Source organism: Phyllobates terribilis, unplaced genomic scaffold (genome assembly GCF_046119375.1).
Source record: "Phyllobates terribilis strain yellow unplaced genomic scaffold, ASM4611937v1 Scaffold_9__5_contigs__length_417890890, whole genome shotgun sequence".
Lineage (NCBI taxonomy): Eukaryota > Metazoa > Chordata > Amphibia > Anura > Dendrobatidae > Phyllobates > Phyllobates terribilis.
The window spans coordinates 395,810,826-395,955,004 of NW_027362769.1; the positions used below are offsets into that span (position 1 = coordinate 395,810,826).

The 144,179-nt window shown below is 48.4% G+C and overlaps 4 protein-coding genes across 5 annotated transcripts in view; 2 read left to right on the plus strand and 2 right to left on the minus strand.

The window, feature by feature from the left end:
* TNFRSF12A (TNF receptor superfamily member 12A) overlaps positions 1 to 28,912 on the plus strand; it is a 44,971-nt gene extending 16,059 nt beyond the window's left edge. The window contains exons 2-5 of the mRNA XM_073648804.1: positions 6,618 to 6,716; positions 16,495 to 16,632; positions 28,236 to 28,290; positions 28,491 to 28,912. Of these exons, the coding sequence (XP_073504905.1) occupies positions 6,618 to 6,716; positions 16,495 to 16,632; positions 28,236 to 28,288 (290 nt within the window). The 3' untranslated portion in view covers positions 28,289 to 28,290; positions 28,491 to 28,912. The remainder of the gene's footprint in view (positions 1 to 6,617; positions 6,717 to 16,494; positions 16,633 to 28,235; positions 28,291 to 28,490) is intronic.
* Positions 28,913 to 41,054: 12,142 nt separating this feature from the next.
* On the minus strand, positions 41,055 to 47,505 carry LOC141162573 (beta-2-microglobulin-like). Its single transcript, XM_073648806.1, has 4 exons — positions 47,348 to 47,505; positions 42,614 to 42,889; positions 42,362 to 42,384; positions 41,055 to 42,167 (listed from the first exon to the last, which is right to left on the minus strand). The coding sequence occupies exons 1-3, from the start codon at positions 47,415 to 47,417 to the stop codon at positions 42,374 to 42,376; spliced, it is 357 nt and encodes a 118-aa protein (XP_073504907.1). The 5' UTR covers positions 47,418 to 47,505; the 3' UTR covers positions 41,055 to 42,167; positions 42,362 to 42,373.
* Positions 47,506 to 48,880: 1,375 nt separating this feature from the next.
* On the minus strand, positions 48,881 to 92,267 carry TRIM72 (tripartite motif containing 72). 2 transcript variants are annotated; one of them, XM_073648808.1, is made up of 7 exons: positions 91,948 to 92,267; positions 79,051 to 79,447; positions 51,811 to 51,906; positions 51,395 to 51,625; positions 50,062 to 50,084; positions 49,841 to 49,959; positions 48,881 to 49,596 (listed from the first exon to the last, which is right to left on the minus strand). In XM_073648808.1, exons 2-7 carry the CDS (start codon positions 79,444 to 79,446, stop codon positions 49,031 to 49,033), a joined length of 1,431 nt encoding a protein of 476 aa, XP_073504909.1. In that variant the 5' UTR covers position 79,447; positions 91,948 to 92,267; the 3' UTR covers positions 48,881 to 49,030. The 2 variants fall into 2 exon arrangements, with proteins under 2 accessions (XP_073504909.1, XP_073504908.1); XM_073648807.1 differs by lacking the exon at positions 91,948 to 92,267 and adding an exon at positions 85,566 to 85,732.
* LOC141161428 (apoptosis-associated speck-like protein containing a CARD) lies at positions 92,047 to 104,515 on the plus strand. The gene is made up of 5 exons (XM_073646237.1): positions 92,047 to 92,593; positions 95,163 to 95,210; positions 98,722 to 98,760; positions 98,879 to 99,133; positions 104,075 to 104,515. Exons 1-5 carry the CDS (start codon positions 92,317 to 92,319, stop codon positions 104,344 to 104,346), a joined length of 891 nt encoding a protein of 296 aa, XP_073502338.1. The 5' UTR covers positions 92,047 to 92,316; the 3' UTR covers positions 104,347 to 104,515.
* The last annotated feature ends 39,664 nt before the right edge of the window (positions 104,516 to 144,179 follow it).

Below are 144,179 nucleotides of genomic sequence, written 5' to 3' on the forward strand. Positions count from 1 at the left end.
ATACCAGTAACATCAGTGACAATAATAGTAACAATACCAGTAACATCAGTGAGAATAATAGTAACAATACCAGTAACATCAGTGACAATAATAGTAACAATACCAGTAACATCAGTGACAATAATAGTAACAATACCAGTAACATCAGTGACAATAATAGTAACAAATACCAGTAACAACAGTGACAATAAAAGTAACAATATCAGTAACATCAGTGACAATAATAGTAACAATACCAGTAACGTCAGTGACAATAACAGTAACAATACCAGTAACATCAGTGACAATAATAGTAACAATATCAGTGACAATAACAGTAACAATACCAGCAACATCAGTGACAATATTAGTAACAATACCAGTAACGTCAGTGACAATAATAGTAACAATACCAGTAACATTAGTGACAATAATAGTAACAATACCAGTAACGTCAGTGACAATAATAGTAACAATACCAGTGACGTCAGTGACAATAATAGTAACAATACCAGTAACGTCAGTGACAATAACAGTAACAATACCAGTGACGTCAGTGACAATAACAGTAACAATACCAGTGACGTCAGTGACAATAATAGTAACAATACCAGTAACGTCAGTGACAATAACAGTAACAATACCAGTAACGTCAGTGACAATAATAGTAACAATACCAGTGACATCAGTGACAATAATAGTAACAATACCAGTAACATCAGTAATAATAATACCAGTAACATCAGTGACAATAATAGTAACAATACCAGTAACGTCAGTGACAATAATATTAACAATACCAGTGACATCAGTGACAATAATAGTAACAATACCAGTGACATCAGTGACAATAATAGTAACAATATAAGTAACATCAGTGACAATAATAGTAACAATACCAGTAACATTAGTGACAATAATAGTAACAATACCAGTGACATCAGTGACAATAATAGTAACAATACCAGTAATATCAGTAATAATAATACCAGTAACATACGTGACAATAATAGTAACAATACCAGAAACGTCAGTGACAATAATAGTAACAATACCAGTGACATCAGTGACAATAATAGTAACAATACCAGTAACATCAGTAATAATAATACCAGTAACATACGTGACAATAATAGTAACAATACCAGTAACATCAGTGACAATAATAGTAACAATACCAGTAACATCAGTAATAATAGTAACAATACCAGTGACAATAATAGTGACAATACCAGTAACATCAGTGACAATAATAGTAATAATACCAGTAACATCAGTGACAATAATAGTAACAATACCAGTAACATTAGTGACAATAATAGTAACAATACCAGTAACGTCAGTGACAATAATAGTAACAATACCAGTAACATTAGTGACAATAATAGTAACAATACCAGTGACATCAGTGACAATAATAGTAACAATACCAGTAACATCAGTGACAATAATAGTAACAATACCAGAAACGTCAGTGACAATAATAGTAACAATACCAGTGACATCAGTGACAATAATAGTAACAATACCAGTGACATCAGTGACAATAATAGTAACAATACCAGTAACATCAGTAATAATAATACCAGTAACATCAGTGACAATAATAGTAACAATATCAGTAACATCAGTGACAATAATAGTAACAATACCAGTAACATCAGTAATAATAATAGTAACAATACCAGTGACAATAATAGTGACAATACCAGTAACATCAGTGACAATAATAGTAATAATACCAGTAACATCAGTGACAATAATAGTAACAATACCAGTAACATCAGTGACAATAATAGTAAAAATACCAGTGACAATAATAGTAACAATACCAGTAACATCAGTGACAATAATAGTAACAATACCAGTGACATCAGTGACAATAATAGTAACAATACCAGTAACATAAGTAACAATAATAGTAACAGTAACATCAGTAACAATAATGGTAACAATACCAGTAACATCAGTGACAATAACAGTAACAATACCAGTAACATCAGTGACAGTAATAGTAACAATACCAGTAACATCAGTGACAATAATAGTAACAATACCAGTGACAATAATAGTAACAATACCAGTAACATCAGTGACAATAATAGTGACAATACCAGTAACATCAGTGACAATAATAGTAACAATACCAGTAACATCAGTGACAGTAATAGTAACAATACCAGTAACATCAGTGACAATAATAGTAACAATACCAGTGACAATAATAGTAACAATACCAGTAACATCAGTGACAATAATAGTAACAATACCAGTAACATCAGTGACAATAATAGTAACAATACCAGTAACATCAGTAACAATAATGGTAACAATACCAGTAACATCAGTGACAATAACAGTAACAATACCAGTAACATCAGTGACAGTAATAGTAACAATACCAGTAACATCAGTGACAATAATAGTAACAATACCAGTGACAATAATAGTAACAATACCAGTAACATCAGTGACAATAATAGTGACAATACCAGTAACATCAGTGACAATAATAGTAACAATACCAGTAACATCAGTGACAGTAATAGTAACAATACCAGTAACATCAGTGACAATACCAGTAACATCAGTGACAATAATAGTAACAATACCAGTAACATCAGTGACAATAATAATAACAATACCAGTAACATCAGTGACAGTAATAGTAACAATACCAGTAACATCAGTAGCAGTAATAGTAACAATACCAGTAACATCAGTGACAATAATAGTAACAATACCATTAACATCAGTGACAATAATAGTAACAATACCAGTGGCATCAGTAACAATAATAGTAACAATACCAGTAACATCGGTAACAATAATAGTAACAATACCAGTAACATCAGTGACAATAATAGTAACAATACCAGTAACATCAGTGACAATAATAGTAACAATACCAGTAACATCAGTGACAATAATAGTAACAATACCAGTGGCATCAGTAACAATAATAGTAACAATACCAGTAACATCAGTAACAATAATAGTAACAATACCAGTAACATAAGTAACAATAATAGTAACAATACCAGTAACATAAGTAACAATAATAGTAACAGTAACATCAGTAACAATAATGGTAACAATACCAGTAACATCAGTGACAGTAATAGTAACAATACCAGTAACATCAGTGACAATAATAGTAACAATACCAGTAACATCAGTGACAGTAATAGTAACAATACCAGTAACATCAGTGGCAATAATAGTAACAATACCAGTAACATCAGTGACAATAATAGTAACAATACCAGTAACATCAGTGACAGTAATAGTAACAATACCAGTAACATCAGTGGCAATAATAGTAACAATACCAGTAACATCAGTGACAATAATAGTAACTACCAGTAGCATCAGTGACAATAATAGTAACAATACCAGTAACATTAGTGACAATAATAGTAACAATACCAGTGACATCAGTGGTAATAATAGTAACAATACCAGTAACATCGGTAACAATAATAGTAACAATACCAGTAACATCAGTGACAATAATAGTAACAATACCAGTAGCATCAGTAACAATAATAGTAACAATACCAGTAACATAAGTAACAATAATAGTAACAATACCAGTAACATAAGTAAGAATAATAGTAACAGTAACATCAGTAACAATAATGGTAACAATACCAGTAACATCAGTGACAGTAATAGTAACAATACCACTAACATCAGTGACAATAATAGTAACAATACCAGTAACATCAGTGACAGTAATAGTAACAATACCAGTAACATCAGTGACAATAATAGTAACAATACCAGTAACATCAGTGACAGTAATAGTAACAATACCAGTGACATCAGTGACAGTAATAGTAACAATACAAGTAACATCAGTGACAATAGTAGTAACAATACCAGTAACATCAGTGACAGTAATAGTAACAATACCAGTAACATCAGTGACAGTAATAGTAACAATACTAGTAACATCAGTGACAATAGTAGTAACAATACCAGTAACAGCAGTGACAGTAATAGTAACAATACCAGTAACATCAATGACAATAATAGTAACATACCAGTAACATCAGTAACAATAATAGTAACATAAGTAACAATAATAGTAACAATACCAGTAACATCAGTGACAATAATAGTAACAATACCAGTGACAATAATAGTAACAATACCAGTAACATCAGTGACAATAATAGTAACAATACCAGTAACATAAGTAACAATAATAGTAACAGTAACATCAGTAACAATAATGGTAACAATACCAGTAACATCAGTGACAGTAATAGTAACAATACCAGTAACATCACTGACAATAATAGTAACAATACCAGTAACATCAGTGACAATAATAGTAACAATACCAGCAACATCAGTGACAGTAATAGTAACAATACCAGTAACATTAGTGACAATAATAGTAACAATACCAGTAACATCAGTGACAGTAATAGTAACAATACCAGTAACATCAGTGACAGTAATAGTAACAATACAAGTAACATCAGTGACAATAGTAGTAGCAATACCAGTAACATCAGTGACAGTAATAGTAACAATACTAGCAACATCAGTGACAATAGTAGTAACAATACCAGTAACATCAGTGACAGTAATAGTAACAATACCAGTAACATCAGTGACAATAATAGTAACAATACCAGTAACATCAGTGACAATAATAGTAACAATACCAGTAACATCAGTGACAATAGTAGTAACAATACCAGTAACATCAGTGACAGTAATAGTAACAATACCAGTAACATCAGTGACAGTAATAGTAACAATACCAGCCACATCAGTGACAATAGTAGTAACAATACCAGTAACATCAGTGACAGTAATAGTAACAATACCAGTAACATCAGTGACAATAATAGTAACAATACCAGTAACATCAGTGACAGTAATAGTAACAATACCAGTAACATCAGTGACAATAATAGTAACAATACCAGTAATATCAGTGACAGTAATAGTAACAATACCAGTAACATCAGTGACAATAATAGTAACAATACCAGTGGCATCAGTAACAATAATAGTAACAATACCAGTAACATAAGTAACAATAATAGTAACAATACCAGTAACATCAGTGACAGTAATAGTAACAATACCAGTAACATCAGTGACAGTAATAGTAACAATACCAGTAACATCAGTGACAGTAATAGTAGCAATACTAGCAACATCAGTGACACTATTAGTAACAATACCAGTAACATCAGTGACAGTAATAGTAACAATACCAGTAACATCAGTGACAATAATAGTAACAATACCAGTAACATCAGTGACAGTGCATGTAGTGACTCAGGGGATGGAGAGAACAATGTTCTGATCAAAAAAGTGTACATTCTATCTCACCTCGACCAGATGACCCAGTGACCCCAGCTGGACGTCCTGGGACTTGTAGTTCTCCTCGCCACCTGCCGGTGGACGTAACGCTGCCGGGGACAGAGCAGGACCCGCCTGTATATATATATCTCTGTACACACTGACACCGGGGTCACGTGACCATGAGATCAGCGCCGGAGACTGCGGAGCCCACACCGATATATATAACCGGGGGTCCGATTACAGCCGTAACGTCACCACATATATATATATATATATATAAACAGGGGGCTGCAGAGCATTGCATAGTGTCTCCATATACACAGAGGCTGCAGAGCATCGCACAGTGTCTCCATATACATATACACAGGAGGCTGCAGAGCATCACACAGTGTCTCCATATATATATATATATAAATATATACACAGAGGAGGCTGCAGAGCATTGCACAGTGTCTCCATATACACAGAGGCTGCAGAGTATCGTATAGTGTCTCCATATATATATATATATATATATATATATATATATATATATATATATATATACACACACAGAGGCTGCAGAGCATTGCACAGTGTCTCCATATACACAGAGGCTGCAGAGCATTGCACAGTGTCTCCATATATATATATGTACACAGAGGGGGATGCAGAGCATTACACAGTGTGTCCATATATGTACAGAGGGGGCTGCAGAGCATCGCACATTGTCTCCATATATATATACACAGAGGAGGCTGCAGAGCATTGCACAGTGTCTCCATATATATATAAGGGCCAACAAGTGCTAAGCATCTCTGGGAACTCCTTCAAGATTGCTGGAAGACCATTTCCGGTGACTACCTCTTGAAGCTCATCAAGAGAATGCCAAGAGTGTGCAAAGCAGTCATCAAAGCAAAAGGTGGCTACTTTGAATAACCTACAATATAAGACATATTTTCAGTTGTTTCACACTTTTTTGTTAAGTATATAATTCCACATGTGTTAATTCATAGTTTTGATGCCTTCAGTGTGAATGTACAATTTTCATAGTCATGAAAATACAGAAAAATCTTTAAATGAGAAGGTGTGTCCAAACTTTTGGTCTGTACTGTATATATACACAGAGGGGGCTGCAGAGCATCGCACAGTGTCTTCATATATATATACACACAGGAGGCTGCAGAGCATCGCACAGTGTCTCTATATACACAGAGGAGGCTGCATAACATCGCATGGTGTTAATGATACAGCCGCCCCTGAACTTTGGGCCCCATGTCCCCCGTGTTCGGTGCCGGACACTGATGATGTCCCCCTCTTTCCAGGGTCCTGTCCCCCCGGGATGCAGTGGAGCAACGACCTCGGCAAATGCAAAGACTGCAAGATCTGCGACACCTCCAGCAAGGACGACTTCTGCCAGCAATGTGAGAGACGGCTGAGATACTGCGAGAGCGCTGACCGTGATACTGAGAGGCGGCTGAGATACTGCGAGAGTGCTGACCATGATACTGAGAGACGGCTGAGATACTGCGAGAGCGCTGACCGTGATACTGAGAGACGGCTGAGATACTGCGAGAGTGCTGACCATGATACTGAGAGACGGCTGAGATACTGCGAGAGCGCTGACCGTGATACTGAGAGACGGCTGAGATACTGCGAGAGCGCTGACCGTGATACTGAGAGACGGCTGAGATACTGCGAGAGCGCTGACCGTGATACTGAGAGACGGCTGAGATACTGCGAGAGCGCTGACCGTGATACTGAGAGACGGCTGAGATACTGCGAGAGCGCTGACCGTGATACTGAGAGACGGCTGAGATACTGCGAGAGCGCTGACCGTGATACTGAGAGACGGCTGAGATACTGCGAGAGCGCTGACCGTGATACTGAGAGACGGCTGAGATACTGCGAGAGCGCTGACCATGATAGTGAGAGACGGCTGAGATACTGCGAGAGCGCTGACCGTGATACTGAGAGACGGCTGAGATACTGCGAGAGCGCTGACCGTGATACTGAGAGACGGCTGAGATACTGCGAGAGCGCTGACCATGATAGTGAGAGACGGCTGAGATACTGCGAGAGCGCTGACCGTGATACTGAGAGACGGCTGAGATACTGCGAGAGCGCTGACCGTGATACTGAGAGACGGCTGAGATACTGCGAGAGCGCTGACCGTGGTACTGAGAGACGGCTGAGATACTGCGAGAGCGCTGACCGTGATACTGAGAGACGGCTAAGATACTGCGAGAGCGCTGACCGTGATACTGAGAGACGGCTGAGATACTGCGAGAGCGCTGACCGTGATACTGAGAGACGGCTGAGATACTGCGAGAGCGCTGACCGTGATACTGAGAGACGGCTGAGATACTGCGAGAGCGCTGACCATGATAGTGAGAGACGGCTGAGATACTGCGAGAGCGCTGACCGTGATACTGAGAGACGGCTGAGATACTGCGAGAGCGCTGACCGTGATACTGAGAGACGGCTGAGATACTGCGAGAGCGCTGACCGTGGTACTGAGAGACGGCTGAGATACTGCGAGAGCGCTGACCGTGATACTGAGAGACGGCTAAGATACTGCGAGAGCGCTGACCGTGATACTGAGAGACGGCTGAGATACTGCGAGAGCGCTAACCGTGGTACTGAGAGACGGCTGAGATACTGCGAGAGCGCTGACCATGATAGTGAGAGACGGCTGAGATACTGCGACACCGCTGACCGTGATACTGAGAGACGGCTGAGATACTACGAGAGCGCTGACCGTGATACTGAGAGACGGCTGAGATACTGCGAGAGCGCTGACCATGATAGTGAGAGACGGCTGAGATACTGCGAGAGCGCTGACCATGATAGTGAGAGACGGCTGAGATACTGCGAGAGCGCTGACCGTGATACTGAGAGACGGCTGAGATACTGCGAGAGCGCTGACCGTGATACTGAGAGACGGCTGAGATACTGCGAGAGCGCTGACCGTGATACTGAGAGACGGCTGAGATACTGCGAGAGCGCTGACCGTGGTACTGAGAGACGGCTGAGATACTGCGAGAGCGCTGACCGTGATACTGAGAGACGGCTGAGATACTGCGAGAGCGCTGACCGTGGTACTGAGAGACGGCTGAGATACTACGAGAGCGCTGACCGTGATACTGAGAGACGGCTGAGATACTGCGAGAGCGCTGACCATGATAGTGAGAGACGGCTGAGATACTGCGAGAGCGCTGACCATGATAGTGAGAGACGGCTGAGATACTGCGAGAGCGCTGACCGTGGTACTGAGAGACGGCTGAGATACTGCGAGAGCGCTGACCGTGATACTGAGAGACGGCTGAGATACTGCGAGAGCGCTGACCGTGGTACTGAGAGACGGCTGAGATACTGCGAGAGCGCTGACCGTGATACTGAGAGACGGCTGAGATACTGCGAGAGCGCTGACCGTGATACTGAGAGACGGCTGAGATACTGCGAGAGCGCTGACCGTGATACTGAGAGACGGCTGAGATACTGCGAGAGCGCTGACCGTGATACTGAGAGACGGCTGAGATACTGCGAGAGCGCTGACCATGATAGTGAGAGACGGCTGAGATACTGCGAGAGCGCTGACCGTGATACTGAGAGACGGCTGAGATACTGCGAGAGCGCTGACCGTGATACTGAGAGACGGCTGAGATACTGCGAGAGCGCTGACCATGATAGTGAGAGACGGCTGAGATACTGCGAGAGCGCTGACCGTGATACTGAGAGACGGCTGAGATACTGCGAGAGCGCTGACCGTGATACTGAGAGACGGCTGAGATACTGCGAGAGCGCTGACCGTGGTACTGAGAGACGGCTGAGATACTGCGAGAGCGCTGACCGTGATACTGAGAGACGGCTAAGATACTGCGAGAGCGCTGACCGTGATACTGAGAGACGGCTGAGATACTGCGAGAGCGCTGACCGTGATACTGAGAGACGGCTGAGATACTGCGAGAGCGCTGACCGTGATACTGAGAGACGGCTGAGATACTGCGAGAGCGCTGACCATGATAGTGAGAGACGGCTGAGATACTGCGAGAGCGCTGACCGTGATACTGAGAGACGGCTGAGATACTGCGAGAGCGCTGACCGTGATACTGAGAGACGGCTGAGATACTGCGAGAGCGCTGACCGTGGTACTGAGAGACGGCTGAGATACTGCGAGAGCGCTGACCGTGATACTGAGAGACGGCTAAGATACTGCGAGAGCGCTGACCGTGATACTGAGAGACGGCTGAGATACTGCGAGAGCGCTAACCGTGGTACTGAGAGACGGCTGAGATACTGCGAGAGCGCTGACCATGATAGTGAGAGACGGCTGAGATACTGCGACACCGCTGACCGTGATACTGAGAGACGGCTGAGATACTACGAGAGCGCTGACCGTGATACTGAGAGACGGCTGAGATACTGCGAGAGCGCTGACCATGATAGTGAGAGACGGCTGAGATACTGCGAGAGCGCTGACCGTGATACTGAGAGACGGCTGAGATACTGCGAGAGCGCTGACCGTGATACTGAGAGACGGCTGAGATACTGCGAGAGCGCTGACCGTGATACTGAGAGACGGCTGAGATACTGCGAGAGCGCTGACCGTGATACTGAGAGACGGCTGAGATACTGCGAGAGCGCTGACCGTGATACTGAGAGACGGCTGAGATACTGCGAGAGCGCTGACCGTGATACTGAGAGACGGCTGAGATACTGCGAGAGCGCTAACCGTGGTACTGAGAGACGGCTGAGATACTGCGAGAGCGCTGAAAATGATAGTGAGAGACGGCTGAGATACTGCGACACCGCTGACCGTGATACTGAGAGACGGCTGAGATACTGCGAGAGCGCTGACCATGATACTGAGAGACGGCTGAGATACTGCGAGAGCGCTGACCGTGATACTGAGAGACGGCTGAGATACTGCGAGAGCGCTAACCGTGGTACTGAGAGACGGCTGAGATACTGCGAGAGCGCTGACCGTGATACTGAGAGACGGCTGAGATACTGCGAGAGCGCTGACCGTGATACTGAGAGACGGCTGAGATACTGCGAGAGCGCTGACCGTGATACTGAGAGACGGCTGAGATACTGCGAGAGCGCTGACCATGATAGTGAGAGACGGCTGAGATACTGCGAGAGCGCTGACCGTGGTACTGAGAGACGGCTGAGATACTGCGAGAGCGCTGACCGTGATACTGAGAGACGGCTGAGATACTGCGAGAGCGCTGACCGTGATACTGAGAGACGGCTGAGATACTGCGAGAGCGCTGACCATGATAGTGAGAGACGGCTGAGATACTGCGAGAGCGCTGACCGTGGTACTGAGAGACGGCTGAGATACTGCGAGAGCGCTGACCGTGATACTGAGAGACGGCTGAGATACTGCGAGAGCGCTGACCGTGGTACTGAGAGACGGCTGAGATACTGCGAGAGCGCTGACCGTGATACTGAGAGACGGCTGAGATACTGCGAGAGCGCTGACCGTGATACTGAGAGACGGCTGAGATACTGCGAGAGCGCTGACCGTGATACTGAGAGACGGCTGAGATACTGCGAGAGCGCTGACCGTGATACTGAGAGACGGCTGAGATACTGCGAGAGCGCTGACCATGATAGTGAGAGACGGCTGAGATACTGCGAGAGCGCTGACCGTGATACTGAGAGACGGCTGAGATACTGCGAGAGCGCTGACCGTGATACTGAGAGACGGCTGAGATACTGCGAGAGCGCTGACCATGATAGTGAGAGACGGCTGAGATACTGCGAGAGCGCTGACCGTGATACTGAGAGACGGCTGAGATACTGCGAGAGCGCTGACCGTGATACTGAGAGACGGCTGAGATACTGCGAGAGCGCTGACCGTGGTACTGAGAGACGGCTGAGATACTGCGAGAGCGCTGACCGTGATACTGAGAGACGGCTAAGATACTGCGAGAGCGCTGACCGTGATACTGAGAGACGGCTGAGATACTGCGAGAGCGCTGACCGTGATACTGAGAGACGGCTGAGATACTGCGAGAGCGCTGACCGTGATACTGAGAGACGGCTGAGATACTGCGAGAGCGCTGACCATGATAGTGAGAGACGGCTGAGATACTGCGAGAGCGCTGACCGTGATACTGAGAGACGGCTGAGATACTGCGAGAGCGCTGACCGTGATACTGAGAGACGGCTGAGATACTGCGAGAGCGCTGACCGTGGTACTGAGAGACGGCTGAGATACTGCGAGAGCGCTGACCGTGATACTGAGAGACGGCTAAGATACTGCGAGAGCGCTGACCGTGATACTGAGAGACGGCTGAGATACTGCGAGAGCGCTAACCGTGGTACTGAGAGACGGCTGAGATACTGCGAGAGCGCTGACCATGATAGTGAGAGACGGCTGAGATACTGCGACACCGCTGACCGTGATACTGAGAGACGGCTGAGATACTACGAGAGCGCTGACCGTGATACTGAGAGACGGCTGAGATACTGCGAGAGTTCTGACCATGATAGTGAGAGACGGCTGAGATACTGCGAGAGCGCTGACCGTGATACTGAGAGACGGCTGAGATACTGCGAGAGCGCTGACCGTGATACTGAGAGACGGCTGAGATACTGCGAGAGCGCTGACCGTGATACTGAGAGACGGCTGAGATACTGCGAGAGCGCTGACCGTGATACTGAGAGACGGCTGAGATACTGCGAGAGCGCTGACCGTGATACTGAGAGACGGCTGAGATACTGCGAGAGCGCTGACCGTGATACTGAGAGACGGCTGAGATACTGCGAGAGCGCTAACCGTGGTACTGAGAGACGGCTGAGATACTGCGAGAGCGCTGAAAATGATAGTGAGAGACGGCTGAGATACTGCGACACCGCTGACCGTGATACTGAGAGACGGCTGAGATACTGCGAGAGCGCTGACCATGATACTGAGAGACGGCTGAGATACTGCGAGAGCGCTGACCGTGATACTGAGAGACGGCTGAGATACTGCGAGAGCGCTAACCGTGGTACTGAGAGACGGCTGAGATACTGCGAGAGCGCTGACCGTGATACTGAGAGACGGCTGAGATACTGCGAGAGCGCTGAACGTGATACTGAGAGACGGCTGAGATACTGCGAGAGCGCTGACCGTGATACTGAGAGACGGCTGAGATACTGCGAGAGCGCTGACCATGATAGTGAGAGACGGCTGAGATACTGCGAGAGCGCTGACCGTGGTACTGAGAGACGGCTGAGATACTGCGAGAGCGCTGACCGTGATACTGAGAGACGGCTGAGATACTGCGAGAGCGCTGACCGTGATACTGAGAGACGGCTGAGATACTGCGAGAGCGCTGACCATGATAGTGAGAGACGGCTGAGATACTGCGAGAGCGCTGACCGTGGTACTGAGAGACGGCTGAGATACTGCGAGAGCGCTGACCGTGATACTGAGAGACGGCTGAGATACTGCGAGAGCGCTGACCGTGGTACTGAGAGACGGCTGAGATACTGCGAGAGCGTTGACCGTGATACTGAGAGACGGCTGAGATACTGCGAGAGCGCTGACCGTGATACTGAGAGACGGCTGAGATACTGCGAGAGCGCTAACCGTGGTACTGAGAGACGGCTGAGATACTGCGAGAGCGCTGACCATGATAGTGAGAGACGGCTGAGATACTGCGACACCGCTGACCGTGATACTGAGAGACGGCTGAGATACTGCGAGAGCGCTGACCGTGATACTGAGAGACGGCTGAGATACTGCGAGAGCGCTGACCATGATAGTGAGAGACGGCTGAGATACTGCGAGAGCGCTGACCGTGATACTGAGAGACGGCTGAGATACTGCGAGAGCGCTGACCATGATAGTGAGAGACGGCTGAGATACTGCGAGAGCGCTGACCGTGATACTGAGAGACGGCTGAGATACTGCGAGAGCGCTGACCGTGATACTGAGAGACGGCTGAGATACTGCGAGAGCGCTGACCGTGATACTGAGAGACGGCTGAGATACTGCGAGAGCGCTGACCGTGATACTGAGAGACGGCTGAGATACTGCGAGAGCGCTGACCGTGATACTGAGAGACGGCTGAGATACTGCGAGAGCGCTGACCGTGATACTGAGAGACGGCTGAGATACTGCGAGAGCGCTAACCGTGGTACTGAGAGACGGCTGAGATACTGCGAGAGCGCTAACCGTGGTACTGAGAGACGGCTGAGATACTGCGAGAGCGCTGACCGTGATACTGAGAGACGGCTGAGATACTGCGAGAGCGCTGACCGTGATACTGAGAGACGGCTGAGATACTGCGAGAGCGCTGACCGTGATACTGAGAGACGGCTGAGATACTGCGAGAGCGCTGACCATGATAGTGAGAGACGGCTGAGATACTGCGAGAGCGCTGACCGTGGTACTGAGAGACGGCTGAGATACTGCGAGAGCGCTGACCGTGATACTGAGAGACGGCTGAGATACTGCGAGAGCGCTGACCGTGGTACTGAGAGACGGCTGAGATACTGCGAGAGCGCTGACCGTGATACTGAGAGACGGCTGAGATACTGCGAGAGCGCTGACCGTGATACTGAGAGACGGCTGAGATACTGCGAGAGCGCTAACCGTGGTACTGAGAGACGGCTGAGATACTGCGAGAGCGCTGACCATGATAGTGAGAGACGGCTGAGATACTGCGACACCGCTGACCGTGATACTGAGAGACGGCTGAGATACTGCGAGAGCGCTGACCGTGATACTGAGAGACGGCTGAGATACTGCGAGAGCGCTGACCATGATAGTGAGAGACGGCTGAGATACTGCGAGAGCGCTGACCGTGATACTGAGAGACGGCTGAGATACTGCGAGAGCGCTGACCATGATAGTGAGAGACGGCTGAGATACTGCGAGAGCGCTGACCGTGATACTGAGAGACGGCTGAGATACTGCGAGAGCGCTGACCGTGATACTGAGAGACGGCTGAGATACTGCGAGAGCGCTGACCGTGATACTGAGAGATGGCTGAGATACTGCGAGAGCGCTGACCGTGATACTGAGAGACGGCTGAGATACTGCGAGAGCGCTGACCGTGATACTGAGAGACGGCTGAGATACTGCGAGAGCGCTGACCGTGATACTGAGAGACGGCTGAGATACTGCGAGAGTGCTAACCGTGGTACTGAGAGACGGCTGAGATACTGCGAGAGCGCTGAAAATGATAGTGAGAGACGGCTGAGATACTGCGACACCGCTGACCGTGATACTGAGAGACGGCTGAGATACTGCGAGAGCGCTGACCATGATACTGAGAGACGGCTGAGATACTGCGAGAGCGCTGACCGTGATACTGAGAGACGGCTGAGATACTGCGAGAGCGCTAACCGTGGTACTGAGAGACGGCTGAGATACTGCGAGAGCGCTGACCGTGCTACTGAGAGACGGCTGAGATACTGCGAGAGCGCTGACCGTGATACTGAGAGACGGCTGAGATACTGCGAGAGCGCTGACCATGATAGTGAGAGACGGCTGAGATACTGCGAGAGCGCTGACCGTGATACTGAGAGACGGCTGAGATACTGCGAGAGCGCTGACCGTGATACTGAGAGACGGCTGAGATACTGCGAGAGCGCTGACCGTGATACTGAGAGACGGCTGAGATACTGCGAGAGCGCTGACCGTGATACTGAGAGACGGCTGAGATACTGCGAGAGCGCTGACCATGATAGTGAGAGACGGCTGAGATACTGCGAGAGCGCTGACCGTGATACTGAGAGACGGCTGAGATACTGCGAGAGCGCTGACCATGATAGTGAGAGACGGCTGAGATACTGCGAGAGCGCTGACCGTGATACTGAGAGACGGCTGAGATACTGCGAGAGCGCTGACCGTGATACTGAGAGACGGCTGAGATACTGCGAGAGCGCTGACCGTGATACTGAGAGACGGCTGAGATACTGCGAGAGCGCTGACCGTGATACTGAGAGACGGCTGAGATACTGCGAGAGCGCTGACCGTGATACTGAGAGACGGCTGAGATACTGCGACACCGCTGACCGTGATACTGAGAGACGGCTGAGATACTGCGAGAGCGCTGACCGTGATACTGAGAGACGGCTGAGATACTGCGACACCGCTGACCGTGATACTGAGAGACGGCTGAGATACTGCGAGAGCGCTGACCGTGATACTGAGAGACGGCTGAGATACTGCGAGAGCGCTGACCGTGATACTGAGAGACGGCTGAGATACTGCGAGAGCGCTGACCATGATAGTGAGAGACGGCTGAGATACTGCGAGAGCGCTGACCGTGATACTGAGAGACGGCTGAGATACTGCGAGAGCGCTGACCGTGATACTGAGAGACGGCTGAGATACTGCGAGAGCGCTGACCATGATAGTAAGAGACGGCTGAGATACTGCGAGAGCGCTGACCGTGATACTGAGAGACGGCTGAGATACTGCGAGAGCGCTGACCATGATACTGAGAGACGGCTGAGATACTGCGAGAGCGCTGACCGTGATACTGAGAGACGGCTGAGATACTGCGAGAGCGCTGACCGTGATACTGAGAGGCGGCTGAGATATTGCGAGAGCGCTGACCATGATACTGAGAGACGGCTGAGGTACTGCGAGAGCGCTGACCATGATACTGAGAGACGGCTGAGATACTGCGAGAGCGCTCACCGTGATACTGAGATGGCTGAGATACTGCGAGAGCGCTGACCGTGATACTGAGACGGCTGAGATACTGCGAGAGCGCTGACCATGATACTGAGAGACGGCTGAGATACTGCGAGAGCGCTGACCGTGATACTGAGAGACGGCTGAGATACTGCGAGAGCGCTGACCGTGATACTGAGAGACGGCTGAGATACTGCGAGAGCGCTGACCGTGATACTGAGAGACGGCTGAGATACTGCGAGAGCGCTGACCGTGATACTGAGAGGCGGCTGAGATATTGCGAGAGCGCTGACCATGATACTGAGAGACGGCTGAGGTACTGCGAGAGCGCTGACCATGATACTGAGAGACGGCTGAGATACTGCGAGAGCGCTGACCGTGATACTGAGAGACGGCTGAGATACTGCGAGAGCGCTGACCGTGATACTGAGAGACGGCTGATATACTGCGAGAGCGCTGACCGTGATACTGAGAGACGGCTGAGATACTGCGAGAGCGCTGACCGTGATACTGAGAGACGGCTGATACCTTTATATCATTTCCATCAGGTGAAGACTCCGATAAGTCCGGCGACTTCCCGTGGCTGATGGTGATTAGCGTCACCGCCGTCTCTGTCTTTTTCGTGACCCTGCTCCTCGGTCTCGCTATTTACCTGGTGCGATGTCGGCCGAAAAAGAAATTCACCAGTGAGTATCAAAAGCTTAGATACATAAAATCTGTAGATAGTATCACACATAATAATCCTAGATACATGGATCAGACGTGTAATATCCCTGCGAAACATGTCACTATAAAAAGAGACACTCAACTATCTCACAATATATCGCACAGACCGCCAAACCTCCTGCAGTCACCACTAGGGGGAGCTCCCTGTGTACAGAGATACATGATAAGATTCTGTCTGCAGCCACCAATAGGGGGAGCTCCCTGTATACAGAGAGACATGATAAGATCCTGTCTGCATCCACCACTAGGGGGAGCTCCCTGTATACAGAGAGACATGATAAGATTCTGTCTGCAGCCACCACTAGGGGGAGCTCCCTGTATACAGAGATACATGATAAGATCCTGTCTGCAGCCACCACTAGGGGGAGCTCCCTGTGTACAGAGATACATGATAAGATCCTGTCTGCAGCCACCACTAGGGGGAGCTCCCTGTATACAGAGAAACATGATAAGATTCTGTCTGCAGCCACCACTAGGGGGAGCTCCCTGTATACAGAGATACATGATAAGATCCTGTCTGCAGCCACCACTAGGGGGAGCTCCCTGTATACAGATATACATGATAATGTGCTGTCTGCAGTAACCACTAGAGGGAGCTCCCTGTATACAGAGATACATGATAAGATTCTGTCTGCAGCCACAACTAGGGGAAGCTCCCTGTATACAGAGATACATGATAAGATTCTGTCTGCAGCCACAACTAGGGGGAGCTCCCTGTATACAGAGATACATGATAAGATCCTGTCTGCAGCCACCACTAGGGGGAGCTCCCTGTATACAGAGATGCATAATAAGATTCTGTCTGCAGCCACCACTAGGGGGAGCTCCCTGTATACAGAGATACATGATAAGATTCTGTCTGCAGCCACTACTAGGGGAAGCTCCCTGTATACAGAGATACATGGTAAGATTCTGTCTGCAGTCACCACTAGGGGGAGCTCACTGTATACAGAGATACATGATAAGATCCTGTCTGCAGTCACCACTAGGGGGAGCTCCCTGTATACAGAGATACATGATAAGATTCTGTCTGCAGTCACCACTAGGGGGAGCTCCCTGTATACAGAGATACATGATAAGATTCTGTCTGCAGCCACAACTAGGGGGAGCTCCCTGTATACAGAGATACATGATAAGATTCTGTCTGCAGCCACCACTAGGGGGAGCTCCCTGTATACAGAGATACATGATAAGATTCTGTCTGCAGCCACCACTAGGGGGATCTCCCTGTATACAGAGATACATGATGAGATCCTGTCTGCAGCCACCACTAGGGGGAGCTCCCTGTATACAGTGATACATAAGATTCTGTCCACAGCCACCACTAGGGGGAGCTCCCAGTATACAGAGATACATGATAAGATCCTGTCTGCAGTCACTACTAGGGGGAGCTCCCTGTATACAGAGATACATTATAAGATTCTGTCTGCAATCACCACTAGGGGGAGCTCCCTGTATACAGAGATACATGATAAGATTCTGTCTGCAGCCACCACTAGGAGGAGCTCCCTGTATACAGAGATACATGACAAGATTCTATCTTCAGTCACCACTAGGGGGAGCTCCCTGTATACAGAGATACATGATAAGATCCAGTCTGCAGCCACCACTAGGGGGAGCTCCCTGTATACAGAGATACATGATAAGATCCTGTCTACAGTCACCACTAGATGGAGCTACCTCTATACAGAGATACATGATAAGATCCTGTCTGCAGCCACCACTAAGGGGAGCTCCCTGTATACAGAGATACATGATAAGATTCTATCTGCAGTCACCACTAGGGGGAGCTCCCTGTATACAGAGATACATGATAAGATCCTGTGTGCAGCCACCACTAGAGGGAGCTCACTGTATACAGAGATACATGATGAGATCCTGTGTGCAGCCACCACTAGGGGGAGCTCCCTGTATACAGAGATACATGATAAGATTCTGTCTGCAGCCACCACTAGGGGGAGCTTCCTGTATACAGAGATACATGATAAGATCCTGACTGCAGCCACCACTAGGAGGAGCTCCCTGTATACAGAGATACATGATAAGATTCTGTCTGCAGCCACCACTAGGGGGAGCTCCCTGTATACAGAGATACATGATAAGATTCTGTCTGCAGCCTCCACTAGGGGGAGCTCCCTCTATACAGAGATGCATGATAAGATTCTGTCTGCAGCCACCACTAGGGGGAGCTCCCTGTATACAGAGAAACAGGATAAGATTCTGTCTGCAGCCTCCACTAGGGGGAGCTCCCTGTATACAGAGATACATGATAAGATCCTGTCTGCAGCCTCCACTAGGGGGAGCGCCCTCTATACAGAGATACATGATAACATTCTGTCTGCAGTCACCACTAGGGGCAGCTCCCTGTATACAGAGATACATGATAAGATTCTGTCTGCAGCCTCCACTAGGGGGAGCTCCCTGTATACAGAGATACATGATAAGATTCTGTCTGCAGCCTCCACTAGGGGGAGCTCTCTGTATACAGAGATACATGATAAGATTCTGTCTGCATTCTCCACTAGGGGGAGCTCCCTGTATACAGAGATACATGATAAGATTCTGTCTGCAGCCTCCACTAGGGGGAGCTCCCTGTATACAGAGATACATGATAAGATCCTGTCTGCAGCCACCACTAGGGGAGCTCCCTGTATACAGAGATACCTGATAACATTCTGTCTGCAGCCACCACTAGGGGGAGCTCCCTGTATATATAGAGATACATGATAAGATCCTGTCTGCAGCCACCACTAGGGGGAGCTCCCTGTATTTATAGAGATACATGATAAGATTCTGTCTGCAGCCACCACTAGGAGGAGCTCCCTGTATACAGAGATACATGATAAGATCCTGTCTGCAGCCTCCACTAGGGGGAGCTCCCTGTATACAGAGATACATAATAAGATCCTGTCTGCAGCCACCACTAGGGGGAGCTCCCTGTATGCAGAGATACATGATAAGATTCTGTCTGCAGCCACCACTAGGGGGAGCTCCCTGTATACAGAGATACATGATAAGATCCTGTCTGCAGCCACCACTAGGGGGAGCTCCCTGTATACAGAGATACATGATAAGATTCTGTCTGCAGCCACCACTAGGGGGAGATCCCTGTATACTGAGATACATAATAAGATCCTGTCTGCAGTCACCACTAGGGGGAGCTCCCTGTATACAGAGATACATGATAAGATCCTGTCTGCAGCCACCACTAGGGGGAACTCCCTGTGTACAGAGATACATGATAAGATCCTGTCTGCAGCCACCACTAGGGGGAGCTCCCTGTATACAGAGATACATGATATGATTCTGTCTGCAGCCACCACTAGGGGGAGCTCCCTGTATACAGAGATACATGATAAGATCCTGTCTGCAGCCACCACTAGGGGGAGCTCCCTGTATACAGATATACATGATAATGTGCTGTCTGCAGTAACCACTAGGGGGAGCTTCCTGTATACAGAGATACATGATAAGATTCTGTCTGCAGCCACCACTAGGGGGAGCTCCCTGTATACAGATATACATGATAAGATTCTGTCTGCAGTCACCACTAGGGGGAGCTCCCTGTATACAGAGATACATAATAAGATCCTGTCTGCAGCCACCACTAGGGGGAGCTCCCTGTATACAGATATACATGATAAGATCCTGTCTGCAGCCACCACTAGGGGGAGCTCCTTGTATGCAGAGATACATGATAAGATTCTGTCTGCAGCCACCACTAGGGGGAGCTCCCTATATGCAGAGATACATGATAAGATTCTGTCTGCAGCCACCACTAGGGGGAGCTCCCTATATGCAGAGATACATAATAAGATTCTGTCTGCAGCCACCACTAGGGGGAGCTCCCTGTATACAGAGATACATGATAAGATTCTGTCTGCAGCCACAACTAGGGGGAGCTCCCTGTATACAGAGATACATGATAAGATCCTGTCTGCAGCCACCACTAGGGTTAGCTCCCTGTATACAGAGATACATGATAAGATTCTGTCTACAGCCACCACTAGGGGGAGCTCCCTGTATACAGAGATACATAATAAGATTCTGTCTGCAGCCACCACTAGGGGGAGCTCCCTGTATACAGAGATACATGATAAGATTCTGTCTGCAGCCACAACTAGGGGGAGCTCCCTGTATACCGAGATACATGATAAGATTCTGTCTGCAGCCACCACTAGGGGGAGCTCCCTGTATACAGAGATACATAAGATTCTGTCCACAGCCACCACTAGGGGGAGCTCCCAGTATACAGAGATACATGATAAGATCCTGTCGGCAGTCACTACTAGGGTGAGTTCCCTGTATACAGAGATATATTATAAGATTCTGTCTGCAATCACCACTAGGGGGAGCTCCCTGTATACAGAGATACATGATAAAATTCTGTCTGCAGCCTCCACTAGGGGGAGCTCCCTGTATACAGAGATACAAGATGAGATCCTGTGTGCAGCCACCACTAGGGGGAGCTCCCTGTATACAGAGATACATGATAAGATTCTGTCTGCAGCCACCACTAGGGGGAGCTCCCTGTATACAGAGATACATGATAAGATCCTGTCTGCAGCCACCACTAGGAGGAGCTCCCTATATACAGAGATACATGATAAAATCCTGTCAGCAGTCACCACTAGGGGGAGCTCCCTGTATACAGAGATACATGAGAAGATCCTGTCTGCAGCCACCACTAGGGGGAGCTCCCTGTATACAGAGATACATGATAAGATCCTGTCTGCAGCCTCCACTAGGGGGAGCTCCCTGTATACAGAGATACATGATAAGATCCTGTCTGCAGCCACCACTAGGGGGAGCTCCCTGTATACAGAGATACATGATAAGATCCTGTCTGCAGCCACCACTAGGTGGAGCTCCCTGTATACAGAGATACATGATAAGATTCTGTCTGCAGCCTCCACTAGGGGGAGCTCCCTGTATACAGAGATACATGACAAGATTCTATCTTCAGTCACCACTAGGGGGAGCTCCCTGTATACAGAGATACATGATAAGATCCAGTCTGCAGCCACCACTAGGGGGAGCTCCCTGTATACAGAGATACATGATAAGATCCTGTCTACAGTCACCACTAGAGGGAGCTACCTGTATACAGAGATACATGATAAGATCCTGTCTGCAGCCACCACTAGGGGGAGCTCCCTGTGTACAGAGATACATGATAAGATTCTGTCTGCAGTCACCACTAGAGGGAGCTCCCTGTATACAGAGATACATGATAAGATCCTGTCTGCAGCCTCCACTAGGGGGAGCTCCCTGTATACAGAGATACATGATAAGATCCTGTCTGCAGCCTCCTCTAGGGGGAGCTCACTGTATACAGAGATACATGATGAGATCCTGTGTGCAGCCATCACTAGGGGGAGCTCCCTGTATACAGAGATACATGATAAGATTCTGTCTGCAGCCACCACTAGGGGAGCTCCCTGTATACAGAGATACATGATAAGATCCTGTCTGCAGCCACCACTAGGGGGAGCTTCCTGTATACAGAGATACATGATAAGATCATGTCTGCAGCCACCACTAGGAGGAGCTCCCTATATACAGAGATACATGATAAAATCCTGTCAGCAGTCACCACTAGGGGGAGCTCCCTGTATACAGAGATACATGAGAAGATCCTGTCTGCAGCCACCACTAGGGGGAGCTCCCTGTATACAGAGATACATCATAAGATCCTGTCTGCAGCCTCCACTAGGGGGAGCTCCCTGTATACAGAGATACATGATAAGATCCTGTCTGCAGTCACCACTAGGGGGAGCTCCCTGTATACAGAGATACATGATAAGATCCTGTCTGCAGCCACCACTAGGGGGAGCTCCCTGTATACAGAGATACATGATAAGATCCTGTCTGCAGCCACCACTAGGGGGAGCTCCCTGTATACAGAGATACATGATAAGATTCTGTCTGCAGCCATCACTAGGGGGAGCTCCCTGTATACAGAGATACATGATAAGATTCTGTCTGCAGCCACCACTAGGGGGAGCTCCCTGTATACAGAGATACATGATAAGATTCTGTCTGCAGCCACCACTAGGGGGAGCTACCTGTATACAGAGATACATGATAAGATTCTGTCTGCAGCCACAACTAGGGGGAGCTCCCTGTATACAGAGATACATGATAAGATCCTGTCTGCAGCCACCACTAGGGGGAGCTCCCTGTATACAGAGAAACATGATAAGATTCTGTCTGCAGCCACCACTAGGGGGAGCTCCCTGTACACAGAGATACATGATAAGATTCTGTCTGCAGCCACCACTAGGGGGAGCTCCCTGTATACAGAGATACATGAGAAGATCCTGTCTGCAACCACCACTAGGGGGAGCTCCCTGTATACAGAGATACATGATAAGATTCTGTCTGCAGCCACCACTAGGGGGAGCTCCCTGTACACAGAGATACATGATAAGATTTTGTCTGCAGCCACCACTAGGGGGAGCTCCCTGTATACAGAGATACATGATAAGATTCTGTCTGCAGCCACCACTAGGAGGAGCTCCCTGTATATAGAGATACATGATACGATTCTGTCTGCAGCCACCACTAGGGGGAGCTCCCTGTATACAGAGATACATGAGAAGATCCTGTCTGCAGCCACCACTAGGGGGAGCTCCCTGTATACAGAGATACATGATAAGATTCTGTCTGCAGCCACCACTAGGGGGAGCTCCCTGTATACAGAGATACATGATGAGATTCTGTCTGCAGCCACCACTAGGGGGAGCTCCCTGTATACAGAGATACATGATAAGATCCTGTCTGCAGCCACCACTAGGGGGTGCTCCCTGTATACAGAGATACATGATGAGATTCTGTCTGCAGCCACCACTAGGGGGAGCTCCCTGTATACAGAGATACATGATAAGATCCTGTCTGCAGCCACCACTAGGGGGAGCTCCCTGTATACAGAGATACATGATAAGATTCTGTCTGCAGCTACCACTAGGGGGAGCTCCCTGTATACAGAGATACATGATGAGATTCTGTCTGCAGCCACCACTAGGGGGATCTCCCTGTATACAGAGATACATGATAAGATCCTGTCTGCAGCCACCACTAGGGGGTGCTCCCTGTATACAGAGATACATGATAAGATTCTGTCTGCAGCCTCCACTAGGGGGAGCTCCCTGTATACAGAGATACATGATAAGATCCTGTCTGCAGCCACCACTAGCGGAGCTACCTGTATACAGAGATACATGATAACATTCTGTCTGCAGCCACCACTAGGGGGAGCTCCCTGTATATATAGAGATACATGATAAGATCCTGTCTGCAGGCACCACTAGGGGGAGCTCCCTGTATTTATAGAGATACATGATAAGATTCTGTCTGCAGCCACCACTAGGAGGAGCTCCCTGTATACAGAGATACATGATAAGATCCTGTCTGCAGCCTCCACTAGGGGGAGCTCCCTGTATACAGAGATACATAATAAGATCCTGTCTGCAGCCACCACTAGGGGGAGCTCCCTGTATGCAGAGATACATGATAAGATTCTGTCTGCAGCCACCACTAGGGGGAGCTCCCTGCATACAGAGATACATGATAAGATCCTGTCTGCAGCCACCACTAGGGGGAGCTCCCTGTATACAGAGATACATGATAAGATTCTGTCTGCAGCCACCACTAGGGGGAGATCCCTGTATACTGAGATACATAATAAGATTCTGTCTGCAGTCACCACTAGGGGGAGCTCCCTGTATACAGAGATACATGAGAAGATCCTGTCTGCAGCCACCACTAGGGGGAGCTCCCTGTATACAGAGATACATGATAAGATTCTGTCTGCAGCCACCACTAGGGGGAGCTCCCTGTATACAGAGATACATGATAAGATTCTGTCTGCAGCCATCACTAGGGGGAGCTCCCTGTATACAGAGATACATGATAAGATTCTGTCTGCAGCCACCACTAGGGGGAGCTCCCTGTATACAGAGAAACATGATAAGATTCTGTCTGCAGCCATCACTAGGGGGAGCTCCCTGTATACAGAGATACATGATAAGATTCTGTCTGCAGCCACCACTAGGGGGAGATCCCTGTATACTGAGATACATAATAAGATTCTGTCTGCAGCCACCACTAGGGGGAGCTCCCTGTATACAGAGAAACATGATAAGATCCTGTCTGCAGCCACCACTAGGGGGAGCTCCCTGTATACAGAGATACATGATAAGATTCTGTCTGCAGCCACCACTAGGGGGAGATCCCTGTATACTGAGATACATAATAAGATTCTGTCTGCAGCCACCACTAGGGGGAGCTCCCTGTATACAGAGATACATGATAAGATTCTGTCTGCAGCCACCACTAGGGGGAGCTCCCTGTATACAGAGATACATGATAAGATTCTGTCTGCAGTCACCACTAGGGGGAGCTCCCTGTATACAGAGATACATGATAAGATCCTGTCTGCAGCCACCACTAGGGGGAGCTCCCTGTATACAGAGATACATGATAAGATTCTGTCTGCAGCCATCACTAGGGGGAGCTCCCTGTATACAGAGATACATGATAAGATTCTGTCTGCAGCCATCACTAGGGGGAGCTCGCTGTATACAGAAATACATGATAAGATCCTGTCTGCAGCCACCACTAGGGGGAGCTCCCTGTATACAGAGATACATGATAAGATCCTGTCTGCAGCCACCACTAGGGGGAGCTCCCTGTATACAGAGAAACATGATAAGATTCTGTCTGCAGCCACCACTAGGGGGAGCTCCCTGTACACAGAGATACATGATAAGATCCTGTCTGCAGCCACCACTAGGGGGAGCTCCCTGTATACAGAGATACCTGATAAGATCCTCTCTGCAGCCACCACTAGGGGGAGCTCCCTGTATACAGAGAAACATGATAAGATTCTGTCTGCAGCCACCACTAGGGGGAGCTCCCTGTACACAGAGATACATGATAAGATTCTGTCTGCAGCCACCACTAGGGGGAGCTCTCTGTATACAGAGATACATGATAAGATCCTGTCTGCAGCCACCACTAGGGGGAGCTCCCTGTATACAGAGAAACATGATAAGATTCTGTCTGCAGCCACCACTAGGGGGAGCTCCCTGTATACAGAGATACATGAGAAGATCCTGTCTGCAACCACCACTAGGGCGAGCTCCCTGTATACAGAGATACATGATAAGATTCTGTCTGCAGCCACCACTAGGGGGAGCTCCCTGTACACAGAGATGCATGATAAGATTTTGTCTGCAGCCACCACTAGGGGGAGCTCCCTGTATATAGAGATACATGATAAGATTCTGTCTGCAGCCACCACTAGGGGGAGCTCCCTGCATACAGAGATACATGAGAAGATCCTGTCTGCAGCCACCACTAGGGGGTGCTCCCTGTATACAGAGATACATGATAAGATTCTGTCTGCAGCTACCACTAGGGGGAGCTCCCTGTATACAGAGATACATGATGAGATTCTGTCTGCAGCCACCACTAGGGGGAGCTCCCTGTATACAGAGATACATGATAAGATCCTGTCTGCAGCCACCACTAGGGGGTGCTCCCTGTATACAGAGATACATGATAAGATTCTGTCTGCAGCCTCCACTAGGGGGAGCTCCCTGTATACAGAGATACATGATAAGATCCTGTCTGCAGCCACCACTAGGGGAGCTCCCTGTATACAGAGATACATGATAACATTCTGTCTGCAGCCACCACTAGGGGGAGCTCCCTGTATATATAGAGATACATGATAAGATCCTGTCTGCAGCCAACACTAGGGGGAGCTCCCTGTATTTATAGAGATACATGATAAGATTCTGTCTGCAGCCACCACTAGGAGGAGCTCCCTGTATACAGAGATACATGATAAGATCCTGTCTGCAGCCTCCACTAGGGGGAGCTCCCTGTATACAGAGATACATAATAAGATCCTGTCTGCAGCCACCACTAGGGGGAGCTCCCTGTATGCAGAGATACATGATAAGATTCTGTCTGCAGCCACCACTAGGGGGAGCTCCCTGCATACAGAGATACATGATAAGATCCTGTCTGCAGCCACCACTAGGGGGAGCTCCCTGTATACAGAGATACATGATAAGATTCTGTCTGCAGCCACCACTAGGGGGAGATCCCTGTATACTGAGATACATAATAAGATTCTGTCTGCAGTCACCACTAGGGGGAGCTCCCTGTATACAGAGATACATGATAAGATTCTGTCTGCAGCCATCACTAGGGGGAGCTCCCTGTATACAGAGATACATGATAAGATTCTGTCTGCAGCCACCACTAGGGGGAGCTCCCTGTATACAGAGAAACATGATAAGATTCTGTCTGCAGCCACCACTAGGGGGAGCTCCTTGTACACAGAGATACATGATAAGATTCTGTCTGCAGCCTCCACTAGGGGGAGCTCCTTGTATACAGAGAAACATGATAAGATCCTGTCTGTAGCCACCACTAGGGGGAGCTCCCTGTACACAGAGATACATGATAAGATCCTGTCTGCAGCCACCACTAGGGGGAGCTCCCTGTATACAGAGAAACATGATAAGATTCTGTCTGCAGCCACCACTAGGGGGAGCTTCCTGTATACAGAGAAACATGATAAGATTCTGTCTGCAGCCACCACTAGGGGGAGCTCCCTGTATACAGAGATACATGATAAGATCCTGTCTGCAGTCATCACTAGGGGGAGCTCCCTGTATACAGAGATACATGATAAGATTCTGTCTGCAGCCATCACTAGGGGGAGCTCCCTGTATACAGAGATAGAGGATAATATCCTGTCTGCAGCCATCACTAGGGGGAGCTCCCTGTATACAGAGATACATGATAAGATCCTGTCTGCAGCCACCACTAGGGGGAGCTCCCTGTATACAGAGATACATGATAAGATTCTGTCTGCAGCCACCACTAGGGGGAGCTCCCTGTATACAGAGAAACATGATAAGATCCTGTCTGCAGCCATCACTAGGGGGAGCTCCCTGTATACAGAGATACATAAGATCCTGTCTGCAGCCACCACTAGGGGGAGCTCCCTGTATACAGAGATACATGATAAGATTCTGTCTGCAGCCACCACTAGGGGGAGCTCTCTGTATACAGAGATACATGATAAGATCCTGTCTGCAGCCACCACTAGGGGGAGCTCCCTGTATACAGAGAGACATGATAAGATACTGTCTGCAGTCACCACTAGGGGGAGCTCCCTGTATACAGAGATATATGATAAGATCCTGTCTGCAGCCACCACTAGGGGGAGCTCCCTGTATACAGAGATACATGATAAGATCCTGTCTGCAGCCACCACTAGGGGGAGCTCCCTGTATACAGAAATATATGATAAGATCCTGTCTGCAGCCACCACTAGGGGGAGCTCCCTGTATATAGAGATACATGATAAGATCCTGTCTGCAGCCACCACTAGGGGGAGCTCCCTGTATATAGAGATTGGAGATCTGATCATTTTTATATTAGAATCAGTGTTATAATTGTGGATCTGAGAGGATCCAGGATCATTTTCGATGATATCAGCTTTTGTGCTGTAATATTTCCCTCTTTTCTTTCTCAGCCCCCATAGAGGAGACGGGAGCGCACTCTGCCGAAGAACTTCTCATACACTGAAGGTGAGATGCTCTGCGCGGTCTGTTGTGTGACGGTCTGCGCACATGACGTATGGCGTGCGATGCTCTGCACAGACTCACTGTAGCACATTATGAAGTATTACGGAAACTGCCGGACGCTCTGCAGATGTTTGCCAATCACCAGCGAGATGCGCTGCAGACGCGGTGGGGTCACTAACTTCTACTTTCTCTTGATTTTGCAGATCACCGCAGCCGCCTGTTGTTCCTCCTCCTCCTCCTCGCAGATTGGATGCTGCTATTGAGCACTGTGTATATATACATATATGTATAGAGGGTGTATATACTGTATCTATATGTATATATATATATTTGCTGCGCTGGACGCAGAACGTGACATTATTTTTAACCCTCGCTCGCGGGAAGGGATTTGGAGGGCTATTTGCCGAGCAGTGTCTTTCGTTCCCCCACCCCTCCAGGGTGCGTCCCGCACCCCACTATCTGCAGAAACAAGCACCGGATCACGAGCCGCCACCACCCACGCCACATTCCCCCCGGAGCAGTGGTTATGAGCCCCGAGGATCAGGAGACGCCCTCCCTGGGAGACTCATGTGCCCCCGGTCAGGGCCGAAGGGAAACCAAATAAAACGTGGATTTTTGTTTTGCAGCCTCTGAGTGATCTGTGTCCTGTGTGATAGAGTCATGGATAATATCCCCCTCCCCATTACAACTCATCTAGGGAAAAAAATTTTGTCGTGTCACTAGATGGTAAAACAGCAGCACCTCAGTTTACTGCCATTGCCTGCTTGTCCACACTGCTGCGGAGCCTAGATAAGCAGGCACGCACAGAGCATGTGCATGCATGTAAGGCTAATGCCTCTGTAGGGTGCTCCTATAATACCTGTCTGTACGTCCGGTGATCCGGGAACAGCTCAGTCTGCAGCTGCTGTGACGATGGCACTATGTGTATATTGTTGGATGTTATCACTTTGTAAAACTGCTCGAGCCAAGATAAGCAGGCACATACAGGCAGCGGCGTAACGACGCACCCTCTGCAACCGTCACCAGGCCCGTGCTGGAGGGGGGTTCGCCAACGCCAGCACATATTTCAGCTGGATGTGCGTACAGACCCGCCGGGTTCCTGCACCGCAATGCACGCTGCCGACCAATCGGAGGACGGCAGCTGACATTGACATATACGTCACCGGCGTCATGCGCTGCCTGTCACTTGCACGTTGAAGTCAGCTTATGGTTACGGAAGAGGACGACATGAGGTGGGGGAGCGGGGGAAGGAGAGTAGGATCATTTATTTTCTTTTATGTGTTAAAGATCAGCAGAACAAGGGACATATATACCAGGATGGGGGACATATATACCAGGATGGGGGATATATATACCAGGATGGGGGACATATATACCAGGATGGGGGATATATATACCAGGATGGGGGACATATATACCAGGATGGGGGACATATATACCAGGATGGGGGACATATATACCAGGATGGGGGATATATATACCAGGATGGGGGACATATATACCAGGATGGGGGATATATATACCAGGATGGGGGACATATATACCAGGATGGGGGATATATATACCAGGATGGGGGACATATATACCAGGATGGGGGATATATATACCAGGATGGGGGACATATATACCAGGCTGGGAGACATATATACCAGGATAGGGGACATACATACCAGGATGGGGGCTATACATACCAGGATGGGGGATATATATACCAGGATGGGAGACATATATACCAGGATGGGAGACATATATACCAGGATGGGGGCTATACATACCAGGATGGGGGACATATATACCAGGATGGGGGATATATATACCAGGATGGGGGACATATATACCAGGATGGGGGATATATATACCAGGATGGGGGACATATATACCAGGCTGGGAGACATATATACCAGGATAGGGGACATACATACCAGGATGGGGGCTATACATACCAGGATGGGGGATATATATACCAGGCTGGGAGACATATATACCAGGATGGGGGACATACATACCAGGATGGGGGCTATACATACCAGGATGGGGGATATATATACCAGGATGGGAGACATATATACCAGGATGGGAGACATATATACCAGGATGGGGGACATATATACCAGGCTGGGGGACATATATACCAGGATGGGGGTATATATACCAGGATGGGGGACATATATACAAGGATGGGGGACATACATACCAGGATGGAGGACATACATACCAGGATGGGGGATATATATACCAGGATGGGGGATATATATACCAGGATGGGGGACATATATACCAGGATGGGGGATATATATACCAGGATGGGGGACATATATACCAGGATGGGAGACATATACACCAGGATGGGAGACATATACACCAGGATAGAGGACATATATACCAGGATGGGAGACCTATATACCAAGATGGGGGGACATATATACCAGGATGGGAGACCTATATACCAGGATGGGAGACCTATATACCAGGATGGGGGACATATATACCAGGATGGGAGACATATATACCAGGATGGGGGACATATACACCAGGATGGGAGACATATACAACAGGATAGAGGACATATATACCAGGATAGGAGACCTATATACCAAGATGGGGGAACATATATACCAGGATGGGAGACCTATATACCAGGATGGGAGACATATATACCAGGATGTGAGACATATATACCAGGATGGGGGACATATATACCAGGATGGGGGATATATATACCAGGATGGGAGACATATATACCAGGATGGGAGACATATATACCAGGATGGGGGCTATACATACCAGGATGGGGGACATATATACCAGGATGGGGGATATATATACCAGGATGGGGGACATATATACCAGGATGGGGGGATGTATATACCATATATCTTATATCGGTGCAGCGACCGTTGATGTCACATGACCCAGGATCTACATTATCGGATATAGGGACGCATAACCCAAATTGTTAGCGGACATCTCCAGCTATTACTACAACTCCTAGGATGTCCGGGGGTCCGCACGCTGGGAGGTGAGGAGTCCTGATGTCACAGCGCTCCTGAGCTCCTGTCTGCAGCCTGTGGCCCCAGGAGCAGTCGCATCGCACCTGATCGAAACTTCCAAGATCACAAGTTTAGAGGCTGATCAATGGCGACACCTAGTGGCCACTCTGAGAAGGGCGTCTCCTGTTAATGTGGAGACACATGGATCTGCATGGGAGCTGCAGACAGAAAACAGCAGGAATAGCCTTTAATAACAGCACGACTCTGCTCTCATGACACAATTCTTAAAGGGGTTTTTCACCTTCAGGACAGTGGACCCCAAATGCTTGCAGTCACATAGGATAAAGCCAGGTGCCGCCTCCCCTCCCAGGGTCCAGCACTGGCTCCCCGCCGCTGCGCCAGTCTGTGTGACATCATGTGTACAGCCCACATCACCACTGCAGCCAATCACTTAGCTCCCTGCCTTTGCTATAGTCGGCACAAGCTGTTGAACTCAATGATTGGCTGCAGCGGTGATGTGAGCTGTACACATGATGTCACATACTTGAGCAGTGGGGAGCCAGTGCTGGACCCGGGGAGGCACCACATGGCTTTGGGATCCACTTTCCTGGAGATGGAAAACCCCTTTAAGAACATGAAATAGAAACAGCAGCCAAGCAGCGCCCCCTGTCTGCATCTGGTGTGTCCAGTGATTTATCGCTTCCGACTGACTGTGATTTATATAAAGCAGATGAGATTATTGATTATTTCCCATTTTTGCCATTTCCTTGTGAATTTAAGAAAAAAAAAACTAAATGTCATACCACAGTTCTTCCACCAGATGGCGCTACAGTTATTTTGTATTCTGCACTTTTTTCTTTGACCACTAGATGTCAGCACAGGAACTCTAACCCCAGACTGGGAAGAATGATGGAGACACCACAAAAGTCATCAAAACTGAGAATCTGCAGAGATCGATGCCATTAATGCAAACCTGACGAGGTGTAAGAACAGCGGCTTCCCAGAATCCTCCGGCCTCGTCATCGGGGACCAACAAAACCTGAATCTAAGGGGGAACGTCTCCTTGTGGAGAATGGCAACAGGGTGTAAGGAGACTTATAGGCCTTGCAATGCCTGAAATTAAATATTCAAGAACTCTAGCGCCACCTATAGGAATTTGCTAAAATGATCAATATCGACCCTTTAGTCCTCATCAGAACAAAGCAAGAGGCCTGATTTGGCTGGACCAGGCACCTGAAGAGGCCTCTCATCCAGACAAATCAGACCTCCTGCTTTGCACTGATGAGGGGCAAACACCCCGAAACATGTGTCAGCTGATAGTGGGGTTTGGCTTCTTATTCTAAGTCATGTGGCAAGGCTCCTTAATGGAGCGATACTGTGTTAGGATTACTACCCCCCAATAGGTGGCGCTAGAGTTCTAGTCGTTTTCTTCTGTAACAATTTGTATAGAAAATCTGAGAATTCTTCCCAATGGGACACAAGAAAGAGCAGTGATGGGACGGCGGAGCCTCAGTGTGCGGAGGGGAGCGAGACGGGGCCGGAAATATTGGAGCAGCTGAAAGACAAAGAGCTGGAAAGTGATAGTCACTGATGGGGGTCTGGTCCGAAGTCATGATGCCCACCATGGACCTCAGTGGGACGTCACTACCGCGAACCTTGTGGGGCATCGCTACCCCGGACCTTGTAGGGGCATCGATACCCCGGCCCTCGTGGGGCGTCGCTACCTCGGACCTTGTAGGGGCATCGATACCCCGGCCCTCGTGGGGCGTCGCTACCCTGGACCTTGTAGGGGCATCGATACCCCGGCCCTCATGGGGGCGTCGCTACCCTGGACCTTGTAGGGGCATCGATACCCCAGCCCTCATTGGGGCGTCGCTACCCTGGACCTTGTAGGGGCATCAATACCCCGGCCCTCGTGGGGCGTCGCTACCCCGGACCTTGTGAGAACATCGTTACCCTGGACCTTGTAGGGGCATCGATACCCCGGCCCTCATGGGGGCGTCGCTACCCTGGACCTTGTAGGGGCATCAATACCCCGGCCCTCATGGGGGCGTCGCTACCCCGGACCTTGTGGGGCGTCGCTTCCCCAGACCGTGTGGGGCGTCATTACCCCGGACCTTGTGGGGCGTCATTACCGCGGAACTTGTGGAGCGTCATTACCGCGGACCTTGTGAGAACATTGCTAGCCCGGACCTTGTGGGGCGTCGCTACCCCGGACCTTGTGGGGAGTCACTACCTCGGACCTTGTGGGGAGTCACTACCTCGGACTTTGTGGGGCATCGCTACCCTGGACCTTGTGAGAACGTCGCTACCCCAGACTTTGTGGGGGCATCGATACCCCGGACCTTGTGGGGGCGTCACTACCCCGGATCTTTTGGGGGGATGTTGCTAACCCGGACCTTATGAGAACGTCGCTACCACGGACCTTATGGGGGCGTCACTACCTCGGACCATGTGGGGACATAGCTACCGAAGACCTTGTGGGGGCTTCGCTACCTTGGATCTTGTGAGAACGTCGCTACCCCAGACCTTGTGGGGGCGTCACTACCCTGGACCTTGTGGGGGCGTCACTACCCCAGACCTTGTGGGGCTTCGCTACCCCGAACCTTGTGAGAACGTCGCTACCTCGAACCTTGTGGGGAGTCACTACCTCAGACCTTGTGGGGGCATCTCTACCATGGACCTTGTGAGAACGTCGCTACCCCGGACCTTGTGGGGCGTCGCTACCCCGGACCTTGTGGGGCGTCGCTACCCCGGACCTTGTGGGGAGTCACTACCTCAGACCTTGTAGGGGCATCGCTACCATGGACCCTGTGAGAGAATCGCTACCACGGACATTGTGGGGCGTCGCTACGTCGGACCTTGTGGGGGCATCTCTACCATGGACCTTGTGAGAACGTCACTACCCTGGACCTTGTGAGAACGTCGCTATCCCAGACCTTGTGGGGGCGTCGCTACCCCGGACCTTGTGGGGGCGTCGCTACCCCGGACCTTGTGGGGGCGTCGCTACCCCGGAACTTGAGGGGGCGTCGCTACCCCGAACCTTGCGGCGGCGTCGCTGCCCCGGACCTTGCGGGGGCGTTGCTGCCCCGGACCTTGCGGGGGCGTCACTGCCCCGGAGCAGGCCTCCATCAGTAACAGTATCACTTCCGGGCTCCTTGTCTATGAGCTGCTCCAATATTTCCGGCTCATCTGTCCCTCTCCATCGCTCGTCTCTGCTGTATAATTCTGCGACTCCCTGGATTTTGTGACCCGGACCCTGATGAGGCTGGAGTCGCCTCCATGGCTCTTTGTCATCTTCTCAGTTCGCCGTTACGAAGCTTCGACCCCTGAGGACTCGGTTTTGATCACGATGGATTTTTCCGGATATTTCTACGGTCCGGTAGAGCGACCTCCTCCCATCATCCTCCTCTGGGATCCGATCTTTTATCTGGATAAAAGTCCACACATGATGGGTTCCAGGATCGGACCGGACAGCACCAGAGTGCGATCCGGAGATGACAGCAGCCCTTGTGGGGCTTCGCTATCCCGGACCTTGTGGGGCTTCGCTATCCCGGACCTTGTGGGGAGTCACTAACTCGGACCTTGTGAGAACGTCACTACCACGGACCTTGTGAGGGCATCGCTACCACGGACCTTGTGGGGCGTCACTACCCCAGACCTTGTGAGAACGTCGCTACCTCGGACCTTGTGGAGGCATCGCTACCCTGGACCTTGTGAGAACATTGCTATCACGGACCTTGTGTGGGCGTCACTACCTTCGACCTTGTGAGAACGTCGCTACCCTGGACCTTGTGAGAACATCGCTACCCCGGACCTTGTGGGGGCGTCGCTACCCTGGACCTTGTGGGGGAGTCGCTACCCTGGACCTTATGGGGGCGTCGCTACCATGGTCCTTGTGAGAACATCGCTACCCCAGACCTTGTGGGGGCGTCACTACCCTGGACCTTGAGAGAACATCGCTACCCCGGACCTTGTGGGGGCGCCGCTACCCTGGACCTTGAGAGAACATCGCTACCCCGGACCTTGTGGGGGCATTGCTACCCCGGACCTTGTGGAGGCGTTGCTACCCCGGACCTTGTGGGGCTTCGCTACCCCGGACCTTGTGGGGGCATTACTACCTCGGACCTTGTGGGGGCATCGCTACCATGGACCTTGTGAGAACGTCACTACCTCGGATCTTGTGGGGGCATCGCTACCCCGGACCTTGTGGGCCATCGCTACCCTGGACATTGTGAGAACATTGCTATCCCAGACCTTGTGAGAACGTCGCTACCCCAGACCTTGTGGGGGCATCTCTACCATGGACCTTGTGAGAACGTCGCTACCCCGGACCTTGTGAGAATGTCGCTACCCCGGACCTTGTGGGGAGCCACTACCTCACACCTTGTGGGGGCATCGCTACCATGGACCTTGTGAGAACGTCGCTACCTCGGACCTTGTGGGGCATCGCTACGCCGGACCTTGTGGGGGCGTCACTACCATGGACCTTGTGAGAACGTCACTACCCCGGACCTTGTGAGGACGTCGCTATCCTGAACCTTGTGAGAACGTCGCTATCCCGGACCTTGTGGGGGCGTCGCTACCCCGGACCTTGTGGGGGCGTCGCTACCCCGGACCTTGAGGGGGCGTCGCTACCCCGAACCTTGTGGGGACGTCGCTACCCCGGACCTTGTGGGGACGTCGCTACCCCGGACCTTGTGGGGCGTCACTACCCTGGACCTTGTGGGGGCATCACAACCCAGGACCTTGTGAGAACATCGCTACCCCGGACCTTGTGGGGGCATCGATACCCCGGACCTTGTGGTGGCGTCGCTACCCCGGACCTTGTGGGGGCGTCGCTACCCCGGACCTTGTGGGGGCGTCGCTACTTCGGACCTTGTGGGGGCGTCACTACCTCGGACCATGTGGGGACATAGCTACCCCAGACCTTGTGGGGGCGTCGCTACCTTGGATCTTGTGAGAACGTCGCTACCCCAGACTTTGTGGGGGCGTCACTACCCCGGACGTTGTGGGGCGTCGCTACCCTGGACCTTGTGAGAACATCGCTACCCCGGACCTTGTGGGGGCGTCGCTACCCCGGACCTTGTGGGGGCGTCACTACCCCGGACCTTGTGGGGCTTCGCTACCAGAGACCTTGGGAGAACGTCGCTACCCCGGACCTTGTGGGGAGTCACTACGTCGGACTTTGTGGGGCATCGCTACACTGGACCTTTGAGAACGTCGCTACCCCAGACTTTGTGGGGGCATCGATACCCCGGACCTTGTGGGGGCTTCGCTACCTTGGATCTTGTGAGAACGTCGCTACCCCAGACCTTGTGGGGGCGTCACTACCCCGGACCTTGTGGGGGCGTCACTACCTCGGACCATGTGGGGACATAGCTACCAAAGACCTTGTGGGGGCTTCGCTACCTTGGATCTTGTGAGAACGTCGCTACCCCAGACCTTGTGGGGGCGTCACTACCCCGGACCTTGTGGGGGCGTCGCTACCCCGGACCTTGTGGGGAGTCACTACCTCGGACTTAGTGGGGCATCGCTACCCTGGACCTTGTGAGAACGTCGCTACCCCAGACTTTGTGGGGGCATCGATACCCCGGACCTTGTGGGGGCGTCACTACCCCGGATCTTTTGGGGGGATGTCGCTACCCCGGACCTTATGAGAACGTCGCTATCATGGACCTTGTGGGGGCGTCACTACCTCGGACCATGTGGGGACATAGCTACCAAAGACCTTGTGGGGGCTTCGCTACCTTGGATCTTGTGAGAACGTCGCTACCCCAGACCTTGTGGGGGCGTCACTACCCCGGGCCTTGTGGGGGCATCACTACCCCGGACCTTGTGGGGCTTCGCTACCCCAGACCTTGTGAGAACGTCGCTACCCCGGACCTTGTGGGGAGTCACTACCTCGGACTTTGTGGGGCATCGCTACCCTGGACCTTGTGAGAACGTCGCTACCCCAGACTTTGTGAGGGCATCGATACCCCGGACCTTGTGGGGGCGTCACTACCCCGGATCTTTTGGGGGGATGTCGCTACCCCGGACCTTATGAGAACGTCGCTACCACGGACCTTGTGGGGGCGTCACTACCTCGGACCATGTGGGGACATAGCTACCAAAGACCTTGTGGGGGCTTCGCTACCTTGGATCTTGTGAGAACGTCGCTACCCCAGACCTTGTGGGGGCGTCACTACCCCGGACCTTGTGGGGCTTCGCTACCCCAGACCTTGTGAGAACGTCGCTACCCCGGACCTTGTGGGGAGTCACTACCTCGGACTTTGTGGGGCATCATACCCTGGACCTTGTGAGAACGTTGCTACCCCAGACTTTGTGGGGGCATCGATACCCCGGACCTTGTGGGGGCGTCACTACCCCAGATCTTTTGGGGGGATGTCGCTACCCCAGACCTTATGAGAACGTCGCTACCACGGACCTTGTGGGGGCGTCACTACCTCGGACCTTGTGGGGGCGTCGCTACCCTGGACCTTGTGAGAACGTCACTACCCCGGACCTTGTGGGGGCGTCGCTACCCCAGACATTGTGGGGGCGTCGCTACCCCGGACCTTGTGGGGTTCGCTACCCCAGACCTTGTGAGAACGTCGCTACCCCGGACCTTGTGGGGAGTCACTACCTCGGACTTTGTGGGGCATCGCTACCCTGGACCTTGTGAGAACGTTGCTACCCCAGACTTTGTGGGGGCATCGATACCCCGGACCTTGTGGGGGCGTCACTACCTCAGATCTTTTGGGGGGATGTCGCTACCCCAGACCTTGTGAGAGCGTCGCTACCACGGACCTTGTGGGGCATCGGTACGCTGGACCTTGTGGGGGCATCTCTACCATGGACCTTGTGAGAACGTAACTACCCTGGACCTTGTGAGAACGTCGCTATCCCGAACCTTGTGAGAACGTCGCTATCCCGGACCTTGTGGGGGCGTCGCTACCCCGGACCTTGTGGGGGTGGCGTCGCTACCCCGGACCTTGTGGGGGCGTCGCTACCCCGGACCTTGTGGGGGCGTCGCTACCCCGGACCTTGTGGGGGCGTCGCTACCCCGGAACTTGAGGGGGCGTCGCTACCCCGAACCTTGCGGGGGCGTCGCTGCCCCGGACCTTGCGGGGGCATCACTGCCCCGGACCAGGCCTCCATCAGTAACAGTATCACTTCCGGGCTCCTTGTCTATGAGCTGCTCTAATATTTCCGGCTCATCTGTCCCTCTCCATCGCTCGTCTCTGCTGTATAATTCTGCGACTCCCTGGATTTTGTGCCCCGGACCCTGATGAGGCTGGAGTCGCCTCCATGGCTCTTTGTCATCTTCTCAGTTCGCCGTTACGAAGCTTCAACCCCTGAGGACTCGGTTTTGATCACGATGGATTTTTCCGGATATTTCTACGGTCCTGTAGAGCGACCTCCTCCCATCATCCTCCTCTGGGATCCGATCTTTTATCTGGATAAAAGTCCACACATGATGGGTTCCAGGATCGGACCGGACAGCACCAGAGTGCGATCCGGAGATGACAGCAGCCCTTGTGGGGCTTCGCTATCCCGGACCTTGTGGGGAGTCACTAACTTGGACCTTGTGGGGGCATCGCTACCGTGGACCATGTGAGAACGTCGCTACCACGCACCTTGTGGGGGCGTCGCTACCACGGACCTTATGAGAACGTCACTAGCCCGGACCTTGTGGGGGCATCGGTACCCCGGACCTTGTGGGGGCGTCACTACCCTGGAACTTGTGAGAACATCGCTACCCCAGACCTTGTGGGGGCGTCACTACCTCGGACCTTGTGGAGCATCACTACCTCGGACCTTGTGGGGCGTCACTACCCCAGACCTTGTGAGAACGTCGCTACCTCGGACCTTGTGGGGGCATCGCTACCCTGGACCTTGTGAGAACATTGCTATCACGGACCTTGTGTGGGCGTCACTACCTTCGACCTTGTGAGAACGTCGCTACCCTGGACCTTGTGAGAACATCGCTACCCCAGGACCTTGTGGGGGCGTCGCTACCCTGGACCTTGTGGGGGCGTCGCTACCTTGGTCCTTGAGAGAACATCGCTACCCCAGACCTTGTGGGGGCGCCGCTACCCTGGACATTGAGAGAACATCGCTACTCCGGACCTTGTGGGGGCGTTGCTACCCCGGACCTTGTGGAGGCGTCGCTACCCCGGACCTTGTGGGGCTTCGCTATCCCGGACCTTGTGGGGCTTCGCTACCCCGGACCTTGTGAGAACGTCGCTACCCCGGACCTTGTGGGTAGTCACTACCTCGGACCTTGTGGGGGTGTCGCTACCCTGGAACTTAAGAGAACATCGCTACTCCGGACCTTGTGGGGGCGTTGCTACCCCGGACCTTGTGGAGGCGTCGCTACCCCGGACCTTGTGGGGCTTCGCTATCCCGGACCTTGTGGGGCTTCGCTACCCTGGTCCTTGTGAGAACATCGCTACCCCGGACCTTGTGGGGGCGTCACTACCTCGGACCTTGTGGGGGTGTCGCTACCCTGGAACTTGAGAGAACATCGCTACTCCGGACCTTGTGGGTGCGCCGCTACCCTCGACCTTTATAGAACATCGCTATCCCTGACCTTGTTCAGGGCGTCACTACCCCGGACCTTGTGAGAACGTCGCTACCCCGGACCTTGTGGGGGCGTCGCTACCCCTGACCTTGTGGGGGCGTCGCTACCCCGGACCTTGTGGGGGCGTCGCTACCCCGGACCTTGTGGGGGCGTCGCTACCCCGGACCTTGTGGGGGCGTCGCTACCCCGGACCTTGTGGGGGCGTCGCTACCCCGGACCTTGTGGGGGTGTCGCTACCTCGGACCTTGTGGGGGTGTCGCTACCCTGGAACTTGTGGGTAGTCACTACCTCGGACCTTGTGGGGGCATCGCTACCATGGACCTTGTGAGAACGTCGCTACTCCGGACCTTGTGGGGCATCGCTATCCCAGACCTTGTGGGGGCGTCACTACTCCGGACCTTGTGGGGCGTCGCTATCCCGGACCTTGTGGGGGGGCGTCGCTACCCCGGACCTTGTGGGCTGTCGCTACCCTGGACATTGTGAGAACATTGCTATCCCAGACCTTGTGAGAACGTCGCTACCATGGACCTTGTGAGAACGTCGCTACTCCGGACCTTGTGGGGAGTCACTACCTCAGACCTTGTGGGGGCATCGCTACCATGGACCTTGTGAGAACGTCGCTACCTCGGACCTTGTGGGGGCATCGCTACCATGGACCTTGTGAGAACGTCGCTACCTCGGACCTTGTGGGACGTCGCTGCGCCGGACCTTGTGGAAACGTCGCTATCCCGGATCTTGCGGGGGCGTCGCTACCCCGGACCTTGCGGGGGCGTCGCTACCCCGGACCTTGCAGGGGCGTCGCTACCCCGGACCTTGCAGGGGCGTCGCTGCCCCGGACCAGGCCTCCATCAGTAACACTATCACTTCCGGGCTCCTTGTCTATGAGCTGCTCCAATATTTTTGGCTCATCTGTCCCTCTCCATCGCTCGTCTCTGCTGTACAATTCTGCGACTCCCTGGATTTTGCGCCCCGGTCCCTGATGAGGCCGGAGTCGCCTATGAGCGCAGCTCCAGAGGTGACTGGAGATCAGCGCAGCTCGTCAGGGACTCGCCACCGCCCAGAAGTGTATAAATTACAGGCATCAGACTATAAAACACAGAAATGATCATCTCCGGAGTCGAGCGGCCGAGGCGTTCCCAGCGTCGCTCCTGGGCGGAGGTGGACGAGTCCCGACATGCTGGTGATGACACAAGGTAAAGACGAGCAGCGGGGGGTCAAGAAAAAACTTTATTAGTATAAAATATGTCTGTATGCACCAGAGACACTGTCACCACCCACCCCATAAGGTAACGCCCACTCACTGTGGGCCCCGCCCACTAAATACAAGCTCCGCCCAGCAGACAGGGATCGGTCTCTACGGCTGTGGTTGCAGGTAGCCACATTCGCGCCGTCTCACGACACCGACGACCAGATGAGTTTCTTTCTCGGTCGGATGCCATCACTACGTGTAATCCCGGCCGTGCCCACTGGGGGGGCGCTAACCCCCATATACAGTGCAGGGCCGCTCATTATCATTTTCCTGCCCCCGGTACATACAGAGGAAAATCTGATCTTATATTGTAAATGAATCAGCAATCGTATAAAAGAGAAGAAATCAACGCGGGGAGGGGGCACAAACTTATCACATGATACATAGATAGTGCAGAGGCAGCAGAGCCGGACATGTCCCTGTGCAGCACCCGCAGTCCCATGTAAGAAAGCACGCGGGGCTGATTCATCATTTACAGGGGGTTTTTTTTGTCTGTTTTTTTTTTCTTTTATTCGCTGCTTTTTTTTTTTTTAGCACAAAATCAAATTTCTTTTCTTTTCGCAACGTTCTAGAACAAAAAGTGACAGGATCCGTCAAGAAAGCGCAAAAGTCTCGAGAACAAAATCCACGTCCACAGGAGCGAAGAGAAAACCGAAGGAAAAAAAAAAAAAGGCGCAAATTAAGAATGTGAATTTTGCAAAACAACAACAACAACAACAACCACCTCTAAAATGGAAGGAAACGCAATAATGACAGACTCGGCTCTGCTACATCGGGGGTCTAAGAGGATCATCGGGGGCCACACAAGCACCCGGGGGAAATTAATACACAGGCAGGAAGAAAAAAAATAAAAAATAAAAAAAAAAAAAAAAGAGGTCACATGACTGCCGCCGAGGATTAAAAAGATAATAATAAAAAGAAAAATAAAAGTATTTTCTTTAAAACTTTCAGAGAAGAGACGGAGGCCGGAGCGCAGGAAGGCGAGAATTAACCCATTCGTTGTGGCTGGAGGAGGTGTAATCGGCTGACTGGCGGACAGTGGAAGACACAGAAGACGACACTTCACCTCCGGCTGCAAATAAAAGAGGAAACAAAGTGGTAATCAGCGAGCGCAGGAGATAAAGGGGAAGGCGAGCGCAGTACCGGCGATCCCCGCTATGACCGTGGTGGCGCAGGGGTCTCTACTCTTCCGGCCTTTTCCCCCGTGAGACATTTTTCAATCTTTTTTTTTTTTCTATTAAGGGAAATGATAAAATCGTCACTCACCTTTGAAACAAATTAGAAAATTTCTGAAAAAGAAGAAAATACAAAATGGTGAGCGATCGGCTGCTGACGCTCATCTCTGTCCTACCAGGACGAGGGCCACACAAAGAAAGCATTCACCCCTGTGAGCAGGCAGTGTTATCATGGGGACAGGGTGGGAATATACATCAGTGCAGGCAGTGTTATCATGGGGACAGGGTGGGAATAGACGTCAGTGCAGGCAGTGTTATCATGGGGACGGAGGGGCTGACGTACCGAGCCGGTAGGTCAGCGGTTTCCCCTCGTCGTGCTTGACCTCGCACTCCCAGTTGTCTCCGCTCTCGGGGGTGAACTCGACGTGCTTGGTCTTGTAGTACGTCCAGTCTCGGCCGAAGGACAGGTCGGAGTCGCTGCAGTCCTCCAGCGGCTTGCCGTTCTTCTTCAGCATTATGTCGATGCGCGGGGGGTGGAAGCCGCTGGTGTGACAGATCAGAGTGTTCTTCACCCCGAACTCCACCGGGGTCTGGCTGTAAATATTCACCGTGGGGGGCTCTGCGGAGAAACACAGGGGGCATGAGAAGGGAGGGGTGTCTCCAGCCCCCCGCAAATAGCACGGCCTGCTGAAATACTCTGTGCTGCTGGGGACCCTGCTCCTTACAATATACAAGTCTCAGTCTGTAACCTTCCACAAGATCAGTGCCCTCCTCTCCTGACATCCTCTGTGCTGCTGATGACTCTGCACCCTTCGCTATGTAACTATGACCTCCTATAAGATCACTGTCCTCCTCTCCTGACATCCTCTGTGCTGCTGATGACTCTGCACCCTTCGCTATGTAACTATGACCTCCTATAAGATCAGTGCCCTCCTCTCCTGACATCCTCTGTGCTGCTGATGACTCTGCACCCTTCGCTATGTAACTATGACCTCCTATAAGATCAGTGCCCTCCTCTCCTGACATCCTCTGTGCTGCTGATGACTCTGCACCCTTCGCTATGTAACTATGACCTCCTATAAGATCACTGTCCTCCTCTCCTGACATCCTCTGTGCTGCTAATGACTCTGCACCCTTCGCTATGTAACTATGACCTCCTATAAGATCAGTGTCCTCCTCTCCTGACATCCTCTGTGCTGCTGATGACTCTGCACCCTTCGCTATGTAACTATGACCTCCTATAAGATCAGTGCCCTCCTCTCCTGACATCCTCTGTGCTGCTGATGACTGCACCCTTCGCTATGTAACTATGACCTCCTATAAGATCAGTGCCCTCCTCTCCTGACATCCTCTGTGCTGCTGATGACTCTGCACCCTTCGCTATGTAACTATGACCTCCTAGAAGATCAGTGCCCTCCTCTCCTGACATCCTCTGTGCTGCTGATGACTCTGCATCCTTCGCTATGTAACTATGACCTCCTATAAGATCAGTGCCCTCCTCTCCTGACATCCTCTGTGCTGCTGATGACTCTGCACCCTTCGCTATGTAACTATGACCTCCTATAAGATCAGTGCCCTCCTCTCCTGACATCCTCTGTGCTGCTGATGACTCTGCATCCTTCGCTATGTAACTATGACCTCCTATAAGATCACTGTCCTCCTCTCCTGACATCCTCTGTGCTGCTGATGACTCTGCACCCTTCGCTATGTAACTATGACCTCCTATAAGATCACTGTCCTCCTCTCCTGACATCCTCTGTGCTGCTGATGACTCTGCTCCTTCCACATGACTCTGAGACTGTGATGCTCCTCTCCTGACATCCTCTGTGCTGCTGGCTCTGCTCCTTCCACCCTGTGTAGCCCTCAGTCTGTCACCTCCTACTTGTCTCATTTCCTTCCTCACATAAAGAAGTTGCTGCCGTCCTGACCCCATATTGGTGGACAAGTCACTGTATCCTGAAATACTCTGTGCTGCTATAATTGCACAAAAAAAAAGGCTAAATAGTATCCGGTGGTAGAGTGCGAGCTCCTGCTCTCCAGTGACCTGTGTGTCTGATGGTGGGATCAGACTACAACTCCCAGCAGCCTCCGCTGCGGAGTTCACAGTCATTTTGGGATGGGCAGAGGACACCTGCAGGCTATTGCTTCCTGTTATCAGCCATTCCAGGCTGCAGAGTGAATGATTTAACCCCTTCCTGGCACAGGACATCCGGTATGTCCCTTATTGGGTGCACAGATTGAGCTCCGATTGCTGCTGTTTAACCATATAAATGCCGCGGGCCCTCTGAAGGCGACATTTACATGGCGTCACTGTATGGGCTGCGCTGCAGCCGCCCATCGCGGGCGATCTGTAATATTCCTGCTCTGCAGTACCGGGGTCCCGCTGTACCAGCCACCCATGGCGGGGGATCAGTAATATCCCTGCTCTGCAGTACCGGGGTCCCGCTGTACCAGCCACCCATGGCGGGGGATCAGTAATATCCCTGCTCTGCAGTACCGGGGTCCCGCTGTACCAGCCACCCATGGCGGGGGATCAGTAATATCCCTGCTCTGCAGTACCGGGGTCTCGCTGTACCAGCCACCCATGGCGGGGGATCAGTAATATCCCTGCTCTGCAGTACCGGGGTCCCGCTGTACCAGCCGCCCATGGCGGGGGATCAGTAATATCCCTGCTCTGCAGTACCGGGGTCCCGCTGTACCAGCCACCCATGGCGGGGGATCAGTAATATCCCTGCTCTGCAGTACCGGGGTCTCGCTGTACCAGCCACCCATGGCGGGGGATCAGTAATATCCCTGCTCTGCAGTACCAGGGTCCCGCTGTACCAGCCACCCATGGCGGGGGATCAGTAATATCCCTGCTCTGCAGTACCGGGGTCCCGCTGTACCAGCCACCCATGGCGGGGGATCAGTAATATTCCTGCTCTGCAGTACCGGGGTCCCGCTGTACCAGCCACCCATGGCGGGGGATCAGTAATATCCCTGCTCTGCAGTACCGGGGTCCCGCTGTACCAGCCACCCATGGCGGGGGATCAGTAATATTCCTGCTCTGCAGTACCGGGGTCTCGCTGTACCAGCCACCCATGGCGGGGGATCAGTAATATCCCTGCTCTGCAGTACCAGGGTCCCGCTGTACCAGCCACCCATGGCGGGGGATCAGTAATATCCCTGCTCTGCAGTACCGGGGTCCCGCTGTACCAGCCACCCATGGCGGGGGATCAGTAATATTCCTGCTCTGCAGTACCGGGGTCCCGCTGTACCAGCCACCCATGGCAGGGGATCAGTAATATCCCTGCTCTGCAGTACCGGGGTCCCGCTGTACCAGCCACCCATGGCGGGGGATCAGTAATATTCCTGCTCTGCAGTACCGGGGTCCCGCTGTACCAGCTGCCCATGGCGGGGGATCAGTAATATCCCTGCTCTGCAGTACCGTGGTCCCGCTGTACCAGCCGCCCATGGCGGGGGATCAGTAATATCCCTGCTCTGCAGTATCGGGGTCCCGCTGTACCAGCCGCCCATGGCGGGGGATCAGTAATATCCCTGCTCTGCAGTACCGGGGTCCCGCTGTACCAGCCGCCCATGGCGGGGGATCAGTAATATCCCTGCTCTGCAGTACCGGGGTCCCGCTGTACCAGCCACCCATGGCAGGGGATCAGTAATATCCCTGCTCTGCAGTACCGGGGTCCCGCTGTACCAGCCACCCATGGCGGGGGATCAGTAATATCCCTGCTCTGCAGTACCAGGGTCCCGCTGTACCAGCCACCCATGGCAGGGGATCAGTAATATCCCTGCTCTGCAGTACCGGGGTCCCGCTGTACCAGCCACCCATGGCAGGGGATCAGTAATATCCCTGCTCTGCAGTACCGGGGTCCCGCTGTACCAGCCACCCATGGCAGGGGATCAGTAATATCCCTGCTCTGCAGTACCGGGGTCCCGCTGTACCAGCCACCCATGGCAGGGGATCAGTAATATCCCTGCTCTGCAGTACCGGGGTCCCGCTGTACCAGCCACCCATGGCGGGGGATCAGTAATATCCCTGCTCTGCAGTACCAGGGTCCCGCTGTACCAGCCACCCATGGCAGGGGATCAGTAATATCCCTGCTCTGCAGTACCGGGGTCCCGCTGTACCAGCCACCCATGGCAGGGGATCAGTAATATCCCTGCTCTGCAGTACCGGGGTCCCGCTGTACCAGCCACCCATGGCGGGGGGGATCAGTAATATCCCTGCTCTGCAGTACCGGGGTCCCGCTGTACAGACATTGCAGGTGAAGGAGCCGCACGGGAACAAACATTACAATAAAAAGGATTTTAAACAATATTTAGTCAGTAAATGTTCCAAATAAAAATAAACATTCAGCCCAGAAACTACAAACAATCCCATCAGATCAGGAGCAGAGAACAGAATAATAGTAACCACAACAGCCTCACCAGGAGCCAGACACAATGTATCCACATCTAATACAGATACAGGATACACAGGGGAGCCCAGAGACAACAGCTAGTACTCCCTGTTATCAGCCAATATTACTGGGGGACAGGAGAGTGCGATCTATCCCTCTCTGTTATCAGCCATCCCTCTCTGTTATCAGCCATCCCTCTCTGTTATCAGCCATCCCTCTCTGTTATCAGCCAGTACTGGGGGTTGGGATCAGGTCTGGATTTTCCCTGAACATGAAAGTGAAACTCTGGGCTGTGGCCGCTCCCTGGATGATGGGGGTTGTTGTTATTCCGCCTCCTGCCGTCTCCCTTGTTCCCATTTCTCCTGATATCTGCTGCGACTATCGCAGTCAGTCGCAGCCCCGCGTTATATCGCGACTCCCCCTCTCCCCTCCTCTTACCCCATATAAACAGAATTTGGGTAAAAGTCCCGCACATCCCCCCATATCTATATATAATGTATAGGAGACATATACTAGTTCTGTGTTAGCGACCAGTCTATGCGACACATGACACGCTGTATATCGCACAATGTCGCCCGTCAGCGACGTCTCCGTGTAACTACACAACAGAACATCCAGGACCACACATAATCCCATCAATATAAGAGAGGCCATGCTGGGAGCCAGCAGCTACTACTCACTGGTGTCAGCCGCGGCCAGGGTCAGGCACAGAGCCGTCAGCACGGCCGCCGCACTCAGGACGCTCCTCATCGCTGCGCTGCTCTTTCACTTCTGTGGCTGGACTGAAAGCTGCTGTTATTATAAAGCCTGGCATACCGGCCAATCACATTATTACAATCCGGCCGCGTCATCTGTTGTCAGGAGAAGGAGCCTTTCTAGTTATACACCAGGGTGCAGTGCGCATGCGCGGGCCGGTCAGCGATCGTGTCTGCTGTGTTCTCTGCGCGGATTGTCGCTGCGTTTAGATTGCGACTGGCGCAAGAATCGCATGGAAATGTGCGGGGATTATGCTTCTCCTATGTATATAGATGTGTGTATATATATAAGGGCCAACAAGTGCTGAGCATCTCTGGGAACTCCTTCAAGATTGCTGGAAGACCATTTCCGGTGACTACCTCTTGAAGCTCATCAAGAGAATGCCAAGAGTGTGCAAAGCAGTCATCAAAGCAAAAGGTGGCTACTGTGAAGAACCTGGAATATAAGACATATTTTCAGTTGTTTCACACTTTTTTGTTAAGTATATAATTCCACATGTGGTAATTCATAGTTTTGATGCCTTCAGTGTGAATGTACAATTTTCATAGTCATGAAAATGCAGAAAAATCTTTAAATGAGAAGGTGTGTCCAAACTTTTGGTCTGTACTGTATGTGTATATATTTACTTAAAGTGGCACGTCACAATCTGGGGTCTCGGGATCTTTTCTGTGGATCCCCCATAACCAGTGCAGGACCTGTGGTACAGTATCTCAGTACCACTTCTGTTCCTTTACCCCTGTGATTGGGATGGAGAGACTTCTTCCTTTCACTTTCACCTCTGATGTCTCATGAGTCACAGGAGTCGGTATAATAATGGCCGCCATGGAAATCCCCGGCCCCCCCGGTGTCATAATAACCCGGGGGCCGCACCCTGATGAGCCTCCCCTCCCCCACTGCCGATAGAGATATATGTATATACACAAAGCAGGCGACAATCTGCAACCGTGTGAATGAGGCCGATACTGAGCACGGGCAGATACTGTATATAGGGGAGGGGTGTACGGGGCGCTCCATCAGGGGGTCTATATGTTGTTCCCCTATTGCAGGGGTCACTTCTGCATCAGGAGGTGATCAGCGCTGCGGACAGTCTCCACCGGCAGATCTTCTGCTCACGTCCTAATTGCTGACCCGGCTGATGGAGCCACGTCAGGGAGAGCTCTGGACAACCCCTTTAAGAGGTGCCGGCCAGTGCAGGACATGTGTCTGGTATTAAAACTCTATTGGAGTGAATGGGATAGGGTTGCAGTACCAGACACGACCTGTGTATGAGAGGGGGCGCTCTTCTACTGATCCAGCTCTGCTCACTTCTGCATTGAGGCCGGAGGCGTCACGTCTACCGATAGCTGCCGAGACCCTGGCACCGTCAGCATATATTGTGCGGAGCCAGAATAACTGTGGTCGGTAACTACAAGTCCCAGCATGCTCAGTACCATTATGAACCATGTACAAATCAGCAGTTGTGGTGGGAAACATTTTATTGATGTGAAAGTCTTCACACCCCAATATAGAGGGGATCAGGGTCTGTCAGATCCCGAGGAGCAGGGTAGATCTGTATGGGATCTGTCACATCCACGTCCATGGGATCTGTATGGGCCTCTCTGGCGCCATCACTGGCCCCCTGGTGGAGCGTAGAACTTCATGGGTTGGCCGTTCTTCCCTTTGTCGTGCCAGCAAACATCGAAGAACGGATGGAGGCGGCCGGAGAATCGCTCGTGGAAGGTGTACAGGAGCTTCACGTTGTCCTCGTCCCCGGAATCAAAGAAGGACACCACGCCATCGGAGAAGCTGAGGTAGACCCCGATCTTCTCCGGACGCCCGTCCACGCGGAGGAGACGCGGCTCTTTGGCCTCGGCGTGGGCCTCATAGACCTTCCCTTCCTTACAGCCCATGATCCAGAAGCCATTGGAGGGACTGGCGTGAAGTTTGCCCTTGCGGTTGGCGGTCTCGGAGATGACACCCAGCGCCCACCTGGGCTTGTCCTCCACCAGCACCTCCCAGTAGTGCTCTCCTTCCGTGAAGCTTTGTTTGGTGACCAAACAGTTGCCTTTGTCGAAGCGTCCGGGATCGTCGGACACCGGCTGCTTGTGGTCGGTACATTCCACCGATTTACCGTCTCCTGACACCACCAGGTTCTGCTGCGCTGAGTCCGGGTCAAACGTCAGGTTCTCCAGAGCTTGGAAGATAGAAATTAATGGAAAAAAAAAATTGTATTTACACAAAACTTTCTGAAAAAAAAAAAACCCTCAAACCCTTTTTTTCACTACAAATGGAGGCGGAGAGGTTTGTGGTGGATCGTAATGGATGGGACTGTGCTGCCACCTGGAGGTCGCGGCTGGTAATGTATCTTCTGTGCTTCTCCGCGTCCTCCATTGTGTCACCACCCATAGACTTGCTCCACATTACAGCCCCGTTCTCACCTGGCATCAGCGCCCGGAACATCTTCCTCCACACCTGGAACTTGAACTCATCGGAGATGATGGGCAGCTGGATGTCCAGGCGTCCGGGGAGCGGAGACTCTGCTAGGATCTTACCGAGCCTGTAGGAGGGGGCAATAATAAATCCGGTGCCCCCCTGGAGGGAGCGGCCGCCGGCCGTCTCATCGTGTGATGGCAAAATACATAGGAACAAGGGAACTTACCTGGCCGTCACCACGCAGAATTTCTGGAAAGGGAAAAAACAAGATCAGCGAAGAATATAATCTGTAGCATCAGCCTTATGACCGTCTACCACACGGCGGCCGCTCTTCTGCGCTACCGGATCCCTCATCACGGGTAACCGGCACCCAACTCCAGGAGCCCAACAGCTACACCCAACCCTAATCCAATCACTCACTGCAACACCACAACTGCCTGAGGTGTAGCCCGATACCCCGATCCCTACACCCGTCACCAACGCTAAATGGACCTCCAACTCTACCACATCTTGGTGGGCGTCTATCTAATGTCTATGATAGTTTCCTGATCCTCTGCAGACAGGAGACGTCAGGCCAATGGCAGAATGGGGGATAAACCGCTGCCAGAGGGGTCTGGAGGGGATATAGGGGTCTGCAGAGAGGTCTACAGGATTCTGGAGAAGATATAGAGGTCTGCAGAGAGGTCTATATGGATCTGGAGGGAATATAGGGGTCTGCAGAGAGGTCTATAAGGTTCTGGAGGTGATATAGGGGTCTGCAGAGAGGTCTACAGGATTCTGGAGAGAGTATAGGGGTCTGCAGAGAGGTCTATATGGATCTGGAGGGAATATAGGGGTCTGCAGAGAGGTCTATAAGGTTCTGGAGGTGATATAGGGGTCTGCAGAGAGGTCTACAGGATTCTGGAGAGAGTATATGGGTCTGCAGAGAGGTCTACAGGGTTCTGGAAAGTGTATATGGGTCTGCAGAGAGGTCTATAGGGTTCTGGAGAGAGTATATGGGTCTGCAGAGAGGTCTATATGGTTCTGGAGGTGATATAGGGGTCTGCAGAGAGGTCTATAAGGTTTTGGAGGTGATACATGGGTCTGCAGAGAGGTCTATAGGGTTCTGGAGGTGATATAGGGGTCTGCAGAGAGGTCTATAAGGTTCTGGAGGGGATATAGGGACTCTGCAGAGAGGTCTACAGGATTCTAGAGGATATAGGAGTCTGCAGAGAGGTCATATGGTTCTGGAGGAGATATAGGGGGCTGCAGAGAGGTCTACAGGATTCTGAAGAGGATATAGGGGTCTGCAGAGAGGTCTATAGTGTTTTGGAGGTTATATAGGGGTTTGCAGAGGACAGAGTGGTCTATGGGGGATAGAGGGGTCTGTAGGGGATTTAGTGATCTACAGGGGAGTCCTGAGAGCACACAGGGGTCCAGCTCCTTCTGACTGTACGCCCAGTTTTCCCTCTTCCTCACCAATCCTCACCCCTACTTATAACTAACCTTAATGCTGACGTTGCTCCCTACCACCTGCCCAAACCCCCCACCCTGACTTCTGCTCCACCTGTCACTATTACCCTCAGGAACTCCGTCTGCTCCTGTCCCTCCACGTCTTTCAGGACTCCTTCCATCTGACCGAGCTGCTCCACATAATGGGCCAAACTTTTCCGTTCACCCAGCAGGGCGCCGGAGGCGTTTATCTCAGCTTTGTCAGCTTCTCGAAATAGTGAGTTCTCCATGATGTCCAGATAGGAGCGCATGGAGTTCAGCTGATCCCGCACACTGGACTTAAAGCGGGAAACTGTGTCCTGTAATGTGAAATATGCGTCAGACACAGAAAAGGGGGCTGATGGGGGAGGGGTAACGTGAACGGGACAGGGGTATAATAATCAGGGGACATGGAGATGCTGGATATATGTGCACCAATTATAGAAGATCTGAGGACAGGTGTATGGTGCAGGGAATGACGGGGGCAGCGCTCACCAGCACTGACCTTCACTTCAGACACCTGTCTGTCCAGCAGAGCCACTGTCTTCTCCTTCCGTAATCGTGCTTCCTGCAGGAGAACCTGCTGCTGAGGAAGTTGTCTCTGAAAAGGGATATAAGACGTCAAAACCTCATACCATCCTGTATTATACTCCAGAGCTGCACTCACAATTCTGCTGGTGCTGTCTGTCAAGAAAATATTAAAATCTGTACGCCACGTGAGATTGCAGGGGCAAAAATGGCTGACAGTGAAGAGTCAGACTGATGCCAGGCCACATTCACTCACCCCCCTCCCTCCTTTTTCCTCTCACACCAGTTTCCATTAAGGAGACAAGAGCTAGCAATATAAACTGCCTTTCTGTAAAATGGCAGTGGACATAGGGAAGTGAACCGTCCTAATTAAATTGCATGAAGTCCCTTTGAAGCCCAGGTGACTGAAAGAAGATGCCCTTTGTGAGAAAGACTGAGATTTAAAATGGACAGGTAATTAGACAAAAGGTCTTTTCAGATCACAATAGAGTACATGTGATTACACATAGACAGAGAAGTGAAAGAAGTCTTTGTCTCCAGGAAATGCCTTTTGTATGAAAGACTGCGATTACAGAATAGACAGGAAAAGCCTCTTTAAGTTTTGATAGGAATGAAGCGAATAGCTAACGCTTTTTAGAGATATTTATTGTCACCCAGGATACACATTTCTTTCATCAGAACAGCTTGAGATAGATGTGACATCTCAGAAAGAAAATATTGAATATCGAAGTTAGTCTTCCGATAAGCGGCCTGCTAGTGCAAACAGCTTCTGATAGGTTTTTAGGCAACATCTGAGTTAATTAGAGACACAACTGTGGATGTATTTTAATGCACACCTGAAACACACTGCTTCTTTGAGTAGCATCATGGGAAAGTCTAAAGAAATCAGCCAATATATCAGGAAGAGAATTGTGGACTTGCATAAGTTTGGCTCATCCTTGCCTACAATTTCAAGATACCTGAAGGTCCCTCGTTCGTCTGTACAAACAATTATATGCAAGTACAAACAAAATGGGAATGTCCAGACATCATAGCGCTCAGGAAGGAGATGGATTCTGTGTCATAAAGATGAACGTGCTTTGGTCCGACATGTGCATATCAACCAAGGACAAAAGCAAAAGACCTTGTGAAGATGATGGTGGAAGCTGGTAAGATTGTGTCAATATCCACAGTGAAACGAGGACTGTATCAACATGGGCTGAAAGGCCACTCTGCCAGGAAGAAGCCATTATTCCAAAAGAAACATAAAAAAGCCAAATTAATGTTTACAAAAGCACACAGGAACAAAGACCTTAATTTTTGGAGACATGTCCTGTGGTCTGATGAAACTAAAATGTAACTTTTTGGGCATAATGACCATCGTTACGCTTGTAGGAAAAAAGGAGAAGGTTGAAAGCCTAAAAACACCATCCCAACTGTGAAACATGGGGGTGGCAGCATCATGTTTTGCTGCAGGAGGGACTGGTTCACTTCACAAAATAGATGGCGTCATGAGAAAAGAAGATTATGTGGCAATACTGAAGCAACATCTCAAGACATCAGCCAGGAAGTTAAAGCTTGGGAGGAAATGGGTCTTCCTAATGGACAATGACCCGAAGCATACTGACAAAACAGCAACAAAGTGGCTTAAGGATAACAAAGTCAATGTTTTGGAGTGGCCATCACAAAGCCCTGATCTCAATCCTATTGAAAATTTATGGGCAAAGCTGAAAAGGCTGCGAGCAAGGCGACCTCCAAACCTGGATCAGTTACACCAGTTTTGTCAGGAGGAATGGGCCCAAATTCCAACCAACTATTGTGAGAAACTTGTGGAAGGAGATCCCAAACGTGTGACCCAAGTCATTCAGTTTAAGGGCAATGGGACCAAATACTAATGAAATGGGTGGAAACTTCTGACTTTGCAGTAAGTAATAAAAATGCCTTAAAAACGGGAAAGGTTTATTCTGATTTCATGTCAGATATTAAGAAAAACCTGCAGATGTGTCTTTATATATAATGGATGCAAACTTCTGGTTTCAACTGTACATACATTACATTACTGACCCTGTACTGATCCTGAGTTAAATCCTGTATTATACTCCAGAGCTGCACTCACTATTCTGCTGGTGCAGTCACTGTGTACATACATTACATTACTGATCCTGAGTTAAATCCTGTATTATACTCCAGAGCTGCACTCACTATTCTGCTGGTGCAGTCACTGTGTACATACATTACATTACTGATCCTGAGTTACATCCTGTATTATACTCCAGAGCTGCACTCACTATTCTGCTGGTGCAGTCACTGTGTACATACATTACATTACTGATCCTGAGTTACATCCTGTATTATACTCCAGAGCTGCACTCACTATTCTGCTGGTGCAGTCACTGTGTACATACATTACATTACTGATCCTGAGTTACATCCTGTATTATACTCCAGAGCTGCACTCACTATTCTGCTGGTGCAGTCACTGTGTACATACATTACATTACTGATCCTGAGTTACGTCCTGTATTATACTCCAGAGCTGTACTCACTATTCTGCTGGTGCAGTCACTGTGTACATACATTACATTACTGATCCTGAGTTACATCCTGTATTATACTCCAGAGCTGCACTCACTATTCTGCTGGTGCAGTCACTGTGTACATACATTACATTACTGATCCTGAGTTACATCCTGTATTATACTCCAGAGCTGCACTCACTATTCTGCTGGTGCAGTCACTGTGTACATACATTACATTACTGATCCTGAGTTACATCCTGTATTATACTCCGGAGCTGCACTCACTATTCTGCTGGTGCAGTCACTGTGTACATACATTACATTACTGATCCTGAGTTACATCCTGTATTTTACTCCAGAGCTGAACTCACTATTCTGCTGGTGCAGTCACTGTGTACATACATTACATTACTGATCCTGAGTTACATCCTGTATTATACCCCAGAGCTGCACTCACTATTCTGCTGGTGCAGTCACTGTGTACATACATTACATTACTGATCCTGAGTTACATCCTGTATTATACTACAGAGCTGCACTCACTATTCTGCTGATGCAGTCACTGCGTACATACATTACATTACTGATCCTGAGTTACCTCCTGTATTATACTCCAGAGCTGCGCTCACTATTCTGCTGGTGCAGTCACTGTGTACATACATTACATTACTGATCCTGAGTTACATCCTGTATTATACCCCAGAGCTGCCCTCACTATTCTGCTGGTGCAGTCACTGTGTACATACATTACATTACTGACCCTGAATTACATCCTGTATTATCCTCCAGAGCAGCAGTCACTATTCTGCTGGTGCAGTCACTGTGTACATACATTACATTACTGATCCTGAGCTCCATCCTGTATTATACCCCAGAGCTGCACTCACTATTCTGCTGGTGCAGTCACTGTGTACATACATTACATTACTGATCCTGAGCTCCATCCTGTATTATCCTCCAGAGCAGCAGTCACTATTCTGCTGGTGCAGTCACTGTGTACATACATTACATTACTGATCCTGAGTTACATCCTGTATTATACTCCAGAGCTGCACTCACTATTCTGCTGGTGGAGTCACTGTGTACATACATTACATTACTGATCCTGAGTTACATCCTGTATTATACTCCAGAGCTGCACTCACTATTCTGCTGGTGCAGTCACTGTGTACATACATTACCTTACTGATCCTGAGTTACATCCTGTATTATACTCCAAAGCTGCGCTCACTATTCTGCTGGTGCAGTCACTGTGTCCATACATTACATTACTGATCCTGAGTTACATCCTGTATTATACTCCAGAGCTGCACTCACTATTCTGCTGGTGCAGTCACTGTGTACATACATTACATTACTGATCCTGAATTACCTCCTGTATTATACCCCAGAGCTGCGCTCACTATTCTGCTGGTGCAGTCACTGTGTACATACATTACATTACTGATCCTGAGTTACATCCTGCATTATACCCCAGAGCTGCACTCACTATTCTGCTGGTGCAGTCACTGTGTACATACATTACATTACTGATCCTGAGTTACCTCCTGTATTATACTCCAGAGCTGCACTCACTATTCTGCTGGTGCAGTCACTGTGTACATACATTACATTACTGATCCTGAGTTACATCCTGTATTATACTCCAGAGCTGCACTCACTATTCTGCTGGCACAGTCCCTGTGTACATACATTACATTACTGATCCTGAGTTACATCCTGTATTATACTCCAGAGCTGTACTCACTATTCTGCTGGTGCAGTCACTGTGTACATACATTACATTACTGATCCTGAGTTACATCCTGTATTATATCCCAGAGCTGCGCTCACTATTCTGCCGGTGCAGTCACTGTGTACATACATTACATTACTGATCCTGAGTTACATCCTATATTATACCCCCCAGAGCTGCGCTCACTATTCGGCTGGTGCAGTCACTGTGTACATACATTACATTACTGATCCTGAGTTACATCCTGTATTATACTCCAGAGCTGCAATCACTATTCTGCTGGTTCAGTCACTGTGTACATACATTACATTACTGATCCTGTACTGATCCTGAGTTACATCCTGTATTATACTCCAGAGCTGCACTCACTATTCTGCTGGTGCAGTCACTGTGTACATACATTACATTACTGATCCCGAGTTACATCCTGTATTATACCCCAGAGCTGCACTCACTATTCTGCTGGTGCAGTCACTGTGTACATACATTACATTACTGATCCTGAGTTACATCCTGTATTATACTCCAGAGCTGCACTCACTATTCTGCTGGTGCAGTCACTGTGTACATACATTACATTACTGATCCTGAGTTACATCCTGTATTATACTCCAGAGCTTCACTCACTATTCTGCTGGTGCAGTCACTGTGTACATACATTACATTACTGATCCTGAGTTACCTCCTGTATTATACTCCAGAGCTGCACTCACTATTCTGCTGGTGCAGTCACTGTGTACATACATTACATTACTGACCCTGAGTTACATCCTGTATTATACTCCAGAGCTGCACTCACTATTCTGCTGGTGCAGTCACTGTGTACATACATTACATTACTGATCCTGAGTTACATCCTGTATTGTACTCCAGAGCTGCACTCACTATTCTGCTGGTGCAGTCACTGTGTACATACATTACATTACTGATCCTGAGTTACCTCCTGTATTATACTCCAGAGCTGCACTCACTATTCTGCTGGTGCAGTCACTGTGTACATACATTACATTACTGATCCTGAGTTACCTCCTGTATTATACTCCAGAGCGGCACTCACTATTCTGCTGGTGCAGTCACTGTGTACATACATTACATTACTGATCCTGAGTTACATTGTGTATTATACTCCGGAGCTGCACTCACTATTCTGCTGGTGCAGTCACTGTGTACATACATTACATTACTGATCCTGAGTTACATCCTGTATTATACTCCGGAGCTGCACTCACTATTCTACTGGTGCAGTCACTGTGTACTTACATTACATTAATGATCCTGAGTTACCTCCTGTATTATACTCCAGAGCTGCACTCACTATTCTGCTGGTGCAGTCACTGTGTACATACATTACATTACTGATCCTGAGTTACCTCCTGTATTATACTCCAGAGCTGCACTCACTATTCTGCTGGTGCAGTCACTGTGTACATACATTACATTACTGATCCTGAGTAACCTCCTGTATTATACTCCAGAGCGGCACTCACTATTCTGCTGGTGCAGTCACTGTGTACATACATTACATTACTGATCCTGAGTTACATCCTGTATTATACTCCAGAGCTGCACTCACTATTCTGCCGGTGCAGTCACTGGGTACATACATTACATTGCTGATCCTGAGTTACATCCTGTATTATACTCCAGAGCTGCACTCACTATTCTGCTGGTGCAGTCACTGTGTACATACATTACATTACTGATCCTGAGTTACATCCTGTATTATACCCCAGAGCTGCACTCACTATTCTGCTGGTGCAGTCACTGTGTACATACATTACATTACTGATCCTGAGTTACATCCTGTATTATACCCCAGAGCTGCACTCACTATTCTGCTGGTGCAGTCACTGTGTACATACATTACATTACTGATACTGAGTTACATCCTGTATTATACCCCAGAGCTGCACTCACTATTCTGCTGGTGCAGTCACTGTGTACATACATTACATTACTGATCCTGAGTTACATCCTGTATTATACTCCAGAGCTGCGCTCACTATTCTGCTGGAGCTGTCCTTGTGTACATACATTACATTACTGATCCTGAGTTACATCCTGTATTATACTCCAGAGCTGCACTCACTATTCTGCTGGTGCAGTCACTGTGTACATACATTACATTACTGATCCTGAGTTACATCCTGTATTATACTCCAGAGCTGCGCTCACTATTCTGCTGGAGCTGTCCTTGTGTACATACATTACATTACTGATCCTGAGTTACATCCTGTATTATACTCCAGAGCTGCACTCACTATTCTGCTGGTGCAGTCACTGTGTACATACATTACATTACTGATCCTGAGTTAAATCCTGTATTATACTCCGGAGCTGCACTCACTATTCTGCTGGTGCAGTCACTGCGTTCATACATTACATTACTGATCCTGAGTTACCTCCTGTATTATACTCCAGAGCTGCACTCACTATTCTGCTGGTGCAGTCACTGTGTACATACATTACTGATCCTGAGTTACATCCTGTATTATACCCCAGAGCTGCACTCACTATTCTGCTGTTGCAGTCACTATGTACATACATTACATTACTGATCCTGAGTTACATCCTGTATTATACTCTAGAGCTGCACTCACTATTCTGCTGGTGCAGTCACTGTGTACATACATTACATTACTGATCCTGAGTTACATCCTGTATTATACCCCAGAGCTGCACTCACTATTCTGCTGGTGCAGTCATTGTGTACATACATTACTGATCCTGAGTTACATCCTGTATTATACTCCAGAGCTGCACTCACTATTCTGCTGGTGCAGTCACTGTGTACATACATTACATTACTGATCCTGAGTTACATCCTGTATTATACCCCAGAGCTGCACTCACTATTCTGCTGGTGCAGTCACTGTGTACATACATTACATTACTGATCCTGAGTTACATCCTGTATTATACTCCAGAGCTGCGCTCACTATTCTGCTGGTGCAGTCACTGTGTACATACATTACATTACTGATCCTGAGTTACATCCTGTATTATACTCCAGAGCTGCACTCACTATTCTGCTGGTGGAGTCACTGTGTACATACATTACATTACTGATCCTGAGTTACATCCTGTATTATTCTCCAGAGCTGCACTCACTATTCTGCTGGTGCAGTCACTGTGTACATACATTACATTACTGATCCTGAGTTACATCCTGTATTATACCCCAGAGCTGCACTCACTATTCTGCTGGTGCAGTCACTGTGTACATACATTACATTACTGATCCTGAGTTACATCCTGTATTATACTCCAGAGCTACACTCACTATTCTGCTGGTGCAGTCACTGTGCACATACATTACTGATCCTGAGTTACATCCTGTATTATACTCCAGAGCTGCACTCACAATTCTGCTGGTGGAGTCACTGTGTACATACATTACATTACTGATCCTGAGTTACATCCTGTATTATACTCCAGAGCTGCACTCACTATTCTGCTGGTGCAGTCACTGTGTACATACATTACATTACTGATCCTGAGTTACATCCTGTATTATACTCCAGAGCTGCGCTCACTATTCTGCTGGTGCAGTCACTGTGTACATACATTACATTACTGATCGTGAGTTACATCCTGTATTATACTCCAGAGCTGCACTCACTATTCTGCTGGTGGAGTCACTGTGTACATACATTACATTACTGATCCTGAGTTACATCCTGTATTATACCCCAGAGCTTCACTCACTATTCTGCTGGTGCAGTCACTGTGTACATACATTACATTACTGATCCTGAGTTACATCCTGTATTATACCCCAGAGCTGCACTCACTATTCTGCTGGTGCAGTCATTGTGTACATACATTACTGATCCTGAGTTACATCCTGTATTATACTCCAGAGCTGCACTCACTATTCTGCTGGTGGAGTCACTGTGTACATACATTACATTACTGATCCTGAGTTACATCCTGTATTATACCCCAGAGCTGCACTCACTATTCTGCTGGTGCAGTCACTGTGTACATACATTACATTACTGATCCTGAGTTACATCCTGTATTATACTCCAGAGCTGCACTCACTATTCTGCTGGTGCAGTCACTATGTACATACATTACATTACTGATCCTGTACTGATCCTGAGTTACATCCTGTATTATACTCCAGAGCTGCACTCACTATTCTGCTGGTGCAGTCACTGTGCACATACATTACTGATCCTGAGTTACATCCTGTATTATACTCCAGAGCTGCACTCACTATTCTGCTGGTGCAGTCACTGTGTACATACATTACATTACTGATCCTGAGTTACATCCTGTATTATACTCCAGAGCTGCACTCACTATTCTGCTGGTGCAGTCACTATGTACATACATTACATTACTGATCCTGTACTGATCCTGAGTTACATCCTGTATTATACTCCAGAGCTGCACTCACTATTCTGCTGGTGCAGTCACTGTGTACATACATTACATTACTGATCCTGAGTTACATTGTGTATTATACTCCGGAGCTGCACTCACTATTCTGCTGGTGCAGTCACTGTGTACATACATTACATTACTGATCCTGAGTTACATCCTGTATTATACTCCAGAGCTGCACTCACTATTCTACTGGTGCAGTCACTGTGTACTTACATTACATTAATGATCCTGAGTTACCTCCTGTATTATACTCCAGAGCTGCACTCACTATTCTGCTGGTGCAGTCACTGTGTACATACATTACATTACTGATCCTGAGTTACCTCCTGTATTATACTCCAGAGCTGCACTCACTATTCTGCTGGTGCAGTCACTGTGTACATACATTACATTACTGATCCTGAGTTACCTCCTGTATTATACTCCAGAGCTGCACTCACTATTCTGCTGGTGCAGTCACTGTGTACATACATTACATTACTGATCCTGAGTTACCTCCTGTATTATACTCCAGAGCTGCACTCACTATTCTGCTGGTGCAGTCACTGTGTACATACATTACATTACTGATCCTGAGTTACATCCTGTATTATACTCCAGAGCTGCACTCACTATTCTGCTGGTGCAGTCACTGTGTACATACATTACATTACTGATCCTGAGTTACATCCTGTATTATACTCCAGAGCTGCACTCACTATTCTACTGGTGCAGTCACTGTGTACTTACATTACATTAATGATCCTGAGTTACCTCCTGTATTATACTCCAGAGCTGCACTCACTATTCTGCTGGTGCAGTCACTGTGTACATACATTACATTACTGATCCTGAGTTACCTCCTGTATTATACTCCAGAGCTGCACTCACTATTCTGCTGGTGCAGTCACTGTGTACATACATTACATTACTGATCCTGAGTTACATCCTGTATTATACCCCAGAGCTGCACTCACTATTCTGCTGGTGGAGTCACTGTGTACATACATTACATTACTGATCCTGAGTTACCTCCTGTATTATACTCCAGAGCTGCACTCACTATTCTGCTGGTGCAGTCACTGTGTACATACATTACATTACTGATCCTGAGTTACATCCTGTATTATACTCCAGAGCTGCACTCACTATTCTGCCGGTGCAGTCACTGGGTACATACATTACATTGCTGATCCTGAGCTACATCCTGTATTATACTCCAGAGCTGCACTCACTATTCTGCTGGTGCAGTCACTGTGTACATACATTACATTACTGATCCTGAGTTACATCCTGTATTATCCTCCAGAGCTGCACTCACTATTCTGCTGGTGCAGTCACTGTGTACATACATTACATTACTGATCCTGAGTTACATCCTGTATTATACCCCAGAGCTGCACTCACTATTCTGCTGGTGCAGTCACTGTGTACATAAATTACATTACTGATCCTGAGTTACATTGTGTATTATACTCCGGAGCTGCACTCACTATTCTGCTGGTGCAGTCACTGTGTACATACATTACATTACTGATCCTGAGTTACATCCTGTATTATACTCCAGAGCTGCACTCACTATTCTACTGGTGCAGTCACTGTGTACTTACATTACATTAATGATCCTGAGTTACCTCCTGTATTATACTCCAGAGCTGCACTCACTATTCTGCTGGTGCAGTCACTGTGTACATACATTACATTACTGATCCTGAGTTACCTCCTGTATTATACTCCAGAGCTGCACTCACTATTCTGCTGGTGCAGTCACTGTGTACATACATTACATTACTGATCCTGAGTTACCTCCTGTATTATACTCCAGAGCTGCACTCACTATTCTGCTGGTGCAGTCACTGTGTACATACATTACATTACTGATCCTGAGTTACATCCTGTATTATACTCCAGAGCTGCACTCACTATTCTGCCGGTGCAGTCACTGGGTACATACATTACATTGCTGATCCTGAGCTACATCCTGTATTATACTCCAGAGCTGCACTCACTATTCTGCTGGTGCAGTCACTGTGTACATACATTACATTACTGATCCTGAGTTACATCCTGTATTATACCCCAGAGCTGCACTCACTATTCTGCTGGTGCAGTCACTGTGTACATACATTACATTACTGATCCTGAGTTACATCCTGTATTATACCCCAGAGCTGCACTCACTATTCTGCTGGTGCAGTCACTGTGTACATACATTACATTACTGATCCTGAGTTACATCCTGTATTATACTCCAGAGCTGCACTCACTATTCTGCTGGTGCAGTCACTGTGTACATACATTACATTACTGATCCTGAGTTACATCCTGTATTATACTCCAGAGCTGCACTCACTATTCTGCTGGTGCAGTCACTGTGTACATACATTACATTACTGATCCTGAGTTACATCCTGTATTATACTCCAGAGCTGCGCTCACTATTCTGCTGGAGCTGTCCTTGTGTACATACATTACATTACTGATCCTGAGTTACATCCTGTATTATACTCCAGAGCTGCACTCACTATTCTGCTGGTGCAGTCACTGTGTACATACATTACATTACTGATCCTGAGTTAAATCCTGTATTATACTCCGGAGCTGCACTCACTATTCTGCTGGTGCAGTCACTGTGTACATACATTACATTACTGATCCTGAGTTACATCCTGTATTATACTCCAGAGCTGCACTCACTATTCTGCTGGTGCAGTCACTGTGTACATACATTACATTACTGATCCTGAGTTACATCCTGTATTATACCCCAGAGCTGCACTCACTATTCTGCTGGTGCAGTCATTGTGTACATACATTACTGATCCTGAGTTACATCCTGTATTATACTCCAGAGCTGCACTCACTATTCTGCTGGTGGAGTCACTGTGTACATACATTACATTACTGATCCTGAGTTACATCCTGTATTATACCCCAGAGCTGCACTCACTATTCTGCTGGTGCAGTCACTGTGTACATACATTACATTACTTATCCTGAGTTACATCCTGTATTATACTCCAGAGCTGCGCTCACTATTCTGCTGGTGCAGTCACTGTGTACATACATTACATTACTGATCCTGAGTTACATCCTGTATTATACTCCAGAGCTGCACTCACTATTCTGCTGGTGGAGTCACTGTGTACATACATTACATTACTGATCCTGAGTTACATCCTGTATTATACCCCAGAGCTGCACTCACTATTCTGCTGGTGCAGTCACTGTGTACATACATTACATTACTTATCCTGAGTTACATCCTGTATTATACTCCAGAGCTGCGCTCACTATTCTGCTGGTGCAGTCACTGTGTACATACATTACATTACTGATCCTGAGTTACATCCTGTATTATTCTCCAGAGCTGCACTCACTATTCTGCTGGTGCAGTCACTGTGTACATACATTACATTACTGATCCTGTACTGATCCTGAGTTACATCCTGTATTATACTCCAGAGCTGCACTCACTATTCTGCTGGTGCAGTCACTATGTACATACATTACATTATTGATCCTGAGTTACATCCTGTATTATACTCCAGAGCTGCACTCACTATTCTGCTGGTGCAGTCACTATGTACATACATTACATTACTGATCCTGAGTTACATCCTGTATTATACTCCAGAGCTGCACTCACTATTCTGCTGGTGCAGTCACTGTGCACATACATTACTGATCCTGAGTTACATCCTGTATTATACTCCAGTGCTGCACTCACTATTCTGCTGGTGGAGTCACTGTGTACATACATTACATTACTGATCCTGAGTTACATCCTGTATTATACCCCAGAGCTGCACTCACTATTCTGCTGGTGCAGTCACTGTGTACATACATTACATTACTGATCCTGAGTTACATCCTGTATTATACCCCAGAGCTGCACTCACTATTCTGCTGGTGCAGTCATTGTGTACATACATTACTGATCCTGAGTTACATCCTGTATTATACTCCAGAGCTGCACTCACTATTCTGCTGGTGGAGTCACTGTGTACATACATTACATTACTGATCCTGAGTTACATCCTGTATTATACCCCAGAGCTGCACTCACTATTCTGCTGGTGCAGTCACTGTGTACATACATTACATTACTGATCCTGAGTTACATCCTGTATTATACCCCAGAGCTGCACTCACTATTCTGCTGGTGCAGTCATTGTGTACATACATTACTGATCCTGAGTTACATCCTGTATTATACTCCAGAGCTGCACTCACTATTCTGCTGGTGGAGTCACTGTGTACATACATTACATTACTGATCCTGAGTTACATCCTGTATTATACCCCAGAGCTGCACTCACTATTCTGCTGGTGCAGTCACTGTGTACATACATTACATTACTGATCCTGAGTTACATCCTGTATTATACTCCAGAGCTGCACTCACTATTCTGCTGGTGCAGTCACTATGTACATACATTACATTACTGATCCTGTACTGATCCTGAGTTACATCCTGTATTATACTCCAGAGCTGCACTCACTATTCTGCTGGTGCAGTCACTGTGCACATACATTACTGATCCTGAGTTACATCCTGTATTATACTCCAGAGCTGCACTCACTATTCTGCTGGTGCAGTCACTGTGTACATACATTACATTACTGATCCTGAGTTACATCCTGTATTATACTCCAGAGCTGCACTCACTATTCTGCTGGTGCAGTCACTATGTACATACATTACATTACTGATCCTGTACTGATCCTGAGTTACATCCTGTATTATACTCCAGAGCTGCACTCACTATTCTGCTGGTGCAGTCACTGTGCACATACATTACTGATCCTGAGTTACATCCTGTATTATACTCCAGAGCTGCACTCACTATTCTGCTGGTGCAATCACTGTGTACATACATTACATTACTGATCCTGAGTTACATCCTGTATTATACTCCAGAGCTGCACTCACTATTCTGCTGGTGCAGTCACTGTGTACATACATTACATTACTGATCCTGAGTTACATCCTGTATTATACTCCAGAGCTGCACTCACTATTCTGCTGGTGGAGTCACTGTGTACATACATTACATTACTGATCCTGAGTTACATCCTGTATTATACTCCAGAGCTGCACTCACTATTCTGCTGGTGCAATCACTGTGTACATACATTACATTACTGATCCTGAGTTACATCCTGTATTATACTCTAGAGCTGCACTCACTATTCTGCTGGTGCAGTCACTGTGTACATACATTACATTACTGATCCTGAGTTACATCCTGTATTATACTCCAGAGCTCCACTCACTATTCTGCTGGTGCAGTCACTGTGTACATACATTACATTACTGATCCTGAGTTACATCCTGTATTATACTCCAGAGCTGCACTCACTATTCTGCTGGTGCAGTCACTGTGTACATACATTACATTACTGATCCTGAGTTACATCCTGTATTATACTCCAGAGCTGCACTCACTATTCTGCTGGTGCAGTCACTGTGTACATACATTACATTACTGATCCTGAGTTACATCCTGTATTATACTCCAGAGCTGCACTCACTATTCTGCTGGTGCAGTCACTGTGTACATACATTACATTACTGATCCTGAGCTACATCCTGTATTATACTCCAGAGCTGCGCTCATTATTCTGCTGGTGCAGTCACTGTGTACATACATTACATTACTGATCCTGAGTTACATCCTGTATTATACTCCAGAGCTGCACTCACTATTCTGCTGGTGCAGTCACAGTGTACACACATTACATTACTGATCCTGAGTTACATCCTGTATTATACTCCAGAGCTGCACTCACTATTCTGCTGGTGCAGTCACTGTGAACATACATTACATTACTGATCCTGAGTTACATCCTGTATTATACTCCAGAGCTGCACTCACTATTCTGCTGGTGCAGTCACAGTGTACATACATTACATTACTGATCCTGAGTTACATCCTGTATTATACTCCGGAGCTGCACTCACTATTCTGCTGGTGCAGTCACAGTGTACATACATTACATTACTGATCCTGAGTTACATCCTGTATTATACTCCAGAGCTGCACTCACTATTCTGCTGGTGGAGTCACTGTGTACATACATTACATTACTGATCCTGAGTTACATCCTGTATTATACTCCAGAGCTGCACTCACTATTCTGCTGGTGCAGTCACAGTGTACATACATTACATTACTGATCCTGAGTTACATCCTGTATTATACTCCAGAGCTGCACTCACTATTCTGCTGGTGCAGTCACTGTGTACATACATTACATTACTGATCCTGAGTTACCTCCTGTATTATACTCCAGAGCTGCACTCACTATCCTGCTGGTGCAGTCACTGTGTACATACATTACATTACTGATCCTGAGTTACATCCTGTATTATACTCCAGAGCTGCACTCACTATTCTGCTGGTGCAGTCACTGTGAACATACATTACATTACTGATTATGAGTTACATCCTGTATTATACTCCAGAGCTGCACTCACTATTCTGCTGGTGCAGTCACTGTGTACATACATTACATTACTGATCCTGAGTTACATCCTGTATTATACCCCAGAGCTGCACTCACTATTCTGCTGGTGCAGTCACTGTGTACATACATTACATTACTGATCCTGAGTTACATCCTGTATTATACTCCAGAGCTGCACTCACTATCCTGCTGGTGCAGTCACTGTGTACATACATTACATTACTGATCCTGAGTTACATCCTGTATTATACTCCAGAGCTGCACTCACTATTCTGCTGGTGCAGTCACTGTGTACATACATTACATTACTGATCCTGAGTTACATCCTGTATTATACCCCAGAGCTGCACTCACTATTCTGCTGGTGCAGTCACTGTGTACATACATTACATTACTGATCCTGAGTTACATCCTGTATTATACTCCAGAGCTGCACTCACTATCCTGCTGGTGCAGTCACTGTGTACATACATTACATTACTGATCCTGAGTTACATCCTGTATTATACTCCAGAGCTGCACTCACTATTCTGCTGGTGCAGTCACTGTGTGCATACATTACATTACTGATCCTGAGTTACATCCTGTATTATACTCCAGAGCTGCACTCACTATTCTGCTGGTGCAGTCACTGTGTCTCCTGTATTATACTCCAGAGCTGCACTCACTATTCTGCTGGTGCAGTCACTGTGTACATCCATTACATTACTGATCCTGAGTTACATCCTGTATTATACCCCAGAGCTGCACTCACTATTCTGCTGGTGCAGTCACTGTGTACATACATTACATTACTGATCCTGAGTTACCTCCTGTATTATACTCCAGAGCTGCACTCACTATTCTGCTGGTGCAGTCACTGTGTACATACATTACATTACTGATCCTGAGTTACATCCTGTATTATACTCCAGAGCTGCACTCACTATTCTGCCGGTGCAGTCACTGGGTACATACATTACATTGCTGATCCTGAGTTACATCCTGTATTATACTCCAGAGCTGCACTCACTATTCTGGCGGTGCAGTCACTGGGTACATACATTACATTGCTGATCCTGAGTTACATCCTGTATTATACTCCAGAGCTGCACTCACTATTCTGCTGGTGCAGTCACTGTGTACATACATTACATTACTGATCCTGAGTTACATCCTGTATTATACCCCAGAGCTGCACTCACTATTCTGCTGGTGCAGTCACTGTGTACATACATTACATTGCTGATCCTGAGTTACATCCTGTATTATACCCCAGAGCTGCACTCACTATTCTGCTGGTGCAGTCACTGTGTACATACATTACATTACTGATCCTGAGTTACATCCTGTATTATACTCCAGAGCTGCGCTCACTATTCTGCTGGAGCTGTCCTTGTGTACATACATTACATTACTGATCCTGAGTTACATCCTGTATTATACTCCAGAGCTGCACTCACTATTCTGCTGGTGCAGTCACTGTGTACATACATTACATTACTGATCCTGAGTTAAATCCTGTATTATACTCCAGAGCTGCACTCACTATTCTGCTGGTGCAGTCACTGCGTTCATACATTACATTACTGATCCTGAGTTACCTCCTGTATTATACTCCAGAGCTGCACTCACTATTCTGCTGGTGCAGTCACTGTGTACATACATTACTGATCCTGAGTTACATCCTGTATTATACCCCAGAGCTGCACTCACTATTCTGCTGTTGCAGTCACTATGTACATACATTACATTACTGATCCTGAGTTACATCCTGTATTATACTCCAGAGCTGCACTCACTATTCTGCTGGTGCAGTCACTGTGTACATACATTACATTACTGATCCTGAGTTACATCCTGTATTATACTACAGAGCTGCACTCACTATTCTGCTGGTGCAGTCACTGTGTACATACATTACATTACTGATCCTGAGTTACATCCTGTATTATACTCCAGAGCTGCACTCACTATTCTGCTGGTGCAGTCATTGTGTACATACATTACTGATCCTGAGTTACATCCTGTATTATACTCCAGAGCTGCACTCACTATTCTGCTGGTGCAGTCATTGTGTACATACATTACATTACTGATCCTGAGTTACATCCTGTATTATACTCCAGAGCTGCACTCACTATTCTGCTGGTGGAGTCACTGTGTACATACATTACATTACTGATCCTGAGTTACATCCTGTATTATACTCCAGAGCTGCACTCACTATTCTGCTGGTGCAGTCACTGTGTACATACATTACATTACTGATCCTGAGTTACATCCTGTATTATACCCCAGAGCTGCACTCACTATTCTGCTGGTGCAGTCACTGTGTACATACATTACATTACTGATCCTGAGTTACATCCTGTATTGTACTCCAGAGCTGCACTCACTATTCTGCTGGTGCAGTCACTGTGTACATACATTACATTACTGATCCTGAGTTACATCCTGTATTATACTCCAGAGCTGCACTCACTATTCTGCTGGTGGAGTCACTGTGTACATACATTACATTACTGATCCTGAGTTACATCCTGTATTATACTCCAGAGCTGCACTCACTATTCTGCTGGTGCAGTCACTGTGTACATACATTACATTACTGATCCTGAGTTACATCCTGTATTATACCCCAGAGCTGCACTCACTATTCTGCTGGTGCAGTCACTGTGTACATACATTACATTACTGATCCTGAGTTACATCCTGTATTGTACTCCAGAGCTGCACTCACTATTCTGCTGGTGCAGTCACTGTGTACATACATTACATTACTGATCCTGAGTTACATCCTGTATTGTACTCCAGAGCTGCACTCACTATTCTGCTGGTGCAGTCACTGTGTATATACATTACATTACTGATCCTGAGTTACATCCTGTATTATACTCCAGAGCTGCACTCACTATTCTGCTGGTGCAGTCACTGTGTACATACATTACATTACTGATCCTGAGTTACCTCCTGTATTATACTCCAGAGCTGCACTCACTATTCTGCTTGTGCAGTCATTGTGTACATACATTACATTACTGATCCTGAGTTACATCCTGTATTATACTCCAGAGCTGCACTCACTATTCTGCTGGTGCAGTCACTGTGTACATACATTACATTACTGATCCTGAGTTACATCCTGTATTATACTCCAGAGCTGCACTCACTATTCTGCTGGTGGAGTCACTGTGTACATACATTACATTACTGATCCTGAGTTACATCCTGTATTATACCCCAGAGCTGCACTCACTATTCTGCTGGTGCAGTCACTGTGTACATACATTACATTACTGATCCTGAGTTACATCCTGTATTATACTCCAGAGCTGCGCTCACTATTCTGCTGGTGCAGTCACTGTGTACATACATTACATTACTGATCCTGAGTTACATCCTGTATTATACTCCAGAGCTGCACTCACTATTCTGCTGGTGGAGTCACTGTGTACATACATTACATTACTGATCCTGAGTTACATCCTGTATTATTCTCCAGAGCTGCACTCACTATTCTGCTGGTGCAGTCACTATGTACATACATTACATTACTGATCCTGAGTTACATCCTGTATTATACTCCAGAGCTGCACTCACTATTCTGCTGGTGCAGTCACTGTGCACATACATTACTGATCCTGAGTTACATCCTGTATTATACTCCAGAGCTGCACTCACTATTCTGCTGGTGGAGTCACTGTGTACATACATTACATTACTGATCCTGAGTTACATCCTGTATTATACTCCAGAGCTGCACTCACTATTCTGATGGTGCAGTCACTGTGTACATACATTACATTACTGATCCTGTACTGATCCTGAGTTACATTCTGTATTATACTCCAGAGCTGCACTCACTATTCTGCTGGTGCAGTCACTGTGCACATACATTACTGATCCTGAGTTACATCCTGTATTATACTCCAGAGCTGCACTCACTATTCTGCTGGTGGAGTCACTGTGTACATACATTACATTACTGATCCTGAGTTACATCCTGTATTATACCCCAGAGCTTCACTCACTATTCTGCTGGTGCAGTCACTGTGTACATACATTACATTACTGATCCTGAGTTACATCCTGTATTATACCCCAGAGCTGCACTCACTATTCTGCTGGTGCAGTCATTGTGTACATACATTACTGATCCTGAGTTACATCCTGTATTATACTCCAGAGCTGCACTCACTATTCTGCTGGTGGAGTCACTGTGTACATACATTACATTACTGATCCTGAGTTACATCCTGTATTATACCCCAGAGCTGCACTCACTATTCTGCTGGTGCAGTCACTGTGTACATACATTACATTACTGATCCTGAGTTACATCCTGTATTATACTCCAGAGCTGCACTCACTATTCTGCTGGTGCAGTCACTATGTACATACATTACATTACTGATCCTGAGTTACATCCTGTATTATACTCCAGAGCTGCACTCACTATTCTGCTGGTGCAGTCACTGTGCACATACATTACTGATCCTGAGTTACATCCTGTATTATACTCCAGAGCTGCACTCACTATTCTGCTGGTGCAGTCACTGTGTACATACATTACATTACTGATCCTGAGTTACATCCTGTATTATACTCCAGAGCTGCACTCACTATTCTGCTGGTGCAGTCACTGTGTACATACATTACATTACTGATCCTGAGTTACATCCTGTATTATACTCCAGAGCTCCACTCACTATTCTGCTGGTGCAGTCACTGTGTACATACATTACATTACTGATCCTGAGTTACATCCTGTATTATACTCCAGAGCTGCACTCACTATTCTGCTGGTGCAGTCACTGTGTACATACATTACATTACTGATCCTGAGTTACATCCTGTATTATACTCCAGAGCTGCACTCACTATTCTGCTGGTGCAGTCAATGTGTACATACATTACATTACTGATCCTGAGTTACATCCTGTATTATACTCCAGAGCTGCGCTCATTATTCTGCTGGTGCAGTCACTGTGTACATACATTACATTACTGATCCTGAGTTACATCCTGTATTATACTCCAGAGCTGCACTCACTATTCTGCTGGTGCAGTCACAGTGTACACACATTACATTACTGATCCTGAGTTACATCCTGTATTATACTCCAGAGCTGCACTCACTATTCTGCTGGTGCAGTCACTGTGAACATACATTACATTACTGATCCTGAGTTACATCCTGTATTATACTCCAGAGCTGCACTCACTATTCTGCTGGTGCAATCACTGTGTACATACATTACATTACTGATCCTGAGTTACATCCTGTATTATACTCCAGAGCTGCACTCACTATTCTGCTGGTACAGTCACTGTGTACATACATTACATTACTGATCCTGAGTTACATTCTGTATTATACTCCAGAGCTGCACTCACTATTCTGCTGGTGCAGTCACAGTGTACATACATTACATTACTGATCCTGAGTTACATCCTGTATTATACTCCAGAGCTGCACTCACTATTCTGCTGGTGGAGTCACTGTGTACATACATTACATTACTGATCCTGAGTTACATCCTGTATTATACTCCAGAGCTGCACTCACTATTCTGCTGGTGCAATCACTGTGTACATACATTACATTACTGATCCTGAGTTACATCCTGTATTATACTCCAGAGCTGCACTCACTATTCTGCTGGTACAGTCACTGTGTACATACATTACATTACTGATCCTGAGTTACTTCCTGTATTATACTCCAGAGCTGCACTCACTATTCTGCTGGTGCAGTCACTGTGTACATACATTACATTACTGATCCTGAGTTACATCCTGTATTATACTCCAGAGCTGCACTCACTATTCTGCTGGTGCAGTCACTGTGTACATACATTACATTACTGATCCTGAGTTACATCCTGTATTATACCCCAGAGCTGCACTCACTATTCTGCTGGTGGAGTCACTGTGTACATACATTACATTACTGATCCTGAGTTACATCCTGTATTATACTCCAGAGCTGCACTCACTATTCTGCTGGTGCAGTCACTGTGTACATACATTACATTACTGATCCTGAGTTACCTCCTGTATTATACTCCAGAGCTGCACTCACTATCCTGCTGGTGCAGTCACTGTGTACATACATTACATTACTGATCCTGAGTTACATCCTGTATTATACTCCAGAGCTGCACTCACTATTCTGCTGGTGCAGTCACTGTGAACATACATTACATTACTGATCCTGAGTTACATCCTGTATTATACTCCAGAGCTGCACTCACTATTCTGCTGGTGCAGTCACTGTGTACATACATTACATTACTGATCCTGAGTTACATCCTGTATTATACCCCAGAGCTGCACTCACTATTCTGCTGGTGCAGTCACTGTGTACATACATTACATTACTGATCCTGAGTTACATCCTGTATTATACTCCAGAGCTGCACTCACTATTCTGCTGGTGCAGTCACTGTGTGCATACATTACATTACTGATCCTGAGTTACATCCTGTATTATACTCCAGAGCTGCACTCACTATTCTGCTGGTGCAGTCACTGTGTCTCCTGTATTATATTCCAGAGCTGCACTCACTATTCTGCTGGTGCAGTCACTGTGTACATCAATTACATTACTGATCCTGAGTTACATCCTGTATTATACCCCAGAGCTGCACTCACTATTCTGCTGGTGCAGTCACTGTGTACATACATTACATTACTGATCCTGAGTTACCTCCTGTATTATACTCCAGAGCGGCACTCACTATTCTGCTGGTGCAGTCACTGTGTACATACATTACATTACTGATCCTGAGTTACATCCTGTATTATACTCCAGAGCGGCACTCACTATTCTGCTGGTGCAGTCACTGGGTACATACATTACATTACTGATCCTGAGTTACATCCTGTATTATACTCCAGAGCGGCACTCACTATTCTGCCGGTGCAGTCACTGGGTACATACATTACATTGCTGATCCTGAGTTACATCCTGTATTATACTCCAGAGCTGCACTCACTATTCTGCCGGTGCAGTCATTGGGTACATACATTACATTGCTGATCCTGAGTTACATCCTGTATTATACTCCAGAGCGGCACTCACTATTCTGCTGGTGCAGTCACTGTGTACATACATTACATTACTGATCCTGAGTTACATCCTGTATTATACTCCAGAGCTGCACTCACTATTCTGCCGGTGCAGTCACTGGGTACATACATTACATTGCTGATCCTGAGTTACGTCCTGTATTATACTCCAGAGCTGCACTCACTATTCTGCTGGTGCAGTCACTGTGTACATACATTACATTACTGATCCTGAGTTACATCCTGTATTATACTCCAGAGCTGCACTCACTATTCTGCTGGTGCAGTCACTGGGTACATACATTACATTACTGATCCTGAGTTACATCCTGTATTATACTCCAGAGCTGCACTCACTATTCTGCTGGTGCAGTCACTGTGTACATACATTACATTACTGATCCTGAGTTACATCCTGTATTATACTCCAGAGCTGCACTCACTATTCTGCCGGTGCAGTCACTGGGTACATACATTACATTGCTGATCCTGAGTTACATCCTGTATTATACTCCAGAGCTGCACTCACTATTCTGCTGGTGCAGTCACTATGTACATACATTACATTACTGATCCTGTACTGATCCTGAGTTACATCCTGTATTATACTCCAGAGCTGCACTCACTATTCTGCTGGTGCAGTCACTGTGCACATACATTACTGATCCTGAGTTACATCCTGTATTATACTCCAGAGCTGCACTCACTATTCTGCTGGTGGAGTCACTGTGTACATACATTACATTACTGATCCTGAGTTACATCCTGTATTATACTCCAGAGCTGCACTCACTATTCTGATGGTGCAGTCACTGTGTACATACATTACATTACTGATCCTGTACTGATCCTGAGTTACATTCTGTATTATACTCCAGAGCTGCACTCACTATTCTGCTGGTGCAGTCACTGTGCACATACATTACTGATCCTGAGTTACATCCTGTATTATACTCCAGAGCTGCACTCACTATTCTGCTGGTGGAGTCACTGTGTACATACATTACATTACTGATCCTGAGTTACATCCTGTATTATACCCCAGAGCTTCACTCACTATTCTGCTGGTGCAGTCACTGTGTACATACATTACATTACTGATCCTGAGTTACATCCTGTATTATACCCCAGAGCTGCACTCACTATTCTGCTGGTGCAGTCATTGTGTACATACATTACTGATCCTGAGTTACATCCTGTATTATACTCCAGAGCTGCACTCACTATTCTGCTGGTGGAGTCACTGTGTACATACATTACATTACTGATCCTGAGTTACATCCTGTATTATACCCCAGAGCTGCACTCACTATTCTGCTGGTGCAGTCACTGTGTGCATACATTACATTACTGATCCTGAGTTACATCCTGTATTATACTCCAGAGCTGCACTCACTATTCTGCTGGTGCAGTCACTGTGCACATACATTACTGATCCTGAGTTACATCCTGTATTATACTCCAGAGCTGCACTCACTATTCTGCTGGTGCAGTCACTGTGTACATACATTACATTACTGATCCTGAGTTACATCCTGTATTATACTCCAGAGCTGCACTCACTATTCTGCTGGTGCAGTCACTGTGTACATACATTACATTACTGATCCTGAGTTACATCCTGTATTATACTCCAGAGCTCCACTCACTATTCTGCTGGTGCAGTCACTGTGTACATACATTACATTACTGATCCTGAGTTACATCCTGTATTATACTCCAGAGCTGCACTCACTATTCTGCTGGTGCAGTCACTGTGTACATACATTACATTACTGATCCTGAGTTACATCCTGTATTATACTCCAGAGCTGCACTCACTATTCTGCTGGTGCAGTCACTGTGTACATACATTACATTACTGATCCTGAGTTACATCCTGTATTATACTCCAGAGCTGCACTCACTATTCTGCTGGTGCAGTCAATGTGTACATACATTACATTACTGATCCTGAGTTACATCCTGTATTATACTCCAGAGCTGCGCTCATTATTCTGCTGGTGCAGTCACTGTGTACATACATTACATTACTGATCCTGAGTTACATCCTGTATTATACCCCAGAGCTGCACTCACTATTCTGCTGGTGCAGTCACTGTGTACATATATTACATTACTGATCCTGAGTTACATCCTGTATTATACTCCAGAGCTGCACTCACTATTCTGCTGGTGCAGTCACAGTGTACACACATTACATTACTGATCCTGAGTTACATCCTGTATTATACTCCAGAGCTGCACTCACTATTCTGCTGGTGCAGTCACTGTGAACATACATTACATTACTGATCCTGAGTTACATCCTGTATTATACTCCAGAGCTGCACTCACTATTCTGCTGGTGCAATCACTGTGTACATACATTACATTACTGATCCTGAGTTACATCCTGTATTATACTCCAGAGCTGCACTCACTATTCTGCTGGTACAGTCACTGTGTACATACATTACATTACTGATCCTGAGTTACATTCTGTATTATACTCCAGAGCTGCACTCACTATTCTGCTGGTGCAGTCACAGTGTACATACATTACATTACTGATCCTGAGTTACATCCTGTATTATACTCCAGAGCTGCACTCACTATTCTGCTGGTGGAGTCACTGTGTACATACATTACATTACTGATCCTGAGTTACATCCTGTATTATACTCCAGAGCTGCACTCACTATTCTGCCGGTGCAATCACTGTGTACATACATTACATTACTGATCCTGAGTTACATCCTGTATTATACTCCAGAGCTGCACTCACTATTCTGCTGGTGCAGTCACTGTGTACATACATTACATTACTGATCCTGAGTTACTTCCTGTATTATACTCCAGAGCTGCACTCACTATTCTGCTGGTGCAGTCACTGTGTACATACATTACATTACTGATCCTGAGTTACATCCTGTATTATACTCCAGAGCTGCACTCACTATTCTGCTGGTGCAGTCACTGTGTACATACATTACATTACTGATCCTGAGTTACATCCTGTATTATACCCCAGAGCTGCACTCACTATTCTGCTGGTGGAGTCACTGTGTACATACATTACATTACTGATCCTGAGTTACATCCTGTATTATACTCCAGAGCTGCACTCACTATTCTGCTGGTGCAGTCACTGTGTACATACATTACATTACTGATCCTGAGTTACCTCCTGTATTATACGCCAGAGCTGCACTCACTATCCTGCTGGTGCAGTCACTGTGTACATACATTACATTACTGATCCTGAGTTACATCCTGTATTATACTCCAGAGCTGCACTCACTATTCTGCTGGTGCAGTCACTGTGAACATACATTACATTACTGATCCTGAGTTACATCCTGTATTATACTCCAGAGCTGCACTCACTATTCTGCTGGTGCAGTCACTGTGTACATACATTACATTACTGATCCTGAGTTACATCCTGTATTATACCCCAGAGCTGCACTCACTATTCTGCTGGTGCAGTCACTGTGTACATACATTACATTACTGATCCTGAGTTACATCCTGTATTATACTCCAGAGCTGCACTCACTATTCTGCTGGTGCAGTCACTGTGTGCATACATTACATTACTGATCCTGAGTTACATCCTGTATTATACTCCAGAGCTGCACTCACTATTCTGCTGGTGCAGTCACTGTGTCTCCTGTATTATATTCCAGAGCTGCACTCACTATTCTGCTGGTGCAGTCACTGTGTACATCAATTACATTACTGATCCTGAGTTACATCCTGTATTATACCCCAGAGCTGCACTCACTATTCTGCTGGTGCAGTCACTGTGTACATACATTACATTACTGATCCTGAGTTACCTCCTGTATTATACTCCAGAGCGGCACTCACTATTCTGCTGGTGCAGTCACTGTGTACATACATTACATTACTGATCCTGAGTTACATCCTGTATTATACTCCAGAGCGGCACTCACTATTCTGCTGGTGCAGTCACTGTGTACATACATTACATTACTGATCCTGAGTTACATCCTGTATTATACTCCAGAGCTGCACTCACTATTCTGCCGGTGCAGTCACTGGGTACATACATTACATTGCTGATCCTGAGTTACGTCCTGTATTATACTCCAGAGCTGCACTCACTATTCTGCTGGTGCAGTCACTGTGTACATACATTACATTACTGATCCTGAGTTACATCCTGTATTATACTCCAGAGCTGCACTCACTATTCTGCTGGTGCAGTCAATGGGTACATACATTACATTACTGATCCTGAGTTACATCCTGTATTATACTCCAGAGCTGCACTCACTATTCTGCTGGTGCAGTCACTGTGTACATACATTACATTACTGATCCTGAGTTACATCCTGTATTATACTCCAGAGCTGCACTCACTATTCTGCTGGTGCAGTCACTGTGTACATACATTACATTACTGATCCTGAGTTACATCCTGTATTATACTCCAGAGCTGCACTCACTATTCTGCCGGTGCAGTCACTGGGTACATACATTACATTGCTGATCCTGAGTTACATCCTGTATTATACTCCAGAGCTGCACTCACTATTCTGCCGGTGCAGTCATTGGGTACATACATTACATTGCTGATCCTGAGTTACATCCTGTATTATACTCCAGAGCGGCACTCACTATTCTGCTGGTGCAGTCACTGTGTACATACATTACATTACTGATCCTGAGTTACATCCTGTATTATACTCCAGAGCTGCACTCACTATTCTGCCGGTGCAGTCACTGGGTACATACATTACATTGCTGATCCTGAGTTACGTCCTGTATTATACTCCAGAGCTGCACTCACTATTCTGCTGGTGCAGTCACTGTGTACATACATTACATTACTGATCCTGAGTTACATCCTGTATTATACTCCAGAGCTGCACTCACTATTCTGCCGGTGCAGTCACTGGGTACATACATTACATTGCTGATCCTGAGTTACATCCTATATTATACTCCAGAGCTGCACTCACTATTCTGCTGGTGCAGTCACTGTGTACATACATTACTGATCCTGTATTATACTCCAGAGCGGCGCTCACTATTCTGCTGGTGTAGAATCCCCCGTGAATCTCACCTTCATCTTGGCGTGGGCCTCGGCGGCTGTGATGATGTTGTGCCCCTTGTGCTTCCCCAGGGAGGCGCAGACCCCGCAGATCAGCTCCTTGTCCTGCTCGCAGAAGACGCTCAGCGGGTCCAGATGCTCCAGGCAGTGCCCCTGCGGCACCTGCCTGAAGCTTTGGACCAGATGTTCCAGCTGACGATTGATGTGAAGGGTCTCAGGACGGGATGGAGCCTGGCAGGTAGGGCAGAGAGTGGAGCCATTTTGGTCCTGGCCCTTGGGGGCCCCGGTCAGGCAGCTTTGGCAGAACGTGTGCCCACATTCTGGGGTGACGGGTGATCGGAAGAGTTCGAGACAGAGCTGACAGGTGAGGTCATTCTGCATGCCCTGCACGAGCTGGGGGGTCGCCATTCTGGGGGGAAAGAAGCAACAATTAGCGGTGGGGGGTTCTCGGGTTAGGGGCCCCAACGGCTTCCTATAAGATAAGGGTTATGGCATTAAGTCAACATGCACTGATCACGGGGGAATGACACGATGAATGGGACTGAGCTGCAATACCGTACACAACCTGTGGACAGCAGTGGCGCTGTCTGGAAGAAAGCAGCTGTAGTTTCAGATCCTGTACAATCCCTTTAAGATGAGGCTTTAACTGGTTAATCAGGAGCTGCCAGGATATGGGAGGCTGAAAATGGCAGGAATTCAAGGGGGGGGGGCCGTTGCCGCTTTAAATAGAATATTAGGAAAGGCCGGAGAGGTCGAGTTACCCGGAGGAATCATAGTAACATGGAGAACAGCGCTGTGGCCCAAATGATGTACACCCCGACCTCTGTAATAAGCAGATCTATAAAACCACCATTCTTTACACTGCAGGCTGCAGAAAACTGATCCCACATTAATACAATGTAACAAGAAAGTAACACAACTAATGTGAACAGGCGCCGACCGAAAGGAGGTAAGAGGGAGAGGCGACTGCAGGATCGGTGAATACAATCTATTGCTCCCTGTTATCAGCCATTACTGGGGGAGATCGACTGTATGAGAGCGAAGACCCCGAGAACCAACGAGGAGACAGAAGATCCATAAGAAGGCGGCTGAGACCACAGAGTGATGGAGGCACTGACCAGGGAGGACGGACAACGACCGGAAGAGAGACGAAAGTCACACAAAAGAGACGGCGCCGACCCACCAGACCCCACACACATCAGACTAATGTCAGACGAAACCACTGGTACCACCAGGTCCGGGCGACGGTCTAATGTGTATGGGGGCGCCGGCCGACTGATGGTCCGGAGAGGTGACGACTGCCAATGTCTGATTCTGGACTGTCTATCGCATTACTCTCCCAGAGGTGAGACCAGAAGAGACAGACTGTCCGGAACAGAGACAGACACCAGAAGAGACAGACTGTCCAGAGCAAAGACAGACACCAGAAGAGACAGACTGTCCGGAACAGAGACAGACATAGACCAGCAGAGACAGACTGTCCGGAGCAGAGACAGACAGAGACCAGAAGAGACAGACTGTCTGGAGCAGAGACAGACACCAGAAGAGACAGACTGTCCGGAACAGAGACAGACACCAGAAGAGACAGACTGTCCGGAACAGAGACAGACACCAGAAGAGACAGACTGTCCGGAACAGAGACAGACACCAGAAGAGACAGACTGTCCGGAACAGAGACAGACACCAGAAGAGACAGACTGTCCGGAACAGAGACAGACACCAGAAGAGACAGACTGTCCGGAACAGAGACAGACATAGACCAGCAGAGACAGACTGTCCAGAGCAAAGACAGACAGAGACCAGAAGAGACAGACTGGAGCAGAGACAGACAGAGACCAGCAGAGACAGACTGTCCGGAGCAGAGACAGACATAGACCAGCAGAGACAGACTGTCCGGAACAGAGACAGACACCAGAAGAGACAGACTGTCCGGAACAGAGACAGACACCAGAAGAGACAGACTGTCCGGAACAGAGACAGACACCAGAAGAGACAGACTGTCCGGAACAGAGACAGACACCAGAAGAGACAGACTGTCCGGAACAGAGACAGACACCAGAAGAGACAGACTGTCCGGAACAGAGACAGACATAGACCAGCAGAGACAGACTGTCCGGAGCAGAGACAGACAGACACCAGAAGAGACAGACTGTCCGGAACAGAGACAGACACCAGAAGAGACAGACTGTCCGGAACAGAGACAGACACCAGAAGAGACAGACTGTCCGGAACAGAGACAGACACCAGAAGAGACAGACTGTCCGGAGCAGAGACAGACAGAGACCAGAAGAGACAGACTGGAGCAGAGGCAGAGACCAGAAGAGACAGACTGGAGCAGAGACAGAGACCAGAAGAGACAGACTGTCCGGAGCAGAGACAGACATAGACCAGCAGAGACAGACTGTCCAGAGCAAAGACAGACAGAGACCAGCAGAGACAGACTGTCCGGAACAGAGACAGACATAGACCAGCAGAGACAGACTGTCCGGAGCAGAGACAGACAGAGACCAGAAGAGACAGACTGTCTGGAGCAGAGACAGACATAGACCAGCAGAGACAGACTGTCCGGAACAGAGACAGACAGAGACCAGAAGAGACAGACTGTCCGGAACAGAGACAGACATAGACCAGCAGAGACAGACTGTCCGGAGCAGAGACAGACAGAGACCAGAAGAGACAGATTGTCCGGAGCAGAGACAGACAAAGACCAGCAGAGACAGACTGTCCAGAACAAAGACAGACAGAGACCAGAAGAGACAGACTGTCTGGAGCAGAGAGAGACATAGACCAGCAGAGACAGACTGTCCAGAGCAAACACAGACAGAGACCAGAAGAGACAGACTGTCCGGAGCAGAGACAGACATACTCCAGCAGAGACAGACTGTCCAGAGCAAAGACAGACAGAGACCAGAAGAGACAGACTGACCAGAGCAAACACAGACAGAGACCAGAAGAGACAGACTGTCCGGAGCAGAGACAGACATAGACCAGCAGAGACAGACTGGAGCAGAGACAGACAGAGACCAGAAGAGACCTACTGTCTGGAGCAGAGACAGACATAGACCAGAAGAGACAGACTGTCTGGAGCAGAGACAGACAGAGACCAGAAGAGACAGACTGTCCAGAGCAAACACAGACAGAGACCAGAAGAGACAGACTGTCCGGAACAGAGACAGACATAGACCAGCAGACACAGACTGGAGCAGAGACAGACAGAGACCAGCAGAGACAGACTGTCCGGAACAGAGACAGACAGAGACCAGCAGAGACAGACTGTCCGGAACAGAGACAGACATAGACCAGCAGACACAGACTGGAGCAGAGACAGACAGAGACCAGAAGAGACAGACTGTCCGGAACAGAGACAGACATAGACCAGCAGAGACAGACTGTCCAGAGCAGAGACAGACAGAGACCAGAAGAGACAGACTGTCCGGAACAAAGACAGACAGAGACCAGAAGAGACAGACTGTCTGGAGCAGAGAGAGACATAGACCAGCAGAGACAGACTGTCCAGAGCAAACACAGACAGAGACCAGAAGAGACAGACTGTCCGGAGCAGAGACAGACATACACCAGCAGAGACAGACTGTCCAGAGCAAAGACAGACATAGACCAGCAGACACAGACTGGAGCAGAGACAGACAGAGACCAGAAGAGACAGACTGTCTGGAGCAGAGACAGACAGAGACCAGAAGAGACAGACTGTTCGGAACAGAGACAGACATAGACCAGCAGAGACAGACTGGAGCAGAGACAGACAGAGACCAGAAGAGACAGACTGTCTGGAGCAGAGACAGACAGAGACCAGCAGAGACAGACTGTCCAGAGCAAACACAGACAGAGACCAGAAGAGACAGACTGTCCGGAGCAGAGACAGACATAGACCAGCAGAGACAGACTGTCCAGAACAAAGACAGACAGAGACCAGAAGAGACAGACTGTCTGGAGCAGAGAGAGACATAGACCAGCAGAGACAGACTGTCCAGAGCAAACACAGACAGAGACCAGAAGAGACAGACTGTCCGGAGCAGAGACAGACATACACCAGCAGAGACAGACTGTCCAGAGCAAAGACAGACATAGACCAGCAGACACAGACTGGAGCAGAGACAGACAGAGACCAGAAGAGACAGACTGTCTGGAGCAGAGACAGACAGAGACCAGAAGAGACAGACTGTTCGGAACAGAGACAGACATAGACCAGCAGAGACAGACTGGAGCAGAGACAGACAGAGACCAGAAGAGACAGACTGTCTGGAGCAGAGACAGACAGAGACCAGCAGAGACAGACTGTCCAGAGCAAACACAGACAGAGACCAGAAGAGACAGACTGTCCGGAGCAGAGACAGACATAGACCAGCAGAGACAGACTGTCCAGAGCAAAGACAGACAGAGACCAGCAGAGACAGACTGGAGCACAGACAGACATAGACCAGCAGAGACAGACTGGAGCAGAGACAGACAGAGACCAGAAGAGACAGACTGTCCGGAGCAGAGACAGAGACCAGAAGAGACAGACTGGAGCAGAGACAGACAGAGACCAGAAGAGACAGACTGTCCAGAGCAAAGACAGAGACCAGAAGAGACAGACTGTCCGGAACAGAGACAGACATAGACCAGCAGAGACAGACAGAGACCAGAAGAGACAGACTGTCCGGAGCAGAGACAGACAGAGACCAGAAGAGACAGACTGTCCGGAGCAGAGACAGACAGAGACCAGAAGAGACAGACTGTCCGGAGCAGAGACAGACAGAGACCAGAAGAGACAGACTGTCCGGAACAGAGACAGACATAGACCAGCAGAGACAGACTGTCTGGAGCAGAGACAGACAGAGACCAGAAGAGACAGACTGTCCGGAACAGAGACAGACATAGACCAGCAGAGACAGACAGGAGCAGAGACAGACAGAGACCAGAAGAGACAGACTGTCTGGAGCAGAGACAGACATAGACCAGAAGAGACAGACTGTCCAGAGCAAACACAGACAGAGACCAGAAGAGACAGACTGTCCGGAGCAGAGACAGACATAGACCAGCAGAGACAGACTGTCCAGAGCAAAGACAGACAGAGACCAGAAGAGACAGACTGACCAGAGCAAACACAGACAGAGACCAGAAGAGACAGACTGTCCGGAGCAGAGACAGACATAGACCAGCAGAGACAGACAGAGACCAGAAGAGACAGACTGTCTGGAGCAGAGACAGACATAGACCAGAAGAGACAGACTGTCCGGAGCAGAGACAGACATAGACCAGCAGAGACAGACTGGAGCAGAGACAGACAGAGACCAGAAGAGACAGACTGTCCGGAACAGAGACAGACAGAGACCAGCAGAGACAGACTGTCCGGAGTAGAGACAGACAGAGACCAGAAGAGACAGACTGGAGCAGAGACAGACAGAGACTAGAAGAGGCAGACTGGAGCAGAGACAGACAGAGACCAGAAGAGGCAGACTGGAGCAGAGACAGACAGAGACTAGAAGAGGCAGACTGGGGCAGAGACAGACAGAGACTAGAAGAGGCAGACTGGAGCAGAGACAGACAGAGACCAGAAGAGACAGACTGTCCGGAGCAGAGACAGACATAGACCAGCAGAGACAGACTGTCCGGAGTAGAGACAGACAGAGACCAGAAGAGACAGACTGGAGCAGAGACAGACAGAGACTAGAAGAGACAGACTGTCCAGAGCAAAGACAGAGACCAGAAGAGACAGACTGTCCGGAACAGAGACAGACATAGACCAGCAGACACAGACTGGAGCAGAGACAGACAGAGACCAGAAGAGACAGACTGTCTGGAGCAGAGACAGACAGAGACCAGAAGAGACAGACTGTTCGGAACAGAGACAGACATAGACCAGCAGAGACAGACTGGAGCAGAGACAGACAGAGACCAGAAGAGACAGACTGTCCGGAGCAGAGACAGACATAGACCAGCAGAGACAGACTGTCCAGAGCAAAGACAGACAGAGACCAGAAGAGACAGACTGGAGCAGAGACAGACAGAGACCAGAAGAGACAGACTGTCCGGAACAGAGACAGAGTGGAGCAGACAGACAGAGACCAGAAGAGACAGACTGTCCGGAGCAGAGACAGACATAGACCAGCAGAGACAGACTGTCCGGAGCAGAGACAGACATAGACCAGAAGAGACAGACTGTCCAGAGCAAAGACAGACAGAGACCAGAAGAGACAGACTGGAGCAGAGACAGACAGAGACCAGAAGAGACAGACTGTCCAGAGCAGAGACAGACAGAGATGAGAAGAGACAGACTGACCAGAGATGAGATGGGACAGAGACCAGAAGAGACAGACTGACCAGAGATGAGATGGGACAGAGACACCAGCAAACACTGAGCAGTCGTGGAAGAGACAGGAGCTGCCCTCCGGGGGGAATAGGACCTGGCTACAGAGATGGCCACAGAGCAGAAGACAACGATGGTCACATGCGATAGCCACCGACCACCAGAGACAGCCAACGTCTGCCGACCAAATACCACAAACACCGGCCAGGGGGAGACGCACCCGAGAGCTGTAGAAGTCGTCCAGGAGACAGAGACCGGGATGAGGGGCCACTGATGAAGACCCAATGTCCAGGAGCGGGAGGAGGCGACTGCCAGTCCTGAGGGTCCAGAAGATATGTCCCCTCCACCCACCGCCGGTTATTTCTGACTCAGTTATCTGCAACAGCTGAGAGTTAAAGAAAACCAGGAGGCGCAGAGACAGATGTCACGTTACATGGTATGGGGTCTTGGACAAGCACCGATAACACGTGTGACGTCATTAATACCCATACTGCCCGCACACTCTTCTCATGCTGCACCAGTTCTCTGGAATGCGCTACCCCGGACAATCAGCTTACTTCCCAGTGTCCTTCTATGTCCTCACTATTTCCTCGTAGATTGTAAACTATCATTATATACAAGAAGCTTCCTTAACCCCTTCCATGTAGGTCACACGTAGGGTGCATGTGTCAGTAGCAGCCTCAGGAGCGGGGTATCTGTCTCCAGCAGCAATGATCGGAGCTGAAGACCCCCCCCCCCCCCATTGCGGCCATTTTGGTACTCTTGTGAAGCTTAGAAAACCACCTGGTTACATAGGGCTTAATGGGAATTCCTCCCCATAGACTGCTAGTATAAGTGTCAGCAGATATCAGTGCCCTCTAGAGGACAGTTGTTGAATTACATGTGGCAGACAGGAATTATTTTCCCTAGAATATACTGTAGGTCACATACAGACATCGAGAGCCTGATCCATCTTCACACTCTCGACAGTTTTTTGGCATGTACACCCCTCAGTCAGGGACTATTTGATTTGCAATACATTCTGCAAACGATTTCTGACTCTTTCAGGTTGTTTTTTGTAGTTTAGCAGTTTTCTTACTTTTACGTCAATGTGGCTTTTCCAGATGTTGTAGATTCATTCATGAATTGTGACTTTTTTTTAAATATTGGATACAACTCTTCTCCATTCATCCTTCCCCGGAGTGATTCTATGTTCGTAAGTTATACCGGGGCATTTTTTTTGTAAAATGTGCAAATAAAAAGTCGTAAAACCAGTTGAAGGCAAAAAAGACAATTTTGACCTTTGTGCAAAATCCATGAAACGTGTGCGTTAATGAAACTCGAGGGAAAAAACGCCAGCGAAAACCCCAAGTCCAAAAAAGATGCACAGATGGAATAGCGATTCCTGCAGCATCATCCATGTTTGATGCTTGTGGATCTGATTTACACCTTTACTCACCAACACTTACCTCCTCATTTATTATTTTAGGTACTTTGAAAGGATAATGGATGATATCATATAACATAAAAGTAAACGCCTAAATAATATCAAAATAGACAAGTCACCAGGCCCAGATGACATACACCCCCGGGTACTAAAAGAGTTAAGTAATGTGATAGACAGGCCGCTGTATCTTATATTCAACCACTGTTTATGGACAGGGACTGTCCCACTAGACTGGCGCCAAGCAAATGTGGTACCAATATTCAAAAAGGGGTCTAAAAGTGACCCTGGGAACTATAGACCAGTCAGCTTAACGTCTGCTGTGGGTAAATTGTTTGAAGGATTTCTTAGAGATGCTATTGTAGAATATCTTAATGATAATAACTGTCTAACTCCATATCAACATGGATTCATGAGGGATCGCTCCTGATGGCCTTCTACGAGGAGGTGAGCTCACAGCTGGACCGGGGAGAGTCAGTGGATGTTGTAGACCTTGACTTCTCCAAAGCGTTTGATACCATGCCACACAAAAGGTTGGTATATAAAATGAGAATGCTTGGTCTGGGGGATAATGTGTGCAAGTGGGTAAATAGCTGGCTGAGTGATAGAAAGCAGAGGGTGGTTATCAATGGAGTAAGCTCAGGGGGTGTCAGGGTTACTAGCGGGGGGCCTCAAGGGTCTGTCTTGGGCCCTAGATTATTTAATATATTTATTAATGATCTAGTGGAAGGGTTGCCTAGTAAAATAGCAATATTTGCAGATGATACTAAACTTTGTAAAGTAGTTAATACAGATGAGGATAGGGCACAGCTACAGGAGGATTTAGATATATTGGGGAGTTGGGCCAAAAAATGGCAAATGGGGTTCAATGCCGATAAATGTAAGGTCATGCACATGGGAAAGAAAAACAGCAGTCACCCATACATATTAAATGGGAAACCGTTGGGGAAATCTGACATGGAGAAGGACCTGGGCGTCTTGGTTCATAGCAAATTAAATTGGAGTGCCCAGTGTCAGGCAGCAGCTGCGAAGGCAAATAGAGTCATGGCATGCATCAGAAGAGGAATAGGGGCATATGATGAGAACATTGTTCTTCCTCTGTATAAAGCGCTGGTAAGGCCGCACTTAGAATATTGTGCACAGTTCTGGCCTCCGGTGCTCAGGAAAGACATATTGGAGCTAGAGAGGGTACAAAGGAGGGCGACTCAGGTAATAAAGGGAATGGAGAGACTAGAATACCCAGAGAGGTTGTCAAAATTAGGTTTATTTACATTGGAAAAGAGAAGGCTTAGGGGAGACCTCATAAACATGTATAAATACATCAGGGGGCAGTACAGAGATCTCTCCCATGACCTGTTTATACCAAGGATGGTGACAAAGACGAGGGGGCACACTATGCGTCTGGAGGAAAGGAGGTTCCTGCACCAGCATAGAAGGGGATTCTTTACGGTCAGAGCCGTGAGACTCTGGAACTCTCTGGGAGAGGAAGTGGTGATGTCCAACTCACTTAAAGAGTTCAAGAGAGGCCTGGACGCCTTTCTTGAGAACAATAAAATTACATCTTATGCTTAGTTAATTAATCCAGCAATTTAATCTGACTGCCAGATTGGTGCCGGGAAGTGAATTTTTCCTCAATGATGTAAATTGGCCTATACTGCATGTTTGGTTTTTTTTGCCTTCCCCTGGATCAACGCTGCGGAATAGCTGCAGTGCACAAGAAATAGGCTGAACTGGATGGACGCTTGTCTTTTTTCGGCCTTATAAACTATGTAATTTCACACCAAACATCATCAGGGTTCGGTGATAGAAGCAGGGTGAGTGACAGCAGCGCTGCGCCCTGATGACAGTTTGTTCTAGTAGTGCAGTGATAGAGGCTTTAAAAACTTCTAGTTTCAGATAAACAAGCTGCAGGCCAGCGGTGACAGAAGAAGTGTGCCGACATTGTGCTCACCTCTCCCAAAGCCTCATTTGATTATGGATATCATTAAAGAGCGGCGATGAAAGAAACTGTGGTGGGCTGATAGGAGGGACAAGTGACCACAGTGCCGCCTCCTTATGACATCCTAATCCTGGCGGGGTAATAGAAGGGAGAAGAGACTTCAGCGCTGCCTCCTTATGACATCCTATGCCTGGAGGGGTGATATAAGGAAGTGACTGCAGCGCTCCCTTCTGATGACGTCCTGTTCCTTGCGGTGTGATAGAAGGGAGAAGTGACTGCAGCGCTGCCTCCTGATGACGTCCTGTTCCTGGCGGTGTGATAGAAGGGAGAAGCGACTGCAGCGCTGCCTCCTGATGACGTTGTGTTCCTGGCGGTGTGATAGAAGGGAGAAGCGAATGCAGCGCTGTCTCCTGATGATGTCCTGTTCCTGGCGGGGTGATAGAAGGGAGAAGTGACTGCAGCGCTCCCTTCTGATGACGTCCTGTTCCTGGCGGGGTGATAGAAGGGAGAAGTGACTGCAGCGCTGCCTCCTGATGACGTCCTGTTCCTGGCGGTGTGATAGAAGGGAGAAGCGACTGCAGCGCTGCCTCCTGATGACGTCGTGTTCCTGGCGGTGTGATAGAAGGGAGAAGCGACTGCAGCGCTGCCTCCTGATGACGTCCTGTTCCTGGCAGGGTGATAGAAGGGAGAAGAACCTGCAGCACTGCCTCCTGATGACGTCCTGTTCCTAGCAGGGTGATAGAAGGGAGAAAAGCCTGCAGTGCCGCCTCCTGATGACGTCCTGTTCCTGGCAGGGTGATAGAAGGGAGAAAAGCCTGCAGCGCTGCCTCCTGATGACGTCCTGTTACTGGCAGGGTGATAGAAGGGAGAAGCGACTGCAGCGCTGCCTCCTGAAGACGTCCTGTTCCTGGCAGGGTGATAGAAGGGAGAAGCGACTGCAGCGCTGCCTCCTGATGACGTCCTGTTCCTGGCAGGGTGATAGAAGGGAGAAAAGCCTGCAGCGCTGCCTCCTGATGACGTCCTGTTCCTGGCGGGGTGATAGAAGGGAGAAGAGCCTGCAGCGCTGCTTCCTGATGACGTCCAATAAAGCAAATTACAAAAAAGGTTAGGGGTTAAATATAGATTTTTCTAAAGGACATGTTAGGTATCAGACCACCCCTTTGATGGTTGTGATCTCTTAAGAGATGATGGTTCCAACAATCAAAAACGGCAGAAGATCTCAGCGGGTTCAATATACATAACATGGTGCTTAATACATACAATATGTAGCGCAGGCCTCTCTATGTAGCCCTCCACCGCAGCCACACCCCAAGATCCTGTTACTCCACACAGACCGACGGTCCGGTCCGGCTTACTACTGAGTTCCAGCTGAATGCTCCTCCGAGACCAGTCCCTATTCCAAGGAGACCAGCTCCTTGTTGCCAGGCCTTGTACATAGGACCCACAGCACGTTACCCCTTTAAGGGACCATTTCATTTTGTCTGTTAAACCTCACAAAGGAATTAACCAAATCACATCTCAGCCCTCCCGGTGTCCGGGCCTCTACAGCTCCATGCTAGTCCCCGCAGGACCGTCTTACATCACAGCCCAGGCTGAGCCAGTCATACACTCTTTTAAGTTTTGACTCGACTCTCAGCCTGGAGGCTGAAGATATCTTTATGGTCTCAGCAGTTTCCCTCAGAGCTAATCCCACCCAAGATGACCGTTCACTCAGCCTATCCAGAATCAGCGGCAGCCTGCACAAAACACTGCGGACCGCCCTACTCCATAACCAGCCTGTCACAGAGTCGGAGGGTCACTACGTCAGCGCATGTTTCCTCCCAGGCAAGTCTTTGAAGCAGTGAGCATAGAGACTTCATGTGTGAGCATGCAGAGGCCAGCCCCCGAGGACTGTGCCCTCTGCTGAAAAAGCACCATGGAAGACCTGAAGAAAGCAGCCAGCGGTCAAGATCCAGAAGAGCAGTCATTTCTGGCCCTGGGCATGTTATTGTGTAGAGTTGAGTAGAAAATCTTGCAGACCATGTTGGTAGTTTGTAGGCACCAGAGCCCTGAAATCTCCCACTTTCCGGCATCGCTGATGCCTCTTCTGATTAGTTGGTCCAACGTGACCTTATGCATGCACGGTACTGCAACTATGACATCGCCCTGGGCCTACTAATCAGAACAAGTGTCGGGCATGCTCCAGGTAGGAGGAGGTTTGCAGGGATCTGGTCTGGTGCCCACAGATTACCAATGTGGCCACTGGACTAAAACCATACGAGAATTTTTGCTCAGCTCAAAACTTGTGGATCTGTAGAGGTCGCGCGTAGATGAACCTTGGGCCATGTCATGGAAAAAGTCATAGAGGCCGTCGTGTATAGAACAAATGGCTGTGTACTGTGCCGGAGCATGGCCATGGTTAGGAGCAAGCACCGCTCATACTGGTCAGCAGCCATAAGTTCTTACATCATAAGTTGGAGACCATCATGTAGCGTCTGTTGTGCCTTTTTGTAAGAGACCGTATTGTACAAGTTGAGGATGTTACTGTACGGCTTCTGCTCTGCCCGGTTTAGTAAAGTGGGTATCGTAAAGAGGGGACCCTGCGCTTCACCTTTGATGGCCGTCCACTAGATGAATACATAAATATTGGTGGCGTCCATGTCTTCATGTATGCAAGCTGTGAGTGGTCAGTAGAAATTCCTTAAGAAAGAGAGTGGCCTTACGGCTGAAAGGACCTGCAAGAAAACCAAAGCTCGTAAAAAATAGTGCAACCTGGCGAACAAAGCCATGAAGGGCTAATCTGCAGAATCCCTAAGACTTGTAGGTGCAAACCCGATTCCGGCAAGAGCCATCCGTCATCTTGGGTGCCATCTGGTCTGGGTAAAGAGATGGCCTCATACCGGAGTGAGTTATGTTGGTTTTTCCACAAGTGATTCAAGGTGCCGGATTCCATCAGGTGCAACCACTGAGCTTCGTGCACCATGTACAGTGACAGCAACGTCCAAGCTTGTGGTGCCTCTGCGGAAGAAAAATCCTGCAAAGGTGACTGAGACTTACAAGCTCAGTGCCTGAAGGGGTGTGTATACTTTTGCAAAGGGTCTGATAATAAATGTACAATTTAGTGGTGTGCTTTAACATGATAGGAACATACGGCTCTCTGAAGGGGTCGAGGAGGACGGAGGTCATTAGGTCTCACTTTGTGGTGTTACTGACGCTAGGGTAATGTCATGTGGTGGTGATACTGTAGCTGATAACTCGTACCTGACGAGCGGATCTCATCCTGGTCATATTCATTTCTCTTTCACTTATTCCTTCCTTTCTTCTTAGGTTCTTCCCCATAAATAATGACGCACCATTTCTGTGCCAACATCTGGATTCGAGTCCTCACAAGGGGAAGGAGCAGGGAGGTGGAAGTGATTGTCCTTACACGCCAAAAATACTACTGAACTGAACTGTTTCCAAGAAAACCGGTCCGGGCAGTACAACAGCCTCACCGGGTCCAGAACAACCTGCAGTATATTAACCCCTACAGCTCGTCCCCTTGCCATGCTAGATGTCGACCAGGAGGAGGAAAATAACAGGAAATAGGGCAAAATTACTTTCACTTTCAATTTCAGTACTTCGGAGGGGATGGGGAAGACGGTGAGGGACGTCCTGGTCCAAGCGCTGGAGAACTTGGAAAAAAAATCCTTTAAAAAGTTTAAGAACAAGTTAAATGATTGGGATATCAAGGAGGGGTATGACAAGATCCCCAGAGGGACGCTGGAGGGGGCAGACCCCGAGGACGTGGCTGATCTGATCAGAAGATATTACGTGGATTCTTACGGCATTAGGGTAACCCTGGCTGTGCTAGAAGCCATAAACGAGAACGGGGAGGCGGAGGAGCTGCAGAAAGCCTGGAAGACGGGTAAGGACCGGAAAATGTGCAGAGGAGGCGTTACTATAAGGGACAATAGTATAAGGGGGTCCCAGAGGGGGGACGGCTGCGGCAGACCAGAAACAGGACATAATGGGGTATTCCCATCTCCAAGATCCTATCCCAATATGTAGTAGGTGTAATAATAATAATATTAGCAAATACCTCCAATTAGAAATGTAGTATAGTTTTTCTGATTCGCGATGCCTCTTTATTCATGTGCAGGCATTGCAGGACCTTAGGTATCAATGGTTACGACCACTAGCAACTAGCTGTCACTATATCAGTGGCCGTAACCATGGATACCTAAGGTCCTGCAATGCCTGCACATGAATAAAGAGACATAGCGAATCAGAAAAACTATACTACATTTCTAATTGGGAGGTATTTGCTAATATTATTATTATTACATCTACTATATATTGGGATAGGATCTCAAAGATGGGATTACCCCTTTAACTGTTAGTAACACAATCATGGTACAGATGATGGAGACGACACTTTGCACATTCGCTCGTCTCCAGAAGGAAGAAAACTTTCTCTCTAGTCGATTCTAGAAGCAGCGACCCGTCACGGCAGCGTCCAAGGAACAAAATCAGATTTATTTATACAAAAATCAATATTCTTCTGAATGTGACCTGATCCACGTCCTCAGGATGGGTCTGAAAACCCCCCCGTATCTGTAACGTTAGAAGCTCGACCTCTGGACAATGAAATACTATAGTATTGCAGTGATCAATCGATCAGAGGTTCAAGTCCGAAGAAGAATTAAAAATCAAAAAATATATAAATATATATATACATATATATATAAAATCACAACAACATAAATTACTCCCCTTTTTTCTGAAACGTAAATAGCAAAATGTAAAAAGAAAAATAACATTTTGGATTTTCCGAACTAATAAAATATATAAAAATATATGTCTGGTAATGCAAAAAATTCCCCCAAAAATGACATAAAAAGCAATCACAATGCTGAATCTACCCAAAAATGTTATCAATTAAAGCTGCAGCTATACGTGCTAACGCCGGCCCTCGCACAGCTCCGCTAACCGAATAAAGTTGTGGGTGACATAAAACCAATTTTTATTTTACAAAGTTTAGAATTTTTTTTTTAACCATTAAAATATAGTGAGATAATGATAATGCCGCAATGAAAGACGTAAAAACAAGGTGGAATTACTGGGTATTTTTTTACATTTTCACTGTATGTGCAAATATTGATGTGATTCTCCCGTCAGTACGGTTACGGTGATACCAAACTTGTAGATATATGTATATTTTTTTAAGCAGTAAAAAATAATACGGAACTTTGTAAAGATAAAACCGTTCTTCTGGTGTCGCCATGTTCCGCGACCCGGAATGTGTTCATTTTTCGGCTTTTTGGGCTTTGTGGGAACTTGTATTTTTGCGACAGAGCTGATCTTTTTTATACTGACACCATTCTGGTGTAGATACGTTTCGATCACTTCTTATTACATTTTTTTTGGGGGGGTTGCAACAGCAATAAAACTGCAGCTCTTTTAGTTTTTTTTTGTTTAGAGATCGGGTTAATTAATTTTATACTTTTATAATTTGATGCCGGTTTATACTAGGGATGATGCGCACTTTCTCTGTCCAGACAGTAGAGGGCAGTCACGTGTCGTACTGACTCCGCAGACCCTTGTGATCCTGTAATCTAGAAAGTGATCAGATCAGGACCCGGCGGGGGGTCTTTCTGCTGTGTGGACACTGTGGTCCGCAGTTATCAAAAATTGCGTAATCTGCTCCATTATGACTCGTTAAAGGGAATCCGTCAGCAGTTTTTACTGTGTAATCGGAGAGCAGCAGACTTTATATTGTCGGGGGATCATATAAGAATCTGCAATTCGGCACTGAAAAAAAAAGGTGAAAGGGTGTTTGCCCGAAGAATGGCCACCTTGGACAGGACCACATCTCCTGTACTCCATGGGCCAAGAGGCAACAAAGTGCCCCGACGATGATTGTCCTCTATCTGTAGCGTTGAGTCAATAAACTGCTGGCTGTTCTCTTGATCTCTAATTCGCACAGTTTTTCCTCTCTATTGGCTTTTATACACCGTTTTTACCTACTTGGGTGTAATAAAAACTTTCAAAAACTTTTTGATCCTACTAATAATTATTTTTTAGAAGTGTTCAAGAGAGTTCAGATTCTGGAGGGAAAAGCCAAAGGAATCGCAGGGGTCGAAAAAGAAGGAAAAAGTAGGCCGTGAAAACATAAAGAAGGCACACGTATAGAAACGATTACATTTGTGCAAAATGGAAAAAAAACACGTGTGAAAAACCTCATAGGTGGTACATTGACTCACAGGGAGGTGGCGCTGCACAACAGGTTTATTCCTTCTGGTAGAGAGCTAATTTGCAAAGTTTTCATCCAGAAATGATCTCCTAGAGAAAAACTAGCATACCCCGATATCTGCAGTCCTATGTAAGACAACATGTATTCCCAATAGAGTACAGATCACAGCTCTGCAGCTTCCTCCATGGTAGCGAGCAATGTCCCGTCCTGGACTGAGATTCTGTTGTTTTGTGTTTTTCAGTGAATTGTCCAACAACCACGGGGGCAGAAGATGGAGCAACGTCGAGAGGTGAGCAGCGGCCGGGACCCTCCTCACTATATGTCCGAGCCCTCAGTATAACCCAATAGAGGTTTCTGCTGCAAATCCTGAATGTGTGCACACAGCCTTAGCCCCTGTCCTGTGTCCTCCCCACACATTCATCATAAATCCCCGATAGCGTCATTATCAATTAGGGGGTGGCACAAGACTTTATCAGGGTCTTATAATTAAATAGGGGGTGGGAGAGGATGCTATCGGGTATTTAGCAAAATATGGACCTGGGCCCCCACTTGCATGTTGGTCAGATGTATGGGCCCTCGAAGCGTTCTAGATCCTATAAAGACATATGTGTTCACACCCCATATAATGATGTCCCTAATCCTGGCCCCTTCCTGGAATAATGTCCCCCATCCTGGGCTCCTTTTTAGTATATTGTTCCGCATCCTGAGCCCCTTCATGGTATAATGTCCCCCGTCCTGAGCCCCTTCATGTTATAATTTATTATTATTATTTATAATTATTAAAGCGCCATTCATTCCATGGCGCTTTACATGTGAAAGGGATGTACAGTGGGTACAGAAAGTATTCAGACCCCTTTACATTTTTCACTCTTTGTTTCATTGCAGCCATTTGGTAAATTCTAAAAAGTTCATTTTTTTCTCATTAAAGTCCACTCTGCACCTCATCTTGACTGAAAAAAAAAGAAATGCAGAAATTTTTGCAAATTTATTAAAAAGGAAAAACTGAAATATCACATGGTCATAAGTATTCAGACCCTTTGCTCAGTATTGAGTAGAAGCCCCCTTTTGAGCTAGTACAGCCATGAATCTTCTTGGGAATGATGCAACAAGTTTTTCACACCTGGATTTGGGGATCCTCGGCCATTCTTCCTTGCAGATCCTCTCCAGTTCCGTCAGGTTGGATGGTGAACGTTGGTGGACAACCATTTTCAGGTCTCTCCAGAGATGCTCAATTGGGTTTAGGTCAGGGCTCTGGCTGGGCCAGTCAAGAATGGTCACAGAGTTGTTCTGAAGCCACTCCTTTGTTATTTTAGCTGTGTGCTTAGGGTCATTGTCTTGTTGGAAGGTGAACCTTCAGCCAAGTCTGAGGTCCAGAACACCCTGGAAGAGGTTTTCATCCAGGATATCTCTGTACTTGGCCGCATTCATGTTTCCTTCAATTGCAACCAGTCGTCCTGTCCCTGCAGCTGAAAAACACCCCCATAGCATGATGCTGCCACCACCATGTTTCACTGTTGGGATTGTATTGGGCAGGTGATGAGCAGTGCCGGGTTTTCTCCACACATACCGCTTAGAATTATCACCAAAAAGTTCTATCTTCGTCTCATCAGACCAGACAATCTTATTTCTCATAGTCTGGGAGTCCTTCATGTGTTTTTGAGCAAACTCTATGCAGGTTTTCATATGTCTTGCACTGAGGAGAGGCTTCCGTCGGGCCACTCTGCCATAAAGGCCCGACTGGTGGAGGGCTGCAGTGATAGTTGACTTTGTGGAACTTTCTCCCATCTCCCTACTGCATCTCTGGAGCTCAGCCACGGTGATCTTGGGGTTCTTCTTTACCTCTCTCAGCAAGGCTCTTCTCCCACGATTGCTCAGTTTGGCTGGACGGCCACGTCTAGGAAGACTTCTGGTGGTCCCAAACTTCTTCCATTTAAGGATTATGGAGGCCACTGTGCTCTTAGGAACCTTGAGTAATGCAGAAATTCTTTTGTAACCTTGGCCAGATCTGTGCCTTGCCACAATTCTGTCTCTGAGCTCCTTGGGCAGTTCCTTTGAGCTCATGATTCTCATTTGGTCTGACATGCACTGTGAGCTGTGAGGTCTTATATAGACAGGTGTGTGCCTTTCCAAATCAAGTCCTATCAGTTTAATTAAACACAGCTGGACTCCAATGAAGGAGTAGAACCATCTCAAGTAGGATCACAAGGAAATGGACAGCATGTGACGTAAATATGAGTGTCTGAGCTAAGGGTCTGAATACTTATGACCATGTGATATTTCAGTTTTTCTTTTTTAATAAATTGGCAAAAATTTCTACATTTCTGTTTTTTTGAGGTTCAGAGTGGACTTTAATGAGAAAAAAATGAACTTTTTAGAATTTACCAAATGGCTGCAATGAAACAAAGAGTGAAAAATTTAAAGTGGTCTGAATACTTTTCATACCCACTGTACATAGCACAAACAATTACAATAAATTTGAACAGTACAAGTCGGTGACTGGTACAGGAGGAGCGAGGACCCTGCCCGCGAGGGCTCACAGTCTACAAGGGATGGGTGAGGATACAGTAGGTGAGGGTAGAGCTGGTCGTGCAGCGGTATGGTGGAGCGGTGGTTACTGCAGGTTGTAGGCTTGTCAAAAGAGGTGGGTCTTCAGGTTCCTTTTGAAGGTTTCCACGGTTGGCGAGAGTCTGATGTGTTGGGGTAGAGAGTTCCAGAGTAGGGCGGAAGCACGGGAGAAATCTTGTATACGGTTGTGGGAAGAGGAGATAATGTCCCCCGTCCTGAGCCCCTTCATGGAATAATGTCCCCCATCCTGAGCCCCTTCATGGTAAAATGTCCCCCATCCTGGGCCTCTTCATGGTATAATGTCCCCCATCTTGAGCCCCTTCATGTTATAATGTCCACCGTCCTGAGCTCCTTCATGGTATAATTTCCCCATCTCGGGTCCCTTAATGGTGTAATGTTCCCCATCCTGGGCCCCTCATGGTAAAATGTCCCCCATCCTGTGCCCCTTCCAGTAATAATGTCCCCCATCCTTGGCCCCTTCATGGTATAATGTCCCCCATCCTTGCCCCCTTCATGGAATAATGTCCCCCATCCTTGGCCCCTTCATGGAATAATGTCCCCCATCCTTGTCCCCTTCATGGTATAATGTCCCCCATCCTTGGCCCCTTCATGGAATAATGTCCCCCATCCTTGGCCCCTTCATGGAATAATGTCCCCCATCCTGGGCCCCTTCATGGTATAATGTCCCCCATCCTGGGCCCCTTCATAGTATAATGTCCCCCTTCCTAGGCCCCTTCATGGAATAATGTCCCCCATCCTTAGCCCCTTCATGGTATAATGTCCCCCATCCTTGGCCCCTTCATGGAATAATGTCCCCCATCCTTGGCCCCTTCATGGAATAATGTCCCCCATCCTGGGCCCCTTCATGGTATAATGTCCCCCATCCTGGGCCCCTTCATAGTATAATGTCCCCCTTCCTAGGCCCCTTCATGGAATAATGTCCCCCATCCTTAGCCCCTTCATGGTATAATGTCCCCCATCATAGTATAATGTCCCCCTTCCTAGGCCCCTTCCTGGGATGTCTCCCAACCTGACCTACTTCTTAGTAAACTCATAAACTCAATAAAATAAAAAAAATCCTTTAGAATGATGCGCACAGGTATTGAATACAATTACTTAAAAAAAAATAAAAATATAGATAGAATTTCATTAAAACGAACATTCATCACAATGTGACGTTACAGCCCTCGATGTCTGGACTCACTGCTTTTTCTCTTTTTGATCTTTATTTTCAGCACCAATTCAGGAAACATCTCAGGGAGCGACATCCAGAGGTGAGAGGAGGAGGAGGAGAGGCTCCTTATAAATCTCATCAGCCTCATCGAATAGTGAAGTTGCACATATACCGCGAGGGACGGGTCACAAATCTCATGTCTTCTGTTCTCGTTACAGATCAGGAGCATTTTGTGGACAGACATCGCGCTCAGCTGATAAAACGGGTGTCTCTTTTGGGCCCGGTCCTGGACGACCTCCTTCAGTACAAGCTGCTGTCACAAGAAGACTATGACACGGTGCGCAGTATGAAGCCGTCCCAGGAGCAGATGCGAGAGCTCTACCGATACGTCCCGTCCTGGGGGAATGAAGACAAGAATAAGTTCCTGCGATCTCTGAAAACACACTACGCTCCGCTCATCAGGGATCTGGGGGACTGAACTCTGATCTGCCTCGGATCCTGAGCCGAGCGTCAGCTCCTGGGGTCGGCCCTGTCCCTGCAGCTATGTAGGAGGGGATGTGTCATACATCACTAGATGGGACCTTGTCCTTCATCATTCTTTTATACGTAAAAACAAATAAAAACTCCTGTACCGAATTTATTGCTGGTTTTCTCTCATTTTCTGTATATGAAAACACTAAACCATGAAATAGTCCGAGGCTACAGGAAAATAATCCGAGGCTACGGGAGAATAGTCCGAGGCTACGGGTAAATAGTCCGAGGCTACGGGAAAATAATCCGAGGCTACGGGAGAATAGTCCGAGGCTACGGGAGAATAGTCCGAGGCTACGGGAAAATAATCCGAGGCTACGGGAAAATAATCCGAGGCTACGGGAGAATAGTCCGAGGCTACGGGTAAATAGTCCGAGGCTACGGGAAAATAATCCGAGGCTACGGGAGAATAGTCCGAGGCTACGGGTAAATAGTCCGAGGCTACGGGAAAATAATCCGAGGCTGCGGGAAAATAGTGCGAGGCTACGGGAGAATAGTCGGAGGCTACGGGAAAATAGCCCGAAGCTACAAGAAAATAATCCGAGGCTACAGGAAAATAGTCCGAGGCTACAGGAGAATAGTCCGAGGCTACAGGAAAATAATCCGAGGCTACGGGAAAATAGTCGGAAGCTACAGGAAAATAGTCTCAGGCTACGGGAGAATAGTCGGAAGCTACAGGAAAATAGTCTCAGGCTACAGTAAACTAGTCTGGGGTTATAGGATTATAGTCTGATGCTACAGTAAAATAGTCAGAGGCTACGAGAAAAGAGTCGAAGGCTACGAGAAATAATTATATTTTCTTATTATTATAAAAAATATCTCTGGTAAGTCGCAAAATGGCTCTTTCTATAGATAATTTCTTAGAAATTTTATGCAGTGAATGATTGAAAGTTATATTCTACCATCCACCCTACCAGGAGCCAATACACCCTAGCCACATAACGAGAGGGGAACAATTTACATACAGGGGTGTTGCTAGAAACTAAAATCAGATATTTTCAGCTCATTTGCATATAAGAAAAACATGGATTTCTCTGGAATAAGACATCAGATTGCAGATATCAAGGTATCATTTTATTCAGCTTCCTATGGCCTGCATGCCCATCCATCCAGACAGCTGATCCTACTGGCAGATCCCCTTTAAATGCAGCTGTCAATCTCTGACATTTAAATATGGCATTGCAGTATGCTGCTGTATGTATGTTTTGAGCTTGGTTATTTTGCTGTATTTATGTTATGAGCTTAGTTCTGGTGCTGTGTTTATATTTTAAGCTTGGATCTGGTGCCGTATTTCTGTTTTGAGCTTGGTTCTGTTGCTGTATTTCTGTTTTGAGCTTGGTTCTGTTGCTGTATTTCTGTTTTGAGCTTGGTTCTGTTGCTGTATTTCTGTTTTGAGCTTGGTTCTGTTGCTGTATGTGTTAGAAGCTTATTTCTGGTGCTGTGTTTATGTTTTTAGCTTGGTTCTTGTGATGTATTTATGTTTTGAGCTTGTCTCTTTTGTATTTCTGTTTTCAGCTTGGTTATGGTGCTGTGTTTATGTTTTTAGCTTGGTTCTGGTGCTGTATTTCTGTTTTGCGCGTTGTTCTTTTCTTGTATTCATGATATGAGCTTGGTCCTCGTGCTATATTTAACTTATGAACACCTTGGAAAATTATGTTACCAAGTCAATTTTATCACACATTGAGCAAAGTAAAAACAAAAACCCCCAAAAAACAATGGCAGAATTGCGTTTTTGTTTTCGCAATTTCCCTGCACTTTTTTTTTTACCTATTCCTATGGCAATGGAGACAGAAATATAAAAAGGTTATGGCTCTTGGAACAAGAAGAAGAAAAATTGAAAGCGCAAAAAATGAAATATCCTGGGTCCTTAAGGGGTTAAAGGTGTGAAAATGACGATCGCACAGAGAAGATGAAAGAAAAAGAGGACAATTATTGCGCTGTCTGGCAGAAGCTGCACAGAGGAAGCAGAGGCAGTGCGAGGGTTAATACAGGTTCCCGCCACTTTAGAGCCAATAGTCACTTTCAGTTTCTATGTCATCTCCTTTCCTGGTTTCTGCAGGAAATACTACAGCCCCAGTAGGACGGCCGCCTTCTGCGTGCGAAGGGCCCACCAGACATGGCCGGTAAGTGCAAAACGTTCCTGCATCCGATAGTCCGTGTATAGTTTACAGGCTAAGGCTTTGTGTGCACGATCAGGAATTGCTTGCAGATATTTCCGCAGCGTTTCTGCTCCTCTTGGCAGCAAAACCTGCAGAAAATCAGCAGCATTTTGATGCGTTTTTTTCCCTGCGGATTTGCCTGATCCTGTGCACAGAACTTGCAAAATGTCATAAGAAATCATGGGATAAGATTTGCAATGTGTTTTTGGCCCATTTCTGCACAGAAAAAAAAAACGCACCAAAAATGCACTGTGTGCACATAGCCTAATACTGGACAGTCAGCGCTCACAATACATGTCCCTGTATATATTCAGTGTACGGTATATACTGAAAGCCCGAGAAAAACTGGAACCGGAGAACGATGCTTTCCGGAGCCTATTAGGGCAGGTGTGTACGCACGACCTCCGCTCTAATCATTGTCTATGGGTCTGCTGGAAATAGCGGAGCGCGGCACTCCACAGTGTAATAGGCAGTGAATGGCGCAGAGGTCGAGCTCCATGTCTTCTTCAGAGCTTCTCATCGGGATTCATTTATGGAGAGAGAATAACTCTGAATTCTGAGAGTAACCGGTGAATATTTCTTACCGTTATGTTACTACAGCTCCTGTGCTGACCTATGTGTCTCCATGGTAACCAACAACAATGGCTCCTTATACTCCATTCTATCTGTTCCATACTTCTTACAACCAGATGTATGGGAACATAAAGGACAAAGAAAAGATAATATAATTTTGTGACTTTCTGGCGTTTTCACCCCTGTCCCGGCCAGAAGTGAGCCGGATGAGGCGTGGCAAAGACAAATTCTATAAAAGTTACTCCAGATAATAAAAAGGAACGCTTCATAGTGTAATACTGTATGGTAAGGAGAAGAGAAGAAAACACAAGTGTGAACTCACCCTATGTGGTTGTGCTAGAGATGGGGATAAACCCTCACCGCTCCCGCCTGAAAGTGGGGAAATGGAAGTGCAACAAAAACAGGAATAAAATGAAGCGCTGTCAAGCTGGAAAACAAAATCCATGTCAAAGAAAAAAATTGTTATACTTGATTAACATAAAATACAATGAACGCGTTTCAATACGGGTTTTGTTTCTTCTTCACGGCTGACATGAAAGTGTAAAAACTATTTACATTGATAAAGGAATTATAACATCAAATCCCCCCACATCATGTGACAATGAAAAATACAAATAAATAAAGGAATGATAGAAAACAAACAAAAAACATATATATACTGTGAGTGTAAAAGATGTGTAATCGTCAAAAAGGAAGAGAAAAATAATCAAATTGGCACGATGCAGAACGAAAGATAACGCTTATAACATGTTATACCCCCAAAAATAAAAAAAAGTAACTAATAATAAACAAATATTAATGAGCACTATAGTGGCGCCACTTACACTCCAGCTCCTAACTATGGATGACTCGTTGTGAGGGGCGCGGAGTGAGAACTCATTAAGTGGTGGGCTTCATCTGATTCCTACATGCCCATCAGTAAAACTTAACATGTTTGTTGTCTGTTACCATGGAGATACATTGTTTGTTGTCTGTTACCATGGAGACACATTGCCTGTATAGGAGCTGTAGAAGGACAATAGAATATTTTTAATTAGAAAAAGTTGCTTTAATTTTTGAGGCATCGAGTCACTAGATAACATGATCTAAACACAACGTAACTGCATTAATGAACGGAGTCTACGGCCCCTTCTATTCTAGTGTTAACACCTTCACGTTCCACCACATGTTTATGTTTTGAATCGCTGTGTCCTCGTCCCTAAAATCGCTGTCCTGAAGGGGTTAATGGGTAGACGACAGCCTCGGCTGAAAAGAAAATGATATGAGATAGATCTGTCCTTGCTCTAATGGAGATCAGTTGTCCATGTGCTAATTTCCGGCTGAGCTTGTGCTCCTACACAGCAGCCGATGCGAGCAGGCAGAGGTGCAGTATAGCGGTATGTACACACGTGGCGGGTTTGCTGGGAGTTTTGTGTCACAGTTGCCATAGATTTGCCCCCATGCAGTGCAAAGGATAAATAATGTATGTTTTGTTAACCCTAGTATGCTCGGGCGAGCACCAAGTAGTTACAGCTGCTCGGTGTTATGTTTGACTCACTCTGTGCTCATGATTTGCGACTGTTTGACAGCTTTAATACATGTGAGGAATGTGTAAGAAATAGACATTCCTCACATGTATTAAAGCTGTCAAACAGTCACAAATCATGCACACGGGGAGCGATTCAAACATATCACCCGAGCACGCTGTAAATACTCGGTGCTCGCCCGAGCATACTAGGGTTAACAAAACATACTCGCTCATCACTAATAAATATACATCTTCAATGTAATGAAGTACCAAAGAAAGATAGGTGACCTGTAATGCCCATGTTGAAGATTTTCCAAGCACAGAAAATCTACAGCAAATACGCTGAGTGTGCATGTGGCTCGTAGTGTAAGGAGACCGAGGAGTCTGAGCCTCTGGATGGACAGGAGGTGGCCTCACACAACCTCACACTCCAGCAGACAAGCCGGAGTCATTGATCATAGCGGAGTCCTAAAGGCACAGAGATGACTTTGGCCTATGCCGGAGACAATAAATTGCAGGTCAGAATTACACAATTCATCATAAAAGCACAAATGTCTTATTATTTCCATGAAAAGTCTGAGACGACAATCAGAGAGTTACTGTCACATGAGGGAAACAGAGTTGACAATATTTCCCAATTTCAGGAATTACAGATCAGGAGCATTTTGTGGACAGACACCGCGCCGCGCTGATAGGACGGGTGGCTCTGGTGGATCCGATCCTCGATGATCTCCGTCAGACGAGGCTGCTGACAGGTGAACACTACGACACGGTGCGAAGCAAGACGACCTCCCAGGAGAAGATGCGAGAGCTCTACCGTCATGTGGATTCCTGGGGACCTACAGACAAGGACGGCTTCCTGCAATCTCTGAGGACACATAACCTGCCGCTCGTTGGGGATCTAGAAAGGAACTGAAGCCTGATGGTCACTGGCTGGAGCTTGGTTAGAGAGTCAGCTCCGGGGACCAGCCTTGTGTCGCTGCACTTATAGGCTGTGTTGTGTCCTACAGCGCTGGAGCTTTGTTCATTATCAGTGATGTTCTCGATCTTTTTGAAATCTCTATATTAAAAATGTATAAGAAAAATCCTAATCTGGGGAGAGTGGTCTTTACACCGTGCAGCCATATGATGTGGAAACCGGGGACTAAAGACGCCAATCCTGTCTGTGGAATAAGTGGAGTTATCTCGGTGAGAAATTCCACGTAATAAATCCTGGTAACTCATAATGCCGTCACGTAAAGCAGCTCTGTCATCATCACCTGGAAAAGCAGCTCTGTCATCATCACCTGGAAAAGCAGCTCTGTATGGAGAAAACGCAGCTCCTTATTAGCTGAAAAGACACAAAATAATAATAATGCTTGCATGATGGTTCAATGTTATGAGTCCGGTGTATTCATGAGGCAGCGTTCCACCTGAAGGTTATGAGTCCGGTGTATTCATGAGGCAGCGTTCCACCTGAATGTTATGAGTCTGGTGTATTCATGAGGGAGCGTTCCACCTGAAGGTTATGAGTCCGGTGTATTCATGAGGCAGCGTTCCACCTGAATGTTATGAGTTCGGTGTATTCATGAGGCGGCGTTCCACCTGAAGGTTATGAGTCCGGTGTATTCATGAGGCAGCGTTCCACCTGAATGTTATGAGTCCGGTGTATTCATGAGGCAGCGTTCCACCTGAATGTTATGAGTCCGGTGTATTCATGAGGCGGCGTTCCACCTGAATGTTATGAGTCCGGTGCATTCATGAGGCAGCGTTCCACCTGAATGTTATGAGTCCGGTGTATTCATGAGGCAGCGTTCCACCTGAATGTTATGAGTCCGGTGTATTCATGAGGCAGCGTTCCACCTGAATGTTATGAGTCTGGAGTATTCATGAGGCAGCGTTCCACCTGAATGTTATGAGTCCGGTGCATTCATGAGGCAGCGTTCCACCTGAATGTTATGAGTCCGGTGTATTCATGAGGCGGCGTTCCACCTGAATGCTATGAGTCCGGTGCATTCATGAGGCAGCGTTCCACCTGAATGTTATGAGTCCGGTGTATTCATGAGGCGGCGTTCCACCTGAATGTTATGAGTCCGGTGCATTCATGAGGCAGCGTTCCACCTGAATGTTATGAGTCCGGTGTATTCATGAGGCGGCGTTCCACCTGAATGTTATGAGTCCGGTGTATTCATGAGGCAGCGTTCCACCTGAATGTTATGAGTCCGGTGTATTCATGAGGCAGCGTTCCACCTGAATGTTATGAGTCCGTTTTATTCATAAGGCAGCGTTCCACCTGAATGTTATGAATCCGGTGTATTCATGAGGCAGCGTTCCACCTGAATGTTATGAATCCGGTGTATTCATGAGGCAGCATTCCACCTGAATGTTATGAATCCGGTGTATTCATGAGGCAGCGTTCCACCTGAATGTTATGAGTCCGGTTTATTCATGAGGCGGCGTTCCACCTGAATGTTATGAGTCCGGTGTATTCATGAGGCAGCGTTCCACCTGAATGTTATGAGTCCGGTTTATTCATGAGGCAGCGTTCCACCTGAATGTTATGAGTCCGGTGCATTCATGAGGCAGCGTTCCACCTGAATGTTATGAGTCCGGTGTATTCATGAGGCAGCGTTCCACCTGAATGTTATGAATCCGGTGTATTCATGAGGCAGCGTTCCACCTGAATGTTATGAGTCCGGTTTATTCATGAGGCGGCGTTCCACCTGAATGTTATGAGTCCGGTGTATTCATGAGGCAGCATTCCACCTGAATGTTATGAGTCCGGTGTATTCATGAGGCAGCATTCCACCTGAATGTTATGAGTCCGGTGTATTCATGAGGCAGCATTCCACCTGAATGTTATGAGTCCGGTGTATTCATGAGGCAGCGTTACACCTGAATGTTATGAGTCTGGAGTATTCATGAGGCAGCGTTCCCCCCGAATGTTATGAGTCCGGTGTATTCATGAGGCAGCGTTCCACCTGAATGTTATGAGTCCGGTGTATTCATGAGGCAGCGTTACACCTGAATGTTATGAGTCTGGAGTATTCATGAGGCAGCGTTACACCTGAATGTTATGAGTCCGGTGTATTCATGAGGCAGCGTTCCACCTGAATGTTATGAGTCTGGTGTATTCATGAGGGAGCGTTCCACCTGAATGTTATGAGTCTGGAGTATTCATGAGGCAGCGTTTCACCTGAATGTTATGAGTCTGGTGTATTCATGAGGCAGCGTTCCACCCGAATGTTATGAGTCTGGTGTATTCATGAGGCAGCGTTCCACCTGAATGTTATGAGTCCGGTTTATTCATGAGGGAGCGTTCCACCTGAATGTTATGAGTCCGGTTTATTCATGAGGCGGCGTTCCACCTGAATGTTATGAGTCCGGTGTATTCATGAGGCAGCATTCCACCTGAATGTTATGAGTCCGGTGGATTCATGAGGCAGCGTTCCACCTGAAGGTTATGAGTCCGGTGTATTCATGAGGCAGCATTCCACCTGAATGTTATGAGTCCGGCTTATTCATGAGGCAGCGTTCCACCTGAATGTTATGAGTCCGGTTTATTCATGAGGCAGCGTTCCACCCGAATGTTATGAGTCCGGTTTATTCATGAGGCGGCGTTCCACCTCAATGTTATCAGTCCGGTGTATTCATGAGGCAGCGTTCCACCTGAATGTTATGAGTCCGGTGTATTCATGAGGCAGCGTTCCACCTGAATGTTATGAGTCCGGTGTATTCATGAGGCAGCGTTCCACCTGAATGTTATGAGTCCAGTGTATTCATGAGGCAGCGTTCCACCTGAATGTTATGAGTCTGGTGTATTCATGAGGCAGCGTTCCACCTGAATGTTATGAGTCCGGTTTATTCATGAGGCACCATTCCACCTGAATGTTATGAGTCCGGTTTATTCATGAGGCAGCGTTCCACCTGAATGTTATGAGTCCGGTGTATTCATGAGGCAGCGTTCCACCCGAATGTTATCAGTCCGGTGTATTCATGAGGCAGCGTTCCACCTGAATGTTATGAGTCCGGTTTATTCATGAGGCAGCGTTCCACCTGAATGTTATGAGTCCGGTGTATTCATGAGGGAGCGTTCCACCTGAATGTTATGAGTCCGGGGTATTCATGAGGCGGCATTCCACCTGAATGTTATGAGTCCGGTGTATTCATGAGGCAGCGTTCCACCTGAATGTTATGAGTCCGGTGTATTCATGAGGGAGCGTTCCACCTGAAGGTTATGAGTCCGGTGTATTCATGAGGCAGCATTCCACCTGAATGTTATGAGTCCGGTTTATTCATGAGGCAGCGTTCCACCTGAATGTTATGAGTTCGGTTTATTCATGAGGCAGCGTTCCACCTGAATGTTATGAGTCCGGTGTATTCATGAGGCAGCGTTCCACCTGAATGTTATGAGTTCGGTTTATTCATGAGGCAGCGTTCCACCTGAATGTTATGAGTCCGGTGTATTCATGAGGCAGCGTTCCACCTGAATGTTATGAGTCCGGTTTATTCATGAGGCAGCGTTCCACCTGAATGTTATGAGTCCGGTGTATTCATGAGGCGGCGTTCCACCTGAATGTTATGAGTCCGGTGTATTCATGAGGCAGCGTTCCACCTGAATGTTATGAGTCCGGTGTATTCATGAGAGAGCGTCCCACCTGAATGTTATGAGTCCGGTTTATTCATGAGGCGGCGTTCCACCTGAATGTTACGAGTCTGGTGTATTCATGAGGCAGCGTTCCACCTGAATGTTATGAGTCCGTTGTATTCATGAGGGAGCGTTCCACCTGAATGTTATGAGTCTGGGGTATTCATGAGGCGGCATTCCACCTGAATGTTATGAGTTCGGTGTATTCATGAGGCAGTGTTCCACCTGAAGGTTATGAGTCCGGTGTATTCATGAGGCAGCGTTCCACCTGAATGTTATGAGTCCGGTGTATTCATGAGGCAGCGTTCCACCTGAATGTTATGAGTCTGGTATATTCATGAGGCGGCGTTCCACCTGAATGTTATGAGTCCGGTTTATTCATGAGGCAGCGTTCCACCCGAATGTTATGAGTTCGGTGTATTCATGAGGCAGCGTTCCCCCCGAATGTTATGAGTCCGGTTTATTCATGAGGCAGCGTTCCACCTGAATGTTATCAGTCCGGTGTATTCATGAGGCAGCGTTTCACCCGAATGTTATGAGTCCGGTTTATTCATGAGGCGGCGTTCCACCTGAATGTTATCAGTCCGGGGTATTCATGAGTCAGCGTTCCACCTGAATGTTATCAGTCAGGTTTATTCATGAGGCAGCGTTCCACCTGAATGTTATCAGTCAGGTTTATTCATGAGGCAGCGTTCCACCCGAATGTTATGAGTCCGGTTTATTCATGAGGCGGCGTTCCACCTCAATGTTATCAGTCCGGTGTATTCATGAGGCAGCGTTCCACCTGAATGTTATGAGTCCGGTTTATTCATGAGGCGGCGTTCCACCTCAATGTTATCAGTCCGGGGTATTCATGAGGCAGCGTTCCACCTGAATGTTATCAGTCCGGTTTATTCATGAGTCGGCGTTCCACCTGAATGTTATGAGTCCGGTGTATTCATGAGGCAGCGTTCCACCCGAATGTTATGAGTCCGGTGTATTCATGATGCAGCGTTCCACCTGAATGTTATGAGTCCGTTGTATTCATGAGGCAGCGTTCCACCTGAATGTTATGAGTCTGGTGTATTCATGAGGCAGCGTTCCACCCGAATGTTATGAGTCTGGTGTATTCATGAGGAAGCGTTCCACCTGAATGTTATGAGTCCGGTGTATTCATGAGGCAGCGTTTCACCTGAATGTTATGAGTCTGGTGTATTCATGAGGCAGCGTTCCACCCGAATGTTATGAGTCTGGTGTATTCATGAGGCAGCGTTCCACCTGAATGTTATGAGTCCGGTGTATTCATGAGGAAGCGTTCCACCTGAATGTTATGAGTCCGGGGTATTCATGAGGCAGCGTTCCACCTGAATATTATCAGTCCGGTGTATTCATGAGGCAGCGTTCCACCCGAATGTTATGAGTCTGGTGTATTCATGAGGCAGCGTTCCACCTGAATGTTATGAGTCCGGTGTATTCATGAGGAAGCGTTCCACCTGAATGTTATGAGTCCGGGGTATTCATGAGGCAGCGTTCCACCTGAATGTTATGAGTCCGGGGTATTCATGAGGCAGCGTTCCACCTGAATATTATCAGTCCGGTGTATTCATGAGGCAGCGTTCCACCTGAATGTTATGAGTCCGGTGTATTCATGAGGCAGCGTTCCACCTAAATGTTATGAGTCCGGTGTATTCATGAGGCAGCGTTCCACCTGAATGTTATGAGTCCGGTGTATTCATGAGGCAGCGTTCCACCTGAATGTTATGAGTCCGGGGTATTCATGAGGCAGCGTTCCACCTGAATATTATCAGTCCGGTGTATTCATGAGGCAGCGTTCCACCTGAATGTTATGAGTCCGGTGTATTCATGAGACAGCGTTATGACGCGCCCCCTGGGCCAGTGTTGTTTGGGGGATACCCGGAGCCGGATCAGATGGGGGTTGTAGTCTCCGAGTGGCGGTGACCCGGTCCGTGCCCAGGGTGTCAAGCTCAGTGTGTGGCAGTCCTTACAGATGTTATTAGTGTTCTTTGTGTCGACTACGCCACCCGTTGATTTGCGGTCAATACGGCCGCCGCTGCAGCAGGGTCCGCTGAGGCTGGTGGTGCTTGTGCAGCTCTGGTAGTATAACCCCCAACGGGAGGTGTATAGCCTCAGGGGGGTCAGATGTAGAGGATGGTGGTTGTGAAGGTGCAGGATGAATCAGCAAGAAGACTCAGAGTCGGGCTGTGCAGTTCAGGGGTTTTTACTTACGGGTGTTCTTATGGTCACTCTGGCCTGAAGCGACCACCCGAGCCGTGCTGCGTCCACCAGGTCCTGGACTCGGCTAACCCCCAGGCAGTTCTGGAGCGTGGTCCTGAGCTCCTGTCTGACTTTCCCTCTCTTCTGGCCGTTCTCACCAGGGATCCACCTATGTCCGGCTCCCTCGGGTCTCTTGGTGGGTACACCTCCTCTGGGTTCCCTGACCCTATACTTGGTCTGCCTTCCTGGTGGATTTGGTGAGGGTCGTGGCAGATCCTGCCCACGACCTCCGGTCTCTGGCTAAGGTGTGCTTTTCTCTCTGCCAGCTTGGGATCCGGTACCCTAGGTGCCAACTCTTCACCCTCTGATCTAATTTTGGGTTCTTGGAGTTCCCTCTTGTTTTCTCTGGGTCCTTCAGACTCCTCTCTCTCTCTTGGCCTTGGAGCTGGGTCCAGCCGGAACCACAACTCCCTGTCAGCCCTTCTGGCTGAGCTTCTCTGCTCTGCTCCTCAGGTTACACTCTGACAGACTGACTCACTCTACAAAAGACCCTGTCCTAAGATGGTGCCCACCTTATATACTCCCTCTATGTGTGAGCTCAGGTGACCAGCACCCAATGAGCTCCTAGCTTTACCCAGGCTGCTCCCCCTATCTGCCCCTACACTACTGGGATGTTCCACCCCCCTCCCACTCCAGCCAGGAACAGACACTGTCGTACCTGCACATTTCTCTAGTGGGAGTACCATCGGTCTGTTCCTCGGAAATGGGATGTGTGTAGTGCATGCAGCTAACTGAGCTCAGTTCCACACTCCATCCTTACCCGGGAGTGGAATATCACACCTCTGGGTTGAGGTGCAATACCCCTGTAGCAGCCGAATCCTCAGGGTGCTACAGTTACACCTGAATGTTATGAGTCTGGAGTATTCATGAGGCAGCGTTCCACCTGAATGTTATGAGTCCGGTGTATTCATGAGGCAGCGTTCCACCTGAATGTTATGAGTCTGGAGTATTCATGAGGCAGCGTTTCACCTGAATGTTATGAGTCTGGTGTATTCATGAGGCAGCGTTCCACCTGAATGTTATGAGTCCGGTGTATTCATGAGGCAGCGTTCCACCTGAATGTTATGAGTCCGGTGTATTCATGAGGCAGCGTTCCACCTGAATGTTATGAGTCTGGAGTATTCATGAGGCAGCGTTCCACCTGAATGTTATGAGTCCGGTGTATTCATGAGGCAGCGTTCCACCTGAATGTTATGAGTCTGGAGTATTCATGAGGCAGCGTTTCACCTGAATGTTATGAGTCCGGTGTATTCATGAGGCAGCGTTCCACCCGAATGTTATGAGTCTGGTGTATTCATGAGGCAGCGTTCCACCTGAATGTTATGAGTCCGGTGTATTCATGAGGAAGCGTTCCACCTGAATGTTATGAGTCCGGGGTATTCATGAGGCAGCGTTCCACCTGAATGTTATGAGTCTGGTGTATTCATGAGGCAGCGTTCCACCTGAATGTTATGAGTCCGGTGTATTCATGAGGCAGCGTTCCACCTGAATGTTATCAGTCCGGTGTTTTCATGAGGCAGCTTTCCACCCGAATGTTATGAGTCCGGTTTATTCATGAGGCAGCGTTCCACCTGAATGTTATCAGTCCGGTGTTTTCATGAGGCGGCGTTCCACCCGAATGTTATGAGTCCGGTTTATTCATGAGGCGGCGTTCCACCTGAATGTTATCAGTCCGGTGTATTCATGAGGCAGCGTTCCACCTGAATGTTATGAGTCCGGTGTATTCATGAGGCAGCGTTCCACCTGAATGTTATGAGTCCGGTGTATTCATGAGGCAGCGTTCCACCCGAATGTTATGAGTCCGGTGTATTCATGAGGCAGCGTTTCACCTGAATGTTATGAGTCTGGAGTATTCATGAGGCAGCGTTCCACCTGAATGTTATGAGTCTGGTGTATTCATGAGGCAGCGTTCCACCTGAATGTTATGAGTCTGGAGTATTCATGAGGCAGCGTTCCACCTGAATGTTATGAGTCTGGTGTATTCATGAGGCAGCGTTCCACCTGAATGTTATGAGTCTGGAGTATTCATGAGGCAGCGTTCCACCTGAATGTTATGAGACTGGTGTATTCATGAGGGAGCGTTCCACCTGAATGTTATGAGTCTGGAGTATTCATGAGGCAGCGTTCCACCTGAATGTTATGAGTCCGGTGTATTCATGAGGCAGCGTTCCACCTGAATGTTATGAGTCTGGTGTATTGATGAGGCAGCGTTCCACCTGAATGTTATGAGTCCGGTGTATTCATGAGGCAGCGTTCCACCTGAATGTTATGAGTCTGGAGTATTCATGAGGCAGCGTTCCACCTGAATGTTATGAATCTGGTGTATTCATGAGGCAGCGTTCCACCTGAATGTTATGAGTCCGGTGTATTCATGAGACAGCGTTCCACCTGAATGTTATGAGTCTGGTGTATTCATGAGGCAGCGTTCCACCTGAATGTTATGAGTCTGGAGTATTCATGAGGCAGCGTTCCACCTGAATGTTATGAGTCTGGTGTATTCATGAGGCAGCGTTCCACCCGAATGTTATGAGTCTGGTGTATTCATGAGGCAGCGTTCCACCCGAATGTTATGAGTCTGGTGTATTCATGAGGCAGCGTTCCACCTGAATGTTATGAGTCCGGTTTATTCATGAGGCAGCGTTCCACCTGAATGTTATGAGTCTGGTGTATTCATGAGGCAGCGTTCCACCTGAATGTTATGAGTCCGGTTTATTCATGAGGCAGCGTTCCACCTGAATGTTATGAGTCTGGTGTATTCATGAGGGAGCGTTCCACCTGAATGTTATGAGTCTGGAGTATTCATGAGGCAGCGTTTCACCTGAATGTTATGAGTCTGGTGTATTCATGAGGCAGCGTTCCACCCGAATGTTATGAGTCTGGTGTATTCATGAGGCAGCGTTCCACCTGAATGTTATGAGTCCGGGGTATTCATGAGGCAGCGTTCCACCTGAATGTTATGAGTCCGGTGTATTCATGAGGCAGCGTCCCCCCCGAATGTTATGAGTCCGGTTTATTCATGAGGCAGCGTTCCACCTGAATGTTATCAGTCCGGTGTTTTCATGAGGCAGCGTTCCACCCGAATGTTATGAGTCCGGTTTATTCATGAGGCGGCGTTCCACCTGAATGTTATCAGTCCGGTGTATTCATGAGGCAGCGTTCCACCTGCATGTTATGAGTCCGGTGTATTCATGAGGCAGCGTTCCACCTGAATGTTATGAGTCCGGTGTATTCATGAGGCAGCGTTCCACCCGAATGTTATGAGTCCGGTGTATTCATGAGGCAGCGTTTCACCTGAATGTTATGAGTCCGGTGTATTCATGAGGCAGCGTTCCACCTGAATGTTATGAGTCTGGAGTATTCATGAGGCAGCGTTCCACCTGAATGTTATGAATCTGGTGTATTCATGAGGCAGCGTTCCACCTGAATGTTATGAGTCCGGTGTATTCATGAGACAGCGTTCCACCTGAATGTTATGAGTCTGGTGTATTCATGAGGCAGCGTTCCACCTGAATGTTATGAGTCTGGAGTATTCATGAGGCAGCGTTCCACCTGAATGTTATGAGTCTGGTGTATTCATGAGGGAGCGTTCCACCCGAATGTTATGAGTCTGGTGTATTCATGAGGCAGCGTTCCACCCGAATGTTATGAGTCTGGTGTATTCATGAGGCAGCGTTCCACCTGAATGTTATGAGTCCGGTTTATTCATGAGGCAGCGTTCCACCTGAATGTTATGAGTCTGGAGTATTCATGAGGCAGCGTTCCACCTGAATGTTATGAGTCCGGTTTATTCATGAGGCAGCGTTCCACCTGAATGTTATGAGTCTGGTGTATTCATGAGGGAGCGTTCCACCTGAATGTTATGAGTCTGGAGTATTCATGAGGCAGCGTTTCACCTGAATGTTATGAGTCTGGTGTATTCATGAGGCAGCGTTCCACCCGAATGTTATGAGTCTGGTGTATTCATGAGGCAGCGTTCCACCTGAATGTTATGAGTCCGGGGTATTCATGAGGCAGCGTTCCACCTGAATGTTATGAGTCCGGTGTATTCATGAGGCAGCGTCCCCCCCGAATGTTATGAGTCCGGTTTATTCATGAGGCAGCGTTCCACCTGAATGTTATCAGTCCGGTGTTTTCATGAGGCAGCGTTCCACCCGAATGTTATGAGTCCGGTTTATTCATGAGGCGGCGTTCCACCTGAATGTTATCAGTCCGGTGTATTCATGAGGCAGCGTTCCACCTGCATGTTATGAGTCCGGTGTATTCATGAGGCAGCGTTCCACCTGAATGTTATGAGTCCGGTGTATTCATGAGGCAGCGTTCCACCCGAATGTTATGAGTCCGGTGTATTCATGAGGCAGCGTTTCACCTGAATGTTATGAGTCCGGTGTATTCATGAGGCAGCGTTCCACCTGAATGTTATGAGTCTGGAGTATTCATGAGGCAGCGTTCCACCTGAATGTTATGAGTCTGGTGTATTCATGAGGCAGCGTTCCACCTGAATGTTATGAGTCTGGAGTATTCATGAGGCAGCGTTCCACCTGAATGTTATGAGTCTGGAGTATTCATGAGGCAGCGTTCCACCTGAATGTTATGAGTCTGGTGTATTCATGAGGCAGCGTTCCACCTGAATGTTATGAGTCTGGAGTATTCATGAGGCAGCGTTCCACCTGAATGTTATGAGTCTGGTGGATTCATGAGGGAGCGTTCCACCTGAATGTTATGAGTCTGGAGTATTCATGAGGCAGCGTTCCACCTGAATGTTATGAGTCTGGTGGATTCATGAGGCAGCGTTCCACCTGAATGTTATGAGTCTGGAGTATTCATGAGGCAGCGTTCCACCTGAATGTTATGAGTCTGGAGTATTCATGAGGCAGCGTTCCACCTGAATGTTATGAGTCTGGTGGATTCATGAGGGAGCGTTCCACCTGAATGTTATGAGTCTGGTGTATTCATGAGGCAGCGTTCCACCTGAATGTTATGAGTCTGGTGGATTCATGAGGCAGCGTTCCACCTGAATGTTATGAGTCCGTGTAACATACCTGGCGGCGTCCTTGCATAGTGGTCCATCTCCCACTGTGCAAGAGCGCGCACTTGATCTCCTGTCCAGAATATCTCTCTGGCTTCCCTCCATGCTGTCTGTTTGTGTCTGTTTCTGCTGCTTAAGGGCGGCGCCCGATCACTTCCTGCTTTTTGTACCTGCTGTGGGTCACGCCTCTTGTGCGTCCTCAGCCTATTGCTGTCTGTCACCTGGTATATAGCTCAGCTGCGCCCATCTATCCCTGCCTGAGCATAGTGTTTCTTTCAGTGTGTGCTTGCACTCTGAAGGTGCCAGGTCCCGTTCTGTGTTCTCTTTTCTGCCTATCCTGGAGGCTGTATTTCCAGGCCTGTCTGAACACGCTCCTAGCCTGTTCCTCCTGCCTTCTAGGGGCCGATTACCTAGACCTGTTCCTGTATCTTGTCTGACCTGTCTGAACACGCTCCTAGCCTGTTCCTCCTGCCCTCTAGGGGCCGATTACCTAGACCTGTTCCTGTATCTTGTCTGACCTGTCTGAACACGCTCCTAGCCTGTTCCTCTCGCCTTCTAGGGGCTGATTACCTAGACCCGCTCCTGTATCTAGTCTGTCCTGTCTGAACACGCTCCTTGCCTGTTCGCCCTGCCTCTCTGGGGGCCGTATTCCCAGACCCGCTCCTGTATCCCGCTGCAGTGTCGGTCTCCTCCGTACACTCAGTTCCAGTCTGAACTCTCTCCTATCCTTTACCTGTTTTGCCTCTATGTCCGTTCCCTTCCTTTTTCTGCAGAGTCTGAACTCGTACCTAACTCCTGCTTGTTGTCTCTGTACTCCCGTTTGTGAGTTTGTGGTCCACTCGCTACTTCACTGCAAGTACCCTGTGGGTGTCTGGCTCTGCCTTTCCCTTCCTGTCTGTTCCGTGTGAACAGAGCCCTGTCCCCCCTACTCAGCCTAGCCTGCTCTGACTCCTTTGCTCACCGCTCCGGCGGTTCTAGCCTGCTCTGACTCCTTTGCTCACCGCTCCGGCGGTTCTAGCCTGCTCTGACTCCTTTGCTCACCGCTCCGGCAGTCCTGTCCTGCCCTGCTTCTGCCCGCTGCTCCGGCAGTCCTGTCCTGCTCTGCTTCTGCCCGCTGCTCCGGCAGTCCTGTCCTGCCCTGCTTCTGCCCGCTGCTCCGGCAGTCCTGTCCTGCCCTGCTTCTGCCCGCTGCTCCGGCAGTCCTGTCCTGCCCTGCTTCTGCCCGCTGCTCCGGCAGTCCTGTCCTGCCCTGCTTCTGCCCGCTGTTCCGGCAGTCCTGTCCTGCCCTGCTTCTGCCCGCTGTTCCGGCAGTCCTGTCCTGCCCTGCTTGTGCTCGCTGCTCCTGCAGCCCCGTCCTGCTCTGTTCTTGCCCACCGCTTCGGGCGTTCCCTCTCTGCTGTGGTTGTCTACCGCATCTGCGGTTCTGTGACCCAGTCTGTACTGGGTCTTAACCTTTCTGTGCTCCAGCCCGTCCTTTCGGCCAGTACCTCCCTGCCTGCATACTCGCCTGTATCCACCCATCTGCATACCTGCCGTGTTTGCTTATATCCACCAGTCTGTGCCAGCCTAACCTGCCTGTTCCTGAGTCCCAGTGTGTGCTGGGTCCTATCCCGCCTGTGTTCCTGCCTGCTGGTGTCTCCCTGTCTGCACTCTAGCTGTGCTTGCCTGTACCCCTCTACCTGTATTGTTCCTGAGTCCCAGTGTGTACTGGGTCCTATCCCGCCTGTGTTCCTACCTGCTAGTGCCTCCCTGTCTGCACTCTAGCTGCGCTTGCCTTTACCCGCCTGCCTGCATACCAGTCGTGCCTGCCTATACCCTCCAGTCTGTGCGCCAGCCTAACCAGCCTGATCCAGTAATCCCTGTGTGGGTCAACCCCCGTGTCCGGAGTTTGACCTGGAGTAGCACCTGGTCCCTCTGCCCGGTTTCTCCCTGGTGCACTGGCGTCGTATGCCGTCGTGCCATCTTGGTCGGATCGGCCAGATACTTAGTCACGCCCCTCCAGGCACTCTCCGGTTCATGGTCCAGTGGAATCACTACAATCACACGCACACGCCGCTCAGCCCGGGCGTGTGCATAACAGCATGCTCAGGCCATGGTTCCCGTTGAGCCCCACGGCCTTCGCTCTCTGAGAAGTTTTCCAGCGAATACATGCATTAAAATAAATAAATAAATTTTTTTTTTCCTTAGCTGAGTTCCAGGCGAATTACGCACCGTCCAGATGGATCTATCAGCTCTCGTTCCTGCGGATCCGCCACGTTACTATGGGGATCCAAGACAGTGTCGTGCATTTGTGGAGCAATGCATGCTACACTTTAAGGCCTACCCTCTCTATTTTCCTTCCGATTGGGCTAAAGTGGCATTCATTATGTCTTGCCTGGCGGGTGATGCCTTGGAATGGATCAACCCCCTATATGAAACACAGGATCCGATCCTCCTGGACCTAATGGCCTTCCTGGTGGCCTTTCTAATGGTCTTCGATGATCCTAACCCGGAGGCTCCTGCTGAAGCTTCACTTCCCAATATCCCGGAGCAGCCCCAATGGGTAATGTGTGTGGGTAGCGCAATAGTCCTCCAGCCTAATGAGACTACTGCCCACCCAGAATCCTCACAGGGTGACTACGCTTTCCGGAATACTTCTCCCAACCTCAAGAGGCAGTCCAGACGTGCTAGACGTAGAGGCAAGCCGTCACGCCAGGGTCTGTCCTCCCTGAGATCTCCTGACCCCAACCTTGAAGTCCCTACTGAAGCTTCATCTCCCTGTATCCCGGAGAAGCCCCAACGGGTAATGTGCGTGGGTAGTGCACCAGTTCTCCTGCCCGAAGAGACTTCTGCCCATCCAGACTCCACACAGGAGAACTTCCTGCACCCGGCATCAGATGCTTCACCCACTTTAACCGGTGTGCATGTCCAAGGATGCTCCAAAGCTGTGGTTACCTCAGAGTCTGTGCACCTCTACTACCTGGCGGAGGACCCCCTGTTGCCTCCTGAATCCTCCGGGATACCACTCGATGACAAATGGAGAGAGAATTCTCTACACCCGGTACTCGATACTTTGTCCGCTTCGTCCTGTGAGCCTGACAATGGGTACCCCAAAGTGGTAGTTACCCCCGAGTCTCTACACCCCTCCGACCAGGCGGAGGACCTCCAGTTGTCTCCTGAACCCTTCGGGGTGCTACCTGGTAGCGAAAGGACAGAGACTCTCCTATACTCTGTACCTGATACCTCGCTCGCTTCGTCCAGTGAGTCCAACCTAGTGTACTCCGAAGCAGAGGTTACTCCCGAGTCTCTACACCCCTCCGACCAGGCGGAGGACCTCCAGTTGTCTCCTGAACCCTTCGGGGTGCTACCTGGTAGCGAAAGGACAGAGACTCTCCTATACTCTGTACCTGATACCTCGCTCGCTTCGTCCAGTGAGTCCAACCTAGTGTACTCTGAAGCAGAGGTTACCCGTGAGTCTCTACACCCCTCTGACCAGGCGGAGGACCGCCAGTTGTCTCCAGAACCCTTTGGGGTGCCACCTGGTGGAGAATGGACAGAGACTTTCCTATACTCGGTACCCGATACCTCGCCTGCTTCGTCCAGTGAGTCCGACCTAGTGTACTCTGAAGCAGATGTTTTCTCTGAGCCTCTGCACTCTTCTGACCCGGCGGAGGACCTCCAGTTGTTTCCTGAATCCTCCGGGGTACCACCAGAAAACAAAGAGACAGTGACTTTTCCCCATTATGTACCTGATAACCCGTCTATTTCTTCCTGTGAGCTTGACAAGATGTGCCTCGAAGCAGAGATTACCCCCAAGTCTCTGTCCCCCTCCAACCCGGTGGAGGGCTTCCAGTTGTCTCCTGTACCCTCTGGGGTGCCACCTGAAAATATGTGGAGAGAGACTTCCTTGTGTGCTGTTCCTGGTACTCCACCCGTTTCGTCTGTTGCTAAGGGTGGCTGGATGGGAGGTAGCATCCTAGCTACCCAGAGGAGACCAGTTTTTCCGGTGGACAGTGGAAGTGATCTCTTCGAAGTGAAGAATTGGCCCTCGAATTCCCTGCGGAAGATTCTGGCAGGCCTGAAGAAGAGGGGGCGTAAGGGGGGGGGTACTGTAACATACCTGGCGGCGTCCTTGCATAGTGGTCCATCTCCCACTGTGCAAGAGCGCGCACTTGATCTCCTGTCCAGAATGTCTCTCTGGCTTCCCTCCATGCTGTCTGTTTGTGTCTGTTTCTGCTGCTTAAGGGCGGCGCCCGATCACTTCCTGCTTTTTGTACCTGCTGTGGGTCACGCCTCTTGTGCGTCCTCAGCCTATTGCTGTCTGTCACCTGGTATATAGCTCAGCTGCGCCCATCTATCCCTGCCTGAGCATAGTGTTTCTTTCAGTGTGTGCTTGCACTCTGAAGGTGCCAGGTCCCGTTCTGTGTTCTCTTTTCTGCCTATCCTGGAGGCTGTATTTCCAGGCCTGTCTGAACACGCTCCTAGCCTGTTCCTCCTGCCTTCTAGGGGCCGATTACCTAGACCTGTTCCTGTATCTTGTCTGACCTGTCTGAACACGCTCCTAGCCTGTTCCTCCTGCCCTCTAGGGGCCGATTACCTAGACCTGTTCCTGTATCTTGTCTGACCTGTCTGAACACGCTCCTAGCCTGTTCCTCTCGCCTTCTAGGGGCTGATTACCTAGACCCGCTCCTGTATCTAGTCTGTCCTGTCTGAACACGCTCCTTGCCTGTTCGCCCTGCCTCTCTGGGGGCCGTATTCCCAGACCCGCTCCTGTATCCCGCTGCAGTGTCGGTCTCCTCCGTACACTCAGTTCCAGTCTGAACTCTCTCCTATCCTTTACCTGTTTTGCCTCTATGTCCGTTCCCTTCCTTTTTCTGCAGAGTCTGAACTCGTACCTAACTCCTGCTTGTTGTCTCTGTACTCCCGTTTGTGAGTTTGTGGTCCACTCGCTACTTCACTGCAAGTACCCTGTGGGTGTCTGGCTCTGCCTTTCCCTTCCTGTCTGTTCCGTGTGAACAGAGCCCTGTCCCCCCTACTCAGCCTAGCCTGCTCTGACTCCTTTGCTCACCGCTCCGGCGGTTCTAGCCTGCTCTGACTCCTTTGCTCACCGCTCCGGCGGTTCTAGCCTGCTCTGACTCCTTTGCTCACCGCTCCGGCAGTCCTGTCCTGCCCTGCTTCTGCCCGCTGCTCCGGCAGTCCTGTCCTGCCCTGCTTCTGCCCGCTGCTCCGGCAGTCCTGTCCTGCCCTGCTTCTGCCCGCTGCTCCGGCAGTCCTGTCCTGCCCTGCTTCTGCCCGCTGCTCCGGCAGTCCTGTCCTGCCCTGCTTCTGCCCGCTGCTCCGGCAGTCCTGTCCTGCCCTGCTTCTGCCCGCTGTTCCGGCAGTCCTGTCCTGCCCTGCTTCTGCCCGCTGTTCCGGCAGTCCTGTCCTGCCCTGCTTGTGCTCGCTGCTCCTGCAGCCCCGTCCTGCTCTGTTCTTGCCCACCGCTTCGGGCGTTCCCTCTCTGCTGTGGTTGTCTACCGCATCTGCGGTTCTGTGACCCAGTCTGTACTGGGTCTTAACCTTTCTGTGCTCCAGCCCGTCCTTTCGGCCAGTACCTCCCTGCCTGCATACTCGCCTGTATCCACCCATCTGCATACCTGCCGTGTTTGCTTATATCCACCAGTCTGTGCCAGCCTAACCTGCCTGTTCCTGAGTCCCAGTGTGTGCTGGGTCCTATCCCGCCTGTGTTCCTGCCTGCTGGTGTCTCCCTGTCTGCACTCTAGCTGTGCTTGCCTGTACCCCTCTACCTGTATTGTTCCTGAGTCCCAGTGTGTACTGGGTCCTATCCCGCCTGTGTTCCTACCTGCTAGTGCCTCCCTGTCTGCACTCTAGCTGCGCTTGCCTTTACCCGCCTGCCTGCATACCAGTCGTGCCTGCCTATACCCTCCAGTCTGTGCGCCAGCCTAACCAGCCTGATCCAGTAATCCCTGTGTGGGTCAACCCCCGTGTCCGGAGTTTGACCTGGAGTAGCACCTGGTCCCTCTGCCCGGTTTCTCCCTGGTGCACTGGCGTCGTATGCCGTCGTGCCATCTTGGTCGGATCGGCCAGATACTTAGTCACGCCCCTCCAGGCACTCTCCGGTTCATGGTCCAGTGGAATCACTACAATCACACGCACACGCCGCTCAGCCCGGGCGTGTGCATAACAGTCCGGTGTATTCATGAGGCAGCGTTTCACCTGAATGTTATGAGTCTGGTGTATTCATGAGGCAGCGTTCCACCCGAATGTTATGAGTCTGGTGTATTCATGAGGCAGCGTTCCACCTGAATGTTATGAGTCCGGTGTATTCATGAGGAAGCGTTCCACCTGAATGTTATGAGTCCGGGGTATTCATGAGGCAGCGTTCCACCTGAATGTTATGAGTCCGGTGTATTCATGAGGCAGCGTTCCACCTGAATGTTATGAGTCCGGTGTATTCATGAGGCAGCGTTCCACCTGAATGTTATGAGTCCGGTGTATTCATGAGGCGGCGTTCCACCTGAATGTTATGAGTCCGGTGTATTCATGAGGCAGCGTTCCACCTGAATGTTATGAGTCCGGGGTATTCATGAGGCAGCGTTCCACCTGAATGTTATGAGTCCGGTGTATTCATGAGGCAGCGTCCCCCCCGAATGTTATGAGTCCGGTTTATTCATGAGGCAGCGTTCCACCTGAATGTTATCAGTCCGGTGTTTTCATGAGGCAGCGTTCCACCCGAATGTTATGAGTCCGGTTTATTCATGAGGCGGCGTTCCACCTGAATGTTATCAGTCCGGTGTATTCATGAGGCAGCGTTCCACCTGCATGTTATGAGTCCGGTGTATTCATGAGGCAGCGTTCCACCTGAATGTTATGAGTCCGGTGTATTCATGAGGCAGCATTCCACCCGAATGTTATGAGTCCGGTGTATTCATGAGGCAGCGTTTCACCTGAATGTTATGAGTCCGGTGTATTCATGAGGCAGCGTTCCACCTGAATGTTATGAGTCTGGAGTATTCATGAGGCAGCGTTCCACCTGAATGTTATGAGTCTGGTGTATTCATGAGGCAGCGTTCCACCTGAATGTTATGAGTCTGGAGTATTCATGAGGCAGCGTTCCACCTGAATGTTATAAGTCTGGAGTATTCATGAGGCAGCGTTCCACCTGAATGTTATGAGTCCGGTGTATTCATGAGGCAGCGTTCCACCTGAATGTTATGAGTCTGGAGTATTCATGAGGCAGCGTTCCACCTGAATGTTATGAGTCTGGTGGATTCATGAGGGAGCGTTCCACCTGAATGTTATGAGTCTGGAGTATTCATGAGGCAGCGTTTCACCTGAATGTTATGAGTCTGGTGTATTCATGAGGCAGCGTTCCACCCGAATGTTATGAGTCTGGTGTAATCATGAGGCAGCGTTCCACCTGAATGTTATGAGTCCGGTGTATTCATGAGGCAGCGTTCCACCTGAATGTTATGAGTCCGGTGTATTCATGAGGAAGCGTTCCACCTGAATGTTATGAGTCCGGGGTATTCATGAGGCAGCGTTCCACCTGAATGTTATGAGTCCGGTGTATTCATGAGGCAGCGTTCCACCTGAATGTTATGAGTCTGGTGTATTCATGAGGCAGCGTTCCACCTGAATGTTATGAGTCCGGTGTATTCATGAGGCGGCGTTCCACCTGAATGTTATCAGTCCGGTGTATTCATGAGGCAGCGTTCCACCCGAATGTTATGAGTCTGGTGTATTCATGAGGCAGCGTTCCCCCCGAATGTTATCAGTCCGGTGTTTTCATGAGGCAGCGTTCCACCCGAATGTTATGAGTCCGGTTTATTCATGAGGCGGCGTTCCACCTGAATGTTATCAGTCCGGTGTATTCATGAGGCAGCGTTCCACCTGAATGTTATGAGTCCGTTGTATTCATGAGGCGGCGTTCCACCTGAATGTTATGAGTCCGGTGTATTCATGAGGCAGCGTTCCACCTGAATGTTATGAGTCCGGTGTATTCATGAGGCAGCGTTACACCTGAATGCTATGAGTCTGGAGTATTCATGAGGCGGCGTTCCACCTGAATGTTATGAGTCCGGTGTACTCATGAGACAGCGTTACACCTGAATGTTATGAGTCTGGAGTATTCATGAGGCAGCGTTCCACCTGAATGTTATGAGTCCGTTGTATTCATGAGGCAGCGTTCCACCTGAATGTTATGAGTCCGTTGTATTCATGAGGGAGCGTTCCACCTGAATGTTATGAGTTCGGTTTATTCATGAGGCAGCGTTCCACCTGAATGTTATGAGTCCGGTGTACTCATGAGACAGCGTTCCACCTGAATGTTATCAGTCCGGTGTATTCATGAGGCAGCGTTCCACCTGAATGTTATGAGTCCGTTGTATTCATGAGTAGTGTTGAGCCACCCCTGTAGTGTTCGAGTTCGGTTCGGTTCGTCGACCACCCGTGTGTTCGCCGAACTGTTCGTCTTACTGTTCGTCGAACACCTTCGAGCACCGTGAAAACCAATGGCAGGCAAACAAAAACACATAGAAACACATAGAAAACACCTTCAAAGGTGTCCAAAAGCTGACAAACTGCTCAGAAGACACAACTAACACATGGAAAAGTGACAAGTACATATAGTCATGCGAAAAGAAAAGAGGTGGAGGAGTAAAAGGAGGGGGAGACACAGATATAGGCATGTCATGCCCTTCTAAAATCCAAAAAGTGAGAAGCCGACACGGCCAGTCCGCTCCTGCCCGTGCCACCTCCGTGTCGCCGGGTTTGTGCCAGAGCCGCGGTGAACCCTGACGGCCAGCCCCCCTCTCCCAATACTGGTGCCTGTCCGCTGGTGGGTCGAGCGAGCCCCCCTGTGGTGAAGGCAGCTCTAAGCTTTTTAATTTAAATTGTCTCTCTAATTTGAATGAATACACTTTAAATCCATTTACAAGGATCTATTGGAGGGCAAGTCTCATGCCAGCAGCCGCGTAATTCCAGCTCCAGTAGCGTCCACTAAAGCTGCTGCAGTTAAAAAGCTTTTATAAGGATCGAGCTCGGCTGTCCACCGCAAGGCATCCTACTGCCAGTCCCAGCCCCTATGCCTTGGGGTGCCTCCTGATGCTCTTCACTAAGTATCCCATGGTCCCGAATCATTTCCTTTGAAAAAATTAAGTGTCTAAACTACAGGTGGTGTAGCTTGCTTAACAGCCGGGATAATCCGCTGACTAGCAGACACTGCTACTAGGCACGAAGTATTTCCTGGGCTAGATGCAGTTAAAAATTTGTAATTAGATACTCTCGTTGGATGCTGAGAAAGCATTCCATAGAGTCTCCTGGCACGCCATATATGATTCTCTTAAAACGCTTGGGGTAGGGGTCTAGGGGACCCTTTTATAGCCAAAATCACGGCCCTGTATCGCAATACGTCACCTAGGCTGAAGATAAATGGAACTGTAGCACCCTGAGGGCTCGGTTGCTACAGACGTATTGCACCTCACCCAGAGGTGTGATATCTCACTCTCAGGTAAGGATGGAGTGTGGATCAGGACCCGACACCTGCATGCATTACACCACATTGCCGTGGGGCAGGGTGACCAATATGCCCCTGAGATGGGCACGACAGTCCCTGTCCCTGGCTGGAGTGGGGGGAGGGAACACTGAGGAAGGGGAACCCTGTAGTGCAGGAGCAGGGAGGAAGCAGTTCCTGGGTGCATTGAGAAGGGAGTATAAAAGGTGGGCACCATCTTAGTTCAGTGCAGAGAAGTCTGAGCAGAAGTGGCAGGGAGCAGGGGCTCTGCATGAGCTCTGCTCCGGAGGCGGGCCTAGTAACAGAGGCCCAGGCCTGGAAGAGGGAGAAGGAAGGAAGAGGAGCGGAGAAGGCTCCAGGAACGAGGAATGAAGGGATCCCAGGGGTGTGGACGGGCGAGTCGCCACCGCACGCCCGAATCCACCTGCGTGGAGGGGTCAGGCCAAAGGGGGAGACCGGTCCCCGAACTAGTGGAGGCAGGAAACGACCCTCAGCTAGAAACCGGAGGCTCTGACATTTTATGTGGCGCAGCCCCTCGCTACACCCGCTAGGAAGGCACCACATAGGGTCAGGGAAACTGGCGCCAAGTTTACCAAGAGGAGGCCCGAGGCAGCCGGACAGAAGTGTTGGTAAGAAAGGCCAGACAAAGGACACACAAAGGGGGTCCTGTGAAGTGCTCCAAAGTTATCTGGGAGTTGTGTGAGCCCCTCACCTGGTGAGCACAGTACGACGTGGGCAGCCGTTACCTGCAGACGTGGTCTGGATAATAAGAACTGTGAGTAAAGGCCCTGGACTGCATCACTGACTCCGTGTCGTTACTGCTGCTGCCCTGCACCATCACCCCCATCCTCCGCATACACTGCCCTGAGGCTATACTCCTCCCGTGGGGAGTTATGCTACGCTCTGCTGCACCCACAACACCAGCCTTAGCGGTCTGCCCTGCAGCGGCGGTTCACTCTGACCGCAATCCACGGGTGGCGTAGTCGGACATTTAAACATCAAAACCACATAAATAGTTCTGCCACTGGTTTGACCACCCTGAGCCACAGAACCGGATCGCCGCCACGAAGACTACAACCACCAGCATCCACCAAAAAGGGTCCGGCTCCGGGTGTCCCAAGGCCCAGGGGGTGCGTCAGAACATTTTCATCACCTTTCACAATCACCAATGGGACAAGGCAGGGATGTCCTCTGTCCCCTCTCTTATACATCCTAGTGACGGAGCACCTGCTCTCATCAATTCGCCATAACCCCAATATTAGGTGGATTGAGGTGGGAGGCACCGAGTACAAGTGCTCTCTATTTGCTGATGATGTCCTAGTATATATCACTCAATCACATATATCCATCCCTGCTGTTATGGCTGAAATAGATCACTTTGTTACATGGTCAAATTTTAAAATCAATGCAGCGAAGTCTGAGGCCCTCGATGTCTCCCTCCCCAAATCCATACAGGATTCCATCCAGTCCAACTTTCCCTTTGCCTGGCCCTCACAGGGTATCAAATACTTAGGAATTCCTATTCATAGAGACCTCTCCCATCTATGTTATCTTAATTTTGGGCCCTTTATTGAACAATTCCATACAGACCACGGTTGGCAAGTTAGAATCACTACGTGAACCACTGGTGTTTTGTGGAAAAGCACATGTACACCGCGTTCCAAATTATTATGCAAAAAGTGTTTAGGAGTGATAAGGGAAGAATTTGTTTGTTTGTCAGTTAAACTCATTGATGGTGATGTGTGTCAGGGCTCTTTATATCACTGTAAGCAATTGCAGACACCTGTGCTAATTAGTTTGGCAGGTGTGTCCAATGAAAGGCAAGACTACTTAAGAAGGCTCTCTCACATTATTAAGCAGCCTACATTTTCTGCCAAAATGGGAAAGAAAAAGGATGTGTCGGCTGCTGAGAAGCAACAAATTGTGGAGTGTTTAGGTCAAGGCATGACTACAATCAACATTGTGCGATGATCAGGATGAAGTGTCTTGGCAATCAAGAAGTATGTAGCTGATTCACAGTACACACGTGTGCGTGCTGATAAGGGCAAATTGAGGACTCTTTCCTACAGGCAATTACGTCAGGTTAAAAGAACAGCGGCAAAAAAGCCTTGTCATAGCAGCAGACAAGTTTTTGAAGCTGCTGGTGCCTCCAACGTCCCCCGAACAACAAGATGCAGGGTCCTTCAGAGGTTTGCAGCTGTGCATACGCCATCCTGTCGACCTCCTCTATCCACTTCACACAAGCAGAAACGGCTCCAGTGGGCCAAACATTACATGAAGAGTGATTTCAAAAGTTTTGTTCATGGATGAGTGCCGTGCAGCGCTCGATGGTCCAGATGGATGGAGTGGAGGATGGCTGGTTGATGGACACCCCACGCAAACACGGCTACAGCGCCAACAAGGAGGAGGTGGAGTAATGTTTTGGGCTGGAATCATGGGGAGAGAGATTGTCGGCCCCTTTAGGATCCCTGAAGGCGCTAAAGATGAACTCCATAATGTATGTGGATTTTCTCAAACAGCACTTCCTGCCATGGTTCAAGAAGAAGAACCGTGTATTTCACAGCAAGATCATTTTTCTGCATGATAATGCACCATCTCATGCTGCACATAAAACATCTGCATCTCTGGCTGATATGGGCATAAAAGGGGACAAACTTATGGTGTGACCCCCATGCTCCCCTGACCTCTACCCCATTCAGAACCTTTGGAGCATCATTAAAAGGAGTGTCTATGATGGCGGGAGGCAGTTCACATCTAAGCAACAGCTCTGGGAGGGTATTCTGTCCTCATGCAAAACAATTGAAGCAGAAACCATCCAAAACCTGACAAATTCAATGGACGAGAGAGTTCAGAAGCTCCTTTCGAACAAGGGGTCCTATGTGAAAATGTAACATCACCTAGAATAAAGTTTTGAGTTGAAAACTGTTTGAGTTCAGTTTCTAACAACCTGCTAATGCTTATAATTTCAAAAATGACCATTTTTTTGGTCTTTATTAAAATGAAAAGGTTGATCGAAAAGTTTGGGGGATCTAAGAGTGTGGCAACCCAGTAGTCATGATTACTTCGAATTCTGACAATATGAGGGTCATGCTGCAGGTAGTGCAGCAAGAAGGCACTTATGTGTCTTGCGCATCTCGGAGCCCCAAAATTATTTTCCGGGCTAGATGCAGCTAAAAATTATTATTAATTTTAAATCTGGTGAAGCTTATTATAGATGGCCTAATAGGATCAGTGCTGCACAATGCTACAAAGCCCAAATTATTTTCCAGTCAAGATACAGATAAACATGATTAGTAATTTGAAAGCTTAAAACGGTTGGTAGGGTGATTTTAACCAATCATCCATCTTTTACTCTCCCCAGGATGACACAGGGGTAGAAAAGTCGTTTCGGATCCATGATTTGTTCATCTTTATGAACGTGAGTCTGTCTACATTATCAGTGGAGAGCCGCGTGCGCTTATCTGTCAGCACACCACCAGCAGCGCTGAACACACGTTCAGACAGAACGCTGGCTGCGGGGCATGACAAGATCTCCAAGGCGTAAGTGGCTAGCTCCGGCCATTTATCCAGATTGGAAGCCCAAAAAGAGCAAGGGTCCAGTGACACAGTCGTGGCTTCAATGTTTACTTGGAGATACTCCTGTACCATCGTCTCTAGGCGTTGACTATGTGTCAGACTTCTTGTCTCCTGTGGCCTTGCAAAGGATGGGCTAAAAAAGTGGTGAAATGATTCCGCAAAATTGATGTTACCAGCAGATACTGTGGTTCTGTTACGGTTTGAGTGCTGAACACTTGACAGTCCCACGGTTGGCAAGTTGGAACTGTGAGATTCACTATGTGCACCACTGGTATTTTGTGGAAAAGCACATGTAAGATTCTGCAACAGTCTCTGCTGATACTCCTGCATGCGTGCATCCCTTTCTATGGCAGGAATAATTTCTGCAAATTTACTTTTGTACCGGGGATCTAACAGTGTGGCAACCCAGTAGTCAGGATTATTTCTAATTCTCACAATTCGAGGGTCATGTTGCAGGTAGTGCAGCAAGAAGGCACTCATGTGTGTTGCGCATCCAGGAGCACCAAGTCCCTGTTGTGTTGGTGGCGAGGTAACAATCATGCTTCCTTCCTCTGTCCTCTCCCCCCAACCTCGCACAACAGAAATGTGATCAAGGTCTCCCTCATCTGATGAGTCTTCCATCAGTTCGTCCTCCACTTCTTCCCAGGCTCCTGCACCTTCCTCACTAGTTTGGCTGCTACCATGCGCCCTGGTAAAACCATCTCCCCCACCCTCACATGCCTGCCGCCTTGGTGCTGCCGACCGTCTGGACCTTGCAGATGTTAGCCCTTCCGCATACAACTCCTCCTCCTCTACTTCCTCCACCTCCTCTTGTGCCACCACCTGACTCCGAATTCTGTTTAACATGTGCTCCAGCATGTAAATCACCGGAATAGTCATGCTGATAATGGCATCGTCAGCACTAAACATCTTCGTCGCCATTTCAAAACTGTGCAGAAGGGTGCATAGGTCCCTGATCTGAGACCACTCCTCCAGCGTGATTTGCCCCACCTCTGGATCTCGTTGGCCCAGGCTATACGTCAGAACGTATTGCACCAGGGCTTGTCGGTGCTGCCACAGTCGCTGCAACATGTGCAGAGTTGAATTCCACCGGGTAGGCACATCGCATTTTAGCCGGTGAAGTGGCAGGCCCAACGACTTCTGTAGAGATGCAAGTCGCTGAGCTGCGGGATGCGAACGGCGGAAGTGAGCACACAGCGACCGTGCCCTCTGCAGAAGGCCATCTAGTCTGGGATAGTGGGCTAAAAATTGCTGGACAACCAGGTTCAACACGTGAGCCATACAAGGCACGTGTGTGACATTGCCCCGGCGAAGGGCCGCACCCAGGTTTGCAGCATTGTCGCACACGGCCTTCCCTGGTTTCAGGTCCAGTGGAGACAACCATTCATGAAATTGGTTCTCCAGAGCTGACCACAACTCCTCAGCTGTGTGACTCACATTTCCCAGACATTTCAATGTAAAAACCGCCTGATGACGTTGAGCCCTACTGCCAGCATAGTAAGGAGGTGTGCAGGATCCCTTCTGCGCAGTTAGAAAGCTTGTGGCATGACCAGACAGGCTTTGGGTGCAGGTGGAGGACCAAGATGAGGTTGAGGAGGCAGAAGCAGTGGAGGAACTTTGAGATAAAGAGGATTGACGCACAACTCGTGGGGATGGCAAGACTTGGACAGCAGCCCCTTGACCTGCTGTCACCATAGTTACCCAGTGCCCAGTCAGCGACATGTAAGGCCCCTGTCCATGCCTACTCGTCCAAGTGTCTGTGGTGAAATGCACCCTGTCACACACAGAGTTTCTCAAAGAAGCGGTGATGTTGTGTGCGACATGCTGGTGGAGCGCAGGCACACCTTTCTTTGAGAAGTAGTGCCGACTGGGCATCTGGTACTGGGGCACTGCGACGGACATAAGGTCTCGAAAATCCTCTGTGTCCACCAGGCGGAAAGGCAGCATTTCTGTAGCCAAGAGCTTGCAGATGGTGAAATTCAACCTCTTAGCTTTCTCATGGCTAGGAGGAAATGGTCTTTTACTTGTCCACATCTGAGGGACCGAGGGCTGGCTATTGTGCTTAGACGGGGTTGATAAGGGTGTCCCCGGCAAACTGCCGGTCTGTGAGGAAGATGCAGGCGGACATGTTAGGTTGCCTTGATCCAAAGGTGGTGCTATCGATGTCGGACAGCGCTCAACACCAGCTGGTGTTCCCACCTCCAAAGAAAATGATGACCTGCCAATCACGCTGGCTGTTGCGGGTAAAGAGGTGGCAGGTCTGCGCCCCAAAACAGGTGTGACTGCTGTCCCCCCAGTCACAGAGGATGAAGAGGCCGCGGATGCACAAGATATGGCAGACGGTGGTTGGCCCGGCCGGCTAGGCCGCATTGTAGCACACTGAGCTTCCCACTGCAACTTATGCTTCATGTCCATGTGCCGGTTCATGCATGAAGTACTCAAACTATGTATTTTTTGGCCACTACTTAGCTTTTGCTGACAAATGTTACAGATAACACGAGTTGTGTCATCTTTATCGATCTGAAAAATGCCCAGGCTATGCAAGGCTTAGCACCCATGCGACCTGAAGAGCCACCACGACTTGTGGTGAGAGGCAGAGTTGTGTTTGAGGATGCAGTTGTTGACGTGCTTCCAGTACTACGTCTCTGTCCAGGAAGGCGCAACCTGACCTCGTTGTCACTAGCATCTTCCTCCACCTCCTCTGCTGACCTCATTTCTTGGCTGACTGTGGGTTGACAGTAAGTGGGATCTCCAACCTCATCATCATCACCCTGTGTGTTATCACACCCGTCGTCCTCAGAGCCAACCTGTTCCTGCCCTGACAAAAAACTAAAGTTGTCGCTCCAATCAGGTATTTGAGTCTTATCATCGTCTTCCTCATTGTCTCCACCAACAGGAGTTACAGTTTGGGAATGAGGGTCTACATTATGGTCAGAACCTTCTGCGTCTGGTCCTGGATCCGACTCATAAAGATTCTGGGCATCAGTGCAGATCATTTCCTCGTCTGGATTCACAGAAGCGCTGGAGTCGACCTCTGATTCCCAGGCTATAGTATGAGTAAACAGCTCTGCAGACTCAACCATCTGTTCTACCTCATACTCAGACGGGCAGCTGGAGATTTGGGAGCTGTGAGGAAGCAAGTGCGATTTGGGTGACACCTTTGAGGACTGGAGTATTTGTGATGTTGAAGTTGATGTGGAGGAGAGCCCACTTAAAGGAGCACTTGATATCCGTTGAAGCACCTGCTGTTTTTGTGCCTCATCTGGAATTTGTAGCGATTGGCGTGGCCGTAAGAAAGGGATCTTATCACATTGTCCGCTAAAAGAAGTAGACATTTTAGTTTGGCTGGAAGATGGTCTTTCTTCTGCAGATGTTACTGTTGCTTTAACACCTACCCCACGGACACAACCTTTTTTCCCCTTCCCAACACGCCTATTCCCCTTTCCACCAGCAGCAGGCCTTTTTCCACTCATTTTGGTGGTTAACTAATTCACAACTCTGGAGTTGTTTGCACAAAAAAACAATGGATGGGAACCGAGCAGAGCTGAGTGGCCAAACTGTGGTATTAGGTCAAAACTATTGGCTGGGTTAGATGCAGAAAAAAATTATATTCAATTTGCAACCTGATGGAGGTCAGTATAGATGGACTAATAGACCAAGTCCCACACACTGCTAGAAGCCCAATATTTTTTCAGAGGTAGATGCAGAAAAAAATTAGATTCAGTTTGCAACCTGATGGAGGTCAGTATAGATGGACTAATAGAATGATGCTATGCCCAAAAGATTTTACTTCACTAGGTGCAGTAAAAAAATTGGTATTCTATACACAGGTGGTATATCTTCCAACACAGATAGGCTACTCCACTGACTAACACACTCTGCAATAGGCCAAAAAGGATTAGCTTTGCTAGATTCAGCCAAATGCTGTGAAAAAAACTTGCACAGCACTGGCACAGACCTGCCTGGCAAAAACTGATAGGAACTGATGTAACCTAGTCCTGAAAAGGACTGCAATTACAATTAGTCTTTACTCCCACAATCTATCTATTTAAGAGCACAGACCTGCCTGATAAAAGTCGTAGGAAATGCTGTAACCTAGTCCTTAAAAGGACTGCAATCACAACTATTCCCTACTCCCAAGCTATCTGTAGATTTGTGCGAAAATTGGCTTGAAATTAACAAGGTATAGCGCACACAGCAACAGCGGTGCCGTCTAACACGCAGCTGCAGCAGTGAGAAAATGGTGGCGACGGGGAAAATGGCTTGGTCTTATAGGGCAAGGACATGTGACATACACTGCCAATGACACATGCCCTTGCTTGTGTGAAAAAAAGCACTTCGCTCCGTGTGTGCGCTGCTGATAGGCTGACAGATTGCACCTCCCCACTGCAAATGCGGGAAAGAGAAAAAAAAATGGAGATCTTCATTGTTCCTGCAGAGATCCATCCCCTGCCCCTCCCCCCACCCCGCTGTACACTCAAACTGCGTATTAACATTAATTTTCATCATTACTGAGAAAAAATCCAGTTATGATTTTGGTGCACGAACAGTTATCGAACATAACCTCGAACAGCCGAATTTTTCTCAAATCGTTCGTGTTCGCCGAACGGCTCGAACACCGCCCAAAACAGCTCGAATTTGAGATTGGCGAACAGTTCGAGTAGAACAACGCTCATCTCTATTCATGAGGCAGCGTTCCACCTGAATGTTATGAGTCCGGTGTATTCATGAGGCAGCGTTCCACCTGAATGTTATGAGTCCGGTGTATTCATGAGGGAGCGTTCCACCTGAATGTTATGAGTCCGGTGTATTCATGAGGCAGCGTTCCACCTGAATGTTATGAGTCCGGGGTATTCATGAGGCAGCGTTCCACCTGAATGTTATCAGTCCGGTGTATTCATGAGGCAGCGTTCCACCTGAATGTTATGAGTCCGGGGTATTCATGAGGCAGCGTTTCACCTGAATGTTATGAGTCTGGAGTATTCATGAGGCAGCGTTCCACCCGAATGTTATGAGTCAGGTTTATTCATGAGGAAGCGTTCCAACTGAATGTTATGAGTCCGGGGTATTCATGAGGCAGCGTTACACCTGAATGTTATCAGTCCGGTGTATTCATGAGGCAGCGTTCCACCTGAATGTTATGAGTCCGGGGTATTCATGAGGCAGCGTTCCACCTGAATGTTATCAGTCCGGTGTATTCATGAGGCAGCGTTCCACCTGAATGTTATGAGTCCGGTGTATTCATGAGGCAGCGTTCCACCTGAATGTTATGAGTCCGGTGTATTCATGAGGCAGCGTTCCACCTGAATGTTATGAGTCTGGAGTATTCATGAGGCAGCGTTCCACCTGAATGTTATGAGTCTGGTGTATTCATGAGGGAGCGTTCCACCTGAATGTTATGAGTCCGGTGTATTCATGAGGCAGCGTTCCACCTGAATGTTATGAGTCCGGGGTATTCATGAGGCAGCGTTCCACCTGAATGTTATCAGTCCGGTGTATTCATGAGGCAGCGTTCCACCTGAATGTTATGAGTCCGGGGTATTCATGAGGCAGCGTTTCACCTGAATGTTATGAGTCTGGAGTATTCATGAGGCAGCGTTCCACCCGAATGTTATGAGTCAGGTTTATTCATGAGGAAGCGTTCCAACTGAATGTTATGAGTCCGGGGTATTCATGAGGCAGCGTTACACCTGAATGTTATCAGTCCGGTGTATTCATGAGGCAGCGTTCCACCTGAATGTTATGAGTCCGGGGTATTCATGAGGCAGCGTTCCACCTGAATGTTATCAGTCCGGTGTATTCATGAGGCAGCGTTCCACCTGAATGTTATGAGTCCGGTGTATTCATGAGGCAGCGTTCCACCTGAATGTTATCAGTCCGGTGTATTCATGAGGCAGCGTTCCACCTGAATGTTATCAGTCCGGTGTATTCATGAGGCAGCGTTCCACCTGAATGTTATGAGTCTGGTGTATTCATGAGGCAGCGTTCCACCTGAATGTTATCAGTCCGGTGTATTCATGAGGCAGCGTTCCACCTGAATGTTATGAGTCCGGTGTATTCATGAGGCAGCGTTCCCCCCGAATGTTATGAGTCCGGTTTATTCATGAGGCAGCGTTCCACCTGAATGTTATGAGTCCGGTGTATTCATGAGGCAGCGTTCCACCCGAATGTTATGAGTCCGGTGTATTCATGAGGCAGCGTTCCACCTGAATGTTATGAGTCCGGTGTATTCATGAGGGAGCGTTCCACCTGAATGTTATGAGTCCGGTGTATTCATGAGGCAGCGTTCCACCCGAATGTTATGAGTCCGGTGTATTCATGAGACAGCGTTACACCTGAATGTTATGAGTCTGGTGTATTCATGAGGGAGCGTTCCACCTGAATGTTATGAGTCTGGAGTATTCATGAGGCAGCGTTTCACCTGAATGTTATGAGTCTGGTGTATTCATGAGGCAGCGTTCCACCCGAATGTTATGAGTCTGGTGTATTCATGAGGCAGCGTTCCACCTGAATGTTATGAGTCCGGTTTATTCATGAGGAAGCGTTCCACCTGAATGTTATGAGTCCGGGGTATTCATGAGGCAGCGTTCCACCCGAATGTTATGAGTCCGGTTTATTCATGAGGCAGCGTTCCACCTGAATGTTATCAGTCCGGTGTATTCATGAGGCAGCGTTCCACCTGAATGTTATGAGTCCGGTGTATTCATGAGGCAGCGTTCCCCCCGAATGTTATGAGTCCGGTTTATTCATGAGGCAGCGTTCCACCTGAATGTTATCAGTCCGGTGTATTCATGAGGCAGCGTTCCACCTGAATGTTATGAGTCCGGTGTATTCATGAGGCAGCGTTCCCCCCAAATGTTATGAGTCCGGTTTATTCATGAGGCAGTGTTCCACCTGAATGTTATGAGTCCGGTGTATTCATGAGGCAGCGTTCCACCTGAATGTTATGAGTCCGGTGTATTCATTAGGCAGCGTTCCACCTGAATGTTATGAGTCCGGTGTATTCATGAGGCAGTGTTCCACCTGAATGTTATGAGTCTGGTGTATTCATGAGGAAGCGTTCCACCTGAATGTTATGAGTCCGGTGTATTCATGAGGCAGCGTTCCACCTGAATGTTATGAGTCCGGTGTATTCATGAGGCAGCGTTCCACCTGAATGTTATCAGTCCGGTGCATTCAAGAGGCAGCGTTCCACCTGAATGTTATGAGTCCGGTGTATTCATGAGGCAGCGTTCCACCTGAATGTTATGAGTCCGGTTTATTCATGAGGCGGCGTTCCACCTGAATGTTATGAGTCCGGTGTAATCATGAGGCAGCGTTCCACCTGAATGTTATGAGTCCGGTGTATTCATGAGGCAGCGTTCCACCTGAATGTTATCAGTCCGGTGTATTCAAGAGGCAGCGTTCCACCTGAATGTTATGAGTCCGGTTTATTCATGAGGCGGCGTTCCACCTGAATGTTATGAGTCCGGTTTATTCATGAGGCGCGTTCCACCTGAATGTTATGAGTCCGGTGTAATCATGAGGCAGCGTTCCACCTGAATGTTATGAGTCCGTTGTATTCATGAGGCAGCGTTACACCTGAATGTTATCAGTCCGGTGTATTCAAGAGGCAGCGTTCCACCTGAATGTTATGAGTCCGTTGTATTCATGAGGCAGCGTTACACCTGAATGTTATCAGTCCGGTGTATTCATGAGGCGGCGTTCCACCTGAATGTTATGAGTCCGGTTTATTCATGAGGCGCGTTCCACCTGAATGTTATGAGTCCGGTTTATTCATGAGGCAGCGTTTCACCTGAATGTTATGAGTCTGGTGTATTCATGAGGCAGCGTTCCACCTGAATGTTATGAGTCCGGTGTATTCATGAGGCAGCGTTCCACCTGAATGTTATGAGTCCGGTTTATTCATGAGGCAGCGTTCCACCTGAATGTTATGAGTCCGGTGTATTCATGAGGCAGTGTTCCACCTGAATGTTATGAGTCCGGTTTATTCATGAGGCGGCGTTCCACCTGAATGTTATGAGTCCGGTGTAATTATGAGGCAGCTTTCCACCTGAATGTTATCAGTCCGTTGTATTCATGAGGCAGCGTTCCACCTGAATGTTATCAGTCCGGTGTATTCAAGAGGCAGCGTTCCACCTGAATGTTATGAGTCCGGTGTATTCATGAGGCAGCGTTCCACCTGAATGTTATGAGTCCGGTGTATTCATGAGGCAGCGTTCCACCTGAATGTTATGAGTCCGGTGTAATTATGAGGCAGCTTTCCACCTGAATGTTATCAGTCCGTTGTATTCATGAGGCAGCGTTCCACCTGAATGTTATGAGTCTGGTGTATTCATGAGGAAGCGTTCCACCTGAATGTTATGAGTCTGGTGTATTCATGAGGCAGCGTTCCACCTGAATGTTATCAGTCCGGTGTATTCAAGAGGCAGCGTTCCACCTGAATGTTATGAGTCCGGTGTATTCATGAGGCAGCGTTCCCCCCGAATGTTATCAGTCCGGTGTATTCATGAGGCAGCGTTCCACCCGAATGTTATGAGTCCGGTTTATTCATGAGGCGGCGTTCCACCTGAATGTTATGAGTCCGGTGTAATCATGAGGCAGCGTTCCACCTGAATGTTATGAGTCTGGTGTATTCATGAGGCAGCGTTCCACCTGAATGTTATCAGTCCGGTGTATTCAAGAGGCAGCGTTCCACCTGAATGTTATGAGTCCGGTGTATTCATGAGGCAGCGTTCCCCCCGAATGTTATCAGTCCGGTGTATTCATGAGGCAGCGTTCCACCCGAATGTTATGAGTCCGGTTTATTCATGAGGCGGCGTTCCACCTGAATGTTATGAGTCCGGTGTAATCATGAGGCAGCGTTCCACCTGAATGTTATGAGTCCGGGGTATTCATGAGGCAGCGTTCCACCTGAATGTTATCAGTCCGGTGTATTCAAGAGGCAGCGTTCCACCTGAATGTTATGAGTCCGGTGTATTCATGAGGCAGCGTTCCCCCCGAATGTTATCAGTCCGGTATATTCATGAGGCAGCGTTCCACCCGAATGTTATGAGTCCGGTTTATTCATGAGGCGGCGTTCCACCTGAATGTTATGAGTCCGGTTTATTCATGAGGCGCGTTCCACCTGAATGTTATGAGTCCGGTGTAATCATGAGGCAGCGTTCCACCTGAATGTTATGAGTCCGTTGTATTCATGAGGCAGCGTTCCACCTGAATGTTATCAGTCCGGTGTATTCAAGAGGCAGCGTTCCACCTGAATGTTATGAGTCCGGTGTATTCATGAGGCAGCGTTCCACCTGAATGTTATGAGTCCGGTGTATTCATGAGGCAGTGTTCCACCTGAATGTTATGAGTCCGGTTTATTCATGAGGCGGCGTTCCACCTGAATGTTATGAGTCCGGTTTATTCATGAGGCAGCGTTCCACCTGAATGTTATGAGTCCGGTGTAATTATGAGGCAGCTTTCCACCTGAATGTTATCAGTCCGTTGTATTCATGAGGCAGCGTTCCACCTGAATGTTATCAGTCCGGTGTATTCAAGAGGCAGCGTTCCACCTGAATGTTATGAGTCCGGTGTATTCATGAGGCAGCGTTCCACCTGAATGTTATGAGTCCGGTGTATTCATGAGGCAGCGTTCCACCTGAATGTTATGAGTCCGGTGTATTCATGAGGCAGTGTTCCACCTGAATGTTATGAGTCTGGTGTATTCATGAGGAAGCGTTCCACCTGAATGTTATGAGTCTGGTGTATTCATGAGGCAGTGTTCCACCTGAATGTTATGAGTCTGGTGTATTCAAGAGGCAGCGTTCCACCTGAATGTTATGAGTCCGGTGTATTCATGAGGCAGCGTTCCCCCCGAATGTTATCAGTCCGGTGTATTCATGAGGCAGCGTTCCACCCGAATGTTATGAGTCCGGTTTATTCATGAGGCGGCGTTCCACCTGAATGTTATGAGTCCGGTGTAATCATGAGGCAGCCTTCCACCTGAATGTTATGAGTCCGGGGTATTCATGAGGCAGCGTTCCACCTGAATGTTATCAGTCCGGTGTATTCAAGAGGCAGCGTTCCACCTGAATGTTATGAGTCCGGTGTATTCATGAGGCAGCGTTCCCCCCGAATGTTATCAGTCCGGTATATTCACGAGGCAGCGTTCCACCTGAATGTTATCAGTCCGGTGTATTCAAGAGGCAGCGTTCCACCTGAATGTTATGAGTCCGGTTTATTCATGAGGCGGCGTTCCACCTGAATGTTATCAGTCCGGTGTATTCATGAGGCAGCGCTCCACCTGAATGTTATGAGTCCGGGGTATTCATGAGGCAGTGTTCCACCTGAATGTTATGAGTCCGGTGTATTCATGAGGCAGCGTTCCACTTGAATGTTGTGAGTCTGGAGTATTCATGAGGCAGCGTTCCACCTGAATGTTATGAGTCCGGTGTATTCATGAGGCAGCGTTCCACCTGAATGTTATGAGTCCGGTGTATTCATGAGGCAGCGTTCCACCTGAATGTTATGAGTCCGGTGTATTCATGAGGCAGCGTTCCACCTGAATGTTATGAGTCTGGTGTATTCATGAGGAAGCGTTCCACCTGAATGTTATGAGTCCGGTGTATTCATGAGGCAGCGTTCCACCTGAATGTTATCAGTCCGGTGTATTCAAGAGGCAGCGTTCCACCTGAATGTTATGAGTCCGGTGTATTCATGAGGCAGCGTTCCCCCCGAATGTTATGAGTCCGGTTTATTCATGAGGCAGCGTTCCACCCGAATGTTATGAGTCCGGTTTATTCATGAGGCGGCGTTCCACCTGAATGTTATGAGTCCGGTTTATTCATGAGTCGGCGTTCCACCTGAATGTTATGAGTCCGGTTTATTCATGAGGCAGCGTTCCACCCGAATGTTATGAGTCTGGTGTATTCATGAGGCAGCGTTCCACCTGAATGTTATGAGTTCGGTTTATTCATGAGGCGGCGTTCCACCTGAATGTTATGAGTCCGGTTTATTCATGAGTCGGCGTTCCACCTGAATGTTATGAGTCCGGTGTATTCATGAGGCAGCGTTCCACCTGAATGTTATGAGTCCGGTGTATTCATGAGGCAGCGTTCCACCTGAATGTTATGAGTCCGGTGTATTCATGAGGCAGCGTTCCACCTGAATGTTATGAGTCCGGTGTATTCATGAGGCAGCGTTCCACCTGAATGTTATGAGTCCGGTTTATTCATGAGGCAGCGTTCCCCCCGAATGTTATGAGTCCGGTTTATTCATGAGGCAGCGTTCCACCTGAACGTTATGAGTCCGGTGTATTCATGAGGCAGCGTTCCACCTGAATGTTATGAGTCCGGTGTATTCATGAGGCAGCGTTCCACCTGAATGTTATGAGTCCGGTGTATTCATGAGGCAGCGTTCCACCTGAATGTTATCAGTCCGGTGTATTCAAGAGGCAGCGTTCCACCTGAATGTTATGAGTCCGGTGTATTCATGAGGCAGCGTTCCACCTGAATGTTATGAGTCCGGTGTATTCATGAGGCAGCGTTCCACCTGAATGTTATGAGTCCGGTGTATTCATGAGGCAGCGTTCCACCTGAATGTTATGAGTCTGGTGTATTCATGAGGAAGCGTTCCACCTGAATGTTATCAGTCCGGTGTATTCAAGAGGCAGCGTTCCACCTGAATGTTATGAGTCTGGTGTATTCATGAGGAAGCGTTCCACCTGAATGTTATCAGTCCGGTGTATTCAAGAGGCAGTGTTCCACCTGAATGTTATGAGTCCGGTTTATTCATGAGGCAGCGTTCCACCTGAATGTTATGAGTCCGGTTTATTCATGAGGCAGCGTTCCACCCGAATGTTATGAGTCCGGTTTATTCATGAGGCGGCGTTCCACCTGAATGTTATCTGTCCGGTTTATTCATGAGTCGGCGTTCCACCTGAATGTTATGAGTCCGGTGTATTCATGAGGCAGCGTTCCACCTGAATGTTATGAGTCCGGTTTATTCATGAGGCAGCGTTCCACCTGAATGTTATCAGTCCGGTTTATTCATGAGGCGGCGTTCCACCTGAATGTTATGAGTCCGGTGTATTCATGAGGCAGCGTTCCACCCGAATGTTATGAGTCCGGTGTATTCATGAGGCAGCGTTCCACTCAAATGTTATGAGTCTGGTGTATTCATGAGGCAGCGTTCCACCCGAATGTTATGAGTCCGGTGTATTCATGACGCAGCGTTCCACCCAAATGTTATGAGTCTGGTGTATTCATGAGGCAGCGTTCCACCCGAATGTTATGAGTCAGGTGTATTCATGAGGCAGCGTTCCACCCGAATGTTATGAGTCTGGAGTATTCATGAGGCAGCGTTCCACCTGAATGTTATGATTCCGGTGTATTCATGAGGCAGCGTTCCACCCGAATGTTATGAGTCTGGAGTATTCATGAGGCAGCGTTCCACCTGAATGGTATGAGTCCGGTGTATTCATGAGGCAGCGTTCCACCTGAATGTTATGAGTCCGGTGTATTCATGAGGCAGCGTTCCACCTGAATGTTATGAGTCCGGTGTATTCATGAGGCAGCGTTCCACCTGAATCTTATAAGTCCGGTTTATTCATGAGTCGGTGTTCCACCTGAATGTTATGAGTCCGGTATATTCATGAGGCAGCGTTCCACCTGAATGTTATGAGTCCGGTGTATTCATGAGGCAGCGTTCCACCCGAATGTTATGAGTCCGGTGTATTCATGATGCAGCGTTCCACCCGAATGTTATGAGTCTGGAGTATTCATGAGGCAGCGTTCCACCTGAATGTTATGAGTCCGGTGTATTCATGAGGCAGCGTTCCACCCGAATGTTATGAGTCTGGAGTATTCATGAGGCAGCGTTCCACCCGAATGTTATGAGTCTGGAGTATTCATGAGGCAGCGTTCCACCTGAATGTTATCAGTCCGGTGTATTCATGAGGCAGCGTTCCACCTGAATGTTATGAGTCCGGTGTATTCATGAGGCAGCGTTCCACCTGAATGTTATGAGTCCGGTGTATTCATGAGGCAGCGTTCCACCTGAATGTTATGAGTCTGGTGTATTCATGAGGAAGCGTTCTACCTGAATGTTATGAGTCCGGTGTATTCATGAGGCAGCGTTCCACCTGAATGTTATCAGTCCGGTGTATTCATGAGGCAGCGTTCCACCTGAATGTTATGAGTCCGGTGTATTCATGAGGCAGCGTTCCACCTGAATGTTATGAGTCCGGTGTATTCATGAGGCAGCGTTCCACCTGAATGTTATGAGTCCGGTGTATTCATGAGGCAGCGTTCCACCTGAATGTTATGAGTCCGGTGTATTCATGAGGCGGCGTTCCACCTGAATGTTATCAGTCCGGTGTATTCAAGAGGCAGCGTTCCACCCGAATGTTATGAGTCCGGTGTATTCATGAGGCAGCGTTCCACCTGAATGTTATGAGTCCGGTGTATTCATGAGGCAGCGTTCCACCTGAATGTTATGAGTCCGGTGTATTCATGAGGCAGCGTTCCACCTGAATGTTATGAGTCTGGTGTATTCATGAGGAAGCGTTCCACCTGAATGTTATGAGTCCGGTGTATTCATGAGGCAGCGTTCCACCTGAATGTTATCAGTCCGGTGTATTCATGAGGCAGCGTTCCACCTGAATGTTATGAGTCCGGTGTATTCATGAGGCAGCGTTCCACCTGAATGTTATGAGTCCGTGTATTCATGAGGCAGCGTTCCCCCCGAATGTTATGAGTCCGGTTTATTCATGAGGCAGCGTTCCACCCGAATGTTATGAGTCCGGTTTTTTCATGAGGCGGCGTTCCACCTGAATGTTATGAGTCCGGTTTATTCATGAGTCGGTGTTCCACCTGAATATTATGAGTCCGGTTTATTCATGAGGCAGCGTTCCACCCGAATGTTATGAGTCCGGTGTATTCATGAGTAGAGATGAGCGTTGTTCTACTCGAACTGTTCGCCAATCTCAAATTCGAGCTGTTTTGGGCGGTGTTCGAGCCGGTCGGCGAACACGAACAATTTGAGAAAAATTCGGCTGTTCGAGGTTATGTTCGATAACTGTTCGTGCACCAAAATCATAACTGGATTTTTTCTCAGTAATGATGAAAATTAATGTTAATCCGCAGTTTGAGTGTACAGCGGGGCGGGGGGAGGGGCAGGGGATGGATCTCTGCAGGAACAATGAAGATCTCCATTTTTTTTTCTCTTTCCCGCATTTGCAGTGGGGAGGTGCAATCTGTCAGCCTATCAGCAGCGCACACACGGAGCGAAGTGCTTTTTTTCACACAAGCAAGGGCATGTGTGATTAGCAGTGTATGTCACATGTCCTTGCCCTATAAGACCCAGCCATTTTCCCCGTCGCCACCATTTTCTTACTGCTGCAGCTGCGTGTTAGACGGCACCGCTGTTGCTGTGTGCGCTATACCTTGTTAATTTCAAGCCAATTTTCGCACAAATCTACAGATAGCTTGGGAGTAGGGAATAGTTGTGATTGCAGTCCTTTTAAGGACTAGGTTACAGCATTTCCTATGACTTTTATCAGGCAGGTCTGTGCTCTTAAATAGATAGATTGTGGGAGTAAAGACTAATTGTAATTGCAGTCCTTTTCAGGACTAGGTTACATCAGTTCCTATCAGTTTTTGCCAGGCAGGTCTGTGCCAGTGCTGTGCAAGTTTTTTTCACAGCATTTGGCTGAATCTAGCAAAGCTAATCCTTTTTGGCCTATTGCAGAGTGTGTTAGTCAGTGGAGTAGCCTATCTGTGTTGCAAGATATACCACCTGTGTATAGAATACCAATTTTTTTACTGCACCTAGTGAAGTAAAATCTTTTGGGCATAGCATCATTCTATTAGTCCATCTATACTGACCTCCATCAGGTTGCAAACTGAATATAATTTTTTTCTGCATCTAGCTCTGAAAAAATATTTGGGCTTCTAGCGGTGTGTGGGACTTGGTCTATTAGTCCATCTATACTGACCTCCATCAGGTTGCAAATTAAAAATAATTTTTTTCTGCATCTAGCTCTGAAAAAATATTTGGGCTTCTAGCAGTGTGTGGGACTTGGTCTATTAGTCCATCTATACTGACCTCCATCAGGTTGCAAATTAAAAATAATTTTTTTCTGCATCTAGCTCTGAAAAAATATTTGGGCTTCTAGCAGTGTGTGGGACTTGGTCTATTAGTCCATCTATACTGACCTCCATCAGGTTGCAAATTAAAAATAATTTTTTTCTGCATCTAGCTCTGAAAAAATATTTGGGCTTCTAGCAGTGTGTGGGACTTGTTCTATTAGTCCTTCTATACTGACCTCCATCAGGTTGCAAATTAAAAATAATTTTTTTCTGCATCTAACCCAGCCAATAGTTTTGGCCTAATACCACAGTTTGGCCACTCAGCTCTGCTCGGTTACCATCCATTGTTTTTTTGTGCAAACAACTCCAAAGTTGTGAATTAGTTAACCACCAAAATGAGTGGAAAAAGGCCTGCTGCTGGTGGAAAGGGGAATAGGCGTGTTGGGAAGGGGAAAAAAGGTTGTGTCCGTGGGGTAGGTGCAGAAGAAAGACCATCTTCCAGCCAAACTAAAATGTCTACTTCTTTTAGCGGACAATGTGATAAGATCCCTTTCTTACGGCCACGCCAATCGCTACAAATTCCAGATGAGGCACAAAAACAGCAGGTGCTTCAACGGATATCAAGTGCTCCTTTAAGTGGGCTCTCCTCCACATCAACTTCAACATCACAAATACTCCA

Bases quoted from the DNA above. Each gene is read 5' to 3' on its own strand.
- LOC141162573 (XM_073648806.1), bottom strand. From the start codon at position 47,417: ATGAGGAGCGTCCTGAGTGCGGCGGCCGTGCTGACGGCTCTGTGCCTG. The intron at 42,890-47,347 runs GTGAGTAGTAGC...GTTTCTCCGCAG, and splicing joins CCTGGCCGCGGCTGACACCA to AGCCCCCCACGGTGAATATT.
- TRIM72 (XM_073648808.1), bottom strand. From the start codon at position 79,446: ATGGCGACCCCCCAGCTCGTGCAGGGCATGCAGAATGACCTCACCTGT. The intron at 51,907-79,050 runs GTGAGATTCACG...ATCCCTTTTCAG, and splicing joins AGGCCCACGCCAAGATGAAG to AGACAACTTCCTCAGCAGCA. The intron at 51,626-51,810 runs GTCAGTGCTGGT...TTCACATTACAG, and splicing joins GACAGGTGTCTGAAGTGAAG to GACACAGTTTCCCGCTTTAA.
- LOC141161428 (XM_073646237.1), top strand. From the start codon at position 92,317: ATGGGGAAGACGGTGAGGGACGTCCTGGTCCAAGCGCTGGAGAACTTG. The intron at 92,594-95,162 runs GTAAGGACCGGA...TGTGTTTTTCAG, and splicing joins GCAGAAAGCCTGGAAGACGG to TGAATTGTCCAACAACCACG. The intron at 98,761-98,878 runs GTGAGAGGAGGA...TTCTCGTTACAG, and splicing joins TCAGGGAGCGACATCCAGAG to ATCAGGAGCATTTTGTGGAC.